This window comes from Pangasianodon hypophthalmus, chromosome 1, assembly GCF_027358585.1.
Source record: "Pangasianodon hypophthalmus isolate fPanHyp1 chromosome 1, fPanHyp1.pri, whole genome shotgun sequence".
Classification (NCBI taxonomy): Eukaryota; Metazoa; Chordata; class Actinopteri; order Siluriformes; family Pangasiidae; genus Pangasianodon; species Pangasianodon hypophthalmus.
The window spans coordinates 23,267,640-23,411,818 of NC_069710.1; the positions used below are offsets into that span (position 1 = coordinate 23,267,640).

At 39.1% G+C, this 144,179-nt stretch overlaps 3 protein-coding genes across 4 annotated transcripts in view; all 3 read left to right on the forward strand.

The window, feature by feature from the left end:
* Positions 1-551: 551 nt before the first annotated feature.
* On the forward strand, positions 552-77,933 carry LOC113542324 (glutamate receptor ionotropic, NMDA 2D). Of its 2 annotated transcripts, XR_004578100.2 has the most exons (16): positions 552-986; positions 18,111-18,456; positions 18,753-18,959; positions 20,357-20,623; positions 24,648-24,976; positions 27,082-27,196; positions 38,158-38,363; positions 41,155-41,323; positions 51,048-51,201; positions 51,579-51,704; positions 52,198-52,427; positions 61,023-61,183; positions 64,375-64,562; positions 70,480-70,721; positions 71,063-74,489; positions 76,881-77,933. XR_004578100.2 is itself a non-coding variant. In XM_026939757.3 (15 exons), the coding sequence occupies exons 2-15, from the start codon at positions 18,169-18,171 to the stop codon at positions 74,204-74,206; spliced, it is 5,826 nt and encodes a 1,941-aa protein (XP_026795558.1). In that variant the 5' UTR covers positions 552-986; positions 18,111-18,168; the 3' UTR covers positions 74,207-76,375. The 2 variants fall into 2 exon arrangements, 1 of the variants encoding a protein (XP_026795558.1); XM_026939757.3 differs by lacking the exon at positions 76,881-77,933 and having other exon boundaries at positions 71,063-76,375.
* Positions 77,934-94,271: 16,338 nt separating this feature from the next.
* prkcg (protein kinase C, gamma) lies at positions 94,272-119,509 on the forward strand. The gene is made up of 17 exons (XM_026940007.3): positions 94,272-94,660; positions 95,391-95,812; positions 98,157-98,188; positions 98,298-98,380; positions 99,590-99,701; positions 101,214-101,342; positions 104,565-104,721; positions 104,904-105,105; positions 105,488-105,670; positions 107,731-107,904; positions 108,560-108,651; positions 108,735-108,797; positions 108,924-109,062; positions 113,613-113,693; positions 116,764-116,871; positions 117,207-117,347; positions 118,309-119,509. Exons 2-17 carry the CDS (start codon positions 95,583-95,585, stop codon positions 118,468-118,470), a joined length of 2,088 nt encoding a protein of 695 aa, XP_026795808.1. The 5' UTR covers positions 94,272-94,660; positions 95,391-95,582; the 3' UTR covers positions 118,471-119,509.
* Positions 119,510-124,581: 5,072 nt separating this feature from the next.
* cacng7b (calcium channel, voltage-dependent, gamma subunit 7b) overlaps positions 124,582-144,179 on the forward strand; it is a 19,916-nt gene continuing 318 nt past the window's right edge. The window contains exons 1-6 of the mRNA XM_026940100.3: positions 124,582-124,696; positions 132,301-132,496; positions 134,699-134,785; positions 134,869-135,009; positions 141,514-141,659; positions 142,585-144,179. The exon at positions 142,585-144,179 is cut by the window's right edge and continues 318 nt beyond it. Of these exons, the coding sequence (XP_026795901.1) occupies positions 132,301-132,496; positions 134,699-134,785; positions 134,869-135,009; positions 141,514-141,659; positions 142,585-143,028 (1,014 nt within the window). The 5' untranslated portion in view covers positions 124,582-124,696 and the 3' untranslated portion in view covers positions 143,029-144,179. The remainder of the gene's footprint in view (positions 124,697-132,300; positions 132,497-134,698; positions 134,786-134,868; positions 135,010-141,513; positions 141,660-142,584) is intronic.

Genomic DNA, 144,179 nt, shown 5'->3' on the forward strand with positions numbered 1-144,179 from the left:
TTTAACCATGGCATGGTTGTTGGTCCCAGATGGACTGGTTTGAGTATTTCAGAAACTGCTGATCTCCTGGGAACTTCACGAACAACAGTCTCTAGAGTTCACACAGAGTGGTGCGAAAAACAAAAAACATCCTGTGTGCAGAGGGTCTGCAGGCTGAAACACCTTGCTGATGAGAGACATCAGAGGAGAATGACCAGACTGATCTGAGCTGACAGGAAGTCTATAGTAACTCACCCTTTTTCCCCATTCTGATGTTTGATGAACATTAACTGAAGCTCTTGACCTGTATCTGCACGATTTTTTTGCATTGCGCTGCTGCCACATGATTGGCTGATTGGATAACTGATTAATTAAGCAGGTGTACAGGTGTTCCTGTTAAAGTGTATGTGTACTTCTGAAACATTTAAAATTTAATTCGCAAACATGGTTGGTCAACCCAATCTGGCAACCCTGCTGGAGAGTCGCTGCACAGAGGGGACGAGACGGGTGGGGATGAGGGGGGAAGGCTGAGCGTTTCTAGTAAATATTTATATTGCGTTATGATACACGAAGGCGAACGGTGGAGGGGAAGCAGTGAGAAAGGGAAAAGAGAGCAAGAAAGGGGGAGAGAACGCGAGCCAACCGGTTAGTATTATTATTGCACGCCGCTAAGTTTAGCATTCAACACGTGTCGCTTGTGATGGGGAGAGAGAGAGAGAGAGAGAGGTTGACGGTTGCTAGGTGACCGGGTGCATATACTGAATTTTAACAAAAGAGCAGGGAAAGAGAGAGAGAGAGAGAGAGCGGGGAGAGAGGAGAGGATAGGGGGAGCGAAAGAGAGGGAGAGAGTAAGTGAGCTCGCGAAAATTGAATCCATGTAGAATCTCTGTGTAGGTGCATTTGCTGGGGGAGAACACGCCAAAAGGGATATAGCCCGAGGAAGATGATGTGAAGAGCGCTGAGGGCCGAGAGGAGAGAGAGAGGGGGACAGGCGCGTGAAACCCGCAGTAAGTAGCCTACATCTGTAATAAACATAACATCGCGCTGCGGGCTGAGGTGGGTTTTATTTATTTATTTATTTTGAGCTTTTCTGCGCGGGCTGAAACGGGCGCACGGAGCGTCATTGACGGAACACTGTTGCGGTATTTCCTGGGGACGCGCGTGCGGGTGCGGGTGCGGGAACACGTATGTCTGAAAGAGATGAGAGAGATTGACTGGTGCGGGATGGAGTGGTGGAAACGAGCCGGCGCGCGTGGGGCTTTGACCCTTCTGTCATTGCCGTGCGCTCGCTCATAGGCCATTAGAACTATGACTTTTCCTACACATACTATATATCTCTCTCAACACACACACACACACACACACACGCGCGCGCACACACGCACACGCGCGCGCATGTTTGCAGCATGTTTGCAGGAGACACTGAGACAGCAGAGACGCTCAGTCTGTGAGCTCAGTTAATGAATTCATTAAAGAAAACAGCATCTGTGTATCAATGGCCATGGAATATTGAAGTGTGTTTAAAATTCCGCCTCTCTGGCCGCTTGAACAGCAGCAGCAGCAGCAGCAGTCTCTGGTCGTAGTGCGCCGTCAGCCCGCTTCTCTCCAGTCGCGTAAACTGCGGCTTTATCAATTTCACGGAGCGCAGCTGTCGATAAAGCTCTCACTGTGCACTGCACACAGCAGGCTCTCCAACACCATCAAGAAGAATTTAATATACTTACACTTGACCGTAATTTATAGAAATTCAAGCTGTTCAAGTGCATCAAAATGTGATTATTTTGTCCATGGTTGCATGATTTGGATTTAAATCGTAGAACATTGAGCCAGGTTGATTAGGCTATATGTCGATGCTGATTAGTTGATAGGCCTACGCGGTTTCTTCTTGTCACGTGATTTGAGTGGATCGCAGCAAGTGGATTAACTGAAATCATTGGAGTGGGGCCTCCATCATCCCATCATCCCCAATAACTATGCATCTCTCCACTCCCAGCTTGGGTCTTACAAGAAGAAAATATTGATTTTTTTAAAGGAATTTTTAATCAAAAGAAAAGGAATGCTCACTCACTCACTCACTCACTGCAGGCTTGACATACAACAGGTCTGTACTGTATGCAACTACACTACTTGTACCATGGATCCCTTGCAGTGGCCTCCTTTAGGAGATCAGTGATACTGCAGAGTTTAATCATACCACAATCCAACCACTTGATCAACTGGATCAGGTGTTATATCTCGGTTGGAGCTGAACTCTACAGGTAGGCAGATATCCAGGAGGAGATCCGGTCACCCATCAGTGAATTTCTTGTCTATACACAGGTTATAAAATTTGTATGCTGGTTATAATGTCTCACATTATATAATGCCAATATAATTACCTTATATGGCGTTAGATAGATTTGCTTTTATTAAATTATCTGAAATCTCATTTGTCAAGGAAATCTATACAGTATTGTGTGACTGAGCAAATCACTATTGTTACATCTCACTTCATAAATACACTGGAAATAAATCTGTATTTATTAATTTAAACAAATATTTTAAATGAAAGTAAGCAACACGCACACATTGGCGCTGCTGCATCACTATAATGCAGATATTGCCGCTCATGTGTTGCCATCCGTGTCAATACAGCTTCTCGCCATCAGTCTCTCAGCTGTTTTCCAGGTTTCAAGAGAGGAGCAAGAGAGGAGTCAGAGAGAAAAAGGAGAATGTATGGGGAAAAAACAAGACAACGAAAGTAGCGTAGCGATGGTGTAGAATGGCAAGATGTAAAAAATGAATACACATATAATGAGGGAGATGTGGCGTAGTGAATTTTAGATGGAGTGTTATAGCTGGGGGAAGAGGAGAAGAGTGGGATGGAGTAAATGGCAGGAGGGAGGACAGTGTGAAAGAAATCAACAGTGGAGAAAGAATGGAGAGAGGAGTAAGCGAGAGGAAGATGAGGGAAAATGGGAAGTGGGGGGAAGAGGGGACAGCTGGAATTGAGTGTCTGAGGCTAAACATGGTTGGAGGGCTCAGACTCTGAGATGAGAGAAACTGGAGTCACTGTTTCCGTTCATCTTTGCCTTCCTGCCTCCTTTTCTCCTCTCTCTCTCTCTCTCTCTCTCTCTTTTTTTTTTTTTTAAATATTTTTACCTTTGCTTCTGCTGTCTACCTTTTTTTTCTCAGTAGTGCTTATCCTGAAGTCGTCCTCCCTTAGATCTATCTCCTTTATTCCCTCTTCTGCTGTTCTTACAGCACCTCACCGCCTGTCTCTTTCATTTCCTTGCATCTATTCATCGATCAGTCCACCTGTTTTGTCTATCTATGTCTGTCTGTCTGCTCATGTTTGTGCACACTTTGATCGAATAACAGAGCTAATATTTCCAGCCCACCCCAATCTACATTGGCTTCCTTGTTTCCCTCCTTCTGTATCCCCTGTTCACTTAAATGTGACTAATTAAGGTAAAGCTCGTTAACACTGTACATCAATTAGTCTTTAACGAGATCAGAGACCAGTGTTTGAAGGAGATTACAGTGCTCCCTTCTCTGCCGGCTCCTGTGTGGTTTTGGTCGGGCCTGCAATGATAAACACGGTGCTAATTCACATTAGCTCACGGACACAGCTCGGGTCAGATGCAGCAGTGAACATGGGACAGTACACCAACATTCACAGTTACATATGCATACACATTACACACACACACACACACACACACACACACACACACATAACCTTAAGCACATTTGCACACTGTCACTGTTTTTGGGAGTGCATAGTATTCTTAGAGAGAAAGTCAGTGATAAAAAAGGAGAAAAAATGAGAGGAAATGTATGGTGTCTCTTGATGAATAGGTTCTGAAAATGGAAACATAAAGTGTTAATTTAAAAATGAGCTGCAAATGTTTGCTTTGGGAGAGAGCAACACTTGACGGCATCCTGCTCTCCTCAGCCATGAGTTTCTACAGGAAGCTGTCTCTCACCCATCTCCACGGTTACCGTAACCACGGATATTTCTGTCCACTTACAACTACGGTCATGTACAGTTACCAGGGAAAACCCTCTTAGAGTCCCATTGCTTCTAAAAACACCTTATGTGATTGAATCAGAGGGGATTTGATCAAAAATGAGCCCACCATTTCCTTACATTCCATTGAAGCCTACAGCTGCAGGCCCTTTACACACACCAATAACCACAGTGTGATTTAAATTGTATGAGTACACCTCTGTCTAATTAGATTAGATGTCATGAGTGCAGATTTTTTATTTTTATGCAGACACATGATGTACTTGTGCATTTCATGAACATTTCACCGCTGCCTAAAGGGACATTTTTAATTTCGTATTTATGGATTTGATTCTACTGATAATTTTAATGGCAAGAAGTGAACATGACAGGCCCTGCTTTATCAGGTGTATCGGAAAATTGGAAAAATTGTTAACCAGTGTGACAAAGGACTAACATGAAAAATGAAAACGTTACAATTGCACACATTTTCAGCTTCCAATAAATATTTGAACAACAAGATACCTTATAAAAAAAAGACTATTTAAGCTGCAAGCAATATATTAGAGATGTAACCAAATATGAATAAATCTTTTGGAATGAACATATCATGTGTACCAAACAGATAAAATACAGATATGAATAGTAGGCACACAATTTTTTTGTCAGAAAGGTTAACAGGGCAGATGGTTGAGACGAGGGGTGTGCATCATTACTGGGATCCTCCAGGATACAACAAAAAAAGCTACTCGAGCGACATTCTCATGAATGTAATGCTTTCATTCATTCATCCTTAGTAACTGCCTGGTCAGGGTTGAGGTGGTTTAAACTAGAAAAAGTTTGTTTATATTATGGGAAGTAAAACCAATTAAATTTGGTAAAATATATTGCAGGCAAGTGCAATACTGACTGCACAAGCAGGATTAAAAACATTCGTGTGCATATCTCTAGTTGAGACCAATTATGTATGCGATTGATGTAGCTGAAGTTGAGGAACGGTCAGACCCAGAATTCACAGACCGTGCTGACAGTACTGGCATTTCTTTCCTTTTCTTTTTTTTTTGATTTTTCCTACATTTTCTCCCAAATTTGGTTTTGCCTATCCCCCCACTAGAGAACTCTCCCCATCACATGACAGCTACCAACCAGGGAAGGTGGGGCAAACATGGGCCTCCTTTGAGACATGCAAAGCCAACCCCCACATCTTGTCAAACTGCTGCTCATGTAACACACTTGGAGGAATGTGCTATCTGTGCTGATCTACACTCAAGGATCACTTTATTAGGAATACCTGTTCACCTACTCATTCATGCAATTATCTAATCAGCCAATCATGTGGTAGCAGTGCAATGCATAAAATTATGCAGATATGGTTATGTTGGGTAATGTTCACATCAACCATCAGAATGGTGAAAAATATGATATCAGGGATTTTGACATTTGGTGCCAGGCGGCTAGTTTAAGTAATTCTATAACTATTTCTGTTTCTTAAGTAGTTCTATATCTATTTCAAAAAATGCTGATCTCCTGGGCTGGGCTCCATGCATAACAGTCTGTAGAGTTTACTCAGAATGGTGCAGTAAAGAAAAAACATCTAGTGAGTGGCGGTTTTGCGGACGGAAACACCTTGTTGAGGTCAACGGAGAGTGGCCAGACTGGTTTGAGCTGAAACCTACAGTTACAGTAATTCAGATTACCACTCTGTACAATTGTCTTGAGCAGAAGAGCATCTTAGAATGCACAACACATCGAACCTTGAGGTGGAGGGGCTTCAACAGCAAAATTCCACAAGTCCAAGGTTCCACTTCTGTCAGCCAAGAACAGAAAGCTGAGGTTGCAGTGGACACAGGCTCACCAAAACTGGACAGTTGAAGACTGGAAAAACATAGCCTGGTCTGATGAATCTGGATTTCTGCTGAGGCATACAGATGTTGGGGTCAGAATTTGGAGCCAACAGCATGAATCCATGGACCCAACTTGCCTTGTGCCAGCAGTCCAGGCTGGTGGAGGTGGTGTAATAGTGTGGAGAATGTTTTATTGGCACATTTTGGGCCACTTAATACCAATCAATCATCGCTTGAATACCACATCCTATTTGTGTATTGCAAAAGTTGTCTCAGACTGGTTTCATGAACATGACAGTGTTCAGTGTTCTTCAGTGGCCTTCCCAGTCACCGGATCTGAATTCAGTAGAACATCTTTGGGATGTAGTAAAACAGGAGATTCACAGCATGAAAGTGCACCTGAAAAATTTGCAGGAACTGCGTGATGCAATCATGTCAACATGGACCAGAATCTCAAAGGAATGATTCGAAAATCTTGTGGAATCCATGCCATGAAGAACTGAGGCTGTTTTGAGAGCAAAGAGAGGCCCTACCCAGTATTAGTGTAGTGTTCCAATAAAGTGCTCGGTGAATGTACATACATTGGAGCATAGATGCCTGCAGATGTCTCTGAAATATTAATAGACTCACCATATACAGTATATTCACACTCAGGAACACCTGTACACCTGCTTATTCATGCAGTTATCCATGCAATTATCAGCCAATCATATGGCAGCATGCAATGCATAAAATCATGCAGATACATTTCAAGACATACGGTCAATGTTCACATCAAACAACAGAATGGGATAAGAATTAGACCTCAGTGCCTTTGACCATGGCATGATTAAGTATTTTAGAAACTGCTGATCTTCTGGGAATTTCAAACACAACAGTCTCTAGAGTGTACACAGAATGGTGCAGGAAAACAAAAACAATCAAGAGAGCAGCAGTTCTATGGGCGGAAATGCCTTGTTGATGAAAAAGTGTTTCAGAGGAGAATGGCCAGACTGGTTAGAGCTGATAGGAAGTCAAATAAACACACTTTACAACCGTGGTGAACAAAAAAGCATCTCAGAAGGCACAACTCATACCTTGATGCAGACAGGCTACAACAGCAGAAGACGACATCGCCTTCCACACCACTGAAGCTGCAGTGGGCACAGGCACACCTTAACTGGATGTTTGAAGATTGAAAAATAAATCTCCTAGTCTTAATGGATTAAGAAGAGCCTTTATTGTTGAATATGTGGATAAAGAAAAGGCGTGTGTACATTGATCAGGTCACAAAGTTGTCTGGTTTTCTGAAGAGCACATGACAGAACCACTGTCTTGTACTCAGAGAGAAGATGTAGTGTGGGATTGAGCCTATAGGCAAGGATTTGCAAAAAACTAATTTATTTTATTTTATTTTTTAAATCAAATTTGTAATATTGCTATTGATTTCCAGTGATTACTTTCTAACTATATATTTCAAACTACTTGCATCCTGCAAACAGTGTGTGATTTCATTCCATTGTTTGCAAACAATACAAACAGAACCAACGTAGCTTAAGCATTTAAACATAGTGGGTGCTACTGATTAATATTAATCAATAACATTTTGTGGATTAGATGATTTAGTGACAAGGCTATCAAATAGTTGTAACTTAATAATAATAATAACAATAATAATAATAATAATAAGCTTACAGCTTAACTCATAAATTGGTCTGAGTGAGAAAGTTTCATGGAAATTTACTGGAAAACTGAACATCTAATATGTTTCATGTATCTCCTATATTCTGTTCTGTTTTTGCCCACTGATATTAATAGCTACTCTCCTTTATGTTCATATGCAGGGTTTGTTGCTTTCTTACAGCAATCTCTTTGATCTGGCAGTTATGGCATGCCTTTAACAATGTCACTTCTTTGCAAATATGTAGATCAAGAGTACATGTAAAAGCCTGTGAGCCAGTTTGCTTGGAAGAATGATTAACATAGTGAGGTTGCAGTGCAGGGTATTCAGTCTCCTGTGTGTCAGAATGTTAATCGTGGTTGTCATAAACGCGTGTGTTGGATCAAAGGTTCCTGTGACAGTTTCCTTGTTATGATAATGACAGCACCATGTGGCCATTGACCTTTAATAATGACCATGTCTAACAAAGTGTTTTATTTCTTTGGAGCAGCACCTTAACACGAACGAGGATATATGTCACAAACCAAGTGTGAGTGTGTGTCTGGGCATGTGTGTGACTCTTTGAGCATGTGTATGTATCATGCTGTATTGGAGTTCACATATCTGCAGTATGCTTGTCACTCTGTAAATTTGTCTGTTGGGTAGATTTTAGGCTACCATTTTGTGTTTAGAATTTCAGACATGAATAAATATGCATGTGTGTATACATATGCATCTGTTTGTACACATCTACATCCAAATCATATATTACATGCCAATGGGAGCCTCCATTTGTGCAGGTGTATTGGTGTTTGTGTGTATGCCATGGAAGGTACAGGGAAAGCTGACAGCTGTGTGTGTGTGTGTGTGTGTTAGTGCCCACGAAGTGTGTGTTGATGTGCACAGTGTGAATCCGGTCTCTTTCTTGGCACCCGGTGTGTGTAAGGATATGGCAGATGTTGTGTGAAAGCATGAGTGTGTGTGGATGCATGTCTGAATTTTGAGTAGACGCATTATATCAGTGGTCAACACTGATAGTGTTCAAAGAGTGCAAATGGATCTGGTTTATGTGAGGGATTTCCCCCACGTCCTGGTTCTTTGTGAAGTGTGTGGGTGTGCAGAATACAAAAGTATGCAGTATGCTGTATGATCATTTTGACACAATGTGAAAATGTGTGCTTGCTTATGTTCACTATCCTATCTATGGTTTTCCTAACAATATTCTAAAGCTATGTTGCACAAAATTGTTCAAAATCAGATATATACTTTAAAGGTATTTGATGAAATATAGATTTTGAATGTGATTATCAACATCTTGTATTTATACTCCACAAAGTGATAAATTCAAATGGCCAAGTATAATAGAAAAGCTTCATTTATTAGGACATGATATGACAAAATAAGGCAACAAAACCTTTGGTTGACTAGGCCATTGTAAGTGCATTATAAACATTTTTAAAAATAGTCTGATTTTGGATCCCTCATCTAACCATCTCATGGCTTTCTCCCTTTCTTCCACTGGGAACTTTACAAAGCAATGTGACTGTTGCAAAGTGCTTACAATTGAGGCTCCTTCCGTAAATGTTAAATAAATGTCTTCTAATAAAAAAAGTCACCACATTAATGATCTTACATTTTACTTTATTTAACAACACGTATTTTGCAGATGTACAAAAATAATGCACACCTTCTGACCAGTCAAATTCAAAAATTGAACCGTGCGGTGGAATAATGGTAATTAACAAACATTTACATTGTATAATACATATGATAACACAGCACTGTTCAATTCTTCAGTCTGATTGATTAGTTGGTGTTGATTTTCTGAGAGTGGTGCTGACTCTAATTCAAATGATTTATATATATATATATATATATATATATATATATATATATATATATATATATATATACATATATATATATATATAATGATTTATATTAATCTGCTCATTCTAATCATCTCTCTAGTAACAGTGACGTGTACACATGGACAGTCTACCTAATCTAAGGCTAATAGTAAATTAGGATTTTAAAAAGTTGTTATTTAATAAAAAAAGGTATAATCATTGGTGAAGGTTTCTGTCAATTTAGCAGGAGTCTGCACTTTGTAACCATAATTAAGTTTTCCACTATGCGAGAGACTTCAGGACATCAGACTTTGCACTGTCTCATAACAAGCTGTATTTTTTGTTTTAACTTGAGTAGAGAGAAAAAAGAGAGAGGCTGGTAAGGTGTAATGGAAGTGATAACAGAAACTAACTTGTCTCGCTGATGTTCTGCAACATTACAGGTAACTATTAACAGTTAAAAAGCAAGATATGACATTAATAAATTAATTAAAAATTGTAATCATTGGCAAATTGCTGTGGTTTAAGCAGAATTAAACAATTTGGAACATGCTGTTATAGGAAAATAATCAACTTCATTGTGGTACCATCTCATCTCATCATTGATTATTCTTCTATAGCAGAAGACTCTGTAATGTCTTATTCCATACATGATGAATGCATAAAAATAATTTTGCTAGTGGTATGGTTTTGTAAGGATCTTGGCTATAGAACTATGCCAAGACAATTATTATGAAAATATCTTGTGAAAATTTCTAACCATCCCTTAGATAGTAATAAGCATACTGCTGTAGGAAGTTGTTTTGGTGTTATGTAGAGCCTAGATGTTCTGTGAATAACCAACAAGGAAGGGTTTCCAAACAGAGGAAATTGAGTGGATCTCTAAACTCTTATGCAGATGTAACAAAACTAATGTAATATAATTTTTAAAGCAATATCACTATTGTATCACATCTTGAGGATCGGATTTAATCAGGGCTGGGGATATATTGTGGAATTGCGAGGATGTTGGAGCTAGCATGTTTTCACATTTTCTATGCTCTTTATTCCCTCAAGGTTAGAATACCACGGAGTCAAATGACTGCAAATTCATTTCTAACATGTCTTCTAGCTACAGGTGGCCTGGAGCTTGTTTAAATTTCTATTCAGTATCTCTTTGGGTAGAATCCACATTTAAGTACTCTTCTTAACCATATATAATTTAAAAAAAATATTTTAAATTGGATCAAGAGATAAGCAGTACTCGTAGATGTTTAAGGCACAGAGCATTTTTAGCTCAGTGAGTGTTTTATTTGGGATCAGTTTGGACCGCAATGGAACAAATTCCCTTCACATTAAGTAAAACAGAGTAGCTACTTCATTTAGTATTCTTTTTGGTCTTTAGCCCAGCTTATTATCATATACCTTTGTGAAGTTTGGACATTTAGCTCTTTAACTTTTTAGGATTATTTTTCTATGGTAGCTTGTCTCAATGTATTTTAGTTACACTACAGCAGTTTGCCAATGCTAACATTAAAGAATATTGTACCATACTTCTTATCTGTTTATAGTTATGCTAAATGTTGTAGAATGTCCGCAAGACAAGTTATTTCTTATCACCTACATTATAACAGCTACAGTGTTCCCTACAGCTACAATGAGCCTCTCTTTTTTTCTCTCTCTTGAAATTAATAAGACAAAAAAATGCAGCTTGTTATGTTACCAAGAAACATTTAAAGCATTTTATTCAGTAATTGTTATTCTGTAACTAGCGTGGAACTAATAGGAAAGGTGTGTAGCTTTGAGAGTGAGAGATATAAGACTGGACATGTTGATCGATTCTGGGAGTGAAATGGGTTAAAATGTGTTTAAATTACAAACCACCCACTCCTATAGCATGCAGTACAGACCTGTGAACCTGAAAGCTAGACCAGCTGTGTTAGTTTTTGCCCACAAGCCCAGCATATAGTCTAGCACCCAGTACCTCCTGCCAAATAGCTGCATAGTGCTGATCCACCCCACCGAAGCTTCTACAGAGCCAACTACCTGCTAATAGAGGTGTTTGGGAAGCCATTCATCATCACAGTGCTTCTGAAAAGCAGCCAGCTTTGTAAGAATGGAGCAGAAAATGGGACACAGCCATGGATGTTTGTGAATGGGGCTAAGCAGCGGTGGATATGCAGCTGCCATTAGTGAGATGTGCTACAGTGAAATTTAGGAGTTGTGCTGTAAATGGAGGTCAAATGAAAGGACCCTATACCTTTAGAAAGAAACAGAATAGTGTTTAGAACAGAACAGAATAGAAAAGTGTTTGGTTAAATTAAACAGAGTGAATGGAGGGTTAGGAGAATTAGGAGAGTGTAGGAAAGTTGTTTTTTTTATGGAGGTTTGCAAATGTTTTTCTTTATTTTTTAATGTGAATGAGTTGAGGGAAACTCATATTGATTATATATTTTTATAAAGGTTTTATGCTTTTCTGAATGAAGCTTTTTAAAATATTTTTTTGTGAATGGGTCAAAGCAACCAGTTGGATTGGATGGACTCTGTGAGACACAGAGAGAGGCACAGCATGCTCAGATGCTGGGCTTTATGGAGATGTGCTGTTTCTTCACTCAAGTAGCTTTCAGAGCAAGAGATAAGAGACAGAAGAGGAAAAAAAACAGAGCAAAATGACTGCTTGTAAATGGGTTGAGCATAGAGTCCTAAACTCTGCTAGTGAATATAAACTGAAGAAAATGATTTGATGAATTGCTGCTCAGACCGTGTGATTCTTAGAATAGTAACCATTGTTAGTTTCCAGACAAAAATACAAAAAACAAGAAACAAAAACAACAAAACACCAGGCCTGCAGATTGGTTTGACCAAGTAACACACAGTCTTTTGCTCTGCAGTACTTTAAATTCATGCATTCTCAAGAAGATTAATCAAAACGAGTCTCTGATAGAACTCCATTCATTCTTTGTCACTTGCAGTGATCCCACTGGACAACACATGATTAATTTGACTTTGGTCCAGAACCATTTAATGGCATGGTGCAATATGAACACATCTTTGGATTTATGTTGAAGAGAAGTCACATTTGCAGATAATTCCTTGGTGCACTTAGCTTTCAAGTCACCTCACATATGCTTTAAAATTATAGATTAATTGACAGCAGCCTGGAAACCTAGTTTTCAAAGAAACAAACATCAGCCGAATAACTATGGTGGAATAAGGTCAGACTGAATGAAAGGATTTCTGATGTAATTTACTTGCTCATATCAAATATTGTCAGATCTGTTAATTTCATAGTATTCAGCGCGTTAAATCTATTTAACATTAAAACCCTTAGAAGAATCTTTTAAGTGTCATGATAATAGGTTAGAGCTCCATAATTGCACTGAAATGTACTGATGTCAAATGTATAAATTTCATTACTTTAACCAAAGGCTGTTGAGTGATTCAGTAATCTTTCTGAGCTCGGGGAGGAATAGAGCAGTACTAACATGAGAGGCATTTATTAGTTAGGCTCCAGTACCATTTCACTGTGCTAGTGAGTGGAGCAAGTGTCTGGGTAAGAGCACTACAGACGAAGGAGGAAGACAGTATATTCAGCCCTGTTACACCACTGCAATTATGTAATTCACTGGAGGTGATAAGATTACAACTGAGAGCTGTGTATATAGTACACTGGCTAGCTTGCTGAACCTTATTTGCTTTAATATTTAAATGTCTGATGTAACTATATTGGCTGTTGTCTGAGGACTGCCTCTTAATAATTGTCACTAAAATGCACTCAGAAGCACATCTGCACTAAGCTGGACAGTGATCATTATTGAATAATGAACGAATGAATGATTTTGAAGTGTCTTACATAGTGAATTCTCAGTCTCTGCTGAAACCACACATCACAAGTGGTCTCTCAGATACTATGATGACAGACATCAGTGGCTAGGTGATTTTTATACTGTGAAAAGAAGTAAAAAAAAAAGTGCAATAAAATAGCTTTGGCTTGGCTGGTAAGCTTACATTTAATAGAGCTCTTTCCCTGCTGCTTTGTACGCTGTGCTGTAATTGAAGTTCACTACAGTTCTGCATTATGCTAGTCCCTTTTTTAAAGAAATGTATTCCTTTAATAGATTGAACAGTGTTACAGTGTATAAATAGTGCATTAACTTTCATGTACAGTGGGGTAGAACAATGTAGGCTTTTGTTATTGCTGTCTGAGCACATAATTAATGGCATGGTCGTTTGTCAGATGAAGTAGTTGAGATAGCGGCGGTCATCAGGGTGTGGGTGCGATGCTTCATGACAGGTGTTTACACCCGCACAGTGGAGGGAGATGCCAGTACTGCTGCACCCTGGCAGTCGTGCACTGCTGGAGATCCGGCCGTGCTGCCAGCCATAACGAGCACCGGGCGAATCAAGATCCAGACGGCCTGAGTGTGTTTGAATGTGTGTGTTTGTGTGTGTGTGTGTGTGCGCGCGCGTGTGCGTGTGCTTTCAGGTGTTTTACATTTGCATAATGCACATCAGCTTGAGCCTGTACAGTATGCATGAGATTATGAGTGTGTGTGTGTGTGTGTGTGTGTGTGTGTGTGTGCACATGCATGAGTGCCTGTGCGTCTGTGTAAGCTCATGCATGCATAATGTGTTTGTGCAAGTGTATCTGTGTGTGTGTGTGCGCCATGCTTCTGCAATGGACTGTGACACACACACACACACATACACCACTTCAAAAATCAGTGTGATCCATCCAGGCTATGCACATCTCACTGAATACTGAATATGATCAAAGTAAGAACCAATTAGCTCCAAACTAGCCATGGAAAGTGAATCAGAAATCGGGGTGTGATATTACTGTTCTGGCTGGCTATGGGTGGCTTCAAGCCTCAAACAGCAATATGAAAGCATGCATTATTGATTATTGATGTAGAAATGATGATGTGAACTTTATAATCTTTATTGATGGGAATATCATGCAAATGCAGTGCTTTAAATTTCAGTGGAGATCTGTCATGTAACAAAATTTTTGTCCAGGTATTGCCTTAATCGTTGTTAGGAATCTGGCTATAATAGGATGCAGCTTGGAAACTGCTAGATAATTGTATCATAAATGCCACGAATGCGTCCTGAATCACAATGATCTAGAATGACATTGGTGAGTGTCACAAGCCACATTACATGATGAGAATCGATATTATGTTGGTCATTCACCAATAGTGGAAATGACACAGGATAAATGAACATAAGTTATTTAACTTCCTGTACGACCTGTTGTCCTGAACTATAGAGTGGTCTTCTCATCACATGGAACATAATGAAGTAATGCAAAATATGATCATAGAACTGTGAGGTCTAATATGACCTAGAAATTATATTATGTGCAGTAATTATACCTAGATATTTGTTCATCACTAGTGATGAGTCGGTACATGAGAAACGTCTGTATATGTTACTGTTGTAGATTTCTCAAACACAGATTCTCTACGTACAGGCCTGAAGTACATCTGATACCTTCTGTACACTTCTTTATTCTTTATACAAACATCAGAATATTGTAGGTGGCAATCTGACTGGCTATTCATACCTTCAGCAGGAATACAATACTCTGAATCAGTGGTCTTTTTGGAGCAAGATATAGTCACTGGATTAAAAATGGTGTCCTAACATAAAAAAATAATTTTTCATTATTTGTGAAGTTTTGTTTGAAACAATTAGTGTTGGAAAATGAGACATCCTTGCATATTTGCCCAAGGGCTACCAAATGAACTGTTTGGCCTCTCATTATTTCTGCTTTGCAAGGTTGATTGTGGTTTGAATTTCCTTTCAGTTCAATGAGTTAAACTTTTTGTGATTTATACAGTTGTTAAATGTACAGATGTACAGTGTGGCTAGCTCAGGGGAGCATCAGTATTTCACACACAACATACACTCACTTTAATATTTAAATATTTACATAAATATTTACTATTTAAATCACTTTAATAGTACCCTATTGCTCATTCGTGCAATTATCAGCTAATCATGCAGCAGTAGCGTAATGCATAAAATCATACAGGGTGTTCTTCAGTTAATGTTTACATCAAACATCAGAATGGAGAAAAACATGTGATCTCATCGACTCTGACCATTGCATGGTTGTTCATGCCAGACAGACTGGTTTGAATATTTCAGAACCTGCTGATGTCCTGGGATATTCAACGCACAACAGGTTCAGCAGCAGTTTTGCAGACAGAAATGCCTTGTTGATGAGGTCAGAGGTCAGAGGAGAATGGCCAGACTGGTTTGAGCTGAGAGGAAGATGATGGTAACTCAAGTAACCACCCTTTACCACCGTGGTGAGCAGAAACGCATCTCAGAATGCACAAAACATCGAACCTTGAGGCGAATGGGCTACAACAGCAGAAAACCACAATGGGTTCCACTCCTGTCAGCCAAAAACAGGTATCTGAAGCTACCGTGGCACAGGCTCACTGAAACGGCAGAGTTAGAGCTAGATTAGAAAAAGACCAGGTAATGTTTTTCCATTCTTCACTTGTCCAGTTTCAGTGAGCCTGTGCCCATGATAGCCTTAGATTCCTGTTCTTGGCTTATAGGAGAATTGCCAGAACCCATTGTGGTTTTCTGCTGTTGTAGCCCATCCACCTCAAGGTTCAGTGTTTGGGCATAACCATGGTTGCAAACCTTTACTGTGGAGCCCCTGTCAGCACAAAACAGTCTGGCCATTCTCCTTTGACCTCACTCATCAACAAGGGATTTCCACCCATAGAACTGCTACTCTGTTTTGTTTTTTTTTGGCACTTTTCACCTCTTATGTGTGAGAATCACATTTTTTTTCACATGATAGATCACACATTTCCCTATTCTGATGTTTGAAGTGAACATTAACTGAAGCTCTTGTCCTATATCTGCATAATTTAATGCTTTGTGCTGCTGCCACATGATTGGTTGATTGGATAACTGCATGAATGGGCAGGTATTCAGGTATTCATATTAAAGTGCTCAGCATTTATAAGTGAGTAGTGCAGTTAAAGTGTTGTGAATTTTGGAGATCTATCAGTACATTAATGAATTTATTTATTTTTATCGAATGTCAAGAAATGTACACATTTGTTAGCATAGTGAAGAGTGAATGCTATATATTTCTGCTTATTTTGCATTTTTTTATGTTTACTTTTACTAGTGATACACCAAAAGGAACATTTCTGCCCAAAACCAAAATTCAGGACACACTGTGTCAAAAAAGTTTTTTTTTTTTAATTATTATTTTTTTTATTTTCCTGATTGAAACATAATTTAAAAAAACTGCAAGGTAACTTGGGAAAAATCAGTTTTATTATTTTTTATTATTGATAAAAGTTAATCCTAGACAAAACTGAGCAGAGAGTAAATAAAAAGTGTTAACATAAAATCAACTTTCTAAAACGATTCCTTCAAAATATAAAGAAAAGGAAACAATCAGCATTTTTACTCAGTTTCTGTTTTTCATTACCATTAAAATAATTTGTAAAATGTTAGATCTGATGCATTATTGGAAGCCTGTTTTCTTAATCAGAAATTCAGTCTTTTTTCTCTTTTTGAAAATTTACAGGGGCTGAAATCACAATTCAGTGCACCACTAATTTTTACAATGCATCAGCGCTAATCCAAAGGGAAATGGTGTATCTACAGTTGATTTAAAGGAGCCTTTACCAACGACTTAGAGTGTCTCTTCAACTCGCCCGTCTTATATTGCCGGTCACACCTGCTCAGACAAAAACCATAGGATTGCTAGTTGGTTTGTGTAAGCCACACACGTTTGTGCATCCTGGTAATCAGCATTTCTCTCGTTCCTTCTCTCTCTCAATATTTAATTCTTCCGCTCCCTTTCTTTCTTCTTTTCTGCTCCTCCTCTTCTCTTTTCACTCTTCTTAATCATTAGTAATACACTTAAGTCTTACCAACAAATAGCATTTTAATTTCTCTTTTGTTGTCCGCCTACATCGCTCTCTCCCTCTCTCTAGTCTTTCCCTCAAAGAACTCAGTAGTATGCTTATGGATGGAGGAAAAACCCAACAAGAGTGAAAAAGGGGGGCAAGCAAAGAGAGCTGTGATAGAATCCAGAGAAAGTGTGGGGATATTATTTTATCAAGCTCAATGACCCCATGTGATTGCATTTACACCAAAAGTCATGAGAAACAGTTAGTAGGAGAGGAAGAGTGTGAAGTGGAGGATGAAACTGAGAGTGGAAGGAGGGGGGTTTCTAATTCGGGCACAGTATGTAAATTGAAAATGATTTGTTAGAGAGTGTGTGTGTATGTTTGTGCATTTTAGTGTATGTTTGTGAGAATGTGAGTCTACAATATTAACTCCATTTCTCTCTATAAATCAGATTTTTTGCTGTGTTGGTGTGCCACTGTATGTGTGTGTGTGTGTGTGTATGCAAATGTACACGTATGAGGCAGAGGATTTTAATTAATATTATTTATTTGCCATAATAACCACAGGTGTAATCTTCATCTATCTGCTGCTTGTAAGAACATGCACACAAGCACACAAACACACACATACGTCTTCTTCCAGCATATCTATATCTGTCTATCAATTTCAGTCTCTTTCTCTGTTTCTATTTTCTCCTCAGTATTGCTCTATTTCATTCAGTGGCCTAAATAAAGTTTATTTTGTTTTTTTTTCTTTTCTGGTTTCTCTTTTTTTTCCTTTCTCTTGTGCACTCTTATGTCAGCTCTCTTTTTGTTTCTTTTCAGTCTTTCTGACTCTTGACAACCCTCTGGTCAGCTAGATTTGATTCTAATCATTGTTTTTTTTCCCTCCATTTTGCTCTCTTTCTCTTACTTTCTCTTTCTTAGGCGTTCTCTATTTGCGCCCCCTGCTGCTCTGCTTCTCCTGCCCTCTTTTTCTGTTGCCATGGTCACAGTACCTGCCCTCCCTCTCCTGTTGGCTCTGGTGGAATGGGTGGGGCCGGTCGTCTCCTCACCTCACCTCTTGCTCCGCCCCCGAGAGCGTGAGCGAGACCAGGTGACACCGATGCACTTTAACATTGCAGTGATCCACGCAGGCTCCGTGGCTCAGGACGAGGCGGGAGTGACAGCGGCCGGAGGCAGGGTCCTGTATCCAGGCTTCGGCCGAGTGCACAGCAGCTTCGGAGAGAGTGTTGTCACCAAGTGGGGCTATGTTAATGTCATCTGGCTTCAGGTGGGCTAGAACTTGAGAAAGACGATCTGATCAGTTTTATCTGCTCTGATGTGAACAGAACTGCAGTCTGAGCCTAATTTGGAGTTCAACTGAGACAGAGTTTGAATGGGAATTTGAACATGGATTTGAACAAAGTTTTCTTTACTGGCGTGAAATTGAAAAAAATCTGAAGCTGAGAGTGACAGTGACATTTTAATATTGTTGTGTTGGATAAAGTGGCTTCAGATTACAGTGTATATACAGAAGTACACATGAGGTGAATTTAATGGCGAACACTGATCTGAAACTGTGTGCAGGTGAATGACAGCAGTCCCAGGAGCCTGCTCTCCCAACTGTGCGACCTGTTGGCATCCAGACCTGTGCAGGGGCTGGTGTATGAGGATGAGAGACCCCTCCCGCTGGCCTCGGGCCCACTGGCCCCCATGCTGGAATTCGTCTCAGCCCAGACTGGCCTTCCTATTGTGGCTGTTGGAGGGGGAGCGGGACTGGGCAGAGTGCCACAGGTATGACGAGGGTTATTACTCTAATGGCTAAGAATGGGCTCACAGCAGAATGAAATGATGGGGTCTGTTCACTTGAGGCTATTTAGATTTTGAAATGAAAATCAACTTCTCATAACCCATTGGCTTGAATGAAGTCTTTGTAAATTGAAGTCATCTGGCAAATTGACTATAGCCTCCAATAGGTTGACTGACTAACTGAACTTTACTTCTGTAACATTTATGATGTGGGTCTACTTGGCATTGTGCCCGTTGTCTAATATGGAAGCAGTCAAAAAATTGTTCTGAGGTAATAAAGAATTGAAGAGAATCACTCAGTGCAAGCATTGCAAGAGTGTCACCATTGCTCAAAAGCTTACATTTGATGATATTTGATGGCTGTTGTCTTTTCCATGTGCTAGACAGGAGAAAAGCAATGTTAGACATACCAAGGAAACATCTCACAAACATCTCTTCCCCCAACAGCAGGCAAAGTTAATGTGATCTGGAGCTTATTAGGTGCTCTATGAGCTGCTGTGCTATATTCCCAGATATTGTTGGGTAGTGGTGCAGGCTACCGGGTGTGAATAGACACACGTGGAACTACAATTGTCTTTTAAGGAAGTGTCCAGAGGAGGGATCTTGTCCTAAAGGAGGAGCTGCGATCACTAGAACATTTTGGAAAGAACAACTAGGTGCAGGACCAGAGGTCAGATGTCTTTGCTGCAGGCTGTTTGATTTGTACCTCTGTTATTTGTACCTCTTATCTGAGCATGTAGCTTTGATTTAGAGCTAACAGCATAGAGCCACAGAAAACACAAGGTGCGACATGTGGTCTTGCTCATCGTAGATCAAAACAGTATCTGAAGACATATTATATGACATGATTTAACTTCCATTGGGGTGAAAAAATGAAGAAAAAAACAAAAAAAACAAAAACAAAATTAACAGACAGAAACATTTTTCTTACAAAATATATATTTTAAAACTATTTACTCTGGAGAGATAGCAGTCACTTTCGAACTGCAGGGTTTTCCTACCACAGGCCCTACATGTCTCCCCAAATGATATTTAAATCTGTGGGTGATTTGCGCCAGCAGCCATTTGCAGCCCATTCACAGTTGCATTCCGCTTGTTGCCACCTCTCCTTGCTGCAGTGGACTCTTATTTCGGAAACACTTGATGAGAAATTCAATTTCCATGATGATGCACACTGAAAATGAAGAGACCATAGTCATGGGAAATGTAGTTTTCCCCCTTAATTACTTTGCCAGAGGCTCTATCACCCTGGAGCTAATTGTAGTTAGTGTTATGTAAGAAACACTGGATAAGAAATTCAGTCCCTGTGATGCCTTACAGAGGGAATGAATAGAGTGGAGACATGGAAAATGTCGTTATTTTCTCCTTTCATCATTGTGCAGGAGAGCGGCTCTATCTTCCTGCAGTTTAGCACCTCCACTGCTCTCCAATTGGAAGTGATCTTCGAGGTGCTCGAAGAGTACGATTGGACAGCTTTTTCTGTGGTGTCCACACGTCACCATGGCTACCAGGACTTCCTGTCTATGGTTGAGGGTTTGACAGATGGCTCCTTTATTGGCTGGGAGAAGAAGAGCGTGGTGATGCTGAATTTAACCGATGACCCAGGTGGAGCTCGCACACGCAGGCTGCTGAAGGAGAACGAGGCGCAGGTAAGGATGAATGAGAGACATGTTTCCTTCTATCACTTACTTACTCACTCACACAGCAGCTAATTCACCACCTCTTTATAACTTTTTTCTGTCATTCTATGACAGTCTATCTGTCTGTCTTTCTATTCCTTCATCTCTTTTCTACTCTGGGTCATTTCTTTTCTTTAGTGCCTGTCTCTGTCTATTTCTTTTTTACATAGCCTCATCTCCCATTGTGTCTCCTTTTGACCCAGTATCACTGCTGCCCTTCTCCCATTCTCTGAATCTCCCAGTCTCTCTAATTCCTTTTCTTCTTCATCCTTCATCACTATTTGTTTCCATCAGCCATGCTTCCTAGTTTTGCCCTTTTCCTCTCTGACCTCTGTCTGTCCTTCCTGAGTGAATTCTCTCTCATTCCCTCATTTTTTTTTTTTTCCATTTGTGGCCATGGGTTGTTATTGTGTTTGTGTGTGTGTGTGTGTGTGTGTGTGTGTGTGGTCGGGGAGGTATGTTCACAGGGCTGTTATTGTACTGTGTGGGTCCTGGTACACCAGTGTCAGTGTTAATATAGCTCTGAGCTAGTGGCTCTGCAGCCCAGTGCCTTGTGCATTAGCCTCAGCCAGACCTGCCGATTCCTTTGGCAGACAGGGGCAGCCAGTAGTCCTGCTCAATTACAGCCATATGTGTCTTGAACTCACAATTGCACACAAACATTCCCAGTATGCACCTGTACAGACATAGAAAGGAAAACTAGAGTGGTAAGGATTATAGTAGACACACAGTTTCAAATGCAGCTCCCCTTCATAACAAGTCTATAAAGTAGGCTTTCTTCCCTTTCTGTGTGTTTACATGGGTCTGTGCCTGGCTATTTCACTTAGTCCTTATAACTCCAAACTCAATAAAAGATTAAAAGTTCAGAATCTTAGTCCCTCTCTCAATCTCTCCTCCTGTTTCCCTTCTTCTCTCCAGTCTTTCTGTTGTTCCCCTTCTAATCTTTCTCCATGGATTTAACTTCCTGCCAGGAATTGAGCTCACCAGAGCTTAATATATTAACAGAGTTCCTTCTGCTTTCACACAGATGTCTTTTGCGTGCATGTCCACACTAAATTCTATACCCTTCACACAATGATTTACTTTGTTCACATACAGAATTGCACACATTCCAACTCATTATGCTCTCATGTGAGTGTGCCTTGCTGTCATTTGGAACAAGTGCATGCATGTTCAAATTTGTTTTGCTTGTTTGCAAGCCTTTTTTTTTTTTTTTTTTACATTCTCAAATGTCTTTTCTCTACAGCTTTCAGTAAATTTTCAGTTTAACTTCACTGCCAAAAGTCTCCAACCAATCAGAATGTGTTATGGGTATTTACCAAGAAAAATGTTGTTACTCCTCTACATTCTCATTGTTGGAGGAAACCAGAGAGTAAGCATGTTAATCCAAAAAGATGGTTTTACAAAGGATATTTTGCTGCAAAATTTATGGTACTTGTAAATATTAATTGGTATTTTTGACTTGGGAAGAAGAACAAACTGTTCATGTGGGTAAAGTCAGGAGAACACTGCTGCTTGTAACTGGGAAATATGAATACAGAGGGTAAGCTAATAAGTCGTCTGGAAAGTTGGACTTCTGAAGTTGCGTATACCACAAGAGTAGACCATTTATATGGAATCTTCTTGTAAACACACTGAACACGACTAAGGATTAATTAAGCTGACTCATGGCCTGGGGATGATGAATACATTAATCTCTTCATTAACATGAAGTGGTCTTTCTTGTCTTTATATTCCGTATCCATGGGTGCCAGCGACATACTGGGAAGTTCATTTTCCTAAAGTTCAATCTGTCGTTCAGTGATCACTCTTTTAGCTCTAGCCTCTTTCCCTCATTTTTTCCTCATTTTTGTCTCACTGTCACATTTTAGTTACTAACCCATTAATTATTCTTTTTACTCTGTGAACTCAATTCAATGAATAAAACCTATTTGCCATTTTTTTGTCCCAAATAATTATTTTATTTTTATTTTAGTTCTGACTGTCCTTGTAATTTTTTTTCACCTTTGTGCTGTACTTTTAAACAACCTTTCTGGCATTTTTAACACATCGGAATTGTGTGTAACTAAAGTGTAACTAGTCATATTTGCTGAGAGGATCGAAATTTTGTACTGAAGATCTGAAGCATAGTATGTAGGGCAGCAAAGATAATTAAACAAAATAACATAGTTATTATTTAATTACTCTATTTTCTTAATTTATTCTTTTTTATTTAAATTTTTTTTTTTATAATGCTATGGTCTTGTTTTCTAATGCTATGTTCAATATTTGTGCAAGCTGGAGTCACTTACCATACCAAAATTGACGCATAGGGTGAAAATCTCTCAAGGAATTTTGATAGTAGCTTCGAAAAGGTTTTGGCAGGACTCTGTAGTGATAATGTCGGGCAAATCTATTAGTTAGCTAGCTAGCAAGCATCCGCAACATTTTATTGATCTTCATATTATTTCAAGGAACTGGTGCAATACGTTATTCCAGTTTGTGTAAGATTGAGCATTAGTAAGACTATTAGTATTAACATCTGTAATCTCTGTTGGGAATGCCCTAATCAACACCTGGATGTGGCTTTGCTATCTAGATGCTGTCTGTCTCACACAACTTTTGTGTAACAAAGCTGCTATTCTAACAAAAACAACAACAAAAAAAGAATGTTTAACGCTTACGTGTAGTACGTAACCCAGTAGTGTCTGCAAAAAAAAAAAACCTTAAACAAATACAAGCAATAATACAACCTCTTGACATGCCAATCAGATTGATATGGGTTTGGCCTAGTGTAATCAATATGGTAGTAATGTGTCGTTTGCAAACAAGCCCTTTAAGTCGTCTCTTTTATGTAAAGAGCCGACTTGCATATATGATAATTCAATCAAATTGCTTCCATGGAAATGACTTATCAACATCTTTTTGACTGTGTGTATGAGGCAGCATGACAGGGAGGAGCTGCTGCACTGCTGTTTGTGAAAGATGTACAGTACTTCATACAGAATGTGTATTACAGGAGGATTTCAGTTATCAAGATAAAATTGAAATTAATCTTCTTAATGAAGCACAGACACAGCAGGCACAACAGCATTAATGCAGGGACACCTACTGTATTTTTTATGCACATTTTTAGTCAGAAATAATTGTTTTTTTGATTTGGCAATTATTTAAATCAATTTTCTAAAATACAAACTATTGTTATTTTATCAATTAGAAGGCAGAGTAAGATTTCATGGACCAATTTCAGCCATAATTAAGCAAAGAAGAGCATTTTTAGAGCATGATTAAAAATGGCAATGAGACATTAGGGAGCTGAAAGAGTTGGCTGTTATTGGTGAGCTGAGCCGAATGATGTGACTCACTGAAAAGGGCTGGAATTCCCATCACTGCAGTATGGTTTATGAGTGGGAGGGGCATGTTTCTTTATTTTGTCAACCAGTGAAAATGCAGGGGAGTGATGACTATTTCATTTTTGAAACCCATAACCCATGAGAACAGAACAATATTGAGTATCCGTATATAATTTCACGTTTGTGCACTTCTGTGTGCGACCAGGATACTTTTGTAGGCACATATATTTTTTAACTCTGTAAGTAACTCTGTAAAAGCTAGAGAATTCTTCTTTTGGATTAAACTGTAATGCTTTGAAAATATGGCACTAAAGTAATGACATATTTCTCTTATTCCCCACTGGGCCTATTTTGATTCTCACCATCTTTCTCCCCAGGCACATGCCACCCCCTTTTATGATCATAATTATTCGTCTCCTCCAGAGCTGCGAGACATGTATGCAAATATCTTCACCCAGCAATGCTCCTCTTCTCTCATGTTCTGTCTGCTTTCTTTTTCCCTTTCTTTTTAACCTATTTCTGATCTTCTGTCCTTCCACCACAAATGATCTCTTGCTCACTTCACTTTGTGTCCATATTCACTCTGTGTCACTCTGTATTGACCTCTCTGCCCTAATTCTTTCTCATTCTCTTATGCTGTCTCTCTTTTCCCCTTCTCCCAGGTCCGTCTGCTGTACTGCTCCCAGGAGGAGGCTGAGCAGGTGTTTCATGCAGCGTGGGCTGCTGGGCAGGCTGGAGCATCTCATATGTGGTTCGCTGTGGGCCCGGCACTGTCTGAGTTGGGTGTGAATGGCCTGCCCAGTCGTCTTTTTGCTGTGAGGCCTCAGGGCTGGAGAGATGAAGCACGCAAACGGATTGCCCGGGGCGTTTCCGTCCTTATTCATGGAGCCATGGCCCTGCGTCAGGACTATGGCGCTACCAGTGGGCCTCACTTTGTCACAAACTGTCAGACAGATGGCAACAGGACACAGAGGATTCGCGGGAGAATGAAGTAAGGACGAGTTCTGGAAATTACTGATAATTTGAACTAAACAGAGAGTCTGGAGCAGTAAGGTGTATGTCTACGTTAAAATTCAGCCAACAGGCTCATATGGCTAACAAAGAATGGAATATACTCTCATTTCTGGAATTTGTTTCATATGTTGCTGGCTGGGTTGCTATTTTTTGATTGAATTATCCCCTTTAATCCAAACCAATCTGGTCACATCTCTCTCACTACAGATTGTCTGTAAAATTCTACTTTATCTGAGCTTTCCTTTAGTAGACAAATTACTTCCTTTGCCTATAATATCCCTAGGCACTGCTTTTAAATATCATCTTGTTCAGCTCAAGGTTCTGTTTTAGTATTCAGTTTTACATGTTTTGTTGCAGTTACAAAAAGAGCTTGTATGGCATATTTAGTAATTAGAGTCAACATAGGATATCCCCGGGCCACATTACATCCTCTCTTCTTTCTTTGTAAGAGAGATCAGGGGCAAGAAAGCAGTCTGTTCTGACTTTCAACCAGGTCACAGAAATGGAAGATGAGAAACTAAGGGGAATTGCTCATAGAAGAGAAAATAACATGGGACAGATGTTAAAGTAAAGCTTATGATTAAAGAACATGCCAAATCCAGGTTAAATACACTATATGTCCAAAGGTTTGTGGACACCTGACCATCACACCCGTAAGTTATTTCAACTCACTGCACATTGTATATGGCTGTGATTACAATATAGGTCTACTTGAGTTTACTTGACTTAATATGTGGGCCTTCCCCAAACTAATGCTGCAAAGTTTGTAGCACACAATTGTAGAGAATGTATGCATATGCTGTAGCATTACAATTTCCCTTCACTGGAACTAAGAGGGCCAAACATGTTATATCATGCCCTTGTGCACCAAATGTGGTCCATGAAGACAGGGTTTGCCAAGGTTGGAAAGGAAGAACTCAAGTGACCTGCACAGAGCCCTGACCTCAACCCCACTGTAAACCTTTGGAATGAATTGGAACGCCGAATGCACCCCAGGCCTCCTCACCTGACATCAGTGCCTGACCTCATTAATACTCTTGTGGCTGAATAAGCACAAATCCCCACAGCTCCAAAATCTAGTGGAAAGCCTTCCCAGAAAAGTGAAGGGATAAATCTAAATCCCCCTAGATTTATCAAGGGGGACTAAATCTATAATGGTATGTTCAAAAAGCACATATGGGTGTAATGGTCAGGTGTCAACATACTTGTGGCTATATAGTATAAATTAAAACATAAAGTCTGCACACATTTAGCCAATGCAACTGACAATTGGGGCAGGACACAACTAAGTAGTTAAAGGTTAAGGGTCTTGCTCAAGGACCTAACCATGGCAGCTTGGTGTTGCTGGGATTTGAACTCACAACCTTCTGTAGAGCAAAGCATGAAACAATGAAACAATGAGCCACCACTTCACTCCTCTAGCTTACACTGAGTCAACAACTCACACTGAAAGATGAATTTCCTATAAACGTACATCAACGAGGGCTTGTGTTTGCCTAATATCATCAAAAAGGGCAAAAAAGATTCACTAATTTCACTAATGTTGACACAAAGAAAATATTTACCACTCTCACTCTTGCCATTGGATATCCCACTATGCATTGTGTTTTCTCATATTTTAATTAAGTCCTTTATTTTATTTTATTTTATTTTAATTGTAAGCCAATGCACTGCTCTAATTGGTCAATTGTTTACAGAACAATTCTGTAAAATAAAAAAATAAAAAAACATTATACATGCCATAAAGTTCTAGCAATTTCTTTTTACAGTGTTTGCAATGTGATGACTTATGACTCCAAGATGGAATTGGACTTGCTATTGCATATAATACAGATATGTAAAGCACAGTTATGGAGTGTACAATAGCATTTCAGGAAAGTGCACAGATTCATGCTGAAAGATAGACTGAAAAATGTTGGATTTGTATGAAAAAGATTAATTTGAGGCAATTATAGAAAATATCACCTTTTAAATTACAGCCTACATGGATCCCATTTTAGTGCTGAAGACAGTGTGAATGCAAATCTCTGCTACCTCTCCGTTTCTCATTTCCTTCTCTCTTTTTCCATTTCTTATTTGCAGATATTTCAGTAACATCACCATGAGTGGGAAGGATTACTCTTTCAATAATGAGGGCTACCTGGCCAACCCCTTTCTAGATGTCATCTCCTACACACCCGGGAGTGGCTGGGAAGACGTAAGAAATAACAAGGATTCTGATTTTATATAAGCAGTTCAGATCTGTGTGAGAATGCTATGGTTTTGGTTGGATTTGAGCTGTGGCTAATTGGTCATGTGATGCAGTATACACTGAATGGGTTTTTGAGACTCAGAACCTTTGTGTTTTGAATCAAAACAGGAAAATGTAAATTCTGCATATGATGGTATAAAGAGATGTTCTCTATCTACAATACTTGCTGGCAGTGTATCTTTAGATACCTTCTTTGTTCTCAAACTGGAGAGTTGAGCCGTTACTGGATCAGTGGGTTTAGCTAGTAATTCTGTGCTGTCAAGCTGAAATGGTCCTAATGATTTTAACAAGTAAGGATGCTAAGGAATTTGCCACCAATGGCACTAAGGAATGCTAAGGAATTTGCCACCAAATAATGGATAAAATATTGATCCATATATACACCATGTCATCAATAACATTAGAACCACCTGCCTAATATTGTGTAGGTTCCACTTGTGCCACCAAAACAGCTCTGACCCGTTGAGGCATGAACTTTACAAGACCTCTGAAGGTGTGCTATGGTATCTGGCACCAAGACATTAGCAGAAGATCCTGTAAGTTGCCGTTTAAATCCTGTAAGTTGCCAGTTAGGGCCTCCATGGATTGGACTTGTTTGTCCAGCACATCCCACAGATGCTTGATCATCTTGAGATCTGTGGAATTTGGAGGCCGAGTCAATACCTTGATCACTTTGTCATGTTCTTCAAACCATACCTGAACAATTTTTGCAGTGTGGCAGGGCGCATTATCCTGTTGAAAGAGGTCAAGGGAATATCATTGCCATGAAGGGGTGTATGTGGTCTGCAGCAATGTTTAGGTAGGTGGTACGTATCAAAGTAATATCCACACGGATGCCAGGACCCAAGGTTTCCCAACAGAACATTGCCCAGAGCATCACACTGCCTCTGGCGGCTTGCCTTCTTCCCAGAGTGCATCCTGGTGCCATCTCTTCCCCAGGTAAGTGACGCACACACACCTGGCCATCCACATGCTGTAAAAGAAAACATGATTCACCAGACCAGGCCACCTTCTTCCATTGCTCCGTGCTCCACTTCTGATGCTCACGTGCCCATTGTAGGCATGTTCAGCAGTGGACAGGGGTCAGCATGGGCACTCTGCCCGGTCTGCAGCTATGCAGCCCCATATGCAGCAAGCTGCATTGCACTGTGTTCTGACACCTTTCGATCATAGCCAGCATTAACTTTTTCAGCAATTTGTGCTACAGTAGCTCTTCTGTGGGATTGGATCAGCCAGGCTAGCTTTTGCTCCCTATGTGCATCAGTGAGCCTTGTGTGTCGATTACCTGTCACCAGTTCACTGGTTGTCCTCTCTTGAACCACTTTCGGCAGGTACTAACCACTGCGTACCGGGAACACCCCACAAGACCTGCCCTTTTGGAGATGCTCTGACCCAGTCGTCTAGCCATCACAATTTGGCCCTTGTCAAAGTCACTCAGATCGTTACGCTTGCCCATTTTTCCTGCTTCCAACACATAAACTTTGAGAACTGACTGTTCACTTGCTGCCTAATCTGGGTGCGATTGTAACGAGATAATCAATGTTATTCACTTCACCTGTCAGTGCTTTTAATGTTATGGCTGATCAGAGTATATATAATCTATATGGCAGAATGGAAAAGCGTTCACCCTATTGTCCAGAGATTGTGAGTTTGAATCCCGACGATGCCACAGCCACCTGTGGCCATAAGTCAAGAGACCAAAATTGGCTGTACTCTCAGGGTAAAAGGGATGGCATTCTCTCTCCCCTGCCACCCACAGCAATGCACTTCAATTGCAGACATTTGTGAGCTCATGCATGCAAAATAGGGAAGATAATGCTTTCCTCTAAGAGTGTGATGCTTCATGAGCAGCAGTTCAAAAAGATGGGGAGGTTGGCTTCACATTTATTGGAGGGAGCACATGTTAGCCCCACCCTCCCTGTTTGGTAGATGACGTGTGATAGGGGAGAGTTGCTAATGGGTAGGAATTGGCAAGACCAATTGGTCACTTGTGATTTAAACATTTTAAAATGTTTTCTGTTGTGATCTGTGTAAGCGCTCTTGACTGTTTTGTCTGTTTTGATGGCGCAGGTGCATTGCAGACATTTTTACAACCGGTATCTGATTGCAAAAAGATAACATCCTATGGCATGTAGCTTTCCAGCTACATGGTCAAATCATGACATTGCTTACGTGACAAAAGCAAACTTCAGACATCTTTAGGCAGACTTCTTGTTTTTTACCTCAGAGTAAAATTATGTTAGAAAATAAATAAAAAAATATTTCTTCATTGCTTTGTCATTGTTTTGAGATGTCAAAGTATATTATTGGCAGAATAACACAATTTTGGTCAAACCCGTTTTTTTGTAACCATATTGTATATAAAAGAGTAGTGTATGAAATATTGTATTTGATTTACTCATTCCTGGTTCGAGGTGAAACCATTATTTTGCAGAAAGTGAAATCATTGTAAAATGGTATTTTAGACAAAAAAGGTTAGACAAAAAAGACACTGATCAGCAGAGAAACCCATTACAATTAACTGAGAACAATGCATCACGTATGCTTTGAACACAAGTGCTGACTGTGTACCACTGTAATGGAGGTGTAACGATATATTGATCTGTATCAGTGTATTCTCCATTAGTAGGTATCAATGTGGTATTACTGCAGTCAGTTTAAATAACAAAAAAGAAAGAAGGTCTTGCTATGGCATGTTAACAAATTAAAAGGCATACATATTATGTATAAATTGTGGCATTTTGTTATGACGTAGTTAGACATGTAATACAGGTACAGGTCTGAAATAAACTTAGTGAAGACCCTATGAAATACAATCCAGAAAGAAAGGAAATAAAAATTACAGTGGCATCCAAAAGTCTGAGGCCACACTGAAAATCTGGGATTTTTTTCTTTTAAAATTGGAAATAAACAGAGAGTTTTAGAATTTTGAAATATTTTAAACAAAGAAAGTAAATTCATTATAAATATTATAAAAAGTATATTCATATATACTATTCAAGATTCTGCACTATTTCTAGATCCCTATTTAAATATAAGCATATTTGTGATATTGACCATGTTAACTGCTTTGGACTAAAGGCCAGATTTTCCTCATGCCTAATCTCTTCTGTTGAAGCATGTGTTCAGATGACACTCTAGTGGATTTGATCTAAAATGTATCATAAGGTGTTTCACTTGTGCAGTCCATGCCAGCTTGAGAGCACATTGCCATTAAAGCAAAAAGGGGACATACCAAATACTAAGAAACTCTGAAATTCATGTAGATATTACAAAGATTCTACTTTTCGCTCAAGTTGTTGTCAATAATATAATTTGTGAATTTGTAAAGGAATGCAAAATAGAAACATTTTTGCTAGTGGTCTCAGACTTTTGGACCCTACTATATATGCTGCACAGTTACTTAGGGAAATTATCACTATTGTTTGACAGTATCTTACTTAAATCTTGTAAAACCATGTCAAAAAATGTAGCATAGCAGATGTCATACACTGTCAAGATGTGTAATGACACTTTATGTCCAGCTGTCGAGCTGTGTCATGTTACTATTGCAGTGATACGTGACATAATATTCATTGTCATGACAGCCTTCACCACATTGCCATTTTTCCTAAGAGAAAATATTATCACAAAACTAGATACTATGGCATATACCCCTTTGGTCACCTTTATTTGAAACTTTCACATAGCTAATAAATAAATTTTAATAAATGTTTTCTGCTTAAATACATTGCTTTTTTTTTATTTTATCATGCTTACATTTAATGATGGTTACATAATAAAACAAGCACTGATGACATTTTTGACTGAATTTGCGGTGGTCCAGTAAAATAAAAGATAAATACCAACTAATTAGAAACTAGTTTTTCTGTGACCATGATATAAAACATTATCTTATCACATATCTTTTTCATTTTACATCTCGTAAAATCTGTCATGAAACGTGTTACAAAGAGTACATTGTCATGGCATTAAACATTAGAGCAGCTATCACGGATAGGGCTAACATGAGACATCATATCACCGGATATAAACGGTGAACGTATGAGGTCTTCCTTCATAATGAACCATCAACTCAGTAAAGTGATGCTACATGATTTATAGAACTCAGAAAAAGAAAATAATAGATGTAAGAGTTAATGAATGGCTGGGGGACAAAAGAAAAAAAAAGTCTTTAAAATGGCATAATCAAGCTTCAACTGCAGTTAAACTTTCCTCCTGTCAGTGGTGGTGAAACTGTTTATATGTTAATGGTATATTTCAATATGTAGTCTTACTGTAGCAGTACACACGCTGGGGTTGGAGTTAAAATTTAAACTTTCTGATGTAAACTTTCTGGTGTATTGGCACAAAATCTAACTGGATTAACAAATTTGCCAGTGGGACTATGTGTGCATAATAATCTGATGGTCAGTACAGATTTTTACGTGTTATATTTACAAAACCACAAATGAAAACACAGACTATATAGCCAAAAGTATGAGGACAACTGATCATCATATCCATATGCCCTTGTTGAACATTCCAAAGTCGGCCTCCCCTTTGCTGCGATAACAGCTTTAATTCTCCTGGGAAGACTTTCCACTAGATTTTGGAATGTTGCTGTGGGAATTTCTGCTGTTAGATATCTTAAACCTATAGCATACAAAGACATTCTAAACAGTTGTGTGCTTTCAACTTTGCAGCAACAGTTTGGGGAATGAAAGTAAAAAGAAGTTGTTTTTTTTTTTGTCTTGATGTCCCTTGAATTTGCACACCACAACAGTCCTGCTCTTTGCATCAAAATATTACCAGACCTGGTTTCTCTGGTTTCATAGTTCCATAATTTTTCATAAACAGCAATTTCAGCATGATGTTTAAATATTGGTGCCACCAACAGTTAACCAGGTTTTCAAATACCCCTAATCAATTGTTTAGTCTTACAGTACAGTAATCATCTTGTGTTACCTGTATGGAAATATTTGATCTTAAGGTTACTTGACATACATGGGATCATCCAATGTCAGGGTCCCCTGGAATACTAATATGCTAAAGTGTTTAACGAAAAATGCTAAAAAAGAGAAAGTAGATACCTCACTTGAAATTAATTCAAAAAACCTTCAGATTTAAGAGACAAGTAAAATGATGAATAAAATGTGAAGGAAAAACCTACACTCACAATGACTAAATATGGTTCAATTATTTAATGCTTGATGAAAACTTATGGCATTTTAGCCTTAAGCCTCAGTGAGCTGAATATAGCAGTCGTGTGTAATATGTCAGGTGCTACCTGCAGAGCACTACTCATGGGAGGCAATGGCAATAATAACAAATATAGCTGGAAAAATGTCACAAACATTGCAATGTCACTCAGTGCAACAAGATAAAACAGAATGATAAAGTTATAGAGTGACTGCCACACAGATAAACAGAGACACGGAAATGTGCAAGAAATTCTGGAAATTCTTTCCTGTTCAGTAATTTGGTAAACAATGCTGCAGTTGATTTCCACGCCCAAAAACACAACTAGAAACAATATAGAAAATGCATAAAAGGAAAACAAAAAAAACTAATATATTCATGCATATTGAATATCTCCTGGTGACAACAGAAATTTACATTTGATTATGAGACATAAATTCATTTAGATCTTTTTATAAGATCAGAGACAGAAATTATGTCTCTTGTTGATAGAAAAGCTATGCCTAATTTGCACGTGGCCCATGTTTACAGACATGACATGTTGTATTTGCACAGTGGAGGAACAAACAGAGCGCAAGAGCAGTTGCTTAAAAGAAGCAGGTGTTAGACAGTGCAGTTCTCAATCCCAGGTGCAGATGAGAGTTAAGGGACAAACAGGCACAAACCTTAAGAGAAGGAAGTCTTCCAAGTAAAGTAGGATGTGTTTATACGCTGTAAATTTAAGATTTCCCTTCACTCGAATTACGGGGCCTAGCACAAACCTGTTCCAGCATGAAATGCCCCTGTGCACAAGCGAGGTCCATAAAGACATGGTTTGCCAAGACTGGTGTGGAAGAACTCAAGTGACCTTCACATATCCCTGATCTCAATCCCACTGAACATCTTTGGATTGAATTGGAATGCCGACTGTGCACCAACCTTCTCGCACAACATCAGTGCTTAACCTCACTAATGCTCTTGTGACTGAATGGGCAAAAATTCCTACAGCCATATTCCAAAGTGAAGTGGAAAGCCTTCTCAGGAGAGTGGAGGTTGTTATAGATCCAGGGGGGTGGGGTGGGGTGATATAATGGGTATAATGGTCAGGTGTCCACAAACTTTTGGCCATGTAGTGTATGTTCCATCTGAATTGACATGTTGGTATAAATACCATTATACCCTGTGGAAAACGGTTTCCAGTCTCGCTATTCTTTTCTGACCCCTCTCATCAACAAACCATTTCTGTCTGCAGACCTGCCACTCACTAGATGTTTTTTGTTTTGCCATTCTGTGTAAACTCTTGAGACTGTTCTGCATTAAAATCCCAGGAGATCAACAGTTTCTGAAATACCCAAACCAGCCCATCTGTTACCAACAACTATGTCACAATTAAAGTCACTGAGATCACATTTTCAGTCATTCTGATGTTTGAAGTGAACATTAACTGAAGTTCTTGACCTGTATATGCATGATTTTATGCATTGCGCTGCTGCCACATCACTGGCTGATTGCATGAATGAGCAGGTGTGCAAGAGTTCCTAATATAGTAGGCAGTGAGTCTATGTCCACTCCAGTGAATCCTGTGTGAATAGTACTTAAAGCTGCTAATATCTATACGTGTGTTTTGAGGTCACTCCTTTTACCTTATGCGTGGATTTCTGCTACAGAGTCTGGGCTCAAGTAGATGGAGCCACAGTGAAAGAGAGACGCTGCACATACATTCTGTATCTCTAAGTTAAGAAATGCCTGTCCAGTCCTTCAGTAGGAGAGAATGCTCTGGCTGACTGGAGAACAGTGATATGCACTGGGTGGGCTCCGGTGGCAAGCCCCTAAGCGAAAGAGCGAAGGAACATGGTGGCTGCTGCTGGCCTCGGGCATGCCAAGAGGTCACATATTGAGCTCACACTGATGCTCATGTACTCCTGTCAGCTTAGTTTAGATTCCCATGTTTCCAACTGTGGAACTCAGCATTGATACAGCCATTAGCCTTTGGCCTATTACAATCCACCCAGAAAATCTCTCTCCCCTGCTCCTTTTCTCTTCCGACATCCGAAATCATGCCTGGCTCTGATTTGAGTTCTTTGTTCCGACTAGCTGGACAAAAGAGCAAATTGGCCCTTCAGCTTCTAGGGTGTTGCAGTCTTGAGATTGCCAAAGACAAACTGAATATATCAAGACATTAACAAACTGATGCAACAGTTGGACGAGGGTTACATGTCATCTCTGTACAGAGAGTTGTGTTTTATGCCTGAGATTTATTTTAAGATCTGCAGAGCCCAAGAGCTTCAGATTAGACACCTTAGTGGGAACTCTGGCTCTGAGGTTTTCTAGCTCCAACAATCAGTCTTTCTATTTCTAATTCTCATCAAATATTTAGGGAAGTGCTGTAATGTCGGTTTACGAGGGTGTGCTGAGTATAGATGTTTTTCCCTTTCCAATTGTTCTGGTAAATGTCGAAGGCCTGCAATGTTCCTAAATTAATTCTGAAAAATATAGTGTTGATAATTTGCATAGCCAGTGGTAGCCCTGACACAAACAGCACATTTGTATGCCCTTAACATAGAGCATTAATTCTCTTCTTGTTAGATCTATTCACTAAAGTAGTGTTCAGCCTACTTAAGCAATTATTCTGTCACATGCAGTGTTTTCTTAAAACAAAACCGTTCATCAAATTAAAGGATAAAATGTGTAGTTGTAAATGGATTTGTCCTTCTCCAGCTCCAAAGCACATTATGGTAGATCAAATCTGCTGTGGTTGTATTTAGCTTGTTTTAATGCTTGATTGATCGGCTTGATTTGTAAGGACCGTTGTGGGTTAAGCATGTCCTGTTTTATCCCCTCTGTCACTGGCTCTAAGAGGGGCTGTTCAGAGGGATGGGCGTGTTATGCCAGTGTGTGTATGTGTGTGAGTGTGTTTCGCCCTGTGAAAGCATTAGCTGTTCCCTGGGGAGAGAGTGTTTGATCAGAGCCTGTCTTTTATAGCTCTCCCTCCACCTCGGCATAGAGTAAGATTTCTGCAGAGCCACCACTTTGCTGAAATGTGACAGAAAAGTTACAACATCTAATTGCTTCTGGTCCAGATTGTGTTAGAACTGAACAAAGCAGAACCCAGTAGAAATTATTAAAGAGGTCCACAAAGACATGACACTTATCACACATATCCACCTCTAGCAGCAATTTCTGAAATGTAACATGCCTCACACATATACCTCTACCTTTTCTTGCTCAGTCTTAGCTGATATCAACTGAATGGACATGTGTCTTGATCTCTTCCTACACAAGAGTTTTGGGACATCTTTCCTTGTTACATTCACAGACTGAGCATCCTTCAGCTTTCTGCAGTTCGAGATTTGGCTTGATTTGTAGGGAAAACTGAGTTTGAATTAAACAATTGAATACATTGGAGAATGAGTGGACAGACAGACAAGCTGGAATGGATGGTCAGACTGACCTGCAGAGACAGGTTGATGACAGGAGGGAGCATGGATGTGTGAAGGTGACAAGCAGGTTGTCAGGAAAACAGTCAGAAAAGCAGTTTCTGGGAAACATGGACTTTCTGTACTGTACCATGCAAATATATATGTCTGTGGTCGTATGCCAACGCTAAGGCTACAGAAGGGCTATAAGTGAGCTGGCCAGTGATGCCCACGCCTACATGCTGGTTGCTACCTTTTCTCTTTCAATTAGCTGTCTCGGCTCCAAGCCCACGCCGTCTTGTACTGAAACCCTAGCAGCAACTGGCCGCCAGGTTCTCGTCTACAAATTACACACAACCACCTGTGTTGTGTGCACACCGTCTTAGCTGTGATGGATATATAATAGAGCAGAAGTGCAATTTCAGTGTCTGGGGCAGGTGAATAGCTCTATGGGGATTAACTGGGGAGCTGCAGAATTACTGATAGCTGTCACTGTGTGTAAGTGTCAAGGATAAACCCAGAGGCCAGAGTCAGCCTTCTGGGTTGTTCATATTGCATCCAGTAACAAAAATGCACAATGTATGCTAATTACAAAACAGTGAGATGGACAGAGTATATTACAAGGAGAATGTAAAGAGACATCTGTGAGCTTGTTCAGACTAAATGGAAACAAAGTGGAGTTGTTAGAACTCTTTTCTGTTCAGTCGGACTTGCTGTCGACAGCATTTTTGACCCATCTTTTTCTGCGAGTGTGATTTACGGAAGGATTGCACTCACTGATGCAAGGTGATGTGCCCCTTCTGCACATCACTGTCACTGATAAGACCCAGCACTGCAGTGTCATCGGTAGATCTGAGCAATATGACGGCTGCGCTGGTGGAGGAGCAGAGGCTGGAGCGTGAGGCCTGAAGTAATGAGGAGAGCGTGAAGCGTGCAGCATTCACAGCCTGACAGTTTGAAGAGCCTGCATGCCCACACAGTTCCTTCTGGCGCTATTGCTTTGTGTTAGCCCACTCATTACCTTTGTAATGATTTTTGTGTGTAATTGGCCGAGTTGACATTTTACGGCAACCTTCTTGCGAGACTTTCATTTCATAAAATGTTTATTTCACTGCCTAATGATATTTCATTATTATACATTTTCTGCATTCATTTGGGTTGGACAGTGTTTACAGGAAATTGTTTGTCTAAGGCTTTTTACCATCTAGAATATATACACACTGATTCAATGGACTTCTTTGGCTGTTTTAAAAGATTTTGATTTTTTTTAATACAAAGTTGATTTTAGAGTAGGGTTTTCATTAAGATGTCTAGCTTTCTAGGGGCAACCATTCAAAGGCCTTTATAAAGCTAATTAGTTCTGCAGGGAGATCTGTAGGCCAATCACACTGTATAGAGAAGTGACATTTGTTTGCTATGCAAATACAAAAGGCTAATTATTATCTAATTAAAAACCAACTGCACAGAATGGGTAAAATATATCTGAGCTTTAATAGATGTCCCATGGGACAGGCAGACCAATCCATACAGACACTTTGTTGGCTTGTGTCTGTTTTCCATCCACAGAACTGTGTGTGTGTATGTGTGTTGTTTGCATTGACCATTAAGCTGTTCATAATGGGAATTAATAAAGCAAACTTAATATAGACGTTCATTAGTTTGTAGAAATGAGGTACTCTTACGAATGCTGTTATCTTCATTAATTGTTACCGGATTGCAATCATATGGTAGACAAATCGAAAGTGCTGTGTCGCTTTATTTTGTTTCGCAAGCAAATAAGAAGGCCTTAATAGCACACTTAGTAAATAAAGCCCTCAAGTGTCTCCCTGACCTTTTCCTCTGTCAGCCAGCTCTTAGCTAAAGGCTCCATCTTGCTTCTCAGAGAAAAGGCCCATGCTGCTTCAGCGCTAAAGGTCCAAGCCTCTCAATGAGAGAAGTATGGAGGAGGCAAGGAGTCATTTTTCACTGCCTCCACACGCTCTGCAGGCTTCCCAACACAGAGCAGAGTCATTCTCCTCCATCAACCTGCTTCAATGACACACTACAACGAGGCAGTTTAAAGTGAGGTTTAATGGGCTTGGGTTTGACCTCTGACGTTCATACGAAGGAAATTCATAGTGAATAACGAGAGTGTTCTAGTCTAAAGCAGGCATTTTTGACTTCATTCAGAGACAAAAAATAGACACTTGGTTCCTTGACAAGGAGAAATCTACAGTTTTGTTAGCAGTTGGTACTTGACCCAAGGGTCAAGGCACTAACCAATGACCCTCTTTTTTACTCATTACCACCTGGTCCTTGACCTCACCTTGTGCTCTGTGTGTGTGGTCTCAGGTAGGATGGTGGGAGAATGGTGTGCTGCGTTTGCGATACCCGGCCTGGTCTCGGTATGGCCCCTTCCTGCAGCCTCCCGATGATGCACAGCACCTGAGGGTCGTGACCCTGGAGGAGAGGCCCTTTGTCATTGTGGAGCTGGCCGACCCCGCTTCAGGAACCTGCATCAGGGATTCTGTACCCTGTCGACGACCTCTCAATGCCACGTGAGTATAATGCCCAGTATAATACCCCATTACACCATTACTCTCTCCTTAAAGCAAGCTCCAAAAGTCTTAGTTCAACCAAGAACTGCTTCATCATTTCATCATTGATAAATTTAATAATTAAAAGTATGCAACAAATCCTTGCATGCAGTTGAAATCTGTAATTTTACCCAGTTTTCATAACCTTTTTTAATTGTTGTGATATGGAGATATTTTTGTTGTATAATTTGCAAATAATTAACACATTAAGTTCCACGAAAATAAAATCAGATTGTTTCAATAATTAAAATAAGATGCACAAATATTTTTGTGTTTCACAAAAAAAAATGGTTCAGAAATATGTGGTGGTGGGTTGGAGATGTTTGGTGTACTTTAGAATAATTATAGAAATTTTCTGCTAGTTTAAATAAGAAAGGTAATGTAATTTTAAGAAATGTAACTACACTTAAAAAAAAAAAACCTTTGTATTACAAAGTGTATAATAATGTCTACTGGTATTTCATGACCTGTGAACATCGCTGCAAATGCCTGGTCATGAGATGGTTACGGGAGTCACTGAAAGCACAAAGAGACACAAATAAATAGACTGTCCACAGCTGACGCTCGACCACGCCCCGCTGCGTAATGATGAAAGAACTAGTTAGACAATGTTTTGATTTGCAAAGTTTTATTGTTAAAGTGTTGTTAATACTGCGTTGTTAAAGTGCTTATAAAATGGTGATTTGATTCTGTATGTTGATGTCTTGAAACAGGCTGTCAGGGAGGAAGTATGTTGAAGGGCTTGTTAGCCAATAGTGCTAGCTAAATCTAAAGAAACTCAACAGTTTAGCGAACTGGCTGACAGTTGGCTGATGCAGACCCAGTGAAAAATTAAGACATTCATGAATCGATCTGCATGAATCTGTGGGAGAAATGTGTAAAAAAAATCCATGTGACATGTAGCATCTGTGTGTACATGCTTTTTCATTTATTTGTAGCTCTCATTTTATTCTTATGGAATTGAAATTATGCAAATTATGCAACAAAAATGATCCAACTTGTAAATATGTGCAATTGTGTTGTATGTGTGCAATATGTGTTCTTGCAACACCTAACTCCTAATATTCATACTGTTAATAGTCTATCACTGTTCATTACTCTGGCTATTGTTTGTAGTAAGTAAGAACTATTTTTGATTGGGTGGGGGGAAAACAGCTGTTTCGCTGTGGTTGTTGTACCTGTAAATCTCTGCCTCACTAAGAGCCCTGAATATTTCAGCTCACTCTAAGCGGTGCTTTTAAAGGCTTCTTAATGGGCTTGTGGGCTCCTGAATGCATCCACATTAATATTCACTATTCCTATCCATCGGAAACTCATCTTGTAGCTGGAGATTAGGGTTGGCTTTAGCCATGGACAAATGATAGGCATAGGAACATGGAATCTGTGCTTTAAAATGATTTAGTGTGTTTGTACGACTTATATTACAGTATTCTGAATATGCTTATGGGTTTGTAAATGCAATTTGAAGGCAGACCAGATAGGATTTTCTTGAGAATTTCATGTTTCATGGTTGCTACAGGAATATGTCAGATCAATCTATCAATCTTAAATAACAAATAAAATAAAATAGCTGAAAGAGGTAGCAGAGTGATTAAGCTTTTGTTCTGAAAACTGGATGATTCAACTACTGCTGAGCGGTGACTGCTATATTCTTGCAATACATTCTCCCTTACTTGTAATTTGCTTCAGGTATAAGTGTCTGCCAAATGAATAGATGTGAATATAAACTGGCTAGCCATAAATGTGTATCAAAAAAGTTCCATGATAAAAATAAGTTATGAAATACTAGAGACCAATATTCCTTTTCACTTTATTTTGTCATTATGGCACTGATTTCTGCAACCTCTTAATTTTGATGAAAAGCTGATCTGTGCTGCTTAGAGATCAGAGAAACATTTATCGTAAATGAGATTCATGCCTTGATGGTTCATTGTACAAACTCCTCTAACAGCTTCTACATAATACCAGCAAGCTTTCCTATAGGGACCAATGTGAGTTCAATGTGGAATTCTTTCTTTTTAGAGCCACCACTTCTCCATCATCAGAGTCAGAGAACGATCTCCTCGTTACACCATTTGTCACCTTTCTTTCATTTCTCTCCTATTCTATCTGTTTCTCACTGTCTTTGGTAGGTAAGACCCAGGCAGGGCTGCACAAGTCCAGAGGCTACATTCATTGCTACTGTTTCTCCATCGATCTGTCGCTCTCGTTCTCTCCCTCGTTTTTTGTATGTTTGCCTTATGGCTATCTCTACACACCCTCGCTCATCATGTAGCCTGTCAATCTGCTTGAGTGCTTGAGGTATTAATGTGTCTCATGTGGATACTGCCTTATTGCAGGCACACTGACCTGGGGAGTGTGTGTGTGTGTGTGTGTGTGTTTGTGTCCTTGTGAGTGAGTGAACCAGGTTTGCTTATGCATGCTTTCTGCTACTCACTGCTTAATGCTTCTTCATCTCATTATCCTCACCTTCTACTCACCTCTCACTCCATCAGACATAAACTTTAATCTCTCGCTCTCTCTCTCTGTCTCTCTCATCGACACTTCTCTCACTTTCTTTCACTTTCTCACATCCTCTTTCTCTCACTTTCTCATCCTTCATTTTTCTCTTTGCACTTCTTGGTTCTTGGCACAGAAATAATTATTACTGATATGTTTGTGGGCTCCTGCAGTACACTTAAATAATACAACCTACATCCTCCTTTATTTTCTCACATTTCCTCTTTCTCTCTCTTTTTTTCTGTGGTTACAGGGCTCATCAGGAAGGGGTGGCTCCTGTGAAACAGTGCTGCAAGGGCTTCTGCATCGACATCCTCAAGCGTTTGGCCAAGATTGTGGGCTTCACTTATGACCTCTATCTGGTCACCAATGGAAAGCATGGGAAGAAGATTGACGGTGTGTGGAACGGCATGGTTGGGGAGGTAAGGTGCCAGATGGCTCGTCGGCACTTTTTCCCGTCAGAGATATTGTGTTTGGTACATTCACCCTAACTGATGTTCTTTTTCACTCTGCTGATGAAAGAGTTTCTAATGGGAGACTTTATCACACTCTGCAATGGTGTAGTGATGGTATATTTTGGCTATATATATATATATATATATATATATATATATATGTGAAAAAAAGATACTAACCAGAAGAGAAAGTACTTAAATCCAAGGCTCTGATTTCCTTTGGTATTAGCCCATACTATCCTAGATTTATAATTCCAGAATATGTGAGTACATGATGTTCATTCCTTGGGTAGCTGAATGGCATAAACTAAGTGTTTTAAGCAGACTCGGCTGTTTAAAAATGTTTAAAGCTTCTGAATAGATCCCTACAATAGAGTTTTCTAAAAATATTCTAAATAGAACCCCTTGTAGGGGAAAATAAAAATATTCTAAATAGAACCTCTTGTTCAGCTACCCAAGGAATGAATCATTGACCTCAAACTATCAAGTAATTCGTAGTATGTAAGGAATTAAACACTTGGTGGCACAACGGGGTGGAGTGATGGGGCCCAACATGAAGCAAAGTTACTGTTCCCACCCCTAAGCTGATTATTTTCTGATAACAGCACACCCTGAAGAGTTTTATTCCAAGAAACTACAGCAGGTTTCCAACAGTTGCAATTTATTTATTAATGAACAACACATTTTACTTTTTATCTATTTATAGTTATGTTTAATGTTGTGGAACATCTGAAAAACAAGTTAGTTTATCATTTGTAACAGCTATAAACTGTTGTTGCCTCAACAGCCTCTTTTTTCTCTCGCTCTCTCTTAAGGTAATATAACAAAAAAGAAAAAACACCTCTTGTCATGTATAATATGCTTCAGGATTTATAACTGATTAATAAGATTTAGGGTGTTATAACTTACTTTTTCTTTATTCTGCAAACAAAAAGCAGTGAAGCACTATAAATTTTGTAAAAACAAAATTTATTTATACCTTTTTGTAATTTTTGTTACATTTAAAGTGGTAGGTGATATTGCATTAGAAATTAATGCAATAAAAATAGTTCAACAGCCAATTGCGTATTTAATCGTTGTGTTATTCTATAGGAGTCACAGTTGTGACTGGCCACATTTTTTTGCATCTCATTTAAAGATGATATAAATGAGGCAGTGCAATTATATCAAAACATCAATAATACCCTTTAATGATTATACGGACCAAATGTGATTTATTATATTTTATACATTCTATATATTTATTTTATATATTATATAGAAAGCCCAGTATTCTGTCTCTCAGTGGTTTCTGTGGATAGTCAGTGCGCAGCTTATGCACTGTGTAAAAGTTGTAAGGCCCTGAGAATGAAACCCTCACACTGTCTGTTCAAGTTGATGTGTGCATTTGCAAATGTGTGTTTGCGGGTGTGGGTGGGTGATGGTCTGACTTGTTGTGTGTAACATAGGGAGCTGTGAAGTGTTTAATGCCTGGATTCTCAGCCTGTCACTCTGAAACTGCCACTGAAACACTGTGTCCCCCTTTTAACACACCACGCAGAAGTGTGAACGATGGCTAACACACACATTTACACACATACACACACACCTCATTTTTGAACAATTTCGGGACTCTATCTTGGCTATGCCTACACTTGTTGCGTGTGAGGAAGATGTAGACGGCTGTTGTTTTGAGAGAGAAACCCTGCTGCGGTGCTCACACCCCCAAGGGAGGCCTGCTCAAGATGGTTGCTAAGGAATCAGAGCCTTATTTTCCATTTCCTCTGTCACTTTATCTATTCTTCTATTTTTTTCTTTCTTTCTCCCTCTTAGCCTGTCTCCCTTTCTCTCGTTCTTCTCACACCTTTGTTTTTCCATCTAATTTGACTGCTGTTTATCTGTTCCTTCTCTTCCCTAATTTCCCTCTGGCTCTTAATAACAGTCACACTATTGCTTCATCACTCTTTCTGCCTCTGTTTAGTCTTTTTTGTATTTGAGCTAGTCATCAGAATATCAGCTTTTCTTTGCACTGGGTTAAAGGTTATTTTCTCTACCCAGTTCATATGTATGCACTTGTGTGTGTATGCATGCTTCATTGACCTGGAAAGCTCTTCCCCTGGGCCTGAAGGCTGATTCATGCTTTTGTTTCTGCGTATCTGCGGGCATGTCAAGTTGTCGTAGATATCCACCTTTATTTCTGCATGTAATCTGAGAGTGTACGCTAGGGGGCAGTGTCACATGAACCAAGCCAGAATTTACACAAAATGGAAAGCAAAAAAGGATGTTTGGCCTTAATGTTTAATTGTAGGAACAATATATAGAAGACAATATGGTTGTAACTTTGTTTTGAAAAGTGCTGGGAAAATAAAACCTTGCATGGTCAAATTATAAACCAAGTCAAACCAATGTGAAAAACATTTATGAAGTGTGTTCACTCATCTGTATTATGCAGTATCAAGAGTTTCATGAACTGAAGCACTTCAGCTTGAGGTGCTATGCTTTGTGTTATGTCTTTACTGGGAGAATATTAGAAGGAAAAAAGAAAGTAACGTGTGCAATCATACAGGCTGATTAATTTGGCCATTATAATGACATTTGGTTGGTATGAAGTCTCATACTTTATATTCGCTCATGCCACAATATCATGACTTTAGTTTTCTGTAAAAGGCAGGGGAAAAACTGATCTGTTTGCTTGTGCTCTTAATTTATAGCTGTCCGATGCAAGAGTTTTATTACAGAGAAGATATGTTTATTAAAGACACCAGCCTAAGAAACTAATAGAGTTACTAGGCCTAAACTGATATTCTTAGAAATTGAGCTTTAATATAATAAGACTCTACTAGACTACACTTTAAACAAGGGACTGCAGGAACATGTCCGCAGCCTATAGAAGACAACAAGTATTGGATGCGATACGGGCAATGTTATTGTTTACACTGTGTTTTTTTACTTTATTGGTTACCCTCAAGATGTATTTGAAACAATATTATTCTGAAACACTTGATGAAACCCACAGAAGAAAGGTCACAGCATCTTGTCATATGTCCAGGTACATAACTGAATATAGCTAACTGCTAAACAATCAGCGTTTCCCTGAAGGCTGGTTGACACACCACACCGTAAATACGCCAAACATAAAATTATCTTCTTGGAGGACAGCATGTGAGCCTGTCTCTGTGTGCAACGCTTACCCATAAACCCCCTCTCTGCATCACAAAACACAGACATGAAAATGTGCTACACAGAAGTAAAAAATCAGCCCTGAAACCTAGTATTTCACACCACGGATGTATGCACAGTCTATCCTTCACACTCAAGGCTTGATTTGAGAGGTGGGATTGCTTCACCCTTATAAAATTGCCATCCCAATTTTTCTATGGTTTTCATATTTAAAAAAAAATCTGAAATCCAAAACTGTTGTAACCTTTGTTACCTTGTTAGTGCATGTCTCTTGATATATTGCACATAATTCACAAGTATTAATCACAAAAATATTGCTTTGTCATAATCTTCCATTGACCCCTTAAAATCCTGGCTTATTATTTAGTTATTTATTATAAAGCATATAATTCAGCAGCAGCTATGAATTATTCAGTAACTACAGTGAATCTAATAGGAAAGGCGTGTAGTTATGAGAGTGTGGAATGTAATGTGCTTGGTCCTGGGAACTTAAAGGGTTAAATTTGAATGACTTATGTGTGAGTCATATCTAAATCATATCTAAATTTTTAACTGTCATCATGCACAAGTGAGCAAGGGGAAATATATTAACCAATGATGTCATTACATTTTACACCTCCCCATCCCCTATTATGAAAGAAAAATGCATTATAAATCCAATTTCACATTGTCTTTAACATCATGTTACTATGTCACAATGATCAATATTTTAATTCTGTGTTTGTGATTTACACATCTTGTTTTGGGTGGCATGATGGTGCAGCAGGTAACATTTCCTGTGTGGAGTTTCACATGTTCTCCCTGTGTCTATGTCCTCCAGTTTCTGCCCACCTACCAAAAATAGTTGGATTCGTGACTCTACACTTCATTTAGGTGTGAATATGTGTATGCAAGTCATACCATCCAGGGTGTGTTCCTGCCTATTGCCCAGTTTTCCCAGGAAAGGCTCTGGCCATCTGACCTGGATAAAGTGATTACTGATGATGGATCATCACTCGACAGAGAGAGGGAGAGACAGGGAAAGAGAGGGAGAGATTGTTAGGTAAGCTTTTGTCCCGCAGTGGTTAAGGACAATGTACTTTGCATGCAGGGACTCCGGCAAGACTAGCCATGACAGCATAACTAAAAGGGAGAGCCAGAAGGTAACACAGACATGAGGGCACCCTGGGACATAAAGTGGCCAGCCACTCCACTGACAGCAAACCTGAGTGAAAGTGTGAGAGTGTGTGTGTGTGTGTGTGTGTGTGTGTGGTTGGGGGGGGGGGGGGCACAGCATCCAAACATCCCAGTTTACCACAACACTCCCTTTACCTAAGAAAAAACTATTCAAAGGCTTGACTAAACAAATATATTTTCAGCCTAGACTAAATACTAAGACTGTGTTTGAGCCCCGAACACTAACTGGAAGGCTGTTCCATAACTGTGGGGCTTTGTAAGAGAAAGCTCTACCCCGTGCTGCAGCCTTCAGTATTTGAGGTACCAACAAATAGCTTGCACGTTTTGATCGAAGTAGGCGTGGCAGATCATAAAAGACCAAAAGTTCGCACAGGTACTGTGGTGCAAGACCATTCAGTGCTTTATAGGTCAACAGTAGTATTTTACAATCAATATGAAATTTGCCTGGGAGCCAATGCAGTGTGGATAAGATAGGGGTGATGTGGATATGGTTCCAGTAAGGACTCTCGCTGCTGCATTCTTGACTAACTGGAGCTTGTTTATGCATCTACTGGAACATCCAGACAGTAAGGCATTACAACCTAGCGGTAACAAAAGCGTGAACTAATTTTTCTGCATCATATGTGTGTTTCATTATGTGCAGCAGTAAAAGACCTTGGTGTGATTATTGACACCAGTCTTTCACTGCTGCACATAATGAAACAGAAAGGCCATCCAGAGATATTATGTAATCAGAAAGCTTAGTTCTAGCTGCATGTGGTCCTAGTGCAAGTACTTCTGTCTTGTCAGAATTAAGTAAGAGAATGTTAATAAGCATCCAGTTTCTAATGTCCTTTACACATTCCTCAACTTTATTAAGCTGGTGTCTGTCATCTGGCTTTGCTGAAACATACAACTGTGTGTCATCAGCATAACAGTGGAAGCTAATACCATGTTTACGAATAATTTTGTAGCATATATATAGAAGCATATATAAACAAAAGGGCAGTGGGCCTAAAACAGAGCCTTGTGGAACACCAAACCTTAACTTAGTGTGCGTAGAGAAGTCACCATTTACATCTACAAACTGATAACGATCACTCAAATAAAAACTGAGCCAGGAGAGGGCCGTTCACTTAATGCCTACAACATTTTCTAGTCGATTGAGGAGAACAGCATGATCAATTGTATCAATTGTAAGGTCAAGCAACACAAGCAAGGAGACACAATCTTGATCAGAGGCCAGTAGTAGGTCATCATGGACTCCACAAGACTTCTGAATGTGTGCTGTGGTATCTGGCACCAAGACAGAAGGTCCCTTAAGTTCTGTAAGTTGAGAGGTGGGACCTCCATGGATTGGACTTGTTTGTCCAGCACATCCCACAGATGTTCGATCAAATGGAGATCTGGGGAATTTGGAGGCCAAATCAACACCATGAATTCTCTGTCCTCTGTCCTCAAACCATTCCTGAACAATTTTTGCAGTGTGGCAGGACGCAATATCCTGCTAAAAGAGGCCACTGCCATTAGGGAATACCGTTGACATGAAGGGGTGTACTTGGTCAGCAACAGTGTTTGGGTAGGTGGTACAAGTCAAAGTGACATCCAAATGAATGCCAGGACCCAAGGTTTCCCAGCAGAACATTGCCCAGAGCATCACACTGCCTCCGTCAGCTTGCCTTCTTCTCATAGTGCATCCTGGTGCCATCTCTTCCCACGGTAAGCAGTGCAAATCTACCTGGCCATCCACATGATGTAAAAGAAAACATAATTCATCAGACCAGGCCACCTTCTTCCATTGCTCCATGGTCCAGTTCTGGTCCAGTAAGCTGCAATGCACTGTGTGTTCTGACACCTTTCTATTATAGCCAGTATTAACCTTGTCAGCAATTTGTGCTACAGTACCTCTTCAGTGGGATTGGACCAGACGGACTAGCCTTTGCTCCCCATGTGCATCAGTGAGCCTTGGGTGCTTATGACCCTGTCACCAGTTCACTGGTTGTCCTCTATTGGACCATTTTCAGCAGGTACTAACCACTGCATACTGGGAACACCCCACAAGACGTGCCCTTTTGGAGATGCTCTGACCCAGTCGTCTAGCCATCACAATTTGGTCCTTGTCAAAGTTGCTCAGATCCATATGCTTGCCCATTTTTCCTGCTTTAATCAAGACTTAAAACTGACCTGCTTTAATTCAAGACTGACTGTTGACTTGCTGCCTGTCACCTGTCAGTGGCTTTAATGTTATGGGTGAGTTATATATATTTGTTTCCTACATTACCAACAATGCCGTTCAACTACCTGCTGATAGTGGTGTCAGTAGGAATTAGCCCTCACCTTTTAGACCCCTTTAGTAACTTTGCTTTGAAAAAGACTCTAGCGACAACTCTAGCAACTTTTTGCAGACATTATTGACTGTCTTGTACTATAAATGGTTCTCTAGCTCACATCACAGCTGCTGGTTATATGAGTTAAGAAAGCAGGTTTGCCTTCCCGTCAACCAATCACTGATCACCATTGTTCCTATAGACCAATCAATGATCACCATTTTTGCAATTGACCAATCACTGATCACCATTGTTCCCACTGACCAATCACTGATCACCATTGTTCCCATCGACAATCACTGAGCACCATTGTTCCCATCAACTAATTTCTGATAACCATTGTTCTCATCGACCAATTTCTGATTACCATTGTTCCCATTCAAGTAGCTTTATTGGCATGGTAAAAGACTTTACATTGCTAAAGCATTGGTAACTTGTTTTGGATTGTAAAGTCAGCTCTAAGACCAGCTGGCTGAGGGTGTTTCTCTCCGGGGTTAGCTGTTGGTATCTTAGGGCTTTGTGATGGAAGGTCTCTTTTTTGAATTTTAATTATTAGTGGGTATAGTTCTAATTCTGCTCTGCAGGCCTTATTTGGAGTTTTTCATTGTACTCATAGAATTCTGCAGAATGTAGGAAACAAATATATACAGAACTCTGAGCAGCTACAAAGGCTTTGCTGGAACTACTAACGTAGATGATTTAAGATTACTGCTCACTTCTATCTCATCTCCTTAAATCCTGTTCCTTACAGACAGTAATCAGGCTGTAAAGATCAGAATGATCAAAGAAAATAATACATTAAGAATTGTCATAACTGTGTTCCCAGAGTCCATGATGGCTCCTATCATTCAGGATCAGACAGCACCTGGGCATGTCTAGGGAGTACAGCTGATGGGTGCTGTAGCCTGTCAGAAGTTCACTAGACAAGGCAATAACACCCCCCTTGGGGCGTTGGTCAGGGAAGTTCAGATTCCCTCTAGTGCCAGGGTAGCTCTCTTTGTGGAAGGGTCATAACCTTTCTCACTGATATGAACATGCTTAGTGTGGCCATAGAGGATTCAGGGGTTTCAATAATAATTCAGGGGGGGCAAGGTCCATAGTTACCTGTTCATTTGTTACGACCTTTGAAATTCAGAGGACCTTCACCATCTGCTGTCTAGTCCAATTGTATTCAGCAGCAGCAGCAGTTGGGGCCAGTCTAACCCTTGCAAGGGGGCCCCCCTTTAATTTGTCATTATCATTGATGTCCTCTGCAGTGAGAGAGAAATAGGCTAGCTGGGCTTCCCCTGTTAGGAAGGAGGCTATGATACTAAATCAGTCGCTTTTATCCCAGAGCTCTGTCTCAGGGAGGAAGGTATGTAAGAATCCTGAACATCATCATCCATCAATATTTTGGTAAGATGATGTTTCTTGGTTTGCCTTGTGTTGGATGGAGTTTGAGTTACAGCCACACCTCTCCTAGAAGCTACCAGGTCCTCCATGACCTCCTGCAGGCTCCTGCAGCACCTGGATTACCTCCTGTTGTTGGAGGATGGCTAGGAGGAGGGTTTCCATTTCTTTGGAGTATGCCCAACAAAAGTGGAAAAAACATAATGGAAAAAATAAAGGAGTGGAAAAAACAATGAGTTCTTTGTGAACTTACAGTAGAGGATATTAGCAGTGAAAGGGGATGTTAGGGTCCACAAGGGCACCAGTAGGGATACTTTTTGGTTGGTCTGGTGGTGCCTCAGCTATGCTCAAATTTGTGTATTCCTCTATAAATTTAAGAAGAGAAAGAGACTGAGAAATGCACTCCTTTATATGGGAACGGGAATGCAAGGACTTTTTTTTCCATCTTCTGAGCATCCTCATCAGTGCAAGCCTGTGATGTGTGATTATTTGGCCCTGCCCTCTGTCCAGCCCCCAGGTCCAAAACAGGGATGATGAATCTGGACTTCCACTGGTTTTTCAGAACCATGGATAGCACCCTCCAGTGCTTGTGCAGCTCTGACTGTGTAGCCAAGACCATGGACACAGCTCTAATTGAGCTCATACTGAAACTGGATCGCACAATATAGTGACCCAGATGCCCCAAACCCCTGTGGTGCCTCCCAAAACAAATGTCTAGGGAGATGATCCTAGGCCTTCTCCAAATCCATAAGTCCACAGAGAAGGACTACAAAACATCATTGACACTGCCTCCTATAGGGAGGGCATTCCAACTAGGTTAAGGGGTTCCTCAAAGTGCTCCTTCCTTTGCTTAACAATATCCCCAGAAGAAGTCATCATTCCCCCATGCTTGCTTAACAGAGCTTATGCATAGTCTTTTCTCCCCCATCTGAGGCACAAATCTGTTTGTCAGAACTTCTTTGGGGCCACCTCAAAGTCTTTTTCCATGTCCTCTCCATGCTCAAGCTTTTTCAGAAACTGCTTTTACCATAGCCCATCTGTCCTATACCTCTCAGTTGAATCAGGAGAGCCCTCTGTGAGCATTACTCAGAGGGCGTCCTTCTTCAACTTGATAGCTTCGCTCACCACTGGTGACTGCCAGTGTGTCCTAGGATTACCAGCAAGACAGGCACCAGACAGCCTTCTGGACACAGCTTCTTGCAACTGTCTTCAAAAGAGCACAATTTTGAGCATGCACTTGACACTTAAATGCTTCTGAATTCGTGTATACTTGTACTGTATTACGGAATTTAGTCCAGCATAATTAATTGTTTCAGGTTGAGCTTCTTATAAAAAAGCTGCTATTTCCAGCCTATTTCGTTTACTTTAAGTGAAGCCTCGGCACCACAACTTGAAGTCAGATGTGAGTCTGTCTGTGTTCTGAGCTGGAAAGAAATTAATGTATAAGCATAGCTGAGTCTGGATTCCTTGCAACTGGTAGGCTGTTTGTGTGAATTCACATATGAATAATGTATTTTCTTTTCACAATTCTTTTGTTTGTCTTACGTGTGTGGGCAGTGCTAAATAATATTAGAGTAATAATTCCGGAGCTGTACAAATAGAGTGGCAGCTGCCACCCTGTGCCACGCTGTAGGTGCTCAGTTATTCCTCCTATGCTCTAGGTGGTGGATAAGCGTGCAGACATGGCTATCGGCTCCCTCACGATCAACGAGGAGAGGTCAGAGGTCATTGACTTCTCAGTGCCCTTTGTGGAGACAGGAATCAGTGTTATGGTCTCCCGTAGCAATGGCACAGTCTCACCCTCTGCCTTCCTTGGTGAGTACATGTCTCATGATCAAAAACAGTTTTATCACTGCAGGTTTAAACCATTTTTAACACTGTGATGAATGAGTGCACGGATGGTACATATTGTACAAATCAGTCAGACTTAATGTTCCCTATCCTAACAAACTATTTATTTTACTTCAGAGAAATGCAGTAGATAAACATTCCCTTACCAAATGCTACAGTTTGTTTTGTTATTAATGGATCTGTGTCTGCTTTTACATTATAAGATGCTCTCTGTAACCTAATGATCAATACAAATGCAATTGTGTAGAGGGGATATAATGTTGTTTGGATCTGTTTCTCTCTGTTTTGTCTGTCTCTCACTTTTCTGTCTCTCTTTTGTTTATCTTTCACTGCCCTCTCAGAGCCATACAGCCCTGCAGTTTGGGTGATGATGTTTGTTATGTGCCTGACCGTGGTAGCAGTGACTGTCTTTATCTTTGAATTCTTCAGTCCAGTTGGATATAACCGCAGTCTGCAGAACGGCAAGAGTGAGTCAAACCCCTGGCTTGCTGGCGGCCATGTTGTTTTCCAGCTCACTGTGCCAGCTCTCAGACATCTCTATTGCTTTTTAATAATGGCCATATTTTACATAACTAGCATGCTGTCTATAGAGATGAATGAACACACTTGTTCTGTGCAGCAGGGGGATTCCGAGAAAGACTAATAAGTAAACTCACCTAGCCTTATCTCTTTTTAGATCTGTTTTTGATTGCTCTGCAGTAGCCACTGCTGACTTTTCACTCTTCCTCAACCCTCATGTATAATAGAGGAGTACAGAAGCTCTGTATGCATCCTACTGCTTCTCTACTCAGTCACATATTTCTCTTTTGGCAATGTGCAGCTCTTGTTTTATCATCCATTCTGGTGCTCTGTGTCCAGTTTATTGCAGTTAAATTAAGGATAGACTAGAAAAAAAGGCAGAGAAACCCAAACACTTTTTTTTTTAATGTAAGCCTTTCTTTCTCTCTTTCTGACTCCTAGAAGCAGGAGGTTCTAAGTTCACCATAGGGAAGTCCATCTGGCTGCTGTGGGCTTTGGTCTTCAATAACTCTGTGCCTGTGGAGAACCCCAAAGGAACTACCAGTAAAATCATGGTGCTCGTCTGGGCTTTCTTTGCTGTAATCTTTCTTGCCAGCTATACAGCCAACCTGGCGGCCTTCATGATCCAAGAGGAATACATTGACACTGTGTCTGGCCTCAGTGACAAGAAGGTACGTTCAAGTACATGTGTGTGTATATGTGGAGGTAAAAGTAAAAGACTTTCAAGGCAGAGTATGTGTGTGTGCGTGCTTGAGTTCATGCTGTTTTCATTATTCAGGGCAGCGCATGGATGTGGAGTGTAGAATCGATTCGGTTCATGTCTATAGAGACCTAAGCAGAAAGAAAGAGTGCACTCAGTCAGGATAGAAGATTGTTAATACCTTTGGAATTGTGTGGATCAAGCCACCTATTGGTGCTCAGATAAAAAGGACACATTTCATCTTCAGCAATGCAAGACATAGTTAAGAATAAAGCTATTAAAGTGGTTTTATTGCTGATGGCATCAATTAGTGAATTGCAACAAAGTAAAGTGATATGGTTTGGGGGTTAAGGTATTATTGGTGTCTGAGGAAAAGCTGTGTCTAAGGTGCTAGGTCATGAGGCCAAGACATTTGGCTCTATAGTTTAAGTCCCACAATGTGCTATATATAGTGTGTCTGTGCTTGGGTGTACTGTTTCGGTTATGAACAGTACATAAGTACTCAAGTCATGTGTTTGATTATAAGACATACAACTAAAACAACATTATAATTTTTGTTGAAAAAAAAAATTTTAGACTGAAAATCATATCACAGCATTTGACATTATGTTCCTGGACCTATGTCAGTAGTGAACTAGTTTTTCTCTTGACCAGGTGTTTTTTTTTTAGCAGGACCCCAGTCCTATCAAGAAGTAGATTAGAAGGCAAATCTGAAAGCACTTTAAAGAATATTTGAACCAATCTGCAACTAAACTAACAGCACTGTTGGAAGTCAAAGCTGTTTTTGTGATTGGCACACTCAGACCACTTTACTTCTACTCCAAGAAATACAAAAGCAAAATTGCATTTATTTGGTTTCCACTGTAAGCACTACTTATTTTTCTAAGAAGGGCCACTTTACAAGCTGTTATTTAAGAATGTTAAGGCTTTTCTTTCGTGGTTTATTTGTTTATCATCTTTCCATTTCAGTGGCAGTTTTTCCTTACCTTATTGCTTATTACTCTGCTTTTTAAGCAGCTTAAAATTTTTGCTAAAATTGGAACAATGATCATTTCATTTCATTACCATTTCATGGGACAGTTTTGAAAATTCATTTTCCCTATCCTGTATAAACAAAACATGTCTCTTAATCATCAAAGTTGCAAACAAGCACAGTTGTGAGTGCACTGAATGACATTCAGATAAATATGTTTCTGATTCATGAAACTTCATATGACATCAAAATGAGCGGTTATCTGCTGAATCAGCTTAGCTGTGTGGATGCAAGCTCCTGCCTGCTAGTCCCTTATTTACATGTCATACCCATACAACATACTCAAATTTACCTTTATATACATCGAATTTATATGAAGCATGCCCTAATTTATGCAGACATGGTCATAAAGAGCCAATAAAAAGAAATTATTCAGCAGGTAAGAATTAAACCCAAGAGTGGAAGAAATTATTTCAGTGATATTAAATGTTCTTTTTGGAATCTCAAAGGTAAATTAAATGCACACAGAAGAGAAAAATAAAATAATAAAATAGTCTCAGCTGGAATGAATGGTCTTAGAGGTTTATCTTTTGCAATGCTTTCTTTTTTACTAAAATCAATGGTATCATGTATATAGACAGTTTATTTTAGAACCTTAATTCAATAAACAAAACACAAAAAGAAATCAAACACAGACTAAATCAGTATGAATAAAATCACTTCTTGTATGTTTTAGTATTGTTATGAAACCTAGTAATCTCTAACTATATAGAATATATATAAATATACAATGGCATCCATGTGCCTATAACTCATCTGAAAAACTACTGTCAGAGTTAGTGTGACCGCAAAGATATGCCAAAGACGGAATTGGTCAATATGCAACTTGAAGAATAGGGGTCAATGTCCCACATTTCACTGATCATAAGGATAAATTACTATAAAATTATTTTTGTTAAAAATCATTTAAATAAAAAAATGTCTAAAACATATAAAGTAAGTCTACACTCACTTTGTTAGGAACACTATACTAATGCTGGGTAGGACCTCCCTTTGCTCTCAAAATAGCCTCAATTCTTTGTGGCATGGATTCCACAAGATGTTGGAATCATTCCTTTGAGATACTGGTCCATGTTGACATGATTACAACATGCAATTCCTGCAGATTTTTCAGATGTATTTTCCAGGTGTACCACATCTGGAAACCCAAAGTTTTCTATTGAATTCAGATTTGGTGACTGGGAAGGCCACAGAAGAACACTGAACTCATTGTCATGTTCATTTTACCAGTTTGAGAAGACTTTTGCTTTGTGACATGGTGCATTATCATGCTGGAAGTAGCCATTAGCAGATGGGTAAATTGTGGCCATTAAGGGATGCACATGGTCAGCAGCAATACTCAGATAGGCTGTGGCATTCAAGCGATGATTGATATTGGTAATAACTGGCCCAAACTGTGCCAAGAAAATATTCCCCACACTATTACACCACCTCCACCAGTCTGAACTGTTGACACAAGGCATATTGGGGCCATGGATACATGCTGTTGGCTCCAAATTTGGACCCTACCATCTGTGTGCCTCAGCAGAAATCGAGATTCATCAGACTAGGCTACGTTTTTCTGTCCAGTTTTGGTGAGCCTGTGCCCACTACAGCCTCAGCTCTCTCTTCTTGGCTGACAGAATTGGAACCTGATGTGGTTTTCTTCTGCTGTATCCCATCTGCTTCAAGGTTCAATGTGTTGTGCATTTTGAGATGCTTTTCTGCTCAACACAATTGTACAGAGTGGTTATCTGAGTTACTATAGCCTGTCTGTCAGCTTGAATCAGTCTAGCCATCAACAAAGCGTTTATGTCTGCAGAACTGCTGCTCACTGGATGTTTTTTCTTTATTGCACCATTATGAGTAAATTCCAGAGACTGTTGTGCATGAAAATCCCAGGAGATCAGCATTTATAGAAATACTCAAACCAGCCCATCTGCCCATCTGGCAACAATCATGCCATGGTCAAAATCATTGAGATCATATTTTCCCCCAAAGCTGCTGGCCCGTATCAGCATGATTTATGCATTGTACTGCTGCCACATGATTGGCTGATTAGATAATTGAATGAATACAGGTGTCCCTAATAAAGTCCTTGGTTAGTTACAATAGGTTAATGCTTTAATGACCATACCCATTCAATTGCATACAAATTGAGCTAATGTGTTGGTAGAGTTGAAGCAGGATGTGAGAGCAGAGAAAAGCCCACAGATAAAACCATTAAAGAAACAATTTAAGGAAATCGTCATTGTTTGTAGGCTGTAACAGACAGAAAGGAAGTCCTCTCTTGTTGAGACCCAGGTAACTGCGAAAAGAGACTTTTATGATGTAAAGAGGCAGTAACAATGAGAAAAGTAAATACTATTATTACAAGCTTTTTGTTGTAACTAAAATACACCACAGATAGTCACCAGCTAAAGTGGCTAATAGCATGTAGCATTGTCTAGCCTAGCTTCTATCAATCAAGTGATCAGGAGTTTATACTTTCCCTCTTAAATATATAAATTTTTTTTCCAAGTATAAAATTTTAAAAATGTAACAAAGTATCCTTCATTAAACATCTCCTGTTTGCTCTGAAATTGCACACTTGTTTATAGTGATATTCAGTATATAACTTCTTTTCATAAACACTATACTGTATTTACATTTCATTCATGTTGCTGATGATTTACAGAGAGGTTAAACAAAATGTCTTTTGAATCAATGTAATTAAAACTTTGCATGCCCTTATGTTGGCCAGATGATTGAACAATGCTGATCGGTCACCCCATACTTATCGTTTTAGGTTCAACAGCAACAAAAAAAAGTTAAATGAAAAATTCTTAATTGACTGAAGGTAATAGTTCTGTACAAATAGAAATAGAAATGTTGACAGTAGTCCTGTTTTTTGAGGGATAATTTTGGAACAGAGGTAGCTTAATGACTGGCTGGTATGGAAGGTCTTTCTAGATAAAGACAAGTATCTTTCACGTCAATTCTTTTTGTGTTAACAGCCTGAAAAACTGCTCTAAATAGTCATTTATTGTCAACATTTATTGAAGCTGTAACACTACCTTGCTACGTTAATCAATGCTTTTAAACCAGTTGTGTGTGTAAAGCTGCTTGTCTGCATTCACATGCACCATTATTGTGTATAGTGGTAATGCATAAGAATTTAATGGTTTTGTATAGACGTGCATTATATATGGTATTTACATACCCATTGTGAAGCTGCAAAAAAATATAGCTACCACCTTCTCCTTTATGAAAAGCCTGGACTGTAAACTAAATTATTATTATAGTGAGGTTTTCTTTTTTTCTTTTCTTTTTTTTTTTTTTTTTAAAGTATACATCTCTTTTTTAATGTTTTACATGTTCAGTACATTTAATTGATTTAAAATATGTTTGGTAAAGCTTCAAATAAAAAAAGAATTCATTTATTTCATTGTCATGATGAGCAGTTGCTGTCATTCCAGAGTAATCATGCCTATCCTTAGTTGCAGTAGTGGTTCTGGCACCCACTATTATTTTCACAGCAAATTCTATGCAATATGTTATGTCAATGTGTTCGTACTTGGAAGTAGGAAATAAAAATACAGAATAATTACAGTATAGTATCTGCAAGATACAAGTGCCACTGAGTAGTACTGATAGTATCATTACTATTTCTACTATACAGTAGTATCATTAATTTGATGCTTATACTTTCTAATATCTTATACTTTCTGTTTTAGACTGTTTGGATATGTTTGTTGAAATAAAGTGGTAAAATCTTGAAACTGTTACATTTTTGGTGTTTGCAAATATGGAAAAAAGAATGTTTTCATTTCAATCACCTTTTTGCACTATGTAATCTCACTTACCATCAGGAGGCTCCCAAAGCATGTGAAGGTGTGCCTCTTTCCATTAATTGCCCTAAACAGAGAGTGCCTCATACAGAATATAGTAAACTCTCTTTTACTAATTTTCAGAATTGAGTCAACAGCTCAAAGGCCTATGTATGAGCACACCATCACAATCCTCCTGATCTTTTTCTCTTTAACGTACCTTTTCATTTTTTAACCTCTATAGTGTGAGAAATTGCAAACTATTTTCTGCGTTATACACTTCATACATACACAAAAAATAGAGTTGTTAATCACAGTGTCGGTCTTATCCTTTTTACCCTCTGCAGCATGAGGAATTATTCTATTTTCTGCTAACATTCTATTTTCAAACACTGTACCCCTGACAGAACACTGTACCCCTCTATTTGCAAACACTGTACCCCTCACAGAGTGGAGAAGGGTAGATGGATAAATACTTCTGCATCAGACTCAATACCTTCCAAAATTAGAAAAAAAAAACAGCAGTATGAGCAAATATGAGAACTTCTTGGAACTAATTCTGCAGAACATAGGCTCGGATAATGATTTAGGGGAGGAAGTGTCTGAATAAGAGGGCCATTTAATTCAATTCTCACCATGAATGGATTTTTAGACGAGAACTCTGAGCCCCAGCCAGTCACAGCAGCCTTTCAGTTAGAAGCAAAGAGGGTTGTATACGTCCAAGAATGGCCATTTTGAATGGTCCTTGACCGCTGTGGGGTGCCAACAATTTCAGATGTCAAAATAATAATGATCCTGGGTCACATGCTATGCCATCATGTCTGGCTTTGAGCCCTGGATATTTTTGGCTTGGCTTAAACAATTATTCTAGAAATAACCAGCCTTGAGGAGAATTTTGTTATTGGGGAGAAGTGCAACGATAAAGATGAGACTTCAAATGATTAAAAAAATGATTAAGTACACAAAGGCCTTCTTTCATATCTACAGTGAACTCCAGAATTATTGGCACCTTTGTTGTATTGGCACCTAAATATAGATAAAAGTACCTGGAACAATCTCGATGAGAATATGACAGAAATTTAACAGTTAATTGAAGTAAATATATACTAAGAAAAAAAACTTTTCAGATCTATATTTTTAAACAAAACCAAAATCTGAGAGCACTCCTCAATATAGAATCTCTCCACTTCCTCTTTTGTGGGCCCTTCTCTTCAGCTCAAGTTTTCAAATGTATTTAGGTTAGGGGACTGGGATGGCCAAAAGCTTGATTCAGCGGCCAATAAACAATTTTCGTGTGGACTTGGAAGCAAGTTTTAGTACTTCATAATGCCATTTATCCTAAAAGGATTCCCAAGATAGCATCCCTATCACAGGTCCTCCACCATACTTAACAGTATAGATTAGGTTCTTTTCTATAAAAACTTCTGTCTTTTTATGCCAAGCTCACCTAGGTTTGTTGCCAATAAGCTCTATTGTCTGACAAACGTGCAATCTGAGATACTTTTCTGCTCACCACGGTTGTAAAGAGTGCTTATTTGAGTTATTATAGACTTCCCGTCAGCTCAAACTAGTCTGGTCGTTCTCCTCTGATCTCTCTTATCAACAAGGTGTTTCAGCCTGCAGAACCTCTGCACACAGGATGTTTTTTGTTTTTCGCATTATTCTGTGTAAATACTAGAGACGGCTCTGTGTGAAAATCCCAGGAGATTAACATTTTATGAAATACTCAGACCAGTCTGGTACCAAGATCCAAGTCACAGAGGCCACACTTTTTCCCTGTTCTGATGTTTGATGTGAACATTAACTGAAGCTCTTCATCTGTATTTGCATGATTTAATGCATTATGCTGCTGCCACATGATTGGCTGATTAGATAACTGCATTAATGTGCTGGTGTGCAGGTCTTTTGTGTGGGGTCTAAAAGTCTGAGACCACTAGTGAACATGCTTCAATTTTGCATTTTTTTTCTAATTTAATCCAGCAGTTTTCATAACAAATTATATTACTGACAACAGCTTGAGTGATAAGTAGAATCTTTATAATATTTACATGAATTTCAGAGTTTCTTTGGTATGTTCAATTTGCTTTAACACGAGCTGGACTTCATAAGTTTGTGCAAAACCTTTTGATCCATTTTGGATCAAATCCATCGTCTTCTGAACAGATGTTTCAGTAGAAGAGATTAGGCATGAGGAAAATCTGACCTTTTGTACAAAGCTATTAACATGGTCAATATCACAGATTTGCTTACATTTAAATAGGGACCTAGAAATAGTGCAGATATTGAACATTTACTTTCTTTGTTTTAAATATTTCATATTTCTTAAAATGTCTGTTTATGTCCAATTTTCAAAAAAGTGTGGTCTCACACTTTTGGTATACATACATATACATATATACATACATATATATATATATATATATATATATATATATATATATGAGTATTTCTATAACTAGTATTTGGTATGACTATTTCTATAACTCCTGATCTCCTGGGAATTTCACACACAAGAGTCTCTAGGATTTAGGTAGAATTGTGCGAAAAACAAGAAACATTGACTGAGCGAGAGTTCTGTGGGTGGAAACAGAGGGAAATGGTCAGATTGGTTTGAGCTGCCAGGAAGGATATAGTAACTCAAATAATCGCTCTTTACAACTGTGGTGAGCAGAAAAGCATCTCGGAACACACAACACATCAAACCTTGGGGTGGATGAGCTACCACAGCAGAAGACCACATCAGGTTCCACTTCTGTCAGCCAAGAACAAGAATCTGCAGCTGTCATGGGCACAGACTCACCAAAATTGGACAGTTGAAGACTGGAAAAAGGTGATTTTTTTCTAATCTTCAGCTGTCCAGTTTGGATGAGCCTGTGCCCATGAAAGCCTTGGATTCTTGTTCTCTAGAGTTTACATAGAATGGTGCGAACAATGTTTTTTGTTTTTCGCACCATTCTCTGTAAACTCTAGAGACCGTTGTGTGTGAAATTCCCAGGAGGTCAGCAGTTATGGAAATACTCATACCAGCCCTTCTGGTACCAACATCCACTTGAGTTACCTTTGGTCAGTGTGAAATTGAGTTAACTAAAGACATTTTTTCATAACTTTTTCAAACCACCTTTGATATTGGATATAATAGCCTCATGCATTCATCAAAGTGTATTTTTTCTTCAGAAATGAATGGCACTCTTATATTGACTATAAATGTTGTTTACATTGTTAATAATTGAGACATATATTAAACAATATATTAATAGACAATATGCTAAAATGAATTCGGTAGTGTCTGTTAGTACAAATATTTTAGCTAGCTTCGTTGGCAGATTTTTTTTCATTAAGTTTGTCCACCTTTAGTCAGGGATTTAGATAATCTACATTTAATAAGTTTTACTTCCTATAAATAGTGCAATCTCTTTATTTAAAGTTTTCACAATTTCACATATGTACAACTTTAAAATGAAAAAAATCAAATATTTAATGTGACCTGGTGAATGATTTGTCCATTTCTAACAAGTAGACATAATAGATAATGGAAAAGTTCAAGCTCTGTGATTGGTTGCCATACTTAACCTCACAGAACTTCTTTCTTTGCATCTTCATAGTTCACTTATGTTTTTGTGTGCAGTGTTGTTGATACATATATCCAGTCATCCCTAGTGTATATTTGATCTAATACTTACCTTAATCACTGCTCATCAGTTTCATCAGTTCCCTCATGTCCTGTTTTCCTCCATCTCTCCCTCAGTTTCAGCACCCTACTGAACAATACCCACCCCTGAAGTTTGGAACAGTCCCGAATGGCAGCACAGAGAAGAACATTCGCAGTAATTACCCAGACATGCACCACTACATGATCAAATACAACCAGAAAGGAGTGGAAGAAGCCATTACCAACCTGAAGACGGGGTTTGTGCTGCATCTGTCTTGCTGACTCTCGTCATATCTTTTTTTCATTTCATCTCTCTTTTTTCTACGCCTCAGCCAACCATCCGAGCCCATGTCACCTCTCAACCTGGAGAGCTCTACAGTTTAAGGATATCCATTTTTTTAATGTGCTTGCACTTTTTCTTACTTGCTGGCACTTTCTCTCGCTTTCTTCACATATACGATCTACACACTTTTTTCTCTGTTTGTCTCCTGCTCTCTCTCTCTCTCTCTCTCTCTCTCTCACATTCACTCACACTCATAATGCAAAAACACTATTTCTGTCTCTGTATTGTTTGGAATTAATGACTGATAATCTGTAACTGGCCACCAGTGGGCAACTGGTCATGTGACTTTTCACTTTTCATATCCTTGGTTTGTAACAAAAGAATTGTAATTTGAAATCACTGTTAAAATGGCTGGGAAGCTAATTTTGTTAGCCAATTACAAGTGAGACTGCTTTGATACACTCCAACACACTAGAGGAACATCTTTACAAGCACTCATTGTTCACACTCTGAAATGATTAATGGAGTGTTTCTTACTTTATTTATATTTGGAGTAAATAATTATGACACCAAAAAATAAATGAAAGGGTGGCAATGTTGCATGCACATATTCAAAACTAATTTTAAAAATTTACTATTTCAAGTCATTATTCGTTCCATTTGAAATTATAGTCAGGCAGGAGGAAACAATTTAAGTTTGTTGCTTCCTCCAAAAACAAAGAAAAAAGCTGTACAGATAATTTGCACCTGAATGCACCTTATTGAATGTTTTCTTGTAAATATATATTGCTTTCCAGCCTCTCTTGTTGGATATGATTGCTGCTATATGAATATCTTTGAGATTGTATGTTCTTGGCATTAAAAGAAAAAGTACACAGAGGTACTTCAACGTGTATTCAAATTTAAATAGTAAGCTTGGTGATATAATGCTATACTTTTGGTAGTAATCAGTTAGTTTTAGGCTGTAAATTATGACATCTACCCGTGATGTTATTTCTACCAAGTAATTTGATTAAAATAACTGAATGCACTTATTTGCATGATTATTAGACACTTGGTTAACTTCTAGAATTCGGGTACTTTCATACAACACAAAAGGATTTGTGGAATATGTATGTTAATGTACCCACCACTTTTTCAGTAAAAGTAAAAAAGTACCATACAAGCAAAAATGTGGAGCATTAAAAAGGAAGAAAGAGCAGATAGTATCATATACAGACTGCTGAAGATCCATGCAGTGGTTAAGTCCACTGTGCCCTTTTCGTGATTAAGTTAAACTATTTTGTCACCATGCCAGCTATTAATACACTGCCCTCTTGATTGCTTCTAGTTACACTGAGCCACTGTGTCAATACCATTATTCCTTTTATTGAATGTAGACTATGAATGCTTGTACCTGATGCTTGTTGAAGTGGTTTACAAACAACACCGCCAGTCTAAACAACCACCCATGATTTAGTTTAGCTGTTATCGAGGGTGCATGCAGTGTGTCTGTGTGTGCTCTAGGCAGGCCTAATTCTAGAAACTAAAACCTCCACTGATCAATACATGTATTCTCATTCAGACAGGGCTATACTGTTTTCTAATGTTAAATAGTGATATTGATTGTAGGAGGATATTGCACCACATCAAGTCTGGCTCACAATCCACTTGTGTATTGGACAAAAGCTTTGCATGTGCATCCCGGGTGACTTGCCATGCCACTGTGCAAGATACAAGGTTATAACAGCACTAATAATACTCATAACTATATGGCTATAGTTAACTCATTTTACATATATGATAATTTATAGTCATATTCATTCACCTTTAAGTGAGCTATCTTGGTCAGGGTTGTGGTGGATCCATTGGACGTGAGACAGGAAAACATCCTGGAAGGGATGCCATTCCATGGCAGTGCACGATGCACACACATTAATTAACATCTGGGGAGATTTAGTGTAGCCAGTCTACACACCAGCACAGGAAACCAGAGAACCTCGAGGAAACCCACATGGACACAGGGAGAATATGTGAAACTCCACACGGACAATAACCTGAACTCAGGACCGAGCCATGTTCACTGGAGCTGTGAGGCAACATTGAGTTACCTGTTGCATAATTGTTCCCAACTGACCATATTCACATGTTGGCCATAGGGCTTGTGATGTCAATGTGCAAATACGGAAAAAGTGGCCTAAAAACCTGACCTATGTTTTACATATTACTATTGAAAACTATTTTTAAAAAATGGGCAAAACATATAGAAAAGATCCCTCGAAAGACATAGCAAAGGAGAAAGAATTATTGAGTTGAAATATACATTCACAATATTGAAGATAAAGCCCTGTCACCTAAGACTGTAGTTGAATTATATTGGACATTTTACTTTAACTCTTTGATTTTTCATGAACAAAAAGCCCATAAATGATCAAACTTATATTTTGTCACTCCAGAAGAAGAGAAAGAGGACAAACCACAACCAAGCACATTAATCACATTGAAGGTTTCAGAAGGTGACCAGCGTTAAATAATTAAGGAACCTTCTAAAACACTTAGCTGCATGAAGTGGATGTCTTTGTATGATTCAGTGCCCAAGAATTTGGCTAAAAGAATCCTGAGAGCAGCATCATGAATAATACGACTGACAAGCAAATAAGGTCAATGATAAAATGTCTGAGGCAAAAAAACCAAAACTTGTTATTTAGCTTACTTGCTGCTTGCTGCATTTGTTCAATAGTATGTGACCTTGTGAGCCATGTGTTTTCCACCTTAGTGCAACAGCCAAATACTGTGTTGGAGTGTATCGTGGTAGACCCCTTAAAAAAAATTATAAATAGTGGTTTAAGGTTACAGTTTATCTTTTGAAAATCCACTAATGATATGTCAAAGGTGTATAGGTGTTTATTTTTGCTGTACATATTTGCATATCATCACTCAATTATGTGTTTAAAGTTCCTATTTCAGACCCTGCTCTACACATCTGTGGAGTTTTGTCATAGTTTAATATAAACAGTTTAAATATTGTGAAATGTTAATCATACAGTGTGGTTTTCCCATGTCAGTAATTTCTTTATACTTTTTGTATTTGCTAATAGATCTGAGAAGACATTCTCACCCTGCCTTCTCAGCATTTCACTTTCCCTCTCTGTCTATCTCTCCCTCTCCCTCCCCTTCCCCCTGCAGTAAGCTAGATGCATTTATCTATGATGCCGCAGTGCTGAACTACATGGCTCGTAAGGACGAAGGCTGTAAAGTGATGACTATAGGCTCTGGTAAAGTGTTTGCCACCACGGGCTACGGCATTGCCCTCATTAAGAACTCCCGCTGGAAACGACCACTGGACCTGGCACTGCTACAGCTGGTGGGCGATGGTAAGAGCCTGACCTTGTGGTTGCACCCAGGTTAAAACGGTTAAAGGGGGTTAAAGGGGTCTAAAGATTAAAGTTCTGGATGTATGTTGGATTGGATGAAGGTACTGCTTTGGTTTTTACATAGGATTGCAGGAAAACTATTGTATTTAATTACTGTAATAAAGGAATATCTGTGTAGTATTTGTGTGAGTATGTATTCATGTAAATGAAGAAATTAAAACTGGTGTATTGGTGCAGATTTTTTTAGATGAAGAGATCCTCACAGAAAAACACACACAAAAAAATGCAAAGCTATAGCAAGCACCTTTTAAACATAAATCCAACATATGCAAACATAAAGAACTAAACGTAAATAAACATGAACATTGTTACGGCACCGCACTGTCCAGTACAGACTTGAGCTGATTTTTTTTTATATTTGAAGTAGTCCTTTGACTCCATTATGTCAGCATGATACCCATAGCCTATTCATTTACACTCTAAAGGATTAGTTCAGTGTGTCAGTTCTCACACACTTGTCCAAGCAATAATATTTTTTCATTCATATGGTTACTCATGCTTATAGATTGATGGCTTATTTGATTACTGTTTTTAATACTCACTGGTATTAAGTGTACACATGCGTGTGTGTGTGTGTGTGCGTGTGTGTTTGCCAAGTCCCTGCTGTGAGAGCATCTCACTGATGCCAGGTCCCATCAGCTAATGCCACAATTAAACAGCTAACACTGGCATGACAGTTCTATATGCAGAATGAATTGTGCAGTTTGTATTTTTCTTGGCATACGGGTGTGTGTGTTTTCTGTGGTTTTATTTTCTGTAAATCTGCACCCACTTCACTTTTGAAACATTAAAAAGCATGATAGGTTTAGTGGTTGTTGACACTAATGACTAGCTTTATAGGCTGATTAGGGTCTTTTTTCGCTGCATTTTAAGAGCATTTCACAGGTGGTGCTTCTATGTATCTCTCTTCTATTCTCTCTGCCCTCTCCAACCTGCTGACTGTAATCCCTTTCTTCTCGAAATGTGCCTCTAATCTCTCACTCTTTCCTTCTACCTCTCTGATGGTAATGTCTCACTTGTTACCTCCTGTTAGTTTCATCAGAGGGCTTACATCCATCAGTACTGTACTTCTTCATTTGCAGTTTTTATTTGTTGTGCTGTTTTCTTTGATAGCAAAAACAGGTGTTCAAATAGTTTAATTCAATGTTTGTTATGTTATTACAGTATATTTTTCCAACACACACACACACACACACACACACACATACACATGCAGGCACACATGCACATGTGTACAGAGTGTACTTACCTTGTTGGCTGAATATAACAAAAATACTGTTTACTGGGGTATGCAATCAATTCTGGACTATTATTTTCTGCACCGCCATATTGGAATGTTCCAGTTTACACATACAACCTCATAAATTAAACATTATGTTTTGGAAGTACATTTCATTTAAATTCACTAGATGAAATATTGCCAGTATTACATATTATGAAATATAGGGTGATGTTTTCATGTAGCAATTCTAATATAGCCTCGTCCTATTGTCAAAATAAAAGAAAATGCTTGTTATTGTAGTAATAAACTGGCAGAAATTTTTAGTGAAATTCTCTTAGGTCTGACCCAGGTTTGTGGCTGGCTTCAGACTGATGGTGGTTAAGAGAGGGATTGAGGCTGTAGGTCACACAGATGGTGCCATGTCTGGCCGTTGGCCCAGGTTAAAGGGTGTTAAAGTGTGTCTGTAAAAATATGCCCACTTAACCATGCCTGTCTCTTGCCAGCCTTTGCCCATGCGGCCAAGCAACCTGTGTCATGCCAAGGCACACTTAAACGACCGGCAGATTACCTCGAGAGATCTAGAGTACAGTTTGTTTGTGATTAATTTTGTGGTCCACTTGGTTTGTATCTTGTGAAAAGTGATTCTACTCTGCTTTATGCCTAACAAACTTGTAGCAAACTGTTCATATGTACAGTTCCCCTGAAAGTATTGTAAAGGCAAGGCCAATTCTTTTGTTTTTGCTGTACATAAAGTCATTTGAGTTTGAGATCAAAACATGAAAATGAGATGACAGATCAGAATTTCAGCTTTCATTTCCTGATATTTACATCTACATGTGTTAAACAACTTAAAACATGGCACCTTTGGTGGCAGACCACCCAATTTTTAGGTGAGCAAATGTATTGGAACAGATTTTAAAGTAATTTAAAGCAAACAACACTTAATATTTATTTGGTTGCATATCCCATTCTTGCAATAACTGCATCAAGCCGGTGACCCACTGACATCACCCAACTGTTGCATTCTTATTTTGTGATGCTTTTCCAGGCTTGTACCACAGCTTCTTTCAATTGTTGTTTGTTTGTTTCTACCTTCAGTCTCCTCTTCAAGAGGTGAAATGCATGCTCAGTTAGGTTAAGCCTTCCCCCTGATGAAGTCCTTTGTTGTGTTGGCAGTTTGTTTGGGGTCATTATCTTGCTGCATGATGAAGTTCCTCCCGTTTAGATTGGATGCATTTCTCTGTAAATTGAATATTACAGAAGCAGACAGAATATTTTTCTGGGCTTCTGAATTCATTGTCCTTCTACCATCATGAGTTACATCATCAATAAAGATTAGCAAGCCCAAGCCATGATACTACCGCCACCATGCTTGACAAATGAGCTTGTATGTTTTGGATCATGAGTAGATCCTTTCTTTCTCCACACTTTGTTTATGAATTTCTTTATGAATTCCAATCTGGCCTTCTGATTCTTACTGCTGATGAGTGGTTTCTGCTCTTGAAGTCTTTTTTGAATGGTGGATTGTGAGACCTTCACCCCTGCCCTGTGAAGGTTGTTTTTGGGCTTTTCTTCACAGCTCTCACAGTGTTTCTCTTATCAGCTGTTGTTTTCCTTGGCCGACCAGTTTGATGTCTGGTTATTAGTACGCCAGTGGTTTCTTTCTATTTCAGGACATTCCAAATTGTTATACTGGCTGTGCCCAATGCTTCTGCATTGGCTCTGATCGATTTTCCCTCTTTTCTTAGCTTCAAAATGGCTTTGAGCATTTGCCTCGCACCTCCGGGGTTGGGGGTTTGATTCCTGTCTCCGCTCTGTGTGCGTGATGTTTGCATGTTCACCCTGTGCTTCGGGGGTTTCCTCCGGGTACTCTGATTTCCTCCCCAGTCCAAAGACATGCGTTGTAGGCTGGTTGGCATCTCTAAATTGTTCATAGTGTGTGAATAGGTGTGTGAGCCCTTCGATGGGTTGGCACCCCATTCAGGGTGTCCCCTACCTTGTGCCCTGAGTCCCCTGGGATAGGCTCCAGGCACTCCATGACCCTGTGTAAGATAAGTGGTACAGAAAATGGATGGATGGATAGATAAGTCTTTGACAGGAGCAAAAGTTACTTTATATTACTTTTGTAATACACACTCTCCAACCACTTTATTCAAAACACCTTTACATGTGCACATTATTGTAATATATATTCAATATACTGTACATTCAGTTATTTAAAAAGTCAATCATATGACAGTTGCGCAATGCAAATAATCACAGAAAAAGGGTGGTTGAAGATTGGAAAAAGACCAGGGAGAAGGTAAAAGTAGAAAGTTTCTTAGAGTGATGCATAGTACAGGTCAAAAAGCTATCCTTACAAAGAGCTGTTAAACTGTGGGTTACTCAGATTGTCATGAGTTGATTTTTGGCTTGAGAAAACACTGTAGTATATCCCTTGCTTGCAATAACTGCATCAAGGCAGCGACCCACTGACGTCACCAAACTGTTGCATTCTTCTTTTGTGATGCTTTTCCAGGCAATACCCAGGGCATAAACCAAGAGACATTCAGAGCTATTGATTTATACAAGCAGTCTAACAGGGCACACCTGGGCAACAAGATTCACCTGTCAGCCAATATTTTTATTCACTTGAAAAATGGGTGGGTTCAAAAGAAGGTGCATTTTGTAAGTTGTGTAATACATCTAGATGTAAATATTAGGAAATGAAAGCTGTATATATATACTGTATGCAACCACATATTAAGTGTTATTAATTTAATTTACTTCAAGACTATCTGTTCCAATACTTTTGCTCACCTGAAGATTGGGTGGTCTGCCACCAAAGGTGTCATGTTCTAAGTTGTGTAACACATCTAGATGTAAATATCAGGAAATGAAAGCTGAAATTCTGATCTATCATTTCATGTTAATCTTTTGATCTCACACCCCAATGTCTTCAATGTAAACTGTAATATACTGTAGGTTTTTTCTTACCTTCATAGTATGTCTGAAGGCTATCATGTGCTTCCGCTGAGGCACGTGAAGCCAGCTGACCACATCCCAGCCACAGATAGCTGGATTCCTGTTGGAGCGTGATTTATCAAGAACCAGTAGTTGAATGTTTGTAGGATTTATATGGAATTATCATTGTAACCAGCAGATGAAAACTGATTAGATTTTGGAATTGATCCAAACAGGGTCAAGGTCACATTTTAATGGTAGTTCTGATGTACAAATTAGTAGCAAGAAGGGCTAGACTTCTTGGTGGTGGAGGCCCATCAATGCAGTTGGCATCCTGTTTGAATTGTTGAGTTTAAAATAACTAGTCCTATACCTTGGTGAAATAGTGCAAGAATGTCACACCATCAACCTGGGAGAAATGAGCTTTCAGAGTTTCTGTAATTTCAGTTTTATTTTTCTTAAACAATTTTCACCATCAAAAATGTAATGTTATTAATAAGAAGAGAATAGTCAATTACTTGTTATTTTTGGGCTCCCAGTCAGCCATTGCTTTCTTTCTTATAGTGTTGCTAGAGAATTCAATTCAATTAAATTTGTGATTAAAATGCTAACTTTCTGATCTTTATGAGCTCTGCATTATCAGTCACTTGAAATAGGCCTCCATCTTTCCAATCATAAACGAGAGTGCACGTTTTCTGTCTCAGTGCTACCACCATTCACTTCTCTTTACAGTTTGATACATTAGATTTAGATTTAAAAAAGTATATTGCTCTTATTCTTAAGCCTAAGAATTCTTCTTAGTCTTAAGACTAAGAATTTGGGACTTAAGGCCAGTTTTTCTTTGAGTGGCTTTATATTGGACCTGTGATAATAAAGTTCTGGAATTTTTTGGTTTCTATTCCTCTCCTACAATCAGACTGACCAACATCTGCCAGTATTAAATGATTATGATCTCAACCTTCAATCCCTCTTCCCTACTGTTTTACCCTTTTGTTGATTTTCTGACTCATTTCATTCCAGTAGGTTTTTATTCTTCCACACTGTCAAAACATATACTTGTATAATGTTTCTGTTGTTTTCACACTCTCCATCTCTTGCTGTATCCTCATCACTCTTTTTATGTACTCCTTTCTGAACTGAAAATGTGCTCCTGCTGTTTGTCATTATGTCACAATACTATCTACTTCTTTCTTTCTTTTTCCATTTCATCCTTTCTTCTTCTGCCCATTTCCCCTGACGCAATGGAGTATTCAAACAATGACAAACAGATTTTCCCTTGCTTCTTACTTTCTTCTCCACCTTCACATTGACCTTGCGATAGAGAAAGGCACACAAGGGATTATGGGGTAGACCCTGACCTTTCCTGTCTCTCGTTTTCTCTCTGCCTCTGTCCCTCATTTTCTCTCTTTTTCTGTAATAATCACTGACCTCTGCTCTGTGATAACCTTAACCAGCCTATTCACTCTCAGATGATTAAATAGAACTCTTTCTCAGATAGTGAGATAGTATACATGAAAGTATACATAATGAATTCTATAATTTGATTTTAGTATGCAATTTAGCAAGTGAAGAACTGAATTGTATTTGTGTCTTATTATTTCAGATCTTTTCAAATTTACATCCTATATATATATATATATCATTAGAGTGGAAAACACAGCGGGTAACTCTTCTCTTCTCTTCTCTTCTCAGATGAAATTGAGATGCTGGAGCGTCTCTGGCTTTCAGGGATATGCCACAATGATAAGATTGAAGTGATGAGCTCCAAGCTAGACATTGACAATATGGCTGGAGTTTTTTACATGTTGCTGGTGGCCATGGGCCTGAGTCTACTGGTGTTTGCCTGGGAGCACCTTGTCTATTGGAGGCTCCGCCACTGTATGAGTGGAATGGGCCAAGCTGGCAAACTGGACTTTCTACTTGCCTTCAGCAGGGTAAGAGGGGTGGACAAAAGCAAGCAGACAGATAAACCAGAATGGAAGTGATTATAAGGGACAAAACATGAGAGAAAAGTGGATGGAGGATGAATCACTATGGCACACAGTGTTTCTTGCTGTATTCCATGGTAGAATGGGCATGATGCTCTAACCTATGAAGGTGTTGTGTAATACTTTAACTTCAAGCGTAGTCTCTTTCCTAAATCAAATTCCCATATACACCCAGAATAGCTAAGCCTGCTGGAAAATCATATCAGAACATAGCAATCTTATTTCTGGGACGTCTAAAAAAAATAACACTTCTATTCTTTTTATTTTTCTCTCCTTTTCTCTATCAGGGAATGTATAGCTGTTGTAGTTTTGAGGATGAAACTGCCCAAGGTGGACCCAAAGTTACCATTCCCACCCACCATCATACTTCTGTGGTGTCAGCCCCTCCCTCATCTCATGTTGTCACTGCAGGTGTCGCCAACCAAGCCATTGCCATGGTTCCACAGCAACAGCAGCAGCAACAACAGCACCCGCCTCAGCCACCACAGTCCTACAAAACCCCTCTTCCTGGGTCCCCTCCTGCTGTGGTACATTCTGGGGGATCTTTGGGGCCATCTACCACACCGCTTCTGGGTGCCCCTCTCCCATGCTCCACGTTTTTGCCCCGACCTGACCGCAGACTGGCTGTAGTGGACCGCTGGAGGCTGCCCAAATCTGCCAGTGCTACCACGCCCATGAATCTCAGAGGGGGCCTATCTGACATAGGGACCTTCCCACAAAAGATAGTGCCTACATGGGCAGGGAGTGGACCTGCCGGAAGCACTTTGGATGGATATAAGCGCTACTATGGCCCCATTGACCCTGAAGGCTTGGGGCCATGTATAGACCAACAGGGAGGCACTCAGACTCCAAAATCAGCTCCCAGGAACCATCAGCAACCCCCACCAGCTAGCTTGGCTTTCTACCAGGAGAAGGGCATGGACCATGGGGTGGGGAAGAAGGTGGGAGTGTGTACTGGTGGAGGGGGTCAGGGGAAGGGGGTGAAGTCTTTAGGCACTCCTAGGCTGCCACCCAAAAGTCAGACTCCAGCCCCACTGCCACCTAACCCCCCACTGCAGCACCCCTCTCCTCCTCTTCCCTCATCCCTTTGGAGGAAGCGGAGGCCCAAAAAAACAAAAGAGTCTGGTGGCCCACTGTATGAGAACATTCTGCCCCTAGGTCGGAGAGGAGGTGGAAGGGACATGGGTCGTAGGCCCAGACCATCTCCCCCTCTTCCCATTCCAGTACCTGTACCGCTTTCCCCAACTTACACACCACCATCACCCTCTCTCTCTCTTCCTTACACCTCCACCTCATCCTCCACCTCTAGCACTAGTTCCTCTACCACATCCTCTGCCTCTTCTTCTCGATCCACCTCTCCCTCAACCACATCCAGCACTACCTCACGTAACACCAGGGATAGGGAGGAAGAGGACGAGGAAGACTTGGATGAGCTGACAGAGGAGTCCAGTCTTCTTCAGGGACACAACCGACACAACAACAGGGAGCGCTCCATCCTGTCCCCCAGATCACTTACACACGGTCCACCACCACCACCTGTACCTCCACGCAAGCCCCGTGGTCCTTTTGGAGAGCGTGAACGAGAGAGGGAGGGCAGTAGGTTGAGAGAGAGAGGTGGCAGCCAGCTCGCTCAGCTCCAGGAGTGGTGGGCAGGATGGGGGGAGAGAGAGAGAGAGCGGAATGGGGGAGGATCTGGTGACACTGAACGGAAAAGGGAGAAAAGGCACAGGAAAGAGAGGGAGAAAGAGAAAAAGAAAAAGAAAAAAAACAAGAAGAGGAAAAAGAGAGAGGAACGTGAAAGGGAGAGGGAGCGCAAGCGGCGGAAGGTGAAGAAGAAAAAGAAAAAAGTGATGAAGGCAAAGAAGAAGAAGAAAGCATCAACCGGCAAGCATTCAGAGCCAGATGAAGGTGATGTAGAGGTAGAGAGAGAGGGAGAGGGTGATGGAGAGAGAGAGGGAGAGTATGCTTCCTTCTCCAACCAGTATCGGAGCACCTTTGGAGAAAAAGGAAGTCTTGTAGGTTGGGAAGGAGAGAGAGAGAGAGAGCGGAGAGAGGGGGGGGAGGATGTGGGAGATGAACAAGATGAGGAGAGTGGAGGAGGCCGGAATAGAGAAAGACGGCCAAAGAGTAGTCATGCACGCCACAGACCATCCAGCAAGAGATACCCAAATCTCAACAAACTTCCTGCTTCCGTCAAATTTTGGGTCAGTGGAGGGGGTACAGAAGCATCCGGTGGCTCACCTCCGTCCTCATTACATACCCTTCTTCCATCAACCAAGCGAAGGAGGAGCAGTGGAGCAGAGCGAGAGGTGGCAGGGAGGGGAGGTGAGCGTAGACCATTGCTCCTACACTATGAGAGGGGCCGGGCACACACCCGAGAGGGCCTGTCCTTCCATGAGTGGGACTCTGAGGATGATGAAGAAGAAGATGAAGTAGAGGAGGAACACGAAAGGGAGCAAGAGAGGGTAAGAGTGGAGGGAAGAGTGAGAAGGGCAGGGGGCAGAGGGGCTGTGTCTGAGTCTGAGAGGGATCGAATTAGAGCAGATGACAGTTATTCTGATGATGGCTCCTCAGGGGAGTTTGGCCAGTTTGAAAGGTACTGGGAGGGCAGTGGGGCAGAAGGGGCAAGTGGGATTGGAGGTGGGGGTTGGTTTTTTGGCACCTACCCTGCCCGAGAGAAAGGGGGAAGCATCAACAGCAGAGATGATTCAATATTAGGTCGAACTGAAGGGTGGAGTGGAGATTTTTGGGGATCAGGCTCAGGAGTTGGTTGGGGCTCTGGAGGTGGAAGTGGGGGTCTTGGTTCACAATGGCCACCTCCTCCAGCATCACTACCACCCCCTCGACGGTACTGGTCAGTTGACAAGCTACCCATGAAAAGTGAGAAACGTGGTCACAGTAGGTCAAAGAGCAAAGGAAAGAGGGCTCGAGAGAGGGAGCAGGATATGGCATCATGCTCATACACACAGATTAGCCACAGCAGAGTGCCCTGTCGGTCCAAAAGGGGCAGTGCCACCTCCCACAGTCAGGAGGAGCTGCTGCCCCACTGCTCCCGACCAAAACTTCCCCCCAAACCCGATGGTGCGAAATCCGGCAGTCAGTCCAACCTCAGCACCCAGCAAGCCCAACATTCAGAGCCAACATCCTCCCCTACCCAATCCTTACTGCCCTCACTCCCTGCAAGCTCTGCACCCTCCTCCCTCCCTTTGCCCATCCCACAACCCACTTCTTCTGCATCCATGTCTCCCCCACCGGTATTATCACCTGGTACAACAAAAGGGGCTAGTGCTAGTGCTAAACTTCAGTACCAGAGACTGCGTTCTGTGCCCCAGCCCCGGCGCTTCTACTCTCCCCACCTGCCCCTTAAAGCGAAAAGCCTGTGCTCACGACGTGGCTCTGCCCACTTTTCCAGCCTTGAAAGTGAAGTATGACACGGGGCTTCGTTGCTGCACGTGTGTGTGAGCTCTATGGTGAGATGCAAATGGACTGTGACGCACATACACGCGCTGCACCAGGATCAAGGCAGTGACTACGACTGCCATGATGGTGCCAGAGGCTGGGACAGTGGTGGTGATATCACAACAGGAGATGATTCAGCAGATGCTGTCTCCCAAACCACGGAAACCCCAGCTGTGCTCCACTTCCGCTCGGAACTGAGCATTACAATGTCGTCCGTTGTCCTGTCCTCCAACGAGAACAATGGATCCAGAATCTGTGAGTAATGATGTCATGTTTACACACACACTGTCATTCAAGGAAGACTTTTTTTTTTTTTTTTTTGCTTCGATGGGAATTCTATGGACTATGGAAACCATTAAGACTAAGGTTGCTTTTTAGATTTTTAGTTTGCTTTTTCGGCACGCTGGCTGTGGCCAAAATCACTTCACTGACTGACAAATGGCCTTGCATCTTTTTCGCTGGGTTTCGCCACAGTGATGCAGTGACAATTTTTCTGTTTGTGTCCAACCCTCAAGGCCACATTGGACAGTGATGTCTGAACTTTGACTAATTAATTAAGAGTCAAGAATCTCTAGTGCTAACATTTCCTTTGTTTTAATGCAAAAGCATCAGCCAATCAGATTCCATTAGCAGAAATTAATTGGCGCGTGTCAGAACTCTGATGCTGTGGTGTCAAACAGGGATGTTACTATAGTCTGCGATGTATTTTAACAGAAGAACAACTAAGGACAAAAACAGAATACATGTAGCAGTTTTTCTGTATGAATTTTTTTTCTTACTCCAGGTTCCCACTACTCCTTTTTTATTCTATCTATTGCGCTCACTGTGTTAGTAAAAGTAGAGTAAGCTAGCTGTGTCTGAAGTTATATAGTAGAACTTTAGTCTTGGATGCCAAATAACACAGAGAATTCAGATTACTAGAGTGGACCCATGATATTTGATCTCTCTCGTTGGCTTAGAGTATTTAACACAAGCAATACGTAACTTGTCTTAACCAAAATGAGGGTTGCAATATCTATAATTGGCACTAGATGGCTACATAATATTAAAATTAGTTAATATTACTGAATAGTGAATCATGTCTTTTAAACTTAATTGTAATTTCATTCTTTGTTCAATAGTTAACTAATTTTGCAGATATGAGGTATTGAGTGTGTTCCCAGCTCTCTCCACCACATTTTGATAATTATTTGGCAGACACTATTACCAGTGCAAAGAGATATAATTTTAGAAAGCACAAAAGCTTTGGCTCATGCCAGTAAATGCATTATTTAACACATCAAGGGCAAATCAATAAGATCATCATTATTCATAAGAATGAACACAGGTGCCAACACACACAAACTGAGCACATATCAGGGCTTTAGGTCTTCTAGATTAGCCTACATCATGAAATGTTACTAAAATTTATTTGACATCAGGCACAACTCATTTGCCCTTGTTGTAGTTGACTGTAGCTTTAACATGATGTAGCAAAATATAGAGATACCTTTAGATTGTAGCATTTTGGATGCAGATATCATCAAAAAATCACACTCATCAGGATGTGAAGTACTTGCACATGTTCTAGATTAAAACACCCTTTACCTGAGATTCCGCTTTTTAATAGGATCTGTGATGTCTTTCTGTACAACGTATTGCTTTAATGGGGACTTTCTTTTGGAAACAAATTTGCTAATATTTGCAATATGATGGATTACTTTGCCCATTTATGAAAGGATACATACAATCGCATAAGTTTGGGGATGTATATGCTCAGGTAATCAAGTGCGATTTGTGTAACTGAATTGTTAAAACAGCTGCTCAGCCCATCTTGGTCAGCTTTCTGATGATGTTTGGGGAAGTCTGACATGTTAGTGGAAAGTTTGGCTACACTGGAGAATGGGGCAAGGGCTGAGGGACAGTTGAATCGGTCCAGTGGGGAGTATGTTCACTTGATCTTTCACTGACCCTTGAAAGGCACTAACACAGTACTCTTTGACTGCATGTACAGAACTGAATTTTTCCATGTAGCTTAATTTTGCTGAGAAAAATATATCCCTATATATACTGGTTTTTGTTTGTTTGTTTATTTGTTTGTTTTAATTTTCTTCCTCAGAATGTATCATGTAATGCTGTGAATGAACTTTTCTCATTTCTCATTGGAGGTCTCATTTGAATCCTATCATTTATATATACAATATATATATATATATATGTACAAATAAATATATACATACATATACTGACATTATATATATATATATATATATATATATATATATATATATATATATATATATATATATATACATAAAGTTATATTTGGTATTCTTGGAGGAAGTGTTAGAGAAATAGTTTTAAATGTTTTAGCTTTGTAGCAATTCTAGATACTGGAAACATTTTTGAATTTTATTCCTCCTATATGACTGTGAAAACATTAGTGCCTGTGAATTAAGAAAAGACAAAAACTAAGTCTAATATTGTCATCTGTCTATACATTCATTCATCTGTTCATCAGTTCATCTATCCGACCATATCTTACACTGATCCCTTGGTATTTGTGAGCATTTTTAATTTTTTTTTTAAAAATTATTTAATACTGCTTTAATATGCTTTTGTAATACTGCCTGAAGTAACTATTTCCTGTTATTTTTTTGTTTTCAGTTTTATTTCATGACAATCCATCCAAACATCCATCCATCAAGCCATCCATCCATCTGTGGGTATTTGCTTATTTGTTTCTCCATCTGATTCCTATAATGCTTCATTCTAAAGTAATGTTTAGGATTTTTTTTACACTTATAATTCAAATTTTATTTTAGTTCTAATACATTTACTACATTACATGTATTTGCTTCACTTTTTGAATTCATGGTTTATCACACTGCTTATACCTGTCAGTTCTCTCACTTAGCAAAAAACAGAGACCAGTAGCTACTGTGTTCTTGCTCCTGTTGACTGATTATTAAAGATGATGATCAATTTGATTCTAATCAAAATGTAATGCATTAATGAATTGACAGTGTGATTGAAGGGGTGCATGTGATGACCATGAAGCAAGAGTCTGAGCTGTACTGTACTCAGTGTACTGTTACCGTACTCAACAGTTGCATGATAGTAATGTATGTATCATAGTAAAATGAACAAGCAGTAATTATTCCTATTGCTCACAATGGAAAGTGCTCTTCCCTAGTCCCTTAATAGGATTTAGGGTATGTGTTTGAGGACCCACTGCAATGCACAGTTTTAAGGGTTTTTTTTTTCTGCTCCCAATTCTCCTGAGCTCTTTTACGAAAAGCTTGATAATTAGCATATGAGTTGGACCAGGTGTGTTAGGTGTGGAAAAAACTTGAAACCCTTCAGGGCAGTGATTTTCTAGGACTGGAGTTGAGAAGCACTAGGTCATGAGATGCATTTAAAACATTGCTGTGAGATTTATGTATGTGAGTACTATGGCGCTGATTTACTATGATCCAAAATAACAAGTGCCAATTTGCGTGTGCATGAGGATGAATCGTGCACACAAATAGTGGGCATGTTGTAGGTGATTTACAATGAATAATTGAGTGAATTACATCACATGCAAAGTAGTTGGAGGAAGCAATATATAAATTAGATTTTTGTGTGTGATAAACGTTCCCGGTGGCCATAGCTAGTTTGGAACTCAGTGAGTAAATTGAACTTGAAACTTTAGTATGATACTGACAAAAACTGTTCAAAATACAACATGAATAAATGAGTATAGATAAGAGTGTGCATTATGTTGACAAGGTATATGTGAATGAAAACCTTTTCAAAGCCTGTCTGTATCAGAGTGGCAAATGTGCACAAATATCTCATATACAACCAACTTTATTGTGGTAAAAACAACACATTATTTTGAAAAGTTTATGATTGTTTTGAGACACTAAGGCATAATTTAGATAAACTTTCCCATCATTCAGGCTAAATGGATAATTTTGTCTTCAAACAACAAGCTCCTGCAAATTTAATAAGAGGTCTCTGGACGTCATAATTTGTGCATGCTACCGCTGTTTCTAAAGTGACATTCAGGCTTAGTAAATCATATTGCGGGAGCAAAATAAACTGATTTGCATTGCCACCACCCTGTATTTTGCACATTTATGTAGAAACACCTCAGATTGCATATTCAATAAGCAAAACATGCAAAATGGACAGCACATGCTATTTTGTTCAAGTGAAAGACAGGGGTGGTGAGAATCACCTAGATACCTTCTTGTGCACATATTCTGAGACCTTCCAACAAAGTCATGAAGTGATGTATGACACAATATTCGCAATAAATACTGCTGTCATACAGCCATCTTTCCCTTTCTTCTTCTCACCTCGTACACGTCAGACCGCATATACACCATATGGAGCTATCTACATAACTACTTAACTATGGTCGGAGCTACAGGTATCCTATTTCCAAAGATGGCAATAGACACCTTTCATCTGTTCTGCCATGGTGAGTACTTTTTTCTTACATTCTAGCTCCCTTTGTGGAGAATGATAAAACTCTGTCACCCCCTAGCACTGATTTGGTTTACCTCATTAGCATTGCTAGCCTTGTTAGTTTCACTCACTATGTTGTTTGTAAGATTGTTACTACTCTGTGTTGTTGCTCAGTAGTGCCTTCAGTGCTTTGGGACCAATTCCTCCAAGCATTCACATCACCTTCCATCCAGCAACCAAATGGGGCATCTGCGTATGTGCCACTAGCAGATTAAGAGGGTCTCCTTACCAGATTGTGATTGTATAGTGACATGCAATCGGTGGCACTGACTGCACTTTCTCACAAAACATCTGCCATCATGGAATTCACTAGCCACAATGCAAGGATTTTCTTGAGAGCTTTAATAGAGACTTCTTAAGTTCTTAAGTTCTTAATCTCCATGCCCATGGTTTGGTGACATAGCTAGTATGACTGAACATGAACAGGTCAGCCTTGGCCATGGTAGCATGCCTACCATTAATTCACCAGTATTGCATCACTGGTGGTCTCACCAGATAAAGCTCTGTTCAAAGATGTGCTATGCCTGAGCAATGAATTAATTGGGGAAAACGTTCCAATCTGCAGATGTTGATCTCTCTGCAAGGGGGCTGATCTGCAAGTCACTCCTGGCAGTGGGGCACCTAATGCAGGACAAGGGCCAGTTTTCTACCAACCTGGTTTACATAAAGTTCACTTTTCCCAGACATGCTTAAAATCTGCACTGAATACCAGGGATGCCATTTGCTCCTGCTGTCATATGCCATGGAAAGGTGCAGGTTTTAAAATCACAAAACCAGCATGGCTAAACGAATCAGCCTTGCAGCACCTTTAGTTCATAACAATCTGTTACATGTTCCAGTGGCAACAAAAACCGTACCAGCATCACATGAGCCCTGAACATGGATAGTCATGCCCTCGGCTCCTAGCGGGCTCTTGAGTACTTCCCCATTCACGCCATGGGAGGGGCCCTTGGCAGCACCCGTCCACCATTAATTGGTTTGCCGAGCCGATGAAGAGCTAGTGGCACAGCAATTTACAGCCACTGAGACCTAAAAAGTTTGCTCCCTTTTGGACAGAGGCACTATCAAAAAGTAGATCCCATGTTTACAATAAAGTAAAACATATTTTATTTAAAGGTTAGCCTTTACTTAACTGCTGAATTAATTTTATATTTAATGTTTTAATTGAGTTGTTGATATGTATGCATTCTTTTATGATTTGTATTTATACATGATTGTGTTTTTAAGTAAAGCACCTTGAGAAGCTACTTTTAAAGGTGCTATATAAAATAAAGTTTATTATTATTATTATTATTATTATTATTATTATTATTAGTGTTCCAATCAGCACACTTTCTCATTCAGAAGAAGGATGGTGGTTTCTGACCAAATGGGAGGGCTGAAAAGCCCTCCCCTTCTGTATGTTGACCGGTGACTGGTTGATGACTGGTTCACATTGGTGGTCTGAGCAACTCCAATTTCCATGATCCTGAACACAGATGATTTTTGAACTTCACTGAGAACTTCACTAGCCACTCTGTGTACCCCAACATGCAGTAGACATTATTGCACTTTGCCGTTGCACTAGGATTGCTGACAGCTGCTGACACAGTAATTCCCCTGGGTTTGCTGGAATGATTACTGATGAGTATCTGGGGTTCACAGAACCAGAGTAACATGGTAATTAGTGTTCTAAACCCTAGTATACCCTAGTGTTCTATAAACCCTAGTAGATCCGCTTGAATGTTATCAGGTTTGCACATTTCTACACTCACAAATCTTTAGTAAATCAGGACCTATGTGTAGAAAGGTAAATATGTAAAAATGATCATGGTGGTCAATATTTGGCTGGGAATATCATGTGAACGTTGTCAGGATGATGTTGGTTTTCTTTATGTTGGTTTGTGTACACTGATGAAACGAGCAAACACTGTATTATTTGTAGTACAGACTCCTGTTTATGGGCATATCACCGAACGCCACACGGGTGTGTGTGTGTATGTGTGTATGTGTGTGTACCTCTCTGCTATGCGTAGCTGAGTTTACTATCATTCACCTCATGCTGAGCTCAGTGATCAGGGCTGAGTTGTCTTGTATGCAGCATGCTGAGACTCAGCCTCGGTGAGAATGAAGCACTTGCACAGTTTTTACTTATTTTCAGCTATGACCTTGAGCAAGTTTTGGTGACTTGAATTATTTTATCTGCGTATATTGTGTGTGTGTGTGTGTGTGTGTGTGTGTGTGTGTGCATATGTGCATGAATTTTCATGAGTGAGTTGTCAGTATGCCTCTGGCAGTGCCAGTATGCCTGTTGCTGGGGGCAAATTTTTCTTCTTCTATCTATTTCCTGCCACACACACACACACACACACACACACACACACACACACACACACACACACACACACACACACACATATATATATATATATATATATATATATATATATATATATATATATATATATATACATGTCACTGGACTGTTACAAACATGATGGCTAAGAATCCCAGCATTAAAGCAAGACCTTGTGAGTATACACAGATGCATAGGTATGTTTTCTCTCCCCCCCTCTCTCTCTCTCTCTCTCTCTCTCTTTCAAGTTTGAGATTCGGCCTAGCCTCAGGCACTCTGAAAGGTCTCACTTGAAGGACAGCATCACTGACATCCAAGTGTCTGGTTGTCTCCCTTAGCACTGAGCTGATCTGATGGCAGCCTTTATGCAGGAAAGCAGGTCAGCCCCTGTTGCAGGCTTTACTTAGTCTACCCTTTCCACAGCGTGTCACCCAAGCACTCCTTACAGTCACTGAGATTGGCGCAGATGAGTGTAGTAGTCATAGCTGTGTGTCATCCCCTGTGAATGAATCCAGTGAATGGCACACACTTTATTCAGTGGATCTGTATTTTGAGTACTACTAATGAATAAGTGATAAGCAGAGCATGGGTAATACTGCACAAATGGTTTCGTCTGCCCTCAGAACATGTTTGTCTTCCATTTGAAGCTACCAATTTGTGCAGTGCCACTACATTTGCTGTTTTAGCAGAATTTCTTATTAATCTGATTGTGTGCTTGTTAACTTGTTAATAGTGATCTTCTTTCCTAAAATGTGTGTCCTTCTTAATAAACTTCTCACTGCATGGCATTGACCTTTGACCAGGAAACTCAGTTATTCTAGTCTAATCAAATGATCTAGTACAGGGACTTCAGAGACCTTTTACCCTAGAAAAAAATTAAGCTAAAGATGCCACAGAATCACACTTACAATGTCTTACATAGTTCTCATAAATTTATACTAATCATAGCAATGTTGACCAAGTGTAGCAATTAGCAGTTGGCATGTCAACTTAAACATGGGTCTTTTTTAGTTTTTTTATGCAATGTTATTTAAACAGCATTTGGGTTGATATAGTTTTCTCACTCTTTTAAAATTATTTTTATGATTGATTTTGTGCGATACTGTGTTAAAAAGTATGTGAGATTCAAATCCTTTGTACTGTACAGTCCAAACTTAATGTGTCATTCAGAGTGTGTTTAGTTATGACATCATGACTTATGGAGGGGTCTGAATGGGTCAAATTGCTTCATAAAGATATTATATTGCAAACGCACATTGACTACTGTTCTGCTTCTTTATCTGCTGTACTACAAGTATTCACAATGTTGTGATCCTTCATTTAACCTTTAATTGCTCTGCGAACAAAATTAGTAACTGCTTTGAAAGGCAAAATGGAAAACCTGCTTTTCATTGTACAACAATCCCGTGGCCTCTCACATTCAGAGATTGCAGTACAGATTTATGTTCTGTATTGATCAGTGGTAACACCACAGTGCTAATGTATAGTGAATCAGGTTTTACTCTCTTTGCACTTCTCATGAAAGGACCTGTGGGAACTCATTTAAAACAAATAAATGAACAGAAAATCAACTCAAATTCAAGATAATGATACTAATGTGATACTGATAAGTTGTGCATTATTTTCCTTTGTTTATGAATTGACTCATACATCCTGACATAATGAGAATTTGTTTACAACCTGATCGATGTATATATAGCTAGGTACAGTTCAGTCAATAACGAATGGTCACACTGACAAAACAATATAGTTACATGGTACCAAAGAGCATAATTTAACCAACACAGTAATAATCAAGACATTGGAATTATAATGTTTGACTTAGGAATTATGTGACTTAAGATTTTAAGCCATGAACTGGAATAAGCTTCAGGATAAACTTTGATTTATCCTGGTCATAATTGTGGTGAATCCAGAGCCTATCCCAGTAACACTAGAGAATTCACCCAGGATGGGATGCCAGTCCATCTCAGGGCACCATGCACAAACATGTTAATAACATAGGGGCAATTTAACATCTTCCTATCTGTTTTTGGGTAGTGGGAGGAAACTGGAGAACCTGTAGAAAGCCCAAATGAACATGGGGAGAACATCAGAATCTCCACATAGACAGTAACCGGAGCTCAGGATTGAATCAGGGACCCTGGAGCTGTGAGGCGGCAATACCACCTACTGCGTGCCGTGCCACCCACAAACAACAATGCAGTTTTAGATTTTTTTAGACTTGTATGCAATATTTTGGTATAAAACTTTTTTCATACTATATATTCAGTGGCATGTAAATAAATAAATGTTTAAAATAAATTATTCTTCCCAAAAAGGTCACATACAAGTTCTCTTAAGTTCTCACCAGTTTCAAGGGAGACCTCAATGCTAAAGCAATAACAGACTGCTAAAGGAACATCATTTATTGATAATGGAAATTCACATATGGAAAGAGAAAGCTTGAGTAGAAGAGAAGAAGGTTCTGGCAGTTAGTTAGTATGCAAAGCAGTATGTAAGAAATTAGGAATTTTAACTGAACAAATTTGAAAAGTGTAAGAAATTGAAAATCTAAATAGCAAGCTGAACAAAAAGATTAAAGTTTATTGTTTAAAGTTTAAATGTGAGCATTTACAGTTTGGTTAATGTGTGTGCTAAAAGTGTGAACAATTTCCCAGTTCTGTTATTGGAGACTGTTTTCAGTGGGCATTTCCCTTTAAAAATCCCATGTCCCATTGAAAGTAGGTTAACATGATTGTTGATAAAGCATTTCTTTCTTGCTAAGAAATCAGCTGTGCTTTAAATAAATCTTCATTGTTCAATAGAAATAAGGTAAAGAAAATGAAAGAGTGAATATAGATATTAGGATATATAATTTCATGTTTATTTATTTACTCGTTACTTAATTACTTGCAGTGCTGAAGTTGTCCATTGATGTAGTGTATTTTGTATGTTTTAAAGCCCTTTTCTCTGCAGATGCCCCGGAAAACAGCACCTCTCTGCAGCAAGCTTGGAAAGCTGAATATCATTCTCCAATGTCCTAACATTGTACACAACATTCATACACTCTCAAGTAAATTATTATGGATTAGCAGTATACAGAATGAGCTGTAATATGTTGTGTATCATTGTTTTTGTCACAAATAGGATTAAAGCCAGTTCTCAGATTGTGACCCAAACTGCCATATGGAAATCTTTGAACCTGGTCAATGGAAAGTACAACATGTTTTAATACAAGTCAGTCACTGTCTTCCAAAAACCAGACAGGCATGTCGAACCGGCATGTATTACTCACAATCACAGCTTTTTCTGGAGTTCATGGTCAGCGTGTCCTATGAGACTTTTTCTATTTGCTTCTGCATAAGTCAAAACAAGCCAAGACTTCACCCTGCTCCTGAATCCAAGGGCACTTTCTCACCCAATAGTCCGTTTACCAAGTCCGAATTCGAGTGAAATTTTCTTCATTTGCTATTTGATTTGGTTTGGTTTCACACTGCATGTAATTAAATGAACTGAAAAAAACCCCACTTTGGCTGAGGGGTGTGTAGGGCTGAAAATGTAAAACTCTTTCATTCATTGGTTAGAAATACTGTGACCGAAAAAGGGTAAACAAACCTTTGCCAAGTAAGACATTACAAAATCATCTAGGTACAGAGAACATGGAGCAGGCAATAAATAAATGATTAGATAATTATATAAATGTCTAAGTTAAAATGTATATTTTTATAAATTGAATCACGTTTGGCATTTATTTTGTTCTTGTTTGTCCAAATATACGGTTTGCACCTTTTGAGTCAATTTAGTATCTAACATCTACATAAAATGCTTCCCAAAATCCAAAATACACAACATGTATGGTTCGACTGAAGTTTCAGATTTCACTTAGTTCAAGTTATAGTTCTAGAGCTCTAGTCTCCACTGTTTTGGTCCTCATCTGAGTGTGATTACTGTGTTCTCTCGCACCAAGAAGGAAAATGCACCAGAATTCAAGTCAAGTGGCCTAAACACTACATATGTGAAAGCTACAGTTTCCTGTAAGTGCAAAACATAGTTAAAAAAGAGAAAGAAGCAGCAAAATATAAAGCACATCAAAATTAACAAAAAAATAGAGTGTATAGGTCCTTTCTGAACATCATATGCTCGCTACAGTGTGCGCCAGTCTGAGAGATCACAGAAAACAGAGAGCTGGAGGCTGTTTACAGTAAAAGGAAATAATATGAGCTGATATGAATCTACTGATGCTTTTATTCATGCTTATTTTTAACAAGGGCATTCATATGATGTTATTTTAGATATGCTGTCAACTTTGCATCCCATTAATATAAAAACTGGAAAGCTGAAAACCCTTAAATAATTTTAACTAGGCTGAACAGATAACAGACTGAAAAGTGTTATTCCTTTTCCTTGTGTTAGTCATATCCTGTTTCCAATCAGCAAGGATATCATGTACCCTTTGAGTTAATATTGTTATATTTCTGAATTTGCTGTTTTTGTTCTGTGTTCTTCATTTGCAAGCGAACATGGTAAGCACCCTGAAATACTCATAAAATACACTATTTTTCTCCATATTATAATGGTTCCATGTTACTTTTATAGAAAAAGTGAAGAAACTACTCAGTGAAATACATATTCTGTTTAGTGCTGAATTAGAATGTTTTTATGATAATACACAGTCCAGTTGTTTGTTGTCTCAGGTGCATATTGGTGCAGGGTTTGACAGAAGGTTCATTTAAAGCCCCAGTTAGGAAGCGCTGACACAGCAGTCTTTACTTTTACTTTTTACTCTGCTTTTCATAAACACTGTAAAGCCCTGTTTTTCTCAGTGCATCACAATATTGTGAATATAGAGTGGTAACTGTTGCAGAGAGTTGTTCAGTTACTTGCTTCACAATTATAAGATCTCTTTTCAAAAGGCCAGATCCATAATGCCATAACTTGTAATGCTGCTGTTGTTACAGATATTGATTGTTGTGCTGTTGAATCCCGATTGCTACCAGATGTGTTTTTGGGAACATGATTAATGTCAGTGCATTATACAATCCACAGTATTTATTTGAGTTCAAATTGTCATGTTTAGGCTAATTTGCATGTGCAATCTGATAAACAGTGCATACAGTTAGTGGGCATGTCGTGGGAATAATTGGGTAAAAGACATCACATGCAGAACAAGGGGAGGAAAGGATACTTTAAATCAGGAATTTGCTAATTATCAATCAATATGATAATTGATTCTTAAAGCCGTGATGTGTTTGGATCTTAAAGAGTAAAGCTGAAACATGCCGCACATATGATACCTGTAACACGTAAAAAAAAAATACTGTATAAATGCAAACACAATATAAATGCAAAATAAAAGATTGTAGGCTTGTGTATGTGTACAGGAGGTAATTTTATAATGTTGCTATATTGCAGCAAATGCACATGTGGCATTGAACAATTTTACTGCAATAATATTTGGTCATATTTTCAAGCAAATTTCACATTGTTTTGGGATACTCTGACATAACTGTGAGAAGTGATATTAAAACAACTGTTTGCAGATGTAATTATTGTTCACAGTGTTGCTGCAAAATGAATCTATTTGGTGGATTTATGTACAAACACCCCCTGATTGCTTTTGGACAACATACTCTATTTTAGACACAGTGGTTTATAGATCCTAAGTAAATCTGCATGCACATTTTTTGCATGTGCAGCCTATTAGTATATCAACATAGGGACAGGAAGATGTGATTCTGTATTGTGGCTCATGTACTATGATGTCAGGCAAATGAGTAAAATGTAAAATGTATGTTATGTCAGTGGGTAAGACTACGTTATCAGTGGTGCCCGTGGAGATATTTTAAGCCTTATCACAGGAGTGTTAGTCTGGGCTGCAGTTGACCCCCCTCTTGGGTGTGGAGCTTTTTCTCATTGATCAGCACTGAGCCATGTTTATGTCACTGTCCTGCTGCATGGGAGTGGAGAGAGAGAAAGCGAGAGAGAGAGAGAGGTTACTGCATCACAGCAGACGCTGAGCCTCTACTTATCTTCTCACTGAAGCCTCAAAGCCTAGATTAACACTGTATGTGTGCGAGGGGGGTGCGGGCAGAGAGAGAAAGAGAAACGATGAGCATGAAGTATCGGACTTACTTGCATACACACACACAGCATATGCTAAAAGCCTTACCGTTCTCTCTTTCATCATGGACACAGAGTGCTGCAGGCTTCACAAGCACATTGACTAGCTCTCCAAAGGGAAAAAAGAAACACAGAAGAGCAAGAGACACAGGAAGCACCATGATGCTTTTTTTCATCTTTTCAGTCTCTCTAAATTCTATCTGCACCTCTCTCCCTTTTTTCTTTTTTTACCCATCAGTGCAGTGCGGTCCAGTAAAAAATTGCTTAGAATGCACAGTGACATCTTTTCTGTGATCACTTTTAACACTGGCATTTATTTTAATCAGTCTCCCCGGATTTTCTTTCTCCCCCTTTAATCAATGAAAACGTGTAGGAGGGAGAAAAAAGACTTTACAAGTGATTGAAGGAGCAGGTGTTCGCCTGACATTTTGCACAGTACCAAAAGCATTTTGTGTACCTGCTACAGATATTCATTCATTCATCTTCAGTAACCGCTGTATCCTGGTCAGGCTGATGGTGAATCCGGAGCCTATTCCAGGACCACTGGGAGCAAGGCAGGACTGGAACCCTGACTGGAACACCAGTCCATCACAGCCTGGCACAGACAGTGTTCATTTAAATCTCTTTTGGAATTGCAGCTGGAAATCAGTCCCAGTGGCTGAAACACAAGAAGCACATTCTGATTCAAGTGAACTGAAACACTAATGGGTCAAAGTGATATTTGACTGAGGTATAATGGAGGTGTGTGATTCAGGTTGTTTCTGAAATGAAATTGCTCTGTAGTGTCATTTGAGAATGGTACATGTGCGATGTGTTGTTTTGTGCATTCTATCTGGAAAAGGAAAAGAAAAAAGGGTAAGATAAATTATATCAATTGAAAAAGTGGAAGCGTTTGTCCCTGTTTATGGAACTAATAGATGAATAAATCAAGGTTATCACGACAGATGAAGATGCTCAACACATGTTGCCTACTTAGTACTTTTACACTTTCTCTTCCTCTTAAATCTTCAGAGATGCGGTTATCACAAATTACACATGACAGTTTGCCGCCTCACTTTTGCTGTCCAGGCAAATTTCCTTTCGTCTGGCACTGTATAGGGTACAGTTTCATGGTGTAAGAATTTACAGCTGTCTGATTCTTCTTTTTATAACTTCAATCTTTAGTTTGAGTGAAGGTAGTTCTATGTTGGGTTTTGCTGACTAAACATTTGAGTCTTTTTGAAAGAAGATTAAGGGCCTTGTGCATTTAAATATGCTGATTTTAGGATAGCAGAAAGGTGAAGCTGAATTTTTATTGTAAGTATACATTTACACAAGTGTATATACCTTAAGGTGCATACCATATGTATATACCTTAAGGTGCATACAAAAAAATCAGTAGAACCAATGAAAGTGTCTTATAATGTCTTACTAAAGCTAACTATTTATATACTTAAGACTTAACTATTCATATAAAATATACAAAGGTTTAGGTTAAAGGTAGGGATGGGATCCATACAAATTCATATGGAATTGACTGGTGTCTTAAATATACTAGTTGATTAATGAAAATGTAAGGTGGAAAGGGTATGGAAATTTTCATGGACATGAAAAGTATATATATATTTTTTCATTTATTTTTCATTTAAACTCATAAAATTAATTTCCCCTACAACTTACCTGTTTAGAAAGGGGGAAGGGGTTACTGTTTATAGTTTTCTTTATTGCTCTATTTGTATGAAATCAAGTGAAACTATTCTCTCGCTCGCTCTCTCTTTCTCTCTCTCTCTCTCATTAGAATTCCTAATTCTAACAAATTCTAAATTATGTTTTAAATGTCATTTATTATTACAATGCATAATACAACATAACACAATAATTTACAGTACAAGCATAAGACAAATAATTTTGTACAGAAGACACTTAAGTCATGCCTAAAAACTAGGTTTGTAATCAGCTTAAGATCTTCAGCACTGCTTTCTCCTCGTGCTTCTTTTAAACCTCATTTATCTGGATATCTTGAGAGCTGCTTTGTGTTGGAGCTCATTTTACCTGATTGGATAATTGGCCAGTTTCCCTAATTAGGGTGATTAGTTAGCCAGACAGTGAACTCAGCTGGGGTGGCAGAATTTCATCAGGCGTGTTGAGTGGAGAAGTGCTTATAAAGATCATCCATGCAGAAATAATATGCTATGTGTATGTATGGCGTATGGTTGACAAAGGGAGAGTATCACCCCCTTTTGTGGGATCATAATTCTGTCCTATTATAGGGGAGACAAACTGCATTTCACATAAAATGCTATTATTTGGAAAAGCAGTGGTATAAACCCTGTATAAGTCAAGTCAAGATACAACCCCTATATAAGTCGAGTAGGTTTTATTGTCATTCTTCTGATCATAGACAGATGTAATGTTAGGAAGGAAATATAGTTCCTAGGCCTTTTTCTTCCCTTTATAAATTTTAATTATCTATCGTCCACCATAAGTGTGAAATTAGCAGGAAATCACTGGCGAAATGGTGTGAGGAAAGAGCTCAGCTTGGCTTAGGCTAGGGTGATGCCCGGAGCGCTGAGGTCCTCCTAATCAAAACTCACTGCATTTAGGCCGAGTTTTTTTTCTGACTGAACTGAGAGGGAGAAATGAGCTATGAAGCTCTCAGATAAGGAGTCTTTGACAATGAGACGGGTCCAGTCAGCAGAATGAGAAAATAGCTCAGACAAATGAAAGAGGGAGGTTTTTCCTGTGATTATTTGGCTGTATGGATTCCGAATACAGATTTTTATAATCTGCATATGACATGGTACAGTATAGTCGGCAATGTACTTTGAAAATGATTTTGCACTCTTTGCCTTTTTTTCCCCCCTCTATTTTCTTCCTGCCTACTATATGCAGTACTAATGCTTTGTTTGCTTTTGTCTCATCATGCCCTCTTTTCTTTTAGCAGCCTATCAACAAATCATCCTTTCACTTTCTCTATCTTTTCCAGGAAGTATGTCTATAAATGTGTGTGTTTTTAGGGTGGCCCAGTGCTTTATAGCAGTAATGTATTTCAGTGGGGCTATAGCTCATGTTTATGAGCTGAAGAAGTGCATCACAGCTCAGCCAGAAACACATCCATGAGAAACACCTGCCTAAATTCTCAGCATGACAGAGTTCCACACATTAAAATGGCCACAAAATTGACAAATGTGAAAAATCTTAAGTCTGTTTTAATGGGTGCTTTTTTCTATGAGATGGTAGTCTTTATTTTTTCCTGGGAGAGTCATTATGTTTAGTTATACAGCTTTCTGGCTATTATGAATAGTTTTCACCCCCAAAAATGACAGACGTCAAAGCCTTTAAGCATAACGTATGTTACTTATTTGCATTGTGAAAATGGGTTTGTCCTCCTTTCCCCCTTTCACTCTTCCATCATCCTCTCATTCTGTTGACATGGAGCATTTGTTTTCTTCGATGAAACACTAATCTTTTTTTTATAGGCAAACCACATTCATCTTCATCCTATATCCTGTACCATTCATTTCTCTATTACATATGTCTGTGTCTGTGTCAGAACTGTATACACAAATACACATTATGATAGTGCTCATGACTGGGGATTAATGCATGTGCATGCCTTGTAAACAGAATGGCTGTTCTACTACCCACTTTATGGTGTAAATACAAAGTAGTTAAATGACCTGTCATGACTAAGTCTATCATCTGATTCTCACCACGTGTCAGTTATTGCTAATCTATAGACTATCAGATTGTCCTTTTGCATTCACTTTATGCACAGTCCAAGTTATTTCTGTTAATGATTAATGAATAATCTGTAAACTATCCATTTGTCCCTAGTACACTATCACAATGTGTACCTTGTTAATTAAAAGACATTTGAAAGAAACATAAACATCTCTTGACATGTTGTTGTGAATCAGTTGTTTGATTCATGACAATCTAAAGCAGGGGTTCTCAATTTATTTTTATTTTTTTTCTTTAAATGCAAAATAAATTCCAAAGACTGCTCAATACAGATTTTTATTGAACATAATCCAACTATTCAAATATTATTTACATTTGTCCAGTAATATTCCTGCTATTTAGAGCTTTTGATTTCTGAACTATCCATAGAGAGAACTCATTAGGTCCAAGTTGACATTATTTATAGGTCTACTCAGGAGTAGCCTCAAACAAGCTATAGGCTACTTTCTAGTGAATTTTTAGAGTAACCCTGTAATGGGCAGTTGAGAATTGGCAAAATATGAATGAACTTGAACAAACTTGTACACCAATTTTAAGGGAGAAAACAGAAAGATGTAATCTGATCTAAAAAGCCAATCACAGCTTTAATGAAATCAGACCTTATAATTTAATAAGCAATTGGTACAGTTATGATCATGTTTGGTTGCTGAATGCTAATTGCATTCCAAAGACACAATAACAACCTAGCTAGTTGCATAGATAGCTAGATAACAGTGGAGATTAAGCTTGCTAATCATCCTTTTGAATCGGGGAAAGGGCAGAAAACTATGGACTAATAAGATAGCAGTGTTCATTTTGATCAATATTCATTATATCAGTATTCACTATGTATATGCACAACGATCAGCGATAACATTAAAACCTCCTGCCTAATATTGTGTAGGTCCCCCTTGTGCCACCTAAACAGCTCTGACCCATCAAGGCATGGACTCCACAAGACCTCTGAAGGTGGTATCTGGCACTAATAGTAGCAGATCCTTTAAGTCCTGTAGGTTGCGAGGTGGGTCCTTCAGGGATCAGACTTGTTTGTCCAGCACATCCCACAGATGCTGAATTGGATTGAGATCTGGAGAATTTGAAGGTGATCTCTTTGTCATGTTCCTCGAACCATTCCTGAACAATTTTTGCAGTGTGGCAAGGCGCATTACTCTGCTGAAAGAGGCCACTGCCGTTAGGGAATACCATTGCCATGAAGGGGTGTACTTGTTCTGCAACAATGTTTCGGTAGGTGGTACACGGCAAAGTAACTTCTGCAGCAATGCTAGGACCCAAGCTTTCCAGCAGAACATTGTTCTGAGCATCACACTCTTTCCATAGTGCATCCTGGTGCCATCTCTTCCTCAGTTAAATGACACACGCCCACCCAGCTGTCCACTTGATGTAAAAAAAATCATGATTCATCAGACTAGGCCACCTTCTTCCATTGCTCCATGGTCCACTTCTGATGCTCACATGCCCACTGTAGGCACTTTCGGTGGTGGACAGGGGCCACCATGGGAATTCTGACCATTCTTTGGCTATGCAGTCCCATACACAGCACCGGTTGTTTTTCCTTGGACCACTTTTGGTAGGTACTAACCACTGAATACTGAGAACACCCCACAAGACCTGGCATTTTGGAGATGCTCTGACCCAGTCATCTAGCCATCACAATTTGGCCCATTTCAAAGTCGCTTCAGCTGTGCGTGATACAGCAGGTGTGGTGTTCTGTCCTCTGCTCATAAACAAAATGTTCATAAAGTGAGCATGGGGCAGAGTGATTCTAGAGGGCCACTATTAGTGCTTGCTGTAGTTCCCTTTTTTGACCATTAGGTGCAATAATAATGCTATGGAGCTAAATGGGGCAGTGTGCATACTGCCGCATAATTGCACAACATCTAGAAAGGAAAGCAAATCAATGGAACATTGGCTTATTTCTCACAAAGAGCAAAAAAAAAAAAAAATTAAAAATTAAATCACTGGTAATGAGGTAATTAGCATTTCAACAAAATTTAAAAGTTATGAAGTTGTGAATGAAGACTGTGCAGATTAACATTTGTTGATATATGTTATGGGCTATGCCCCACATGCACCCATGGACGAGATGCAAATGCTGTTGGTCTACTTGTTTCTGATTTACTGTTCAAGTGACCGGTCAAACACTGTAATTCATCATGTATAATTTACATAAAAGTATGTTGTGATTTCCACCACTGAAACTAAATTTAAAGACCCCCTGACAATGCTTCAGAACCCCTGAGGGTTCCTGGACCCCACTTTCAGAACCACTTCTCTAAAGATAAATTTCAAATAAAGTAGACTGGAGTTCTGCCTTTGATTTGATGCATGATGACAGACATTATGCTTCATCTGAAATTATACTGGTCCATGTGCTCCTATGTGGAATTAAGACATAAAACGTACTGACCTCCACACTTGCACTCTCAATGACAATGGCTCACACACACCCTCCCCCACACAGGTACACATGCCTGCCCCTGTACACATCCTTGCCCAATGACACCATTTTGCTCTCTAACAATCTTGCTAATTATAATTGTTAATTAATTTTCTCACAGTGTCCTCATCAGGAGACTAATAACCTACATTTTACATAATTAGACCTTCAACCTTTTACTCCCTCTATCTCTTGCTGCACACTCATACTATCCCTCCCTTTCCCTTTGCCTGCTCTCTTTCTCTCTCACTATCTCACACACACACACACACACGCACGCACGCACGCACGCACGTACACACACACACACACACACACACCCCATGTTGCCAATGGGTGTTAGGGTGTTTTTGTTCTGTCCAGACTTGTCACTTCCCCACTGTCAAAGAGAGCAGCACATTGTCCTGATTTTTCACTGCACTCTTTCCCTTAGCCCCGTTCGTCCTCCGTGCACAGCAGCCATCTTGCTATATTTTCTGAATCCTCCCACAGTGACCTGGATTGAGTCAGCCACCTGTGTGAGGGAGTTAGCTATCACAGACTGTACCATGCCTGGGCTTCTTCTAATTCCAAATATATGACATTATATGACATGCTCCTTTTCTAGTGTCATCATGGTTGTCAGCCATATTGTTCGCTCCCAACCCACCCGATGAGCTCATTTTAAGGTAAGAACATGGTATGTGCTCAGAAGCAGATATATCAGGTTGCAGATGAGGCTGTCTAATGATCTGTGCTCTGGTCATCAGTTTTGACACACTTTTGACAAGCCGAGATGCTAGCTGACCAAGCTGTCCAATGTGTCTCCCTCTCTGTCCTCTTTCTATCTCCCTCCATCCGTCTCACTTTCATTCTCTGGAGAGACATAACCCAGATTTTAAAAATGAACTGCTGCCTATCTCTCCTCATCTACTCCCTGCTTCTCTCTCTCTCTCTCTCTCTGTCACTTTCTCTCTTTTTACCTCACACTCTCTTCCTGTTGGTAAAAACAGAATCAATCTTGGAAAGTGAAAATCGCCTCAGTGTCTCTGCCCCTCTTCGTTCTCTATTGGATAAAGGAATACAGAGCCCTCTACTCCTCCTCCATCTTCTTGCGTTCCTGGAAAGCTTCACTCAACCTTCAACTTTCTTTCTCTTCTTTTTTCCTTTTTTTTTCCCTTCGGGGGCTGTTCAGAGGGTTTTCCCTATTTTTGGTTTCCTGCATGATCTCAATTCTTCTACTTTTCATGAGTCAGGGTTGAAGAAGCCGTGAACCTGACCACCAAGTGGGAGAGGGAAAACAGTGAGTGACCATTTAACTAAATCAGTCAGCAAAGCAAACACAAACAGGTAATTTCTTCACTTTTCTTTGTTCCTTCTCTCTTCCTTTGACCTTTTTTTTTAACTTCTTTTAATGTACTCTTTTAACTCTACAAATACTTTACTATTGATTTTTTTTTTGTTGCAGGTGATTTATTTTCTTCAGGTTGTCGAGGTTTTCTCATTTTCTCCTTCTTCCTTTCCTACTCAATTTATCTGTCTCTTGTCTGAGGTGCTCTTCTGTTGGCCCCTCTCATCTCCTGTTGCTAGATTTGATCCTGCATGTGACTCATCACTCACTAGCTGTACTGTATTTGCCCTACTAAATAAATGTGAGTGAGATCGATCCTTTGTTTGTTGCACTAGAGTCTGACCCTGAACCTGCCTGAATCAGTAGAAACTTGGGAAGACTTCATGATACCTTATCAAATGCTCCTTATGAATATAATGAGTGGTATGGTGGGAAAAGGAGGAAAAAAGGAGTGTAAAGCAGAGAGGGAGGGAAGTAGATGGGGAAGTGGAGGAGCAGGTGGTGGGCATGGTTGACATGGTGATATGGAGTGTTTGTGTGTGTGTGTGTATGTTATGTGAAGAAAGAGAGGAGGAACACTAATCACTATGTGCTTTGGAGTCCCACTGGAAGTCTGTGTGTGTGTGTGTGTGTGTGTGTGTTAACCTCCCTTTCATTCTGTTCACTCACAAGCTGTCTATCTCTCTGTCTCTCTTTCTCCTGTGAATTTCATTCTCTTGACCTCATCAGCATCACAAACTGCCATCTGTACACACAAACCTTATCAACATCTCCTTCCCCCCTTTCCAGTCATTTTTGTTTTCTTCCTTCACCCTTCATCTTTTCTTCTATTTCTCCAACTACACATCTTCGTCTTGCCATTCTCTTCGCCGTTCTTTTAACCTTCTTTCTCTCCCCCTGCCCTATCCTTCCTTCAGCAGCATGTCTACACCAGTCTCTCCATCTCCCTCTCTTTCCCCACTGTCCTTGTCCTCTCCTTCTCCCTCCTCTTCTCCGTTGCCCTCTCCCCTCTCTCCTCCCCCCAGGCTTCCCGTCTTCCAGAGGAAAGGAGCACTCAAGCACAAGAGGATTGTGGAAGTGAAAGACCATCAGTTCACTGCCCGCTTCTTCAAACAGCCCACCTTCTGCAGCCACTGCACAGACTTCATCTGGTACTTTACATTCACATTTTACCATGCACACTTATGAAATGCCCAAATGTCTTCCTGCTGGTTGAACTAAATGGCTAAACCTTTAGCCATTTAAAATAATCCATGCTAAAGGTATCTGCAGGCATTTTTACCTGACAAATTACAATTTTTTTGTCTTATACTATCATGAATCACTGCTATATTTGGATACTGAATTGCAACAGCAATACCTACTGCTGATGAATTCTAAAACCATTCATTTCAAACTATGTAGATTCTACTTCTGATTATCAATTCCAGTCAACATGGTATGCTTTCTCTCATTTCCTCCCAGTTACAACATTGATAATTCACACCCACCAGCTAGTTTGGTAAAATCTTATTTGGATAATCCATTTTAGACTACAAATAGGCCATCTACAGACTATCAGTTAATTGACGTGAAACAAATCAGCTGATTTTTAACAACAAAAGTTCACACTTTCTAGCTGTTGCATTTAGTACATTATCTACAGCCTATGAACCTCAAGTTGGTTGACAAGGGAAAGGGGAAATGTGTTCCTCCCACCCAGAGCAGCTACACTTTCTTGGACTCATTATTAGAAAGCATTTTGACGAGTCGAACTACCAATCTCCAGACAGTAGGGTGAAACACTAGATAGTTGTGCTGCTCAAGAGACCAATCAACTTAATTTCTGCAAAGCCATCTGGATCCAGTATCATTGCAGCATGGAATTGAATTAAGTGAATGTGATTGCTGCCGATCATCACAAACTCTAGGATTCAAAATCTAATTAATAGATGTAAAACTATCCTCATCAGGCCTCTGTGGATATTTGATTCAGTAAAATAGATGACTGACCTGTATTTAAAATGTCTTTTCCAGTTTTGCCGTGTGTCTTATGGAAGTGACTAACAGTGAGAGTGGGTTGAGACCTCATCTCTTGAAACAGCCACATATTTCAGCTAGTCTGGTTCCTGTTCTTGCCAACTTGGGAGCTGGCCAAAGTCGTTTGTCTGTCACTGCAATAGAGACCAAGTGCCAGATTTTCAGGCTTCCTGTTGTGCTGTTAGAATTAGTATTACCTATCACAATAACTCTTCAGATTGAAAATGAAAATCTGCCCAGCATGAAATTGACAACAAAAGACCACAAGCAAAACATGACCAAATACATGGACACATATGAACACATAGCCCTGTATTTATCTTGACAGTTGACATTTTATCTGATATTCAAAGTGTTTGTTAATCTCTCTTTTACTTGGCGGCTCTTGCTCAGTTTTACTCTTAAAGAATGGACTGAGACTACGCTACATACGTACTGCATATCTACTGTATAGCATGCTTTTATGCACATCATCCCCTGTGGGGGGTAAAGCTCAAGTCTGCAGGGATGAATTCAATTATGCAGCTCTTTCTCTGAGCGAATGCTGAGGTCCAGCCAGTGCAGAGCTAAAGGGAGCCATATGTCCATTCAAACACCAGCATGTTCTGCTCTCTCTCTCTCTCTCTCTCTCTCTCTCTCTCTCTCTCTCTCTCTTTATTTATAGAATAATGTATTGTTTAATGTTTTTTTTACATTTTAAAAGTATTGTATTGAAATCTCTTTATCTTATCTTTTTGCAGAGCTTTGGTGTTTAAGTTCAAAGTCCCACTTTGATTAATTAAACATAATTGACTGTGATATTGACTCATTGGGTAATGTTAGAGGAATAATTTTTATTGATTCTTGTGAATTAAATCCTAAAATTTCCAGGCATGGTTTAACTATGTGAACAAATCAAAGTATGCTCTGACAATATTTCAGTGTGAGAATGCTGTGCCAGACTTTTGGACATGGGATGGAAAAGAGCAAGGTGCAAGAGCACAATAAAAGATGCCACTACCTAATTATGGTGCAAAGTAATTGGACATATAATGGTAATTAATGTATTGACTTTACATTTCCAGGTTACAGGTCAAACTACCTACAACACAACAATAATAATTTAATTCTGTGCTAGCCACAATTGTATACTGTGGTGACATGTACAGTGTGAAATAAAAAAAGATTAAGTTGATGAAGCAGAATAATATCAATGAAGAACAGTGATTACAGAATTATAGAAATAAATAATCATAATTTCAGTATTCATTTAAATAATCATAACTGTAATTTTATATACATAATTTTAAGCCACTGATGTGCAGCCCTACTAAGCGTTGAGACAAAATTAATTCCAAGAAATCTATTTCTCAAAGCATGCACAGGCCTCCATGTTCTCTTTAGTGATATGGATATGACTGCTTGTCAGAAGGATATACTGTGTAAGAGCAGTTGTGGAAAGTAATTATCTTTTCTATCCATTTTGTCTTTTTAAAGGGGTATAGGAAAGCAAGGATTCCAATGCCAAGGTAACTCATGAGCACACTTTTGATTTTATTTGTTGTTCACTTGTGGCTTTGGTTAGCAGCTAAAATAAGTGCCACTACTAATTTAACATCTAATGTAAATGTGTTGTAGTTTGCAGTTTTGTGGTGCACAAACGCTGTCATGAGTTTGTCACTTTTACATGTCCTGGAAGCGTCACTGCACCTAAAGCCGAGGTACAGTATGAATGTGTGGGGCATCTCCCTCACTCCTCCTCCATGTATTTTATATGTATGTATGTATGTATCTATATATATATATATATATATATATATCCCTCTCCCTGTCTTTCTGTCTCGCTCTTTCTCTCTCCTTCTCATAAGAAATCCATGGGGTTATGTAGATCATTTCCCTCATCTATGCTGCTAGTTCTGAAGAGCTGAAGATGAATAAAGTACATCAAAAGACATCAGGAAAGCACAAGCGGAATAGCCCCCATCCCCCCCCCCCCCCCCCCCCCCCCCCCCCCCCCCCGCACCATAAATACACCAACATCGCTTATCCTTTGAACATGTGACAGATGTGATGATGTGATGGTGGTGTATTGAAGTGTTGAACCTAACAATGGAAAGACTGACAGTAGTAAAAATATAGGGAGAAGAAACTAATGAGAGGACCACAGTTTTTTATTTCCCCTCCTGTGAATTGTCTGTTTGCTGTATCTGTTTGACAAGCATTTTTCATTTATTTTAAATACAATAGATAAAGTAATGATGTGTGTTTGCGTGCCCATGAGTGTGAGTGTGTAGGTGTCAGAGGGAGAGTGTGACAGGATGGTCTGCTTATAGAGAGATTTCAGACTGGCTGACACATTAGAGGGAGGAGAGAAGAGCGACTGGCATATGATGAAAAAAAAAGGGTGGTAACTATGCAGAGAGTGACAGAGACGAGGAAGTACTGGACAGACAGATGAAAGGAGCTGAGTGTGGGAAATAAAAACAGAGAGAGTCTGGAAACAAGAAAGAGAGTTAGAGTGAGAGCAAGAGAAATTAGCAAAAAGAGAGAGAGAGGGATTGGGAGTAACCGAAGAGAGAGATTGCAAGAAAGAAAGATAGAGAGAGAGAGAGAGAGAGAGAGAGAGAGAGAGAGAGAGAGAGGCATTTTGGAAGATTCAGGTTCTGCAGCTGGGCTGAACTGATTTATTCATCCACCATTCAGCTGCCTCAAAATAGTGTGAGCTAATTGGCTCACAGTCACTTCAAAATGGAACCCTTCCTGTGTGTGTGTGTGTGTGTGTTTACAGGTGTGTAGAGATGAAATCATCGTATCTCTTCTATTTTTAGAGAAAAGGGCAGTATCAGTGGGATCAGAGTCCTAATTTAAACCCCTCTCCTATCATCTCTCTCTCTCTCTCTCTCTCTCTCGCTCTCTCTCTATCTCTGTAGGATCTGAAGAGTAAACACAAGTTTAAGATACACACTTACTCCAGTCCAACCTTCTGTGATCACTGTGGTTCTCTGCTCTATGGCCTCATTCACCAGGGCATGAGATGCACCAGTGAGTGTGTATGTTTGTGTGTGTGTGTATGTGTGTGTGTGTTTGACACATTTTTGAGTGAAGTAATCAAACTAAAAACCCATAATATAAACAGGGGCCATGTAATGATGGTAAAAGGCTTTAGTTGTAATGATCAATGTCCTGTAATAGTTTACTATTACTACGATGTTTTATTACTAGAGCAGATGGAAGAGAAACAAGTAGTGCCAAACTATTTCATTTCAGGAAATGATCACCATGATATGTATTATTTAAGGAGCATTCCACTAAAGTAGGATATGGATAAATGTTATGATCAGAAGTTGTATCTGTGCATCAATCATGCACAGTGCATCAGTTATGATGATTGATGTGCAGTGAAATGGTGGAAATGCAGAGAGACAGGATTTTAACAGACATTATGTTTAGTAATATGACATCTTAACAAGCATGAACAAGCATAATCAATTTAATTAACATCTCTCATCAGCCATGTTGCCAGTGTAACTTGCATGAAAAGTCATCATCAGGAATGTAATCGTAGAGACGTGAATCCAAATGAGCATGTGTCTTCTTTCATTTCTTGTATTAATTGAACTGGTTAATAGTGATGGTGACACTGTACACAAGTTTTGACCTGTGAATTACAGAGTCTCACCTCAGTATTTAATATTAGGGGAACCCAAAGGATCTGATTTGCGTAGGAATTAAACATAGCTCTTTCTGCCCATTAAACACTGGTTGTGAGTTAAACAGGAACATAGGTAAATAATTTTCAAAGTAAGAATATGTCCAGACTGGGTTGGGTCAACAAAAATGACAAGAGCAAGAATATATTTTCTTTCTGACTGTAACAATGATAAGATGAGTGACACGGATTCTGCATTCGTATTCTGTTCTCATTTTGGGACTTTGTTTTTCTGCAGAAATTTGCCTTGCATTGACATTTTCACTTGCATTCAATTCTTTATGGTGTGTCTTCTAAATGTCCCATGCAGTGGCCATTTAATATGCTTTGGCTTACTCTCAGTTCCAGACACAAATATGCAAAGACATCTGGAAGCAGCAAGCAGAAATGGAATGAAGTAGCCTCTGATTAGTTTTGGGAAGAATGCCCAGCAGGAAGATATTTGAATGATAGCACTAGGCCTTATGTCCGCCAAATGATTTGGAATTATGTCAGTGTACTATTTTTTTGAATTGGCTTGTATATTAAGAGTACTCTTGCCACAAAGAGGTGTGGCTTGTTTGTTGCTACTGTAATTCCAAGCAATTTAGGATATAGTCTGTTCTGATTGGCAAAACCAATAAATGCACTGTCCAACGGGTGCATAGGATTCATATTAGACAACACAAATGGGTGTGCTTCCACTTCTTTGAAGCTTGCTGCATGGTCGGTAGTTCATATATGTCTTGCAAAGAGTAGATATAAATAGAGAAAAGAGAGAAATTGAAAAAAAAAATAGAATTGAGGCTAAATCAAGGCTAAGAATGACTAAAGTAATCTTTTTTCTGTCTGTATGTTTGTGTGAGGCTGTGAGATGAATGTTCATAAGCGATGTGAGAACAGTGTGCCCAGTCTATGTGGACATGACCACACTGAGAAAAGAGGACGGATCCACCTGAGCGTGCGTGGAGAGAAGGAGGATATATATGTCACAGGTGAGAGAAAAGGACGTTATCAGAGCTTAGGTTCCAACATGACACATTACAACCATTTTAGATGACATCCACAACATAGAAAGTTTAAGGAGTTAATTAAATAGGAGTGAAGGGAAGAGTGGAGCAGTAGGTGCAGTTAATCTGCAGAGTGCCAGATTCCTCTTCCTCAGGTGAATCTATAAAGACAGAAGGCATTAGTAGGGTTCTTACAAGATAGTAACAGTTTTCTCCAATCAATAAGTGACTTTTTTGGTTGGAATGTCAGATTAATTGTGTGATTCAGCCCCTCTCTGCCTTGGGTCTAGGCACATTTATTATAGTTTTCATTTGCACAGCTGTCCATGCTGCTGAAGTGCCAGTACTTGGTACTGGTTGATCTTTTTACCTGAGGCCTGGTACCACAGTCTGCACCTCTTTAACACCAAGCCAGAAGTACTAGTCAGCTTGGCCCATAGTAATTATAAACAGGAGAAGCGTGCACATAGCTGTGGTGGGTCCCATTACATTAGCTGCAATACATGATGGGCCTTCTACTGGTGTGGTATGTAGTTGTTCAGTAAGATGAGGGGCCTTTCCATTAGGTAATATTGCAACTCATGTATTGGTCATTTAATGGCAAGCACCTCCCTCTCAAGTGCTAGACTTTATAGATCATGAAAATGATGGGATGCTCCACACTTGATATTTATTGTAGATAGATAGATAGATAGATAGATAGATAGCTTATTAAGGTGTACCTTAATGATCCAAGGGGAACTTTTGGGAAACAGTAACAGTGCTACACACGTATGTCTCGGATTCATCTGCCTGTAGCATGAAACACTGGCTGACAGTAAGGTTTATTAGCACTGGTTTGAATGTAAGATCCTCCTTCAGCTTGCAGAATGTTGTCTCCATTGCTTCTGTTCATCTTACCATTTTGGGCTGCCCTTTTTTGTCCTATCTGAAAGGAGGGAGGTTACAAAGGGGAATTAAGTCATAAATCAACAGTAATAGCCTCAAGGAAGGCATGTGCCTGTTTTTTTTGTGCATGGCTGTGGAAAGCTTTTCACTGCTTCAAACTGCTTTTCCTGGGGTTTGAGGGTGCTCCTGCAAATGAGAGTTAGGCTGCTGCATATCAGCGTTGTGGCCACAGGAAGATATTCATAAGGTGTTAGAAGATTGAAAGTGCCCGTTTGGAGGATCCTATATATCTATAGGCCTCTAGGGGTGGATACTGGGGGATACTGGCAGACTCTGGCAAAAAGGCCACATGTCAATAGCTCCTTGTTAGATCTAGGATAGAGATCTAGGATCTAGGTCATATGTATCACGACCTTCCCTGTTACTCTATGAGTTTGTTTGTCTACTCAGAACCTATAACAGAATAGAAGGCTCAGATACCCAGTGCTGAGCAAATACTCCTGGTGGTGTTTTGATTTGGTAGTTGATTATGTGGGTTTGATTGGGTGTTTTGCTGAACTCATCTGCTGGTCTTTCATACCTTCGTTGACATTCCTGCCTTTGGTGGGCGGAGAGCTCCTGGCCCAAGTTGACATGATCCTAGGTAGTGGACATGTCTTGTGGAAAATGAGGGTAGAAAGCAGACTCAAGCCTTTTGTTTAGTGTGTTTATATGATCTGTCTGTGGTTTTCCCAGTTGGCTGACCATTAAGCACCATTGTTACTCATATTCAATAAGGTCTATGAAACAAAAGCTCAAATAGTGAGAAGCCAGTGGATGCCCAGTGGATGCCTTCTGGGCAGCAAACATTTCATAGGGTAGCAGTAGGTTGGACTAGTCCACAGCCAAATAGAACTCTCCAGGTATGTGCTTCAGTGGTTTATTATAGTGCTCCAACAGACTCAGAGTGGTAAACTGAGGTGTCTTTCCTGAAGGAGGCTACTTTTTCATGTGTGCCAGGTGCATCACTGTGATGGTCTTTTAATGGTGCACAACAAAGAAATCTATCAGCTTTCTTTGACATAATGTGTGGTAGTATAGGAAGTTGCCTTGGATGAGGTGAGAATGTGTTGGCAGAGGCCAGACAGATATGGGTGTCCCTTCATTTACTGCCACCATTGTTCAACAGTTGGCCATCGGTTTTCTGCTACTGTGTGAATCCATCTTCAGCTTGGACTGACTTAGGCTTTATAGACACAGGTTAGGCTAAATGAAAGGGCTTAATTGAGAGTAAAAGGAAGTCTGAATATAGGTCACAGCTGAAAAAAAGCAGGGGTCCCAATTAAAGGAAGGAATGAAGGTAAAGGATTACAGTCACAGGTTAGAATAAATGGGAGGCATTACAGTTACAGTTGAGAGCAAAATGTGATGTTGTAGTTACAGCTGAGATTAGAGGATTACAGACACTGGCATGAATTAGGCGAATTGGCTATTTGTTAAAAGGGTGAGTAAAGATGAGAATAGAAAAATGGGAGTAGCAGTTGTTTTGTCACAATTCAGCTATTCACCAGCAGAGAGCAGTGTTGACATTCACGAAAGGGGAAAATAATCATTATGCCTAACAGAGTAAATAATATTTTTTAAATTTAGTTCATTACTAATAAATTATTTAATTAGTGTTAACTAAGATTTCTTAGAAATGTATTTAGATTTCTATGTTTTTTGTTTCTGTTTTACTTTTCACACTACATTTAATGAAACTGTCAAATAAGTTTTTTTTTAAATTTCCTATCCCACAGCAATACTGTGCTTGCATTTGTTCTTTCCGTTATTATCAGTCAGCACCTAATCTCCATTCCAGCTGTCCTGCATAGATTAAATAAAGAATATAACTGGTGCTGAAGAAGATTGCTGTAAGTTAAAAGTGTGATTGACAGTACAAAAGTCTCACAAAGTCAAATATGCACCTCCTTCAAATTCTAATCATACTTCATAATTCATACCCCTTATAGTGTTGATGAAAATGGTATGTTTCTGAGATACTGCTTTTTTTTGGTTAACTAATTGAATGTAAACAAATGCCCAATCACCTTAAAAAGAGAGTGGTTAGTTCAGTGACTCAGTGAACCCAAGGAACTGTCTATTTCCTTCTGAAAATAAAGAGTAATAATCCACATACACATGCTTCCATAGTTAAATTAAAAATTTTAATTTTCTCCCAAAAATTAATTAGCATATAGTAGGTAGTCTGAAATATTAGCACACCATACACTGGCCACCAACAATAATACTTTAATTTGTGTTCACTGTATCTTGTATTATTGTCTCCTGTGTTTGTAGTACGTGAAGCACGGAATCTGATTCCCATGGACCCTAATGGCCTGTCTGACCCCTATGTGAAGCTCAAACTTATTCCAGACCCCAAGAGCCACAGCAAACAGAAAACCAAGACTATTCGTTCCACTCTAAACCCTGTCTGGAATGAAAGCTTTGTCTTGTGAGTGTGTGTCTATGTGCATGTTCATCTAAAAAAAATCTTTTCCTGATTTGGATTGTATATACATTTCTGGTTAAGCTTTGTAATTCTGCCTTTTCTTTTTCTTACACTACATGTTCCCCACTTCTATTTTTACTCTTCTATCTCCTTTTCCCTGTCTGTTGATCTGTCTTTCCCTATAGTTCAGTGAGAGGCAGGCAGTGGGACAGGCGCTTGTCAATAGAGGTATGGGACTGGGATCGCACATCTCGGAATGACTTCATGGGAGCGCTCTCTTTTGGAGTTAGCGAGATATTTCGTCGTCCTGTTAGCGGATGGTTTAAACTGCTCAACCAGGACGAGGGAGAGTACTACAATATCCCAGTACCTGATCCAGACCTTCAGGTACCTGAAACACACCTGCAGTCTCTTTCAGGTCTTTAGTGACATGCTTCCCAATCCAGTCCTCAGGGACCCCCAGATGGTCCACATTTTTGCTCTACCCCATCTCCAAAAACACATGAACTAAGTAATTAAATACACTGAATTCCTAGTGATATATGTTCTGAATGTTAAACAGGATAAAATTTGTAAAGGGTTCCCTGAGGGCCATGGAAACAAGGATATAGAGACTCATGCACCATTAATGATTTCCCTTATTAAACATGTCCACATGGGGGCAGTAGAGTTCCACTCATGAGCGATCAATGTCCTTGGTTGTTAATTCATACATACCTCTCTACATAAATGTCTCTTTCTTTTTCTGTGTTTGTCTGTTTCTCAACAGGAACCAGACTCTGCTGTCTCTCCCTCTCTTCCTCCTGCTTCTGTTACTGTTCCCACACCTGTGCCTGCTGTCACCCCACCTGTTGTGAGTCCTGCACCCACCAGCTTACCAGTGGGAAAGGGCCGAATTGGACTACATGACTTCAACTTCCTTATGGTGCTAGGCAAGGGAAGCTTTGGCAAGGTATCACAGGCACGAACACCACAATGTACTGAGTCAAAAGCAAAAGACACAAGCCTATGCATATACATAATTAAATTGCCAGCATACATGGGAAGGATTGTAATATAAAATGTAAACATATTTATAGGAAATGTTTATCATTTTAAAGTCCTCTGCTCTATTTTTGCGACTGCAGTGAAAACATTACTCTGTTCAAGCTGGGGATGGAGCTCATTTCAGGCCTAGAAAATGGTATACTTGACAGAAATAAAAAAAAAACTAAGAAGAGCATTGGAATTGGAAGAGTATTGGAATCATACATTTTAAAGTATATCTGAAATTATAGGATGATTTCTACAAACACTTTCAAATGTTAGAGAAAACATGTTTGAACATTCTTTATTCTTTCACAATTAGACACATATATAAAAACATTCAGACATTTTCACATAACAGTTGAATCCCCAAAGCTCAGACATCATCCAAACTATCTAATAGTCTATGGCACTACTTTGGATGCAAGATTTTGTCTCTAGAGAGAAAATCAAGACAAATTAGCCTGTGTTTATACAACATACATCATATAAAAAGGCATCATATAACAGAACCCTTCCCATTAAAATATGATAATTTACATTTGCATGTATTCATTTGGCAAACACTTTTCTCCTGAATGAATTACAAAGGAGACAGCCTTCTTTTATAGCAAATAATCAGAAATAAATCTAATAAACTTTCACAAACAAAGGCAAAGTGTAAGTGCAAACAGTGTATCTATGATCTGTAATGCATTTCTATTGTATCTTGCAAAGAAAGGGGGATTTTGGTGTGGGTAATGTCTGTACATCAGAAATGCATATGTACCATGGCGACCTTGCTTCCCCATACAAAGGCTCAGAAAAAGAAGAAAACTTTTTCTATTTTTTCCGATGGCAAATTTTTGGGCCAGTTTGTTGGGCTGGAAATTATGCTGAAACCTGCCAACCCTGGTTAATGATATTAGCTCTTGTATGTGTGCTTTGCACACTGTGACAGTGGAAACATACCTACTGTATCGAAACAAATTTGAACAAAGTTAGGTCTAAAACTGCTCAAAACAAGCTGCTAGACAGTATGCTGGATGACAGTATTGCCTATTATGGTGTTACTCTAAAATTCACTTGCATAAGTCAAGCTTGATAGCCTTTTGACATAATTTAGTTTGAGGCTATGTCATTATTAATGTCATCCGGCCGCACCAAAATCTATGGCAACAATATGCTGCTGGCTTTAGTGCTTTGATAGGATTAAGATTAGTCCTAGAATTAGAACTCAAAATTCTAGTCATTAGTGTAAGACACTTAACTGCTACCCACTGCCCATAAAGAAATATAGCTGCTGTGATGATATTTGCAGATCATTACTATTATAAATGTGCTGGTCTACATGTAGAGTGTCTGAATGTTCTCATTTGAATGTGTGTGCACAACAGTAGTGTTTATATAAGAGTGCAGGGTAAAGCTCAGTAGAGAGGGACAGGAGAGACAGAGGATGCAGACAAGGAGGTGAATGAGAGAAAACCATTAATGTTAAATTAAAACATTCATTTGTGTTCTGCTAGACTTACAGAAACACTGTAGTTTTTTATTCAGCACCAGGCAATTTTGCTTGGTAGGGATGAGAGAAATGACATGGAAATGAGAATGAGGGGAAAATCAGAGAGGAGACAAGAGGCCATGCAATTAAATATTAGATTCTGCAGGATTGAATTCTGATTGCTTCACTAAAATTGCTTTCCTCTCATGAGTTAAGGGCTATTTGCTTATATAATGAGGGTTGTATGAAAATGCATTATTAAAAGTTACAAATTTATTAACACATGAATAATAATGAATAATAAATAATCATACAGTGTTTTAATCATTTATTCATTGATATTCAGTAACTGCTTTATCCCAATCAGGGTCATGGTGATGTCTTAATCAAGACTGTCTTAAACAGGAGGCAAATATCAAAAGACAAACTACTGCTTTTAAGTTAGAGAGAATATAGTGTGAAAATGTACTATGAAGGAATATGCATTTTTCCTGTATTTTCTGCAGGTGATGCTGGCCGAAGAAAGAGGGAGTGACCGCTTGTTTGCAGTGAAAGTGCTGAAGAAAGATGTGCTGTTTCAGGATGAGGACACGGAGAGCGCCATGGTGGAGCGGAGAGTTCTGGGATTGAGTGGCCGTCCTCACTTCCTCACATCTCTCTTTTGCGCCTACCAGACTGAGGTGTGTATGTGTGCTCACAGAGACAATGTATATGTGCACACATCTAAGATATGCCCCATATACCAGAATTATTCCTTTTTTCAGTGTCCCATCTTTCCCGATGGAACAGCTGCAGTGTTTTTGCTCCAGGGCATCCTCCTTCACATAACTGCCCTTATCCTGACCCAAGTGCCCCTCGTATCACTGCCAGCAGCTTATTGGTCATCTTAGGCCAAACAATGTCAGCATAGCACTTCTAGAATTATTTTGTGTTTTGGTAATGTAAAATCTTCACTTCATTAACAAGGAAGAGCATGCTGGCCTAAATCTGAGCCTCAATTATTAAATTAATTAATTAGCCCTCATGCTCTTTAGCAAGGACATTAATAGTCTTGAGGGGAGGAGTTACTTAATGAGAACAGCTTGCTTTTTTAAATTTTGTCTAAGGGGGATTACATAATGTGCTAGTGTGTGGGGGAGATGTCTGTGCCTAAGGGATTTAAAATTGACAGGGCATAATTATGTAATAGACTGTAAGGTTTCTTGATGTTATTACATTTAGCACTTCCAAATTACTGGTTTGTTAGCATATTTATACACAAATGTTTGTAAGTCATTCTACAATGATTTAATTTCGGAAGATTTATAGTACAGTATAATTGTTTTCCTTCTGCAGGATCGTCTGTACTATGTAATGGAATATGTGAATGGTGGAGATCTCATGTTTCATATTCAGATTGTTGGAAAATTTAAAGAGCCTCATGCTGCGTAAGTATCGCACCTTTTCCCGCTATTGCTATTGTCTTCCTAGCTGAACATGTTGACAAGAGTGAATTATATTCCTCTGGCAGATTCTATGCGGCAGAGATAGCTGTGGGCCTCTTCTTCCTGCACAGCAAAGGCATCATCTATAGGTACTGCTGACAGGACAGGAAAACCTATTAACTCTTCATATACTGTGCAGCCAAGTATGACAAGCTCTAACAAGGAAGCTTTTGCTTTTTCCATCTCTCCCTCTTTCTCTCTCTGTACCCTGTTAGAGATCTGAAGCTGGATAATGTGCTGTTAGACAGTGAGGGCCACATAAAGATCGCTGATTTTGGGATGTGCAGGGAAGGCATGATGGAGGGAGACACCACACGGACATTCTGTGGCACTCCAGACTACATTGCTCCTGAGGTTCATTGATTCCCCAACTACAGCTCACATATACACACACTCGCATCACAGATTATTACATAATTGGTATCTGTAATTACATTAATCAAGAGAAGATTTAATTATTGCGTTCATATTTAGGACATCTGGTGCAATGGTGCAGTAAAATCAAGCATTTCTAATTATAACACTATCAAAGCAAATGCAGCCTTTTAAAACTATAGAGATTTTTCCTTAACAGACATGTATGCAGTTTGGTGATATCATACAGTCCTGCCTCATTTTGTCTGTGTTTAGTTATATACCTTGTCAAATCATTTCAAAATGTCAGAATATAATCACAATGGGATATTTTTGACCACATCATGCAGTCTTGCTTCTCCAGTCACCCGTCTCCTCGTACAAGATGCAGTATGTGTTCTGCTGTTTTCTCTTTCTCCTCCACTGTGCCTCTGTGTTGGAATCACTTAACATGATGATTCAAACTGTATGTTCAGCCATCACTAACCATGTGTGTGCATGTACATTTCTGCCTGTGAATGTAAATGTGACTGTACTCTCACTGTTTGTAATGGAAGTGATGTGTGTTCTATGTATGGAAAGTGATCGTGGAAAGTGATCGTGTATAGGTGCACACACACTGTGTGTTCTATGTATGGAAAGTGATCATGGAAAGTGATCATGGAAAGTGATCGTGTATAGGTGCACACACACTGAACGAAAGTCCTGCATGCATCAGCATGTTATTATTAGAGGGGAATCCAGCCTTAATTTAATATTTTTGATGCATGAGGAGTGTGTTCTCTGAAACATGACAGACAACATAGTGTACATTTTTTAAAATGAAAAAATCATTATTGAGTCAGGGAAGAAACAATGTGAGTTTCCATGGCAAGTCTGTAGTAGAAAATCAACATCAAATTTGCTCAGGTTAGATTAGGTGAAATTTTTTTTTAAATGCTTATGCCATACAGTCACTCAAATCCTTCATATGTCATAATACTGCAACCTTATTTTGAAGTTCTGCTTCAAAAGAGACAGCTAATGTTGGCTAATTGCCTAAAACACAGGTCAAGGAACACAAATTGGATTGGGTAACAAAATACACTAATTATATTACAAAAAGTGTGGAGAACACAAATCAGGTAGTAAAACCAGGCATGTATTCTTCACACTAATTAGCTAAGGATAGCCAGCTAGCTCACTGATATTGGCTTCAGAATCACACACTTTTTTTGTGGGCAGTAAGTAAACTTACTCTGGGTAAACAGTATGCTGAGAGATTGAAGCTAGCTTGCTACCATTGGCTCTGGTTTTGGGAATTGAGAGGGGACACACACACACAGACGCAGGGAGAGCAGGCAAACCTGCACACAGACAATAACTCAAGCTGAGGATTTAACCAGTGAACATGGAGGCTGTAGCGCTACCCACTGTATCTCCATGCCACCCATAAAACAGTGTTGTTCTGCTAATAGCATTTTTCAACCAGATAGGGTTTCTAACCCCCAAATTTTACATCCAATGGTTTTAAGCATTGTTTTTGCACATTGTGTTTTAGGGCATAATAATAATGTAATTTAAACAAAACAACATGGTTCCTGTAAAAATAATTTCTTAGTCAAGCAGAGCCAAGTCCTAATAGATTTGTCAGATGTAAAAACCATTACATTTTTTACCTCCTCAAAGGTACATGATTTCACAATAAGGTTCATCAATATTAAATAGCCAGGAATGGTCAGGTACCTGCTAAACCACCTAGCCAGTAAACATAATTAGCAAATTTAGCTAGAGGGCTACATGAGAAGTTAACAGAGATTGTAATGTCAAGGCGTAAACCCTACTGATTAAATTAATAAACCAATTTATCCTTTTAGACTAGTTGATTTCAGATTCTTCATCTTCAAATCTTCATTCCATATGTGCTTTTTGAACATCCCATTCCAGATTTAGTCCCCCCTTTGCAGTTATAATAACCTCCACTCATCTGGGAAGGCTTCCTACTAGATTTAGGAGCGTGGCTATGAGGATTTGCCCATTCAGCCACAAGAGCATTAGTGAGGTTGTGGTATGATGTCGGGCAGGAAGGCCTGCCATGCAGTCGGTATTCCAATTCATCCCAAAGCTGTTCAGTGGGGTTGAGGTCAGGGGATTATGCAGGTCACTCAACTTCTTCCACTCCAACCTTGGCAAACCACATCTTCATGGATAGATCATGTGAGATGCAAAAAAATGCAGCACTGTGTGATACATTTACAGCATCCTTAGTTACAGCCTGGTCAGAATCATGGTAGTTTAAATCATGCTGCTAATTTGGTTATATTTTCAGAAAATAGAACCAACTAAATCTGTTAGAAAATATCACAGATAGGTACAAAGAAAAATAATAACTGTGCTAGTGGGATTACATCTCTAGCTGAGGCCAAGTGATGTAGGACTGGGAGAGGAACTGTCAGCGCCACAGACAATGCTGACAATGCTGGAATCTTTTTTCCAGTGTTCTTTGGGGGGATAGGGTTCATATTTAGGGTTCATATTTAAATAAAGTGGTTACTGAAGGTTAATGAATGAATGAATGAATGAATGAATAAGTGGGGGGAAAAAACTTTAGGTTTAGGCCACACCCACTTTGGGTTTAAATCCAAATACAGATAGAGATATTTGGAGCACTAAACAGATACAGATACAGATAGTGCCATTGTGTTAAACCCCAACTCTAGATGCTATCACACGCACATACCCAGTAATGTAGTACAATCCCAGTAATACTTTTCATGGACCCAAAACACTTTTGGTGGAATTCCCCTTTAACTGAGCAGTTAACCCCACTGTTATTGATTTCATTATGTAAAAATTGATCTTTTTGTCCCTGTCATTTTGCATAGAGACTATATCTGTCCCTTCTAGTGAGGAAATGAATCTCATGCTCATACAAGTGAACACACACACACACAAACACTCAAATGCTGTGCATACTGTATATTGGCCTCTAAATTGCACACTTAGGCTTGCCTTCTCATTAACTAAGCTCATTTAATTTCTTTATGATCATTTTTTTCATACACTCAAGACAGCAGTGTATATATATACTCTGATGGAGTCACCCAGGAATAATTCCTTGTATTCTTTGTTACTCCTTACTAACAAAGATAATATAATCTTTGTTGTAAACATTTGGAAACATTAAGGCATATTTCCTTCATACTTGTCTACTGACAGTTTCTTCTTATATCCTTAAAGGAAAAATCCACCCTGAATGACAGGATTTATAATCAGTATATAAGTATTTATAATCAATATGTGATCTTCAGTTGTGCAAAAGGTTACATTTAGCTGTCTCCACTATTTCTACTTTGGATGTCTTATTAAAATCCGCAAGGGAATTAAAGCCAGTTGTCAGGGTCTGTCAGAATTTTGAGTTGGAGAAAGATGCAAGAGGTGTCAAATGAGGTGAAGTGGTCTGGATATGCAAGGCCCTGTCGGCCTTGGGCGTGGCTTGCCACATCCCAGACCACATCAAGAACATGATTACCAGTTACTTCAAAGACATTAAGTTGTGATTCTGAACCATTAACTTCACAATAGAGTTGTAGTTCATGGAAAAAGGTATCATAACCGGATGTACAATTTCCCCAATTTTGTTTCTCATGGGAATGAACCTGATTATTACCTAGAAAAAAACTAGAGGACCAAAAACCGCCTCAGCTAGCAATCAGGGGTTCATGAATGGCATTACAACTCCAACCCATGTTCAAGCAAAGTGGGTCCTGATGCAGCTGGACCGAATGGCCACTTGGGCCAGGATGACCCAGTAAATCAAGGAGTCCTGTGATCAGACCGGGTAAACGGCACAATCAGTGTGGAGTATGCTGACTGGGATGGGATTCAGAGGCTGTGACTGAAAAACAGCAGCCTGGAGGTTTGAAGAAGCTGTGGAAAGAGCCTGCTGTTGGCTTTGGCAGAGAAGGGAAGAGAAGAACTGCAAGCCAGGAGGAGCAAGGCAGTGATATGTCCACCACTGCTGACCCGCCGGCAAAATGATCAAGGGTTTTGACTCTTAACCACAACCCAAAATCATGGTTAAGGGTCAAAACACATGCCAACAGTTGGAAACCAGCTGATGATATCTACTGCTGGCCAAGGCTACAACCAGACTAGATGGTTGTATGAAGGACATTCCAGGGATGTATTGAAATCCTTTGATTTGAAGGTTGCTGGAAAATGGTGAGTGAGAAAAGAAGCTGTTGCTCTTTGGTTTTTAGGAGTTAACAGCTAAATTAGACTATTATCACTTATGTCTAAGATTGTTGGAAACCTCTCCTATTAAATGTTATACCTGTTCTAGCAATGTCCTCCTGTGTCAAAGTGGCAGATAATCACAAACTTCTCACTGGAAAAAATAAAAAATAGCATCAACCAACAGTTTACCACCAGATTTGGTAAACACAGCATATATTCCAAAATACAAACAAATTTAATGTCTTTCAGGGTGGACGTGTCCTTTAAATTGCATGATACAGTCCTGCTTTAGGAGCATTGCTTAATTATTAGTTTATCTGTTTATTTATCAGATTGTAGCATATCAGCCATACGGTAAAGCAGTAGACTGGTGGTCATATGGGGTTCTCCTCTATGAGATGCTGGCTGGGCAGGTAGGTGAACATACACCCTCTTCCATAATTTACTGTTATGAGGATGTTTTATATTCCTTCCCAAAACAAAGTTTTCAAAACAGACACTCTAAAAACTAGTCTCACATGATCTGTAGATGGTTCACCCAGGCCTGCAGTGTGATAATGTTTCTGTCTTCTGTCATCTGAAACCGTTGTGAGCAATTTGGACTGCTTCTGGCTCACTGTTTTTAGAAGAGCCACCCAAAGTAATCAGTGTCGCTGTCAAAATATCTGGTATTTTTTTTCTCAACCGCTTAAACCAATTAAAAAAGTTTTCATGTTACATCCTCATGCAAACTCAATTACAGTAGCAGGAAAAGCAAAGACATTCATATTGTCTACATATGAAGCACATTTGTCAAGGGAACCATTCAGGGAAAAATTCAGTGCTTTCTTTGAAATTGTTTGCAATTAACATAAATTTGAAACTAAATTTCTAACAGCAGAATGCATACAGAATCCCTTAGTTGTATTCTCTACTCAGATTTGAATATGTGTTAAGCAGGCTGTGTTAAGGTGTAAGCTATGCTGTGATTATCTAGAAAGTGTAAATACATTTCTACCAGTTCTGTTTAAATGATTGAAAGCAGTAATAAAGTAGCATTGAAGGTAGCAGTTATTGTACAACCAAGAAACAAAGCATTAGAAGGTAATAGTACTCTTTCTTTAGTGCTCAGTCTATTGCTTTTTCTAGTGCTCAGACTTGTAAACTATTTGCATCTACTATTTCATCCACAGTTTAAATAACTTACACATAACTATGATTAACTCTCATGATGACAAATATGTGTCAGCTGTAGATGACTGGATACATGGGATTAGGTGGACCAATCACATTCTGTGTAAACAATAAGAATGTGGTGTCTTACACAATGTGTATTTAGTTGTATATTATTACAGTATGTGAGTGTTTTGAAAAACAGTAGACTGACTATTTGAGAAAATATGTAATAGTCACTCCAATGATGATGATGAATAATTTTAATTCATATGTCATATAATAGATATGAATAAATAATTAATTATTCAGAATTTGATAAACAAAGATTTATAAATGAACTTTTCATATCATTGTTTGTTGCATGTAAATAAGCAAAAAAACTGCTAAGAAAAAAAATTAGCTAACAGTCACATCTGACATGGCAAATTAACCTTAGAAATGACAGAAATGCAGGTGGCAACCTATCGGATTAATCACTGGTAGTTTTTATTTAACCTAAATGTTCACTTAAGTAGTTTCAGGAAGTATTTAAATAGTGTCTTACAGACGTTTAGGTAACACCTTATAATAACCTTCATTAATACATCAATAATAGATTAAAAAAATAAATCATTACTAGTAATTCAGAATTTTTGTACATGAGAGTCCATGTCATGTCTGTTTATGTCAGTTAATATATGTGTACTCTTTTAACTAGTCATTTAATAGTAATGAACAAATCAGTGGTTTGTTTTTAAACATTAACATTGTTTATGAATGACACTTCATGTAGTTGCCAATGTGTGTATATCTTATTATTGGATCATTAATAATTAAAAGTTATTACAAATGTGAAAATTAACAAATAAATATAAACGAGAGTTCATGCAGTTGCTTGACAAAACATACAGTTGTGTTCAATGCCATGAACTTGAAAAAACAGCAGTCTAACTTAGGAACAGTTACACATGTCTTGGCTAAATAATTAATGTAGGGCAGGGTGTTTGGGTTCTGACAGGTTCTTTTCTTCAGCCCCATCCAAGTTCACTGGCAATAAGCATGCATGTAGCTTATACATACTGCATAATTCTGTATATAAAAAATGTTCCAATGTAAGTTTTAGTTGTTAAAAAAGATATCATTTTCTACTGAGGGTGGATAAGGTTACTCTTGTAGAGCAATTTCTGTTTGGAATATTATGTAATAGGCATTTTTTTTTTTGTAATATGAGGTCAATATTGTTTTAAAATGCACAGGAACTTGAGAAGCATATTTACTGATAGATTACAAGCCTACATATGAACAGTTGCCACTATATTTTACATACTGCAAAAACATCTACAGTATAACTATTGAATCCATGCCTACACGCATTTTTTAATTTGTTAACAAGATTTTTAGCTCCATATGTATAGCCATAGTTTACATGTTAACAATCACATTATATACATTGGATGAATGAAAAAACTTAGGTCTATATTAGAAAGGTATACGTCTCACTGATTTGTAACTGAAATGATTTTTAGACATTTTTCTAATGTTTTACTTATTTAGTAATGAAAAATAAATAGTAAGGGTACAGGAAAACATGTCCACTGTAATGCACGTAATACATTTACTGATGTTTGTTAACGTTTACACTTGTTATAAACGTGTTGATTGTCAAATTCTGAATAACTAATAATTTGTTCATGCCTGTTTATGATGTGTTAATGAAAGTAATTATAAAGTATTGTCAAAACAACTATAAAATGCGTTTTAAATACTTGATGAAACTATTTAAGTGATTACTGTTGGCTTCCTGGTTAACTATAAATGACCAGTGGTTAATCTGATAGGTTGCCCCCTGCATTTCTGTCTTTTCTACGGTTAATTTCCACTATCAGATGTTACTGTTGGCATTTACTTATATTGTTTATCATTTACTTATAATAACTTATACTGTACCATCTAAAAATAGACATTTCAATTCAAAAAGCTATAAAAATAACATAACATTTTTTAGATTTAAAAATTTGTTTGATAATTACAGTTCCTCTCTTTCCCATGGAAGGGAAAGTATAAAAGCTAATCTCTCAGAAAATTCCTTGATAGTCTACCTAGCAAGCATCATTTTTATATAAGCAAAGAATGCAAGAAAAGTTACAACTACTAACCCTAATTTTAACCTAATTTTAGTCCAGACAATAAAAGTGAATTACATTTAGTTACAAGTTTGCCAAACCTTCATGGGAAAGAGAGGAACTGTAATTATCAAACAAATTTAGTTATATCAGAGAATGCCCATAAAGAGGAATGAAGATCTAACCAAAACTAACAATAACAATAATATTACTTTCACTCTCTCAGCCTCCATTTGATGGGATCGATGAAGAGGAGTTGTTTCAGTCTATCATGGAACAAAGCGTATCGTATCCCAAGACTCTATCTCGTGAGGCTGTTGCCATTTGCAAAGGGGTAATCCACTCTGCATTTATTAAAAGTGTATTAAACCATGCATCTAAAATCCAGTCAGCAGACTGTGTGGGCTATGAATACACAATCATTTGAGTGAGGAAGGAAATATAATTTAACTTCACTGGGCTTTTAAAATGAAAATAAAAAATAATAATAATACTTGCACAGTTACTCAAGCACATGAAAAAATTTAATCTCCAAAAACCAATTTAAATGCAAAGTCTACAGGGTTTAGAAAACCAGTTGGCTCTAAAATTATGATATTTAATGTGGTGGTGCATTCTGACCAATAAATGTCTCTCTCTCTCTCTCTCTCTCTCTCTCTCTCTCTCTAGCTCTTGACCAAGAATCCAGCAAAGCGTCTGGGTGGGGGAGAGGATGCAGAGAGAGAGATACGTGAGCATCCTTTCTTCCGTTGGATAGACTGGGACAGACTGGAGAGACTGGAGATTCAGCCACCGTTCAAGCCCAGGCCTGTCAGTTCCCCTCAATAATATAACTCTCAGTGGTTGGTCCCTATGAGGACTGCTTTTTTTTTGTTAACGAAAACTCATCTTTTATTTAAACAAACTAAAAGAGCCAAATAATTTCCTTTCGGTCACTGAGATTAAGGTTGAGTTAAGTATAGGTGTAGGCATAGCATTAATTAGGCAAGTGTGTGTATGTGTGTGTGTGTGAATCTAGCCTTAAGGTTCTGCTTCAATATTACTCATACTAAAATATACTTTACTTGAGTTTTATGTATGTTTGTGTGTTGCATGTATTAAAAAGGATTTGTACATAAAAGCAACACAGAAACTATAGTAAATCAATAATATAAGTATTAGTCAATTTCATAAACCTGCATCTTCAACACAATTATTTTGTGTGCACTTCTTTTCTGGCTTGCAAGTAATAAATCATACACTGAGCTTGACTTTTTTTTTGTCTCACATAACAGGTTCAAAGATCCCAGAACTCAATGTGACGATTTTACACTGTATATAGTTGCAACTTGTAACTTTTTGTTTCAACCCTACCTCCTCAGCTCTTTGCAGTCATTCAATTAGATTATTTTCCTTAAAATATAACTATTTTGAGATGTTTCTAAACCCACAAGTCACAATCATGAGCTTTGTCAGCATAACTGATGATTCACAAACCCAGCATAAAAGCTGCAAAAGCATAAATTATGATTCATTATTGTATCATGAGCATTGTAAAGATGAAAATTAAGAGTTGTAGCTGTAATAGGAATCACAATGTTCCAATCACAAGCAAAAGACGAACAAATCTGATTACGGCATTGTGATTCATAAAATTATGATCTCATCCTTGCATTTAGAGGTGACTGGTTTTGACAGTAAAATATGTGTATACTGTATGTGTGTGCATGCAAGTGTGTGTCTATGAATCTGTGCTTTACATAATAGCTGCTTATTCCCTCTTGTCTTATAGGGAGGGAAAAAAGGAGAAAATTTTGACAAGTTTTTCACGGCTGCCTCCGCAGCCCTGACTCCCTCTGATCCAGATGTTCTTGCAGCCATCGATCAGGAAGATTTCCAGGGCTTTACCTACGTAAACTCTGATTTCCCCGGCACCCCTCTCACTGCTGTCTGAGATCACACAGCACAAACAAACAATACTCCTATCCAAGCTAACAGCTATTTATGATTTTCCTACATCCCAAAAAAAGTACCTTCTAGAACAGTCATGAATTGTGCAGTGTTTTCCAGTGAGAACTATTCAAAATGGATATTTTACTAATACGCTAGTGTACAGTAAAGTGGCCTGTGTTAAATTAGCTGGGCCTGTACAGATTCCCTCTTTAGGAAACTAGATATAAACATTACATATAAGCATGTCTCAGTTTCTCTCCAAGAGAAATCAAGATCCAAAAAACAAAGCAAATTCATTCTGTTTTCATGATTTAAGAACACACTAGACTGTTCTCTTCACACAGGCCCTCTAGTGGTATAGATGTATAATCTACTCAAAGAGCACATACAGAAGTGAGAATATTATCAGATTGCATGATAAAGAGCTTTAAATATACTGTATCATCACACACTCTAGTTCCTAAACCAGCTTTTACATGTGACAAAATATAGTAGTCTTATTTTTGATACTGGGACCATGCAGCCCATCACAGTAATGACACAAAATATGAGTGAAGCATTAACTCATTCTCATTTACTTAGTAATTATTCAGTAATTCGTCATCAAGCATAATTGGTCCTGGGAGTATAAGGGATTAAATGCATGTCATTGACTTAATATTCTTATTTGGTTGCTCTTGTTTATAGTTGGTGTGGTGCCTTATAATATACCTTACATACCCCTGCACATCTTTCATCCCTGCTGTATAAAAGGACTATGCACTGGTCTGTGCAGATGGTAGCTGTAAGCCGAGGTGGTGCAAATGGCAGAATTTATATTACTGGAAGAGTTAGCACATGGTGCCAACAAGTTTGGTTTGAGCCATTATAGCTTCCAGTTGTCACTGGCATGCAGACCATAAGGCATCACACAAGCTATTCTCCATATTCTCCATGAATCCAGCCTTAATGATTCCTAGCCATTAGAGTGAAGCATGTCTTATTTAATTTCCAACCTGTATCCTCACCATGCTACTCTTTCTTAAATACATTTCTTTACTACCCAGTGAAATATTGTTTGTATAAGAATATATATATATATATATATATATATATATATATATATATATATATATATATATATATATATATATATAATTTGCTTAATCTCTCAGCACAGAGATTAAAGGTCTTTCCATAAATCTAACAGAATACTAAGAATCATGATATAACTGGATTTTTTCCCACTGGAATAACTCGAATAACTTCTTTAAGTTAGTTAAGTTAAAGTCAGTTAATAGCTAATATTTCATTTTCATATTGAGAATACTAGTTGCAGATTTTCATGGTGTGCTGATGTCTGAAGCTGATGACTTCCTTTTCTTTCACAGGAGTTTAGAAAAAGAATTTCTCAGCTCATTCTATATTGACAACCTCACTTCATCTTATATTGTCTTTAATACCATAAGTGATAAGGAGGTATGAAATGTATTGTGGTGTGCAAATATAACAAATATACAACAGATGTGTATTTATGATCCACTTGTTTGTTATCTTTAGAAATTTCTGTCATGGAAGCGAATATATGTATCACTGCATGAATTAAAGTGTATATGCTTAACAAATCTCTGTATACAGGAAATATATTAAAATACATATATGCTTTGAAGTGACTATTGTTTGAAAATAAGATTTTGGAAAGTGAAATGAATTTTAGTTGAGTAAAAAATCACAAACTGTGAATGGTGACCACTTAATTCTGAAGGCTAGTGCTAAATTGTGTACAAATCTTTAAGGAGCTTATTTGAGAAGAAAGGAAGCAAATAAGTTAGACCTTCAGAAAAAAAAATCACCATCCATTTAGGTCATAATAAGCATTGGCGATTGTGGAAATTGTGTATCTAACCACGTAGGCTTTTCCTGAGTCTAGCCATCAGCACAGTAATTACATAATATAGCATGTTGAATTCTTGAATATGATTGGTCAGAAGACATTAAGACATTGATTAATTTTCTATAACAGTACAGCTCTGACCATAGTGCCAGCTATAATGCATAATCACAGGTTTATATTAAAGTGTTCATTCTAAAACGTTATTGTTTCTGTAGTAATGCTAAAGGCAAAATTATGTCATATTTTAAAATATAATTCACTTAAAACACTTATAAACTCTGCTATTTGAATAATCACTACAGTTTCAACAGATTTAACAAAACGTATTCAAGATACATTTCTCGGTAACAGTGAAGTGTAAGTAGATACTCTAGTATGAAAAAAATAATTATATTAAAAAAAAAACTAATTCATTAATTAAAACATTTTACATTGTGTTATGGTTTTGGCTTAATTTTACACAAGTAAGTAGCATCACCTAAAAAGATCAGCAGATGATGGATTGCATTGCATATTTGGAGTGAATTTTCAGGCTTGCGTGTGTGTATATGTTTAGTTTTGAGGCTGTGAATGAGGTTAGGGAGACTCTATAGGCTGTCTGCACAGTGCGTGCAGTTTCAGGCCTGGCCTGGTTTAAGTCAGAAAACCTGACCTGGAAAAGAATCTAAAACTATCCAGCTTCACAACCTAAGCCTCCACTGACATGCAGCAGAACTGCAGGAAGACATGGTGTCCACAGAGAATAGAGTAGAGGAGAATGGAGGAAAGATGAGGGGAGGGGATAAGACTGGGGTAGAGAAAAAGGGAGAGGAGGAGAAGAGAGGAGAGCTGACGAGGAGCTGAAGAGGAGAGACAAGAATAGTAAAGGGTAGAAGAGAAGTGAAGAGGCAAAGAGAAGAAAGGTCTGGGATTGGGATGCGAAGCGTAAAACCGGATAGGAGGAGACCCTGTCTTAATCAGGAAAGAAATTTTTGAGTAAAAGCAAAAGGAAACTAGAAGACTGACGGAAATCAATAAAGATGAAATGAGTGAACAGAAAATGTAATTAGAACGGTAAATCAAGAGACGAAATGATGTGCCAACACGCAGGAAAGCAGTAGATTTGAAGAAAGATTTTTTTCTTCTAACTCACTTTCACAGACTTGAGCTGTAAGGAAATGTCTGAAAGACATAAGACATACAGTGGGATCCAAAAGTTTGAGACCACACTAAAAAGATTTCTGAAACATTTAAAACAAAGAAAGTAAATGTTCAATAGTTTGATTTCAAGATTTTGCACTATTTCTTGGTCCCTATTTAAATGTAAGAAAATTAGTGATATTGGCCATGTACAAAGGGTCAGATTTTCCTCAGCCCAATCTCTTTTATTGAAGCATGTGTTCAGATGACACTCCAATTTGATCTAAAATGGATCATAAGGTTTTGCACAAACTTGTGGAGTTCATGCCAAAAAGTTTACTTTTCACTCAGGTTGTTGTCAATAATATAATTTGTAATGAAAATTATAAGTTGCCTTAAATTAGAAAAGACTGCAAAATAGAAGCATTTTCACTAGTGGCCACAGATTTTTGGACCCTACTGTACAGTATATCATTAATATAAAGTGCTGATTTATGGGAAACTGTCATTATCTGACTGATTATAATATGTAATCACATAAGGGTTAATAGTTCCCCTATAGGTTTTAGATTTGACCCTGTTTCTGGATATATAGCCAGATTTGATGGAGATTGTTATTGAACAGCAATTTTCAAGTCTTGCCAAAGATTCTTAATTGGATTGAGCTCTTGGCTTAGACCAGGCCATTCTAACACATTTAGGTTGTTGTCCTGTTGGCAGCTGAACCTCCAACCTAGTCTCAAGTCTCTTACAGACTGGAAAAGATTTTCTTCAAGAATTGACCTGGATCGGCTCCATCCATCTTGTCCTCCACTCTGACCAGTTTCCCAGTCCCTGCTGATGAAAAGCATCCACACAGCATGATGCTACCACCACCATGCTGTACTGTGCGGATAGTGTTCTCAGGGTGATGATCAGTGTTGGGGTTCCACCAAACATCATACTTTGTGCCAAGGCCATAAAGTACCAGTTTCGTCTCATCCAACCAGAGAATCTTTCTCCAACATGCCTTTTGACAAACTCCACATAACTGATGACTTTGCTTTATTGACTTTGACAGATTACTGCAGCTCTTGTTCAGATTCTAACATGCATGAAAGAAGGGACTGTGATGTTAGAGAATAAACTACTGCACAAAAATTACAAGGAAATTTTTTTATATTCTCAATACTTGTGAACCACAATCAAATATTTCAAAAGGATCCAATAATGTTCTTTATTGACGTCTTTTGTTTCTTCCACTGTCTTTTATTGCTATTTGAAGCAGTTGACTTACACATTCTTGCTGATGAGGCTGCCGAGAAAGCAAAACCACCTCTCTAGGCATCTCTCCATTTCACCTCTCCCCCTCTGTCTCTTCCTCCTTTTATCACTTCATCCTGGCTGGCTCCCGGAGGGTATGGAGTGATATAATGGGACACCCTCAGTTCCCCTGCCTATTAAAATCCAACATAACCTCCTTACTGTAACTGTCCCTGCTTCTCATCTGCTCGTCACCCTCTGAGCCATTTAACTATTGAATTTCACAAGCACTTCTGTACATTTAAAATGCATTTGGATAATCAAATACTATACAAACTCTTCCTCCTTCACTAGTCATAATATAAAGCCACTTTAACATGTTGAACATGTTAAATAAGTGGCATTAGTTGTGTGTATTAACCTCTGTGAGCCTGTGCCTGGTCACAGACATACAGTAAGACAGTATGACTACACTGTGAATAAATTAAGCAATTTCAACAAATAACTGACAAATCTTGACAGATCTTCTTGTATCTAAAGCTGTGCGCATCTTATAATATCATAAGGTCTCAATCTGCTTGGGGTCAGAGTGTACCATATGCTATTGATATAGCTTCTAAAAATACAAGATTTTCTCATCAGGGATCAAGGAAGGAGCCCAAGAGAAAAGAGAGAAAAAGAGAGAAAATATGTATTAAAGTGGGTGAGTACTGTATATACACATGTAGACTTGTACTGTTGAGCTTGGTTTTTAAGTGTGTATGAGACAGATTGTCCAGGTTCTCTGGTTTCCACCCACCTCCCAAAAACATTCCAGTAGGTGGACTGGATACGCTAAGTGTGAATAAGTGAGTGGATGTGTGTGTGTGTGTGTGTGTGTGTGCGCATGGTGTCCTGTGATGTCCCAGTGTGTGTGTCCCACCTTGCACCAGTGTTCCTAGGATAGGCTCCAGATCCACTGCAAGCCTGACCAACCCTGATAAAGCAGCGACTGAATATGAATGAATGAATGAATGAATGAATATGGAAGCTATACACTAAAGAAAGGTTCAATCTAGAACACAAAGGGTTTTTTTTCCCCACTTAGTGCGGGTTACAAGTAAAAACCCCTTTAGTAAGCTAAGAACCCATAACTTAATATAAAAACACCTTTGAAGAACTTTTCCCTGCCTGAAAGTGTAAATCACTTCTGCAGTTTTTCTCTGGTGTACCATAATTTTTCATGAAAAGCAAAATAATAATATCAAACACTCTTAAAAAGGTTAACTATCTTAAAGTTATGGGTTCTTAGCTTTCTTGGCACACTCACTGAAAGAGAAATCTGTGTTGTATAGAACTAGAGCACTGTTTAGGGTTCATTTGCTATCATTACCGTTTACTGTATGTGAAAAAAGAATTGACCTCCTTTGTTGCTTTGAGTTCTGGTACTCACTTATCATCATGAGTAGACAAGGGGATCCCCAGGAACGAAATTTGTCCAGGAGAATGAAATTTGTCAGGGTCAGGGAGTGTGAAATTTCCCCTGCTCACTGATTCTTCATGCGCAGCTGATGTTTATGGATGTGTGAAGTGACGCATGCTTTATGCTTTTGTACCGTGAGAAAAGCATTCATCTGTGGACAGGTGCACTGCAGTCTTCTTCTACAAAGCCACTGGCCAGGGAGAGAAAAAAGATCTCAGCATCTTATAAGTCAGTGGCACACATTAAAGTGGAGAATAGTCTTCTTTCTTTTTTTTCTTTTTTTTAACCCTTCTTGATCTTCATTTCCTTCTTCTCTTGTTGGTTACCTTAGCTTACTGCATGGCTTCAGTATAGGGAGTAGAGAGTGCGCAGAAAGAAAGAAGAGCGGGAAAATATGCGCACCCGAGTAGAGAGAGAGAGAGAGAGAGAGAGAGAGAGGGAGAGAGAGAGAGAGCAGTTTTTTTTAACCGGACATCTCTGCTGTGAGGATCTCGGCTGTGCAGGCAGGATCCTGTCGCCTCTTTGAGAAGGGTGAGTTCGTGAATTCTCTTTAACCAGTGTGTGTGTGTGTGTGTGTGTGTGTGTCGTGATCTTAAGCACGCTTTTACTAAATCATATAGGCTGCATGTCAGGAGTTCCGCCCTTTGCACAGCTGTTCCAGCTGAAGAGCTAGCGTGAATATGTTGTGACTGTATTTGCTACACATCTGGAGACCTGTGTATATGAAAATTTGCAGGAATGTTCTAGTGAGTGCTGTAATGTGTCTCTCTGTAAGTACAGTACAGTAGTAGCTACAGTGCCGCATGCGTGTGAGTGAAACCATATGCCACAGGGACTCTGGAGAGCGTGTTGTGTGGCTAGAGAACCTTTCTGTAGGAGAAACCTGAGTCTAATTGCCATATATGCCGCATATTAACACATGCAGTATTGTTATGACGTAAGGTAAATCCCGGAGAGTGTTAAAAGGTAAAGACAGGTACGTGTTGGCGAGCACAGATAATCAAATGTTACTTTATACAGCATATGTGACTGCTGGCGTGATTGACAACTGACTTTTCTTTGTCAGTTTAGTATTTCTTTCTTGCTTATGCGATCTTTAAAGAGCACCTACAGTGCTGGCGTTCGGTGTTGCAGTGTTCATTAATGCTCACTGGGCTTGCACTGGTCATTAATTCATTATTAGGGTATGACATGGCGTGTAGTAACCTTTAAGCGTTCCCATAGCTTACACTGAAGAATGGAGACGGCAGTCAGTCAGCAGTAGTTTATGCTTGAACTGAGCGCGCTCCCGAGCAGGCGCGCACTTGCGCATTGGTCTGATCCCATTTTTTTAGGCCAAGGACTTTCCATACCTCAGCCTTATCCCCGAGTCTCTCTCTCTCTCTCTCTCTCTCTCTCTCACTCACTCACACACACACACACACACTCTCTCTCTCTCTTGCTCTCTCTCTCTCTCCTGCATTCCCTGTCCCTGTTTTACTCTAAGACTTTTCAGCCACGCCAGTCACATTTTGGTTGCTAGGGTTTTCTAAGACTGTGATAGATTGAGAAGTTAGTTGATGTGACATTCCTGCTTCATTCAAGCCTTTGAAAATCCACATCTGTGTTTGTAGGTGTGCTTTCTAATGTTCGTCTGAATGGAAAATCCACTGAATAATCACTTTCCATTCATTGTAGCAGTTTAACCCCTTAAACTCTCAGAATGGTATTCTTGTCCTATTACTTTCACTGGAGTTACAGAATAATTCATAGCTACTCACTCACTCACTTTCAGTAAGTGCTTTATCATGGTTTGGGGTTGCAGTGGTTCCGGTGCCTATTCTGAGGGGCAGGGACATACCATGGATGGCATGCCAGTCCATCACAGGGCACCATGCACACATATTCACACCAAAGTCGATCCATCTGCTCGCATGTTTTTGAGAGCTGGGAGGAAACCAGAGAGCCTGGAAGAAACCAAGCAGAAGTGGGGAGAACATGCACAAAAAGTGCACACAGATAATAACCCAAGCTCGGGTTCGAACTGCGCCACCGTGCCAACACTGAATAATGTGCTTTACGAGAAATAACTGAATAGCTAATAATCTGTACCATATGGGGTAATTTCTCTCACACTGTGCCCAGTGTTGCCAGGATAGGCTCCGGATTCTCCATGACACTGTTCAGGATAAAGCGCTTACTGAAGATGAACTAATAAGGGACTTTAAGGGCTTAAACATATGGAGCCTTCAATATTCCAAATAATACAAAAGTACATAATAAAGTGTTATGAAATCCTACATACTGTAGCAGGTTGCTGCATGCCTCTAGCACAAAGCCAGAATTTCTCCCCTACTATTACGATTGCATTACCATTCAGTCACTTTTCATCCAACTGCTACATGACGGTGTCGTTCTCACTTGCCTAAACCATGCACTCAAGAACACCAGGAACGTGATACAGGTGCCTTGGGAGCAGGGGTAGTGCAAAAATGTGGACTATCTTGGCTGGTCTGGGAAAAGCTGGTCTGGATCTCATATGGGGAGTTGTACTGTGATGGCTTGGGACTGCGATTGCTGTGATGGCTTGGGACTGCGATTGCTGTGGTGGCTTTGGGGCTGTGGTTGCCGCGAGCAGCTTTGTACTCAGGAGTCCATCAGTGGACAGTGGATAGGTTTAACAAATCGGACTTCATTTGAAAACGGTGATGAATTTACTGGTTGTACAATTGCATTATTTGTCCATACAGTACACAGTTATAGAAGGGATTTATTTATAATCGCACGATCCGTTATCACCCAGATGAGGATGGGTTCCCTTTTGAGTCTGGTTCCTCTCAAGGTTTCTTCCTCATATCATCTCCGGGAGTTTTTCCTTGCCACCGTCACCTCTGGCATGCTCATTAGGGATAAATTCACATATTTACAATTTATTTTGGGTTAATTTAATTTGAATGTATTTATTTCTGCAAAGCTGCTTTGTGGCAGTTTCACATTCTAAAAGGGATGAAGGTGGTGACTGTAATGTTATAGAGCAAACTAGTATTAACAGTTGGTGTGGCAAAATGTAGTTAAATGTTAACTTGTTTTGGACTCAGTAATCAGTGAAGAAACTGCAAAATACAATAACATCAATCATAATTAGACTGACTGGTCACTACTTACATAAACAGTTTCATCTGAGTTTGTGCAAAGCTTATGATGTAGTAGTGCAATTTACATAATGTAGCAGCTGATAGAATAAGTCTCTTTTTTAAAACTTAAACAGGTATTGAATATGTACAAACATGCTTCCTTTTCCATGGTTCCTGTTTTGTCCTTGGCCGATTCAGACCCACAAAATGCCTGCACAGTCAAAGACTGTGTTTATTAAAATTAAAATGAGAAAATCTGCAGTCTACATGAGTACATAGCCTCCCACTGCAGCAGCACACACAGCCTGAGGGGAGCGCACAATAGCTGTAGGGTGCCTAATGTCCTCACACACTCTCTTTCTCTATGATCTGCCATGTAAGGACAGGGGCTTGAGCACTGTCCTGTTGAGCTGAAAGGGTATTCTCTTCACTCTTTATGCTAGGAATCACTCTATCTTCTTCAAAAAGAGCATGCAACATTTTTTGGCATTAGCTTTATATTGTGTAATTCATAATTTTATCACTCTAATTTACAAAGATGGTCAACAAATTATTCATACACATGTATTGATTAAATGTATATAATACATTACTCTGTGAGCATAGAATAGTTCAGCCAAAAATGACAGTTTTCATCCTAGACCACTAGCGTAACCAAAAACATAAAAACATAATATGTGTGCCTATAGAGAAACCAGAACTGAAGCACAGAATAACAAATAAAACACCTAAATTAGATTTACTGAAGCCCAACACTTACACTTAAACCAAAAGCAATATAACAGTTTCCTTCAGGAAACACAAAGCAGCAAAGCACAGCAAACCACTGAAGTACTGCAAGCAGGCTTTTTTTTTAGCCTGTGGTGGTATTTGTCTTGATTAATGAGATTTCCTCAAAACCCAAAATTTCAGTGAGCTCCCTTTCAAATGAAAGAAGTGATAAGTAGTTCATTTGGCCAGTGTGCATAGCTGCCCTGTTACTTATTTTGATCAGAGTTTTGCCCTATTTTGAATCCCTTGCTGACGCACATCCTGTGTGAGTGTGTGTACTTAAAACCTATTCACTAAATCAAAAAAGGCAATTGTTCTTTCATACTATGTAGTCTTTTAAAGAATTATGATGTATAAGTAATGAACATATATAAATATACTTATGATTTATAAGTAATGAACTTGTATATAAATCAGTTTATTCAATAATCTAGTGTGTCAAAATAACATCCAATTAAACAGCAAAAAAAAAAAAAAACTGCAACTAGAACCAACTGACTAAAATCATATGTGGCTAAACTGTTTGCTTTCCTCATCAATTTGCCAATAGTAGTGTTTAAGACTACATACTGTACTGGCAGTTGAGATGGTTTAGGCACCTTACAACCCCCTGGTCGGCTCCTGCTATCAGGTGTGACCTGCTGGACAGAAACCCCCAGCCAGATCAAGGACCCACTTGAGAGATTATACACTATATGGTCAAAAGTATGTGGACAAATCACCATCACACTCCTCTGTGAATGATGAACATCCCATTCCAGATTTCATGCCCCCTTACTTGCTCTGCCATCCTCTACTTTATGTGAAGGCTTTCCACTAGATTTTGTGGGGATTTTCCCATTCAGCTACAAGAGCATTAGTGAGATCAGGGACTGATGTTGAGCAAGAAGGCCTGGCATGTAGTTGGTGTTCCACTTCATCCCAAAAGTATTCAGTGGGTTTGATGTCAGGGCTTTGTGCAGGTCACTTGAGTTCTTCTACTTCAACCTTGGCAAACCATGTCTTTATGCACCTCGCTTTGTGAACAGGGGCATATTCATGCTGGAACAGGTTTGGGTTCCTTAGTTTCAATGAAGGGAAATCTTAATGCTACAGCATACAAAGGCATTATAGAAAATTGTGTGCTTCCATCTTTGTGGAAATAGATTGGGGGAGGCCCACATATGAGTATGATAGTCAGGTGGCCATATAGCGTATATCATAGTTGGCTTGGGAACACCTGGGGATCCCGTTGTAGATGATGCAATCTGTACCTTTTCAACCTGCTGCCCACAGACCCCCACCAGGAAGTGCATCAATGAATTTATTAGCTGCAACTGTAGGTGCAGGTTCCAGGTATACTGTATATTAATGGCTGTAGCCAGTAGCCAGATGATCACCACAATGTACATGCTGGGCAGATCCAGCCACCAGCAGATCTGTGGTCAGGATCTGATCAATGATGACCAATTATGTACACACTCATAGAAAAGACAAAATACTGTATATTCTCTGGCTAAGCACAAAAAACAATGTAGGAGTGTCTATTAAAGTGGCTAGCAAAGTAACTGTGCATGATACACTTACCAGTACCAAACACACTAGCATATCAGTTTCACCACATTGGTGAGAATGATCCGCCACCTAAATATCTGGTCAGCAGTGATTCAGTGGTGCCTATAAATTTGAGCTTTAAATATAGTATGTCAGATGTTTCCCTTTCTTGCACTTACACACACTAAAAGCTTTAGAACGTTCTTTAACAAGTGTGCCACAGTGGTGCAGCTGGTAGTGTTGCCGTCTCACAGCTTCAGGGTCCCTGGGTGGCTCCTGGGTTCAGGTTACTGTCTGTGTGGAGTTTCTTTGTTCTTCCTGTGTCTGCATGGGTTTCCTCCAGGTTCTCAAGTTTCCTCCCAGCTTCCAAAAAACATTTGAGTAGGTGGATTGGCTAAGATAAATTGCCCCAAAGTGTAAATGTGCGTGTGCATGGTGCCCCGTGATGGACTGGTGTCCCATGTAGGGTGTATTTCCACCTCATGCCCACTGTTCCTGGGATGGCTCTGGGTACACCATCAACCTGACCAGGATAAAGTGGTTACTGTGAGTGAGTGAGACTCTTTTAAACAAAGGTATTTTTCAGGGAAAACTTAAAAGTGTTTTACTTTTCTAATCTGACTCGTAATGATTGACATGTTTAACACAGGCACTACAGTTTTACTAATATATTCTTATTATATTTGCTATTAATGAACAATAAAACAGGATGAGATTATTAAGCTAAATACAGTGAATGAATATGAATATTCTTATCGCTAACACACCCCATGCCCAGACTCACAGAATCCTGGCCTCACATCTAAAACTCCTTTTTAGAAACCTTCTGTCCATGCAGAGCTTGGCACACACCACGCTCACCCAGCAGGTTTCCTCTAGCAGCCAGGCAGAACTGCAGCACTCTAGCAGTCTCTGATGGCTCCCTTGGCTTTTTATCCCCCCTTCTTTCTGACTCGTATCATCCCACTTTATCCCACATCTCACTTTCTCTCTGTTTTAAATTAATATGCATCCTCTAATCAATCTAGTCATGTATATTCATATATCATGCCGGTGGTGGAAGTGATGGCCTCCGTTGGACTTTGATGTAGCTCTTACTCTAGAGGATTATCAGCTCAAGTGATGCAGATGGCCTGTAGCCTGCATCTGCATCATCCTTCTCTTTCTTTTTTTGAATCCATGCTGTCACTCCATCTCTCTCTGCCTTTCCCCTCCCTTTCTCTCCCTTTTTATTCCTTTTGCTATATCTTCTCTCTCTCTCTCTCTCTCTCTCTCTCTCTCTCTGTCTCTCTGTCTATGTCACACTCTCTCTCTTTCCCTGCGGTACATCGTTCTTATCTCTCAGGGTGCTGCTCTGAGTCACCAGCTCTGGAAGACAGACAGGAGATAACAGTCTGAAAACACTCATATGCAGTTTCATACACAATCATATGTAGAAACACATACAAAGAATCTATGCCTCTTTATCTCTCTCCATAATAGGGCATTTATATCTCAGACACTCTCTCACAGCAGTCATATATCTTTATGATAGCAATCGTTTAAACTCGGTGTTCAAGCCATCACGTATAATAGGGACAGATAACGGCACAACAGTCATTAATTAAGCATTGATCAACTGTTTCGCTGGAGAGAGGGAGTGAGAACAGCATGTGGGGTCAGTGATAGAGAAGAGGTCTGAGAGAATACGAACGGACAGACACTCACAGTGCAGTTCTCACATTACCTCTCACTGCAGTCCCATTCTCATGGACCATCGGTTACTTAGCTCTCTCTCTGTTCTCCCCTTCTCTTTCCCTCTTTTTTCACCTCTCGTGCTCATAATGCATTGTTCATGCTTTAAACAATTTTTCAAAATCATATGTACACCTGACACGCACTGCAGAAGATTGTCATAATGTTCTGAAAATGATCATTTAGTCTGTGTGTGTGTGTGTGTGTGTGTGTGTGTGTGTGTGTGCGCGCGCATGAGCATGTAATTGCTGAATGGTGGCTTTCCTTTGAAGCAGAGCTCTGTACCTCACTGCACGGCTATGACTCATACAGTAGCTCTCTCTCTCTCTCTCTCTCTCTCTCTCTGTGTGTGTGTGTGTTTTGTGTGTGTGTGTCTCACATTCTGCCTCAGTGACTATTGCCCGTGAAGCTAGAGGAACTTTGACTTTTTGTGACTGACTGGTTAAAGAGAAAAATTGTTCTACTCTTTTTTTGTAATTTCTTTTACTGCATGTGATCAGTGATATCACCACAAACCTTTATAGAAAATGATTGAAAATAACAAATATAACAAAAAATATTTGGTTATAATGGAAGTTTCCTATAAAGTTCTTACAGATTTTATTTTATTACATTCTGTTGTCAATAACATTATCTGCTTGGAGGAAAACTCCAGTGTCTGTGGTGTTCAGTACACCAGAGAAAAAAAAACACTAATGCAGTCCTACCCACATCTAATCAATCAGGGCTATGGGAATGTCTATACTTTCCTGTCAGTCATTTTGAATTCAGGTGTTCTACCCACATGTGCATGTCTTTTGGGTGATTGCTTTGGAAAGAACAGTAAAGGAAGTTTTGAAACTCAAAGCTCTTTCTACCAAACTTCTACCAAAATCAGTGACTATACCTTTAATGCTGCAATAAAGTTTTATGCTCAGTTTGTTTAAAATTAATACCCTTTTTTCCCCTTTCTAAATTCCTCTGCATGTGTGTGTGCATGTGTAGATGAGCTCATGCAGCAGCAGGGCTCTCACTCTGCTCTCCACTGTGTTTGGGGCGTGCGGACTGCTGTTGGTTGGGGTTGCTGTGGCAACCGATTATTGGCTGCTAATGGAGGAGGGCATCGTTCTGCAGCAGAACCAAACCATCGACGTCAAGATGGCGCTGCACTCTGGCCTCTGGAGGGTGTGCTTCATAGCAGGTACACACATACACCCTTATTTATTAAAATCCTAAATTATGCATGCTAATTTCTGTGTTCAATGGGATACATTGCAGGTACCAAAAGTGGGCGTGTTTCCGGTATTGTACAAAGAATTAGACATTTTTTTGTGTCTGGGTGAGAGAGATGGCATTACTCTCTATCCTCTCAAAAAGTACGACACTAACCAAATGTGGTCAATTGTGAGTAACATGTATGTGGAAAAGAGCATTTATTGCTTTCCTACAAGTGTGTTCAGCTGCTCTGAGACGTAGCATGAGCAGCAGTTCAAAAAGAAACGGAGGCTGTCTTGACACACATGCATAATTTATGTCCAGTGTAATGGCAATTAAGAGCGGAAAACAGAATGAATGCAAATTAAAAGTGTATGTTTTGTTCGTAAGGTATGTGTGAATCAAAACCTTTTCACAGTCTATATTTAAAGATTGTTGGCAAAGGAGAAAGTGTGGTGAATATAAAACCAACTTTGCCGTGATAATATTAAGTCAACATTTTAAGAAACTTCATTTTGACCTTTCTGATCTTTTCATTTTGATCATTTTGCAATAATACACTATACAGCTAAGAAATCTTCTCATTATTAAAACTTAGGAATGTAATTACCAAGCTGACAACTCAACTACGCCATCTCCTAGACACAGTACGTAGACACCAGTTAATGATGTAAATGCAGTTTCAGGAAAAAATACTTCCTGGATCTTTCTGGTTTAAGGTGGTAAACTTAAACCAAATCTAGTTTTATGGTTCAAGATGGTAATCTAATAGTCTCCTATTTTATGGAGGTATGGGTCATACTCTGCAACACTGGCCAGTCCCACAAATTTACAGACACCTCTGTGAGAACAAATAATGCCAGAGCAAAATACACTTCTCAATGACCAAATTTTACCATTTCTTTTAGCCCTAAATCAATACACTGGGACTAAACATTACAACACATGCAAGGATGGCAGTTGGACAGAAGCTCATATGCCAGAGTCAGAGCCAGTCTGATACTAATAGTATCCTAATAGTAAGGCACTAAAAAGATAGAAGATGGGGGAAAAGAACACAAAGAAATAATAAAACAGCAACAATTTACTGCAAAACCCCATAGGCTAGGTTTAAACCTAAAAAAGTGGGTGGCATGAATCTGCAAACACTCTGAAGCAGGATGATTCTAACACATCAGTCACAGACACAAGATGAATGTGCCACAGTTCACACCATTAAGCTGAAGTCTATGACAAAAAAAAATACATTCACTAATGAGCACTCGCATTTACTTTAAATGGCTGTTCACATCCGCATATCTTCCCTCATCTCACCTGTTTCTAATGAGCTGCTAACAAACCTAGGGTGACTTACACCACCCAATTATCGAACCTTCATCCACCCCCTACAGGGGAAATCCATTCCCTTCACTAATGAGTAGTATGGTGGAATAACTGGTGGAATCATCCATCCATCCATTTTCCATACCACTTGTGCTCCACGGGTTTATCCATCCATTTTCCATACCACTTGTGCTCCACGGGTTTATCCAAGGGAACTTGGGGCACAAGACCCTGCCCAACCCATCGCAGGGCACAATCATGCACATTCACACACCACAGACAATTTGGAAATGCCAGTCAGCCTACGTATGTCTCTGGATTGGGGAGTGCTTGGAGGAAACCTCCAAAGCATGGGGAGAGTATGCAAGCTCTGCGCACACAGGGCGGAGGCGGGATTCCAACTCCCAATCCTGGAGGTGTGAGGCAAACGTGCTGAGGTGTGAGGCAAACGTGCTAATCACTAAACCACCGTGCCCATTAACACCCCCCCCCCCCCCCCCCCCCCAAACAAGCCCTGTGGAATAAGTCTTCCATAAATTTAATACTTTATATACTATACATTGTTTTTCACTGAATTTCAGATTTAGTAAACAGCATTTCAGTATATGATGAGTCTCTTTGCATTGACCTGCACTGTATTTTAGGTAGAAACATATTGTATTTTTTATGGCAAAACATAATTTAGAAGTGTTTTTACACATGCAAACTAAATCCTGTTTGTTAATCAGGATTATACACACAGTGCTTGGCCATTTTTGTGCATTCTATGTATGAAATGCTTCAATACTTTACCATTTCATGTCGTCTGATCTGTTTGTCTCCTTCTCATCATCCACTTGTCCCCTTGTATTCTGTCTCCTCTCAGGTTCAGAGAAAGGAAAATGTGTGGCCTCTGAATATTTCACTGAGCCAGAGATAGAGATCACAACAGAAAACACGGCAAATATTCTCAGTGAGTAAATCGAGTTATTTGGCGATTTGGAGATTTCCTGCTCAAACTCAGACACACACCTGATGTGTTTTGTTCTTTCTCAGAAATGGTGCGGACAGCTACGCCTTTCCCCATGGTGTCTTTGCTCTTTGTGTTCACTGCCTTCATCCTTAGCAACGTGGGCCATATTCGCCCGCAGCGCACCATCTTGGCATTTGTTTCCGGAATCTTCTTCATCCTGTCAGGTATTAATCACAGTTTCATTCATCTTTAACTGCTGTAGCCTTATTATATGAGCTTGACACTCAACTTGGACCATCCAGCTTTATTTATAAAATTCTTAAGGTTAAGGTACAAAACAATAGTCTTAAAATATTATGTTATATTTTGTTCAGAATATTATAAACAAAATTTTACAACCCCTTAAGTCAACTTATTTTTAGAAATGACTTAAGGGGCCATAGTATTTTGTCGATAATATTATAAAGAAATACTATAGCCCCTTAAGTTAACTTATTTTTAGAAATAACTTATTACTATTAGCTGTAGCATCTGGGTAGCAAAGAACAATGTTGGTTTTTTCAGAGATTTCTGTCATTTTCTTCTGCCTGATTTGAGATGGGCAGGACTCTATTTGCTAAATGTGACATCAGGTCTACCAGAGTACCAGTCAGCAGTAGCCATCTGCTTACATCAGCTTTAACCCAACTGCAGAAACTAAAGTGACTTCTCTCCTTGGCCTCTTTATTCCTGATTGTAAACAAGACTGCATCTAGCATTTTAGCATTTTGCATACTTTTTTTAGGCAGTACATTCTGCGTGATACTAGTTATACTACAAATTAGATAATCATGATCTATACCTAATTCTGGAAAAAGGTAGATAAGCTGAATTTTTAGTCTAACTAACAATTTTTTATATAACTCATTACTTACACGTGGGCACATCGAAAATCAACATTATAAAAGATAAAATACAACAAAGTTAATCTGATCTTGCCAAGCTTCACAAAAACTCACAACCCTAACGTGTTAAGAAGCTGGTAGTAGGCAGTAAAATGAGAGGGCATTAGAGCTAATTTAAATTTTATTAAATCAAGCACAATATGTGTGATACTTTCTGCATGTTGCAGTGCCCTGCTCTGCTCATCAGCTTTTTAAACAAAATGGAAGGGTGGGGGGATTAGCTATGGAGTGCACACAAACCACAATCATACCTGGTTATGATGCTTTCTCCGAGCAATGTTTCCCTAGAAATATGTACAAAATACAACTACACACCACAAAATGTTCATGACTCCAAAAGAAAACCAAAACCAAAAGAATTGTGGAAGGTCCTCTGTGTCATTTTTGCATGCTTTTCTAGCACTAGTACTGTTCATGACTTGTTTATGTTGCCAAGAAGACAGCACTGTCAGTCATTTTTTGATCCAACACACCCTCATAGTTTTGATCAGGCAGAAAAGAGGCATTTTGTAGATTTTAATTATAATTAAATTGTAGTTAGTATAATTGTACTTAAACTGAAGTTAAATACATAAATTGTAGTACTCAGTGTTCTTGGGAAAGGCCTGACCCTGACCAGGATAAGGCGGTTACTGAAGATGAATGAATGGAATGATTAAAGCAGCCTTGCAAAATAGTCATCAACAGAAACATATCTTTTGATATGAAGTAAATCAAAAAACATATCTTTTGATATGAAGTAAAAGTTAAGAGTATGTGAAGAAAAACTTTAATTGTTGTTTGTTACTTCCCACCCATTGGGTTATGACAGCTACTATTATTAAGGTTTTCACAAAACAGTGGTGTTTTTACAAAGTTGTGTAAAATTAAGAATGCTTGCAAACCATCTTGGATTTTGTCACGCACCTAAGTTTAAACAGATTAAAGATTAAAAAGATTAAAACAATACCAAGGTAACTAGCAAACTATATAATTTTGAAATAGGCCACATCAATCTTGGGTGATCACAAATGGTCTGTGATGCATTAACATTACTGTGATTACTGTGATACATTAACTATACTAGAAGCTATACTGTATATACAGCTATCTCTGTATCTGTTTCTCATCAGAACTAAAAAAGAAAAAATGCTGGACAGTACACAGCCATAAGCAACAACAGTAGTGGTTGGTACATGCCAACAAGAGAAACAGACAACTTGTCGCTTACTAGTGTGAATGTAGAGTAACTGTTAGAAAACACTGACACTGAAGACTCCTTCTGAAAATGCTGATTAAATGTCTCCGCCCAGAAAACACTATATCAATGATTACATGCATTTTTAATCCATTTTTGTGAGATTCCACAATACAAATCATTGTATAAGTTGTTCATGTATAAATGATAATGTATTATAACAAGTGCATGAATATAAACGTGTGATTTACAGACACAATACTGTCTTTATTGTGATACTCACTACTATCAGCTGCTGTGATAGAAAGTCAATCAACACCTTCTGATCAATCAGAATACAGCTGGACTGTGATGATTTCCGTAGCGTCACACTACCCTATCATTGATTATATTCCCTTATCATGTTTTATTCCTTAGTTATATACATATAGACCTTACTCTTTTACTAAAATATTTACATACAAAATAAAGACTTAATGCCAAAGACTTGAATAGCATGACTGGACTATAAAATAAGCTGAAAAATGAAGACCAAGTTTAGAACATGTGCACAAGTCAATTCAACTCAAGTTTGCTACTGGTTTTAAAATAGCTAAAGCACACAGGAAAGAAATGTTTTTTTGTTAATGATTTAAGAGCAATGTTTTGAAACAAAGTTTAAATTAAGTATTTACTTGGTATTTACTAGCTGAAAAAAGGCAAGCTTCTAATTCAGAATCAGATGAAATTCATACAACATTAAGTACAGTAAAGATACAGTGAAAAGACATGCACTGGCACCCACAGACGCTGTGGAGTGGGTGATGCACCTCATTTATATCTCAGCTTGCCCACTCAACCTGTGCAAAGGGCTCTGTGCAGACCAGTAGAGTTCTTCCACACCAACCTTGGCAAACCATATCTTCATGGACCTCGCTTTGTGCACAGGGTCACTGTTATGCTAGAATATGTTTGGGTCTCTTAGTTCCAGTGAAGGAAAACTGTAATGCTACAGCATACAAAGACATCCTATACAACTGTGTGATCCAACTTTGTGGCAACGGTTTGTGGCAACGGTTTGTGGAAGGCCCACATATGAGTGTGATGGTCCAGTGTCCAAAAACTTGTTGGCCATATAGTGTATCAGCATAGTGCTGATAGATTTTCCTTTTGTGTGCAGTGCCCTGAATCCTGCAGATTTCATTTCACTCAATTTTGCATCCTATTCAGACATTATTACAGAACTGATGGTGACTGGAGAGTTTTCTTTGTCTGGCTGCTTGATTGTGATCTTAGAAGAATGTGCCTTGCTGTAAATATCTTTGAATCATTTATCACTGTGTCAGGCCAAGGTTCAGATGAAAGTTACCACATTATGGGACAACAGTTCTTTACGGTATTTGCCCACATATAATATTTGCTGAAAAGTTCACCTAATAACATGCACACAAACATTCTCACATGTGATCATAGGTGGCAAATGAGCCATGATCTCTATGTATGCGTATTGCCAGAAAATTAAGGTTTGCTAATAGAAATAAATAAATAAATAAATATTTAAAGAATACAGTCTCTCTATACAATGCTATATTTTCAGTTCTAAATGGAGTGTGTCCATACCATCTGCATTTGATTAGAGTTGTCTTGTTCCATTTTAAAGCCCTTGTCTTATCATTAAGATTCTCCATCTGCTTTTGTTTATTACTGTCTGGCACTCACACATTGGGCTCTGCTGGAATTACGCTACTTTGCTAATGATGCCTTCTATAATCTCTAAAAGCTCATATTGTGTGGGTAGTGTAATGATTTATAATGCATATAAGGTAAATCAAACATGAAAACAAAATTTTTATATTTTGATTGTATTGATACAAAACTTAGGTAATGGAACAGGTGGAATAGGCTTTCAGCTTAAAAGAGAGAGACAGGTTAAGTTTTTTATTACAAGTTATAAAATGCTCAGTAAAAGTGACTAACCTGCCTCATCCGGAATATTTCTAGCCTGGTGTATTAAGTGTGTATTGGCTTCATGGGGTATTTAGGTTATGAGTCATTTTCCTTCAAGATAAACCATTTGGCCTGTTGTCATGGCTTTCATATTGCAATTTATGTGCCTTGTATATTTTTGTTTCTTTCTCTTTAAAGATCTTCAAAATGATTCATTTGTCTTCATTTGGCCTGCTGCTTCATAACACATTATTATTACCTCTTAGTTTTTCAGATCCCTTTCTGGGCAGCTCATGTTTTCTCATATTTTTTATTTTGTATTTTGGGTAATTATCAAGCTGTTCATAAGCTGAATCAGGTGTGTTGGTGCAAAGAAAAACAAAACATTTGGATCCCTTGTGAAACCCTGGTAGGTAGACAATGAGGACTCAGGAGGCAGGAATGAGAGAGAAACAGAAAGAGAGATGCTGAATATTTTTATTTCTTTTTTCCTAGCTCTATCCATTTGTGCCTGGTTCATGGCAACATAGAATAGTTTATTCAAAACGGAAATAACTGCTATGATATGAAATCAGTATTGGTTGGTATTATATATTTAGGCATAATTCCAGTTTGTTGTGTAAGGTACATGGGTACCCTTTGTACTTTGCCAGTTCAAAAAACGATTCTTAAAATATCTACAATTCATATTATTTCATTTGACAGGATTACATTTTAATTGTCAAGAAACTGCTTTGTCCCACCTCTGGTCTGATGACCTAATGTTTTGCATTATTGTCTGAAAAAGTTTGACTTAATTTCAGCCCAGTCATATTAAGATTGAAATTCATACTGTATATCTATGATTTGAATAAAAAGTGGCTGGGAGTCCAAGAGAGCAAATTTCGTTGGCACTTTCATCTGAGTGTCTAGTTACTAGTACTACTAATTACTAGTTTGAATTATGCAGAGTGAGTGTGATCAATTCATCTAGTAGTAACATGATCCAATTCACGTGGAACTGATGTATGCATTTGAATTAAGTAAATTCAATTAGATTTTTTTTTTCAGTGTTGTGACGGAGCATGAGCAGCCATTCAAAAAGATGCAGTGGCTAGCTTCACGTGACTCGAAGGCAACATGTGCTAGCGTTCACCTGGTGTGTGGTGGGGACAACTAGCTAGCAGGAATTGCCAAATGACTAAAGATAGAAAAAATAGGAGAAACTGAGGTACTAGAAAAACAAGAGTGTGTAAGTAGTACTTCATCATTTATTACTGTTACGGAGTTAAATTCAACTAATAGAAAATGCTGCAATTCTTTAGGAAAATAAAATATCTTTAAAAAAAAAACTATTATTATACGAAATGGGTCATTTCAATGAAATAAAAAAATTTTGATATTATTTGGCCTTTTGACTTTTAACATACTTTAAATAATCCATGCAAACGTAAAGGGAATAATGGGGACAAGGCAAAATGCTGATATTGCCAGGCCACATAAACTTTTAAAACAATAAATGTATTCATTTTGCATTACATACTAAATCTGTGAACATTTATGAACTTATAATATTATTGTAGTGATTTGGTAAATAATTTTATTAACTGAGGTCTTGGAGACCAAATCCTGACAATGTCTCATACACCAAAATAATGTTTTACTTGAGTAACTAGTTCTGTCGGTAAATTTGTATGCAGAGCACAGTGATGTTTATTTCACTGTAGCTTTAACCTTGAATCTGAACAGGAAAGGCCTTCTTTAATCTGGGCACAATCTGTTCCCTCTGCTTTCCAACTGCCACTGACACACTGTTTGAGAAGAAAAACATTTCTCCTACCTTTTTTTTTTTGTCAGCCATGTCAGTTGGTGTTAGAAGGAGGAGCATGTGATGTGGTGTTGGATTAGCAGGGCATTCTATGACTGAACTCTGTGTGTGTGTGTGTGTGTGTGTGTATCCAGCTCTCATATAGGACATACATTCCAGCGGGGTGCCTGTTGAAGTGATGTGTCCAGATGGAGTTCATGTCCTGATGTCCTGCCTGAGGCATGGTGTCTGTGTGTGTGTGTGTGTGTGTGTGTGCGTGTGCGCATGTGCAGAACATATTTTGATGTACTAGGTTGGGCTTCCTAAATCCCTGCGTAATTCGTGTGTAATTTGTATTCTGGACAATGTATGCTTAACCTATTTACTTCTAGTGTGTCCTTCAAAGGCATTTTGGGGAAAAATGATTATTGAGAAAGTAATCCATTTCATTCATGTATATTTCACCTAGTATTTTATTTCACATGATTTCTGTATAAATGCTGATGATGTGTTATGGATATGACAAGGACTTAAATAAATTAGCTCCAACAGACATTAAATCTAGGGGCCATTTCACCAAGTGTAATCACTTGACATGACACAACAATGCTGTCATATCAATAACAAGAATCTATAGTCTGGACTAGAAAGAAATCAGCCTCACCCTTTACTTCATATGTGTCTTTCTTTCATATGACTGCTGGTGGTGCTCCTGTTTTTGCTCCACCAAAGTAAAAATAAATCCACTGAAAACCATTTGTTAACAGTAAATAAGACACTATGGATGGCAAAACTGTAATATTCCCTGTGATAAAGAACATCTTGGTTGCCTCAGTGCTCTATTGTTTTTTGTTGTTGTTGTTGTTTATGTGTTTTCTCTCACTCTCTCTCTCAGGTCTGAGTCTGGTGGTAGGATTGGTGCTCTATATCTCCAGTATAAATGATGAAGTGATGAACAGGCCTAGAGAACCGGAGCACTTCTTTAACTATCACTATGGCTGGTCCTTTGCGTTTGCTGCCAGCTCCTTCCTCCTCAAAGAGGTCAGACATTTAAAATTAACTGTTTATTACCAAACATCTTTTTGTCAGTCTGATTGTACCAGCTACAAATGTAGTGTGGATATAGTAGATGTTTAAGACTTACAGCTCCTTTAGACAATTCTGCTCTCCACCTGCCTGCACCGATAACTCATGCTGATAACTGCTGTTGATTTTACCATGTGAATCTAGTGAACACAAGTGTTCAGCATTTCAAGCAGATTGAGTTCCTTCTTGGTGTATTATGAATGCAGACACTGTATGAGAGGACAGTCAGTGATTACTTCAATGAGACTGCACTCAGCTCGAGGACCAATCTGTTTGTAAATGAACGTTGTGATTAGATCTTAATAACACTTGTTTTTCACTAGTGCACAGGTTTACATGAGGAAAGGAAAGGAAAGAAGAGGTGAGGGGGATTGATTTTGAGGCATGAAGCTGTCAGTCAGCCATTTTGTGTGTTTGTGTGTGTGTGTGTGTGTGTGTGCGCGTGCTGCTAGAGTAAGGATTTAGCAAAATTGTAGTTCTGGCTGAAACGATATTTTCTGCTTGAATCAGCAGGGTCTCCTCACTACCATGATATCACAGTTGCTTAGGGAGCAATTTGTGTGTGTGTGTGTGTGAGAGAGAGAGAGAGAGAGAGAGCGCAAGCAAAAGAAAAGGTACTGATTTGAAGAGCTATTTTCAAGAGAGAAATTGCTAAAGCATTAAATCACTGCAATGTCTTAAACATTTCATTACAGTTCCATCACTCATCCACTGAAGAAATAATGGGACAAATGAGGGCTATATTTTTTGCTTTTATGCCACCCTTTTTGTACACATTTAAATGATATGTTGTGTGCCAAATGAAATTAAAGGTGAGGTGAAGTGCAGTCTGTTTCAGTTCTGTCAATTTCATATACTCTGCCCCCGGTTTCTCCATCAGGGTGCGGGTGTGATGTCTGTGTATCTCTTCATGAAGCGTTACACTGAAGAGGAGATGTATCGGCCTCACCCAGCGCTCTACCGCCCCCGTCTGTCTGAGAGCAGCGACTACAGCGGTCAATTCCTGCAGCCTGACACCTGGCCACCTCACCAGCGTGCTCGCAGTGCCTCTGAGCTCTCCAGTGATGTTTCCATTCAGCTAGCACAGACCCAGCAGCCTCCAGCCAAACTCATTGCCCAGCACAGCGTGTCAGCCCCCAGCGCCACTGCTGCCTCCAGCCCCGAGTCTGCAGCTGCTTTCCAGCTTAAGTCGCCCTCACACTTCAGCCACAACCACCCTCTCCACCCTACAGAGTCCCAGAGCCTGCCCCTGTCCATGCCGCCACCTGCCGTGCCACCCCCTCATTACCACACACACATGCGCATGAGCGCCTCACCATGTTAGAGGGGTTTCCATCCACCTGTATTTTTACAAATTTTGAATTTAAGCATAAATGGAAACAAAACACAGATTCGCATTTTCTTTTGCTGATTTTTTGAAAATTTGCGTAACATTTGCGAAACATTTGGATGGAAACAGACCTAAAGAGAGAGAGGATGCAGACAGATTATCTACAGTGTGTTATGGTTTGAGAGAGTGTAAAAGAGAAAAACTGATCTTGAGAGTAGTGTAAAATATGCTAGGTTAAGAGTTATGTGTCTTAAACAAAGTTAAGAAATGAACGTTGTAATGAAATAGTAAACATTTCATTACATGGCATTATACAGGGAGATTTATTGCACAAGCAATGTACAATGCAAAACACTTCCATTATAACATACATTGTATATTTACATATGTAGTGCACAAAGACAGTAACTATTGCCTTCAGTTCTACTAGTGATATTGAAAATGTATTATTTTCATCACTCTCTCAAAGTATCAGTATTAGTGTTATTATCATGAAGACATATTTAAGCTTACTTGTTGCCAGGGAAAATGTGTAAAATAGGTATATTATTTCTACTTTGAATATGAGATATTCCAGACTGATGATTTTTATGATGTAAATAATATGTATAATTTTAACTGGTATGGGAAAATATTAAGATCTGCGCAGCTGAGAGGGGAACTGTTATATGCATTGAAAATTAAACTGACTGAAAAACAAATGTGCTTAAAGTCCCAATAAGGGCTTTTTGAGTATTGATTCTTTTGCTGGCTTTTCAAGTTGCAGTATGTACTTTCCCCCCCATTTTAGTGCAGCTTAGTAGTGGAAGCCATCTTACGTTCAAATGGATTTTATCATTTTTGTCCCTTAATATAGGCATCTCATTCTAATGCATCAGTATCTGTGCACTTTACCTTAAAATCCTACTTGGGACTTTAAGAGTAGGGTTATACTGCAAGTGTGCTGTCACTTATTGTGTGAAAGAGATCCAGTATTGATTATAACATTTGTGGGAGTGATGGGGGTTATCATTAGAATAAAACCACTATGTATATTCTGCATAATTATTGTTATTTATTTGTAATGGAGTGTCACAAACACGTGTTTATTTAGCAATGATAGCCTGGCTACAGGAATGACTGCAGACCAACAAGTCTTATAATGT

Bases quoted from the DNA above. Each gene is read 5' to 3' on its own strand.
- LOC113542324 (XM_026939757.3), top strand. From the start codon at position 18,169: ATGGTCACAGTACCTGCCCTCCCTCTCCTGTTGGCTCTGGTGGAATGG. The intron at 51,705-52,197 runs GTGAGTCAAACC...TCTGACTCCTAG, and splicing joins CAGTCTGCAGAACGGCAAGA to AAGCAGGAGGTTCTAAGTTC. The intron at 61,184-64,374 runs GTTTGTGCTGCA...TTCCCCCTGCAG, and splicing joins ATTACCAACCTGAAGACGGG to TAAGCTAGATGCATTTATCT.
- prkcg (XM_026940007.3), top strand. From the start codon at position 95,583: ATGTCTACACCAGTCTCTCCATCTCCCTCTCTTTCCCCACTGTCCTTG. The intron at 104,722-104,903 runs GTGAGTGTGTGT...CTTTCCCTATAG, and splicing joins TGGAATGAAAGCTTTGTCTT to TTCAGTGAGAGGCAGGCAGT. The intron at 105,106-105,487 runs GTACCTGAAACA...GTTTCTCAACAG, and splicing joins TACCTGATCCAGACCTTCAG to GAACCAGACTCTGCTGTCTC.